Raw genomic sequence first — 117,320 nt, 5'->3', positions numbered from 1 at the left:
AACGGTTCTGAGAGCTCAAAGAAGCTGTAACAATTACAAAGTAGACAGGATGGTTTTTAAAGGAAAAGAACCACACCAGACATTCTAGACCAGTGGTCCTCAACCTTCTTAACACTGCAACCCTTTAATACACTTCCTCATGCTGTGGTGACCCCCCCCAACCATAAAACTACATTTGTTGCTACTTCATAACTGTTAATTTTGCTAATGTTATGAATCATTGTAAATATGTTATGCAGGATATGTGATACGTGACCAGTGAAAGGGTCCCGAGGGCTTAGCAACCCACAGGTTGAGAACTGCTGCTCTAGAGTCTGCGAAACAAGTAAACGCCTGCGTGTGGCTGGGTCTCCTAGAACACCGGCCACAACTAAAGAATAATTGAAAGCCAAAGCGATGCCAAGTGATAGCAGAGGCGCACAGCTCCACACCTACTGAGACCAGAGATGGAGGTGATGTCCCCAGCTGTCATTAGGAGATCCAGGACAAAAAGCAAAGGCAAGAGGCACTAGGCAAGGCGAGGTTTGAGCCTGGTCCAGTCTGACAGACCCAGCAATGGATTTAGAGGGCACTCAGTCCAGAGTAGACTGCACATGGTGTCAGCTGTCCACTACAGTGACAGGGGCCTAAAACCAAAGGGAAGGTTTCAGCCCACACCATGGAGGCCTGTGATTGGATGCTGGGTGGGAATGGATGAGAAAGGATCGTCCACCATGCTCTATGGGCTTGCCTTCTAAGCCAGGCGACGCCCCCTTTAAAGTTTCTACCGCCTCCCAGTGGTCCCACATTGCAAACTAAGCCTGTAAGTCTTGGCACTTTAGGAGACCGCTAAACTACAGCAGTGCATAAAGCAAAAGACAGATCCCGTGCAGTAGAACTAGACACCGCCACTGCAAGTTTCAGTGGCCAAAGACAAAAGGCCTAACATCAAAGGAAGCTCGAACCCAGACCCATAACCCGGTGGGCATTCAGAAGGAAGGGTCAGGTGCTCGGACAGGCAGACACTGTGTTACAGATGGCCTTTAGAGGTCTGATTCAGCAAGAGGAGTAAACTGCACAAAAGTAGCCACGGGGGTGGGGAGGGTGGCGGAGAGGTAGAGAGAAAAGCTTCCGGCTTCCTTCAGAGAGGCAGGCTGGAAGAGCTGGTGAGTCACCAAGAGGCCTCTTCCCTGGTGGCAGCAGAAACAATGGGCCGGGAGTGCAGGCCATCAGCTCACGCCCGCCAGGAAGAGGCCGAAGCCATCTAACAATTGTCTCATCCTGCTGTGCCCAAAGGAAACTCGAGGCCACTCATAACTGTCACACTGGAGGCTGTGTAGTCTGTTGAAAGGAAAGACTCCAAGGAAACAAAGCTCCCGAGCCATCACTGTCCAGAAAGTTCTGCACCCGCAGCCTTGGTGTCCCAGGGAAGGCATGCGCAGCCCTGCGTCTCGGTCTTCCCACTCGCTCTCTGCCACCCTTCCGGTTTCCGCTCGCCCGCTGCTCCACAGCCTCCAACCCCACCTGCAAGGCCGGTTCCTGGCTGTGGAGCGGGCCCTGTAATCTAGACGGGAGGACGTAAACTCAGCCGCCAGGAAGCAATAGCATTCAGTCGGGGGCCAAGAACAGCAGTGTGGGTGGAGCACTGTGGGAGGGTCAGGGCAGAGCAAGGCTCTGCGCTATTGTCCAGGAGAGTGGAAATTACAGCTAGAGGGTAGACCGAGAGGCTTTCTAAAAATAGGGTTGGGGCTAGAAAATGGCTTGATGGTCAAGGGTACACTGCTCTTCCAGGGACCAGGATTTAGTTCGCAGCACCGACAACCACCTGTAATTCCAGGGGCTCTGACGCCCTCTTCTGGACCCCAGGAACACTTACACGCGTGTACCCTTCCACAAGCACACATAAATAAAAATAGGGGTAACTGTTTAGTGTATCTGAGGATGGAAGACAAAAATATAGTTTTGGCTGGGGGGAGTAGGAGACGGAAACTCCTGGAAAGAAGCTGTGTCTGCAGACTGACTGGTAGAGCTTCCGTCCCGTGGGGGAGCCTGGAATGCTGCAGGCCCACGGCTCACGGCACTATCCCGGGGGAGTTCCAGCCTCAGAACGGCCATTCCTTATCCCCCTGCGTCAGAACTAACACAGGGCACTAATCCTGGGACTAAGAGAGAAAGCTTCTAGAATCCATTGACTTAGTGACTACTGGTTTCCGTGTGTGTGTGTGTGTGTGTACACACGCACGCATGCACATGCATACAAGGGAAAAGCACTTACTTGGGAAAGAGTTGGGGTTCCCCTGACCCTCTAGGTCTGGGGGCCCACCTATAATCTCAGCAGGCAAGGAGCAGGGCAAGCAGTTAGCCTGACTAGCCTCCTGCATGCTAGGCAAGCACTCTGAATGAAGGCCCAGCCCCAAAACCTTTTGGTTGTTTGGTTTTTGTTTTGTCTTTTAAAGAGTCTAATACAGTTGAGACTGTCCCTGAACTCCACCGCACAAGGGCTGGGGTCCCAGGTTTGTACCACCATACCCAGCTTTTGAACCTGGTTTAAGATCACTGCCTAGAGGCAGGGTGGACCTTCAACAGAGAAAAGGTTTAGAAAATGACAGTTCTCCTTCCCTGTGATTTTGAGGCGTACACACTTAGATATTCCTTAACGAATATCAACATTGAAAACACTGCTTTTAACATACATTTCCCGTATAACATAAATCCACAGGATTATACATAGAATTAGAGTAATCAAGATTATGTAAGGATTAACCTTGCTACAATGGACCACGGTTACAGGAAGAGAACAGAAACTTAAGCTTAGAGTTTCAGAGCTACCAAGTGAAAACTAAGTCGAATCAGCTCTGTAGTGACGGATATGGACAAAGAGCAAACAGCTAAGGGTGTTGAAAACACTGCCCCTTGAGAACAGGGAGAAGCCAAGCCCTTTCCAGCGGCGGCCACTCCAGGTCATCCGGGGCACCGAAGGTGGGGACGGCGGCCAGCAGTTCATCTGCAGAGGGAAGCACTCTGCCCCCTCCCATCTCAGTCGGAAACCCCAGCTGGCTGCCTTAACGGAGCTGCTGAGCTCCTGGCTCAGGGACGCCACTTCCAGCTGTTCTCTATTTGTCCTTTTCCTTCATAAACTTAAGTTTAAAACAGAAAGCATAGCTACCCCAGATCATTCTCCGTATAAAACAGACTCTAAGATGGCCGAGACACAACCACACTGTACATCAGGTCACACTGAGCAAAGACCCACGGCCCTATCTAATGCCGACGGTCCCTACGCACTGACCCTACAACACAGAGCCACCGCCGTTCTCCACTGACTTCTTTGCTTACAGTTCTTGATAAAAACAATTCCTGACAGAAACAAGAATTTTAAACTGTTTAAAAGAGGCTAGTGAGGTGGGTAAGGTGGCACATGCCTTTAATTAAGTCACTTGGGAGGTAGATCTGTGAATTCAAGGCCAGCCTGGTCTACACAGTGAGTTCCAGGACAGCCAGGATGACATAGTGAGACTCTATCTCGACAAACCACAAAAAGAGGTTTGTGTTACTGTCACTAATTATAATATCAAATACAATCATTAAGAAAATAACTCAGGGGCTAGAAGCTCGCCAGTTAAAAGTACTGCTGCTCTTGCGGAAGACAGAGGTTAGGTTGGTAGCTCAAAACCGCCCGAAATTCCAGGGGAGCTGCTGCCCTCTTCTGGCTTCTGCGGACACTGCACCTACACTTGCGCAGCCAAAACAAAAACATATATGAAAAAAGCAGGCAGATAGCAATGGAAATAGGAGAAATGCTTGGGGAAGTTGTACAGTGGCTGGCATACTAACACCGCAGAAAACAGACAACTACGTGTCAAGTCTGAGGCTAGCCTGGACTACTACGAAACAACAGAAAACACTGGGAAATGAGCTCTGCAGTTCTGTCTACCTTAATCATAAAAGCTTAAGTGGATCGGAACTGGGGTAAGCATCTGAGAGCAGGCAAAGATTGTCAGAATGCATTTCCAATCTAAAGCAATGCTCTAACGAGATCTTTCTTATTCAGACACACAGACGTTGATATTAAAAGGACTGGGAAAAACATATTCAGGCAGTGCACAGGAACCAGATAGGAATGCATGAACCAGAGGAAACCATCTTAAACCAAAACTGATAAGTTGGGTGTGCATGCCTGCAGTCTCGGCACTCAGGAGGTAGAGGCCCAAGGATCAGTTCACAGCTCCCTGGGTCCAGACCAGTGCAGGCTACACAAGAGCTATCATGGCTTCCTTCACTGATAGACTTAAGATGGAGAAGTGTAAGCCAAATAAACCCTTTCTCAAGTTTTGGTCACTGCTTCATCACAGCAACAAACCACAGCTAAGAGGCCATCTTCGCCCTAACAGCCCACTCATAACTCATTCCAGCAGTAGCCGTAGCCCCTTAATCCTCTTTTGAAGTCCCAGTCTCAGCATGGTTGCAGAGGTTAGGTTTCCAACCTTGGAGACATAGTAGACTTCACGGCATTTCCATAAAGACAGCTTCACGATGCCCATTCCAACAATACTGCTTTCTAAGAACAGCATTTGTTTTGAAGTCTGGTATCTTCTATTCTCCAACTTGTCTTTCACCCAACTCAGAACCCCCAGGACTCCTCCACGGTCTGTCTCTTCAGTTCTGGATTCCAAGTGCACACTGAGCTGCACGGGAGTTCGTGGCCTCAGCCCAGGTCTTCAGGCAGCCCTTCCATCACTGGGGGTTGGTGCAGTTTTGAGACTCCATAGCCCTGTCTTCAAACCCAGATCAACTGTTTGTCTCCCCCTAGTGTTGAGATTAAACACAATCCACCAAAACCCATTCCTAGTTCACAGGCCCACCAGTTCAACATTACAAGTGTTTTCAAACTTGAGCATTTAATAAGCAATGCTTGTGTTGGTAATAAGATAGGAATAAAAGATACAGGGCTTGATTTCAAGAGAAGCTTTATACTAGCAAAGCTGACCTAGAATCAGTTTACAATAGAACCGGTAGGGGCACCATGTCTGATTCTATAGGGACCTGCATCACCATACAGTCTGACCCATGGGTTCTGTGGACAGAAGGGAGTCTCCAAAGCACTCCCTTTACAAAGCACCCAGGAGCAAGCGCCTCCATGCAGACCTTGAGCCCAGCACAGCAGCTACCTGCTCAATACCTGTGGAGGGAACATCCCACAAGCCAGGAAAAATAGCTTCCCCACAGTCAGTTAACAGATGCCATCCAGGAGAGGAACTGTTCACCATGTGCAGGCTGGCCTCAAACACCTGTAACTAATTACCAAGGGAAGTTTTCAATTCTAGGACTCAGAGTAAACATGAAAAAACTGTCAGATTGAAATGGTCCCCAATAGCATCATCTGTGATGTTCATGTAGCAATTGTCAAAGCCCTGCCCAAGAAACCCTACAAAACAAAAACATGCACAACTACCTTACCCCTTGACACCACTGTCCTTCAACTAGGCATGCTGACCCCAATAGCGTTGCTTATCCAAGAAACTGAAGCCAAACCGCTCTCTACCATGTCCCCAAATCCTGGCCAAGATTTCTAAGTGTTCAACCCTCCACCCCAACCCTAGCAGCAAGAACAATACAGACAAATTTGTTTTCAGGTTTATTGAAAATATGGCATAACAGATTAAACAGCTCCACGTGGTGTTTTGAAATTCATCCCAACTGTAGGCTGAGTGACCTGAAGGTTAGAGAGACTGCCAAAGTCCTGCAAAACAAGACACAGTGAGTGGGCACAGGTATCCTCTGCCACCCCAGCCCTTCAACACACCCCTCCTAAGTGTAATTCTCTGCTCTGATCCAACCTGCCAGGACTCTTTAAGCAGGTATTCCCTAGCGGGAACACACAGAACTGCCCAACCACTACAAAAGCCACACCTGCCCCCATCCATATCCAAGGACTCAGCACTCTTTTGCCACTACCTAACTAAAGCCTAAAAGCCTGTAAGTCTTTTCTTAGCACAGATAAGCTACGAAAGCAGTACTGTCACACTGCACACACCATGCATGGTCAGAGGGGCTTAGAGGCAGTGCCCTAAAACATTCCCCAGCCTCAGTCAACACCTGAGAGCGAACCTAATGTACAGTAGAGGAGTCTCAGGCCTGTCTCCAGCACACTCAGCACCAGGGAGCCAAATGGTGTCAGAAGGCTATGCTAAGACCAGCAGCAGTCCCAACAAACCTCAGCTGCTGGTTTCACTAAAGCCAGATGTGGGTACATGGGGGAGTATTTTGCTATTTTTTTTTAATGCCCCAAACTGGTCAAAATCACTAACAGCATGCTGGACTTATGAAAAAGGTCCCAGTCTCAGTCCTTTTAAGCTGCATAAGCCACATGTAAGAGACCTGAACTGTGAACAGCCTGACTATTCTAGAAATGAGACCAGGGATCCTTTCTGGCTAGAAGACAAGTCTCCAAGGAAAGCAGGCAACAGAGCCAAAGCTGAGGGGGTTGGGGGGAACCACAATTTAAGAGACAACCCCTTACAAGGGAAATACAAAGACCTCGGTATACCCCACACCCCTGAATTATCTCGTGATAGCGAGTTCAACACACACAACAAGCACCTACAGCCATTTAGAAGCCAGCCTTACTCAAGGATTCAGCCCACACTCACCAGAAGCTTCAGCATTTCCTTGGTGTCAGGATCTACCTCAATGATCTCCTGATCTAGGGCTGAGACCTGAGAGAAAGAATCAAGCCCACATTACGAATGCGTTCTTTCACCTCCTCTGCTCCCACTCAACACTAGGGTTTCGCCGCATAACCTTGGCTGTCCCCAAGCTCAGAGATTTGCCTCCCAAATACTGAAATTAAAGCTGTGCACCAGCAGGGCGGTGGTGGCGCACGCCCATAATCCCAGCACTTGGGAGGCAGAGGCAGGCGGATTCTGAGTTCAAGGCCAGCCTGGTCTAGAGAGTGAGTTCCAGGACAGCCAGGGCTACACAGAGAAACCCTATATGGGCTGTGCGCCACCACAGCTCAGCTTGGTCACTTCACCTTGCTGTCCATCACCCAGTGTGACTCCCGAAAGCCCTAGGGCAGGGACGTCAAGCTGACCAAGTGGGGAGGCTCTCAATAGGCTCCCAGGTGGAAAGAGCAAACAATCTAGACCTCGAAGAAAAGCTGACAGGGAGGCTGATTAGAAGCCCCCTCGGCTGGGAGCGGCAGCCCACGCCTTTAATCCCAGCACTCGGAATGCTCAGGCCTTATCACTTTGAGGAACTTAAGACTTCATGCACATCCAGCTGAGTGCCCACCACAGATGAGCCCCATTACCACCTGAGCAGGCGGTAAGAAGTGAAGACCCACAAAGTTTACCTCGGGAACATAATTATCTCTCCTCTCTCTCTCTTCTTCCTGCAACTTGATAGAGATACCTCTCACAGGACCTCTCTGAATCCGCTTCATCAGATGCGTGACATAGCTACAAGCAAGGAAAACCAGTGACCACTTCCCACCTAGCACCCTGAGTATTTGGGTACACAACCTACCTTGTTTCTAGTCAAGGTCGGCCTCACCATCCGAGAGCAGCACTGTCCACCCCGATTCGCACACTCCGCAATCAGACCTCCCCCAAGCATCATTCTCTAGCACTGGGACCTTGACTGGTCTCACCGGTCGTACGGACAGAGCATTGTTAATTTTTCGTGCACCATGGCCATAGTGACAAAGTGCTGGGAGCAGATACCACAGCAATAGGTCTTGAGGCCGGAGCTCTGCCTTTCGCTACCGTAAATAATGCGAACTAAGATCATCTCGGCCAAAAAACCCACTGTGAACATCGCGCACAACGCACACCTCCCACTCCACTGCGGACCATTTGGGGAGCAGGACCGGCCAGGGCAGGTTCCTCCGGCGGGACAGTCACCCCAGGCGACCGCGAGGCCTCCACTCACCCGGCGATCTTGTTCCGAAGTTTCTTGCTGGGGATGATGGCGATCTCCTCGCACACGCGCTTATTGGTGTGGAAGTCATTACCCAGGCGCGTGTAGTACTTCTCGATGATGACCCGGGCCGCTTTCTTCACAGTCTTGGTGCGAACGCGGCCCTGAAGGTGGAGAGGGCAAAGTCACTGGGGAGCCAGCACCTCCCATGGAGGAAGAGGCGCCGGCGCCGGCTCCCGGAGGGCCGGTGCGCGCGGAACTTCATGCGGAAGCGCGCCAGGGCGACAGGCACCGCGCCGGCCCGGCCTACAACCTCTCGCTGCAGACCTGAGGCCGCGACGAGCGGAGGATGGGCGAGGATTAGAAAAGGACAGAGCCCTCAGAGCCAAACACCTACCATGTTGGCGGGTCTCGGTAAAAGAGGAAACAGGAAACACAAGAGAGGCCTATAAAGCGCAGGCCAGAAAGCCGCTTCCGCCCAGCTTTGGCTGCGCGAAGCTCGCGAAAGTACCACAGCGACCCCTAGCGGAGTGGAGTGGGAGTGTCTGGCTGTGGGCGGGGCAAAAGTCTGCGCGTGCGCACGCCGGCTGCTCGGCCGTCTAGGTTTCAGCTCCAAAAAGTTCCGTGCTTCTCTTGGGCGTTCCGTGTGCTTTAATCTAGGAGATACTTTGAGGCCCTGAGATGAAGCAGATAGGAGGCCCAAACTATGAAAGGTATAGAAGTAGAAGGGATTATCCTGATCTCCACACTACGCGCACCTCTAGTCAGAATTTAGTAGGGTCTAGCCTAATTGGAGACGTTCCTCTCATTTCCTGGTGTCACAGCAAACATCGCCTAACTAGTTTTGGTTTGTTTTTATTTTTGGTTTTTTCGAGACAGGGTTTCTCTGTGTAGCCCTGGCTGTCCTGGAACTCATTCTGTAGACCAGGCTGGCCTCGAACTCAGAAATCCTCCTGCCTCTGCCTCCCAAGTGCTGGGATTACAGGCGTGCGCCACCACCGCCCAGTTTAGAGTGGCTTTTCTTCACATCCCAGCACAGTATTCCATTAGTGCTGCTCTGTTGTCTTAGCACATTTTACTTTTTTCTCAACTAGGGATGAGCTAACAGTAAGGGCGAAGTCTTGAGTGTGTAAAACAGCGGCTGGCTAGCTCACAGAGAGCTCTCAAACATTTATATCAACAAATTAAGATCTCAGTTAACTATATTGCTCCCAATTAGTGAGGACACTATCTCCAACCTTCAGCTTCTTCCGGTTGTTCTGCCATACCCAAGCCCAAAGCAGGCTCTAAGGCTATGGCCCAATGGCCTCATCTGTCCGGGGAGGGCCTTTCCTCCAGCTGTTTCCTGGGACAGCATGCTGCCCTCACACCTAAGGGGACTGTGGAAGCCACAGTGCATGTACCAAGAGGCCAAGGCTGTCCCATCCCTCGACTCATCTACGTCACTCTGGTCATGTGAAGAGCAGAAGGCCCTTACTCTCTAAAAGCTCTAAAAGTAGCTCATGGTGGGAGGAAAAAAGATGTCCTTGGTCTATGGACCGGGAAGAAGAATGAAGAGATCAAAGGAGCAGTAATCCCTGGGGGTTGCAGCTGATGTTACCAGTGAATTTCAATGAAGTGGAGGCCAGGCTCCAGGTGGAGGACTAGACCTTAAAAGGCTTGCAGAAAGACAACTCTTGGATTCTGCCGAGTAGTGAGTTTTTGCACCTTACAAGGATGCTTTAGTACCTAGGAGTGCCTCTCCTTCAGACTAGAGTTTCCCAAAGGTTCAATTCAGCAGGCTGACTCAATACTTTTCTACTTAAAAAATTATCAGACCCATTATAAAGCCTGTAAGAAAAACTAGTATAAGGGCTGTCAAGACACCAAAGTACTGCTGGGTATGCTAGTGCATACCTTTAATCCCAGCACTTGGGATGCCTGCCCAACAGGCAGATTTCCTGAGTTTGAGGCCAGGTTGGTTTACATAAGGAGTTCCAGGACAGGGCCACAAAGAAAGACCCTGAATCAAAAAAGCAAAGTAATAAGCACTCAGAAAGGAATTACATCAGCACAAGTGAGTCCAAGAGGAAGGAGGAACACATCAGGGTTCACAGGAAAGCAGTCAACAAGTGGCCCCTGAAACCTTGGCAGTTGTGCCTCTATCATTATGGGGCTGCATCTGGAGGCCTTGAGGGGCCAGGGAAGTGAAATGTACAGACCTCTTATTTTGGATTGTAATCCCCCAGGTACTGGATACTCCAGAGTAGCCGACCAAGATGTACCAAGTTCCACATAGGAGCAGGTCTCCACAGGTACATACCGTCCCTCTGGGCTGGTACCCCATTAGTGAAAATCCATGAAAAGAGAACTTGTCTCTGGAATCTTCCCTGCTTGCTACCACACACCCCAGAGACATAGACAAAACTACAATTCTGCTGCAACGTGTTTATTATGTGCCAAAAAAAGTACACCACAGCTTACTCCACACATCTGTAGGAGAGTGCAGTCTTGCCTGCCTATACAACAATGAGGTAGAGACTTCACACACAGCTTCACAAAACCCACAGAGTAGCTGGGATACGCAACAATGCAACATCAGCTCAGCAGGAGGGAGGGGTTATGACACTGGTTCTTTGGCACACAGCTTCCCTAAGAGGGGCAAGTAATAATTAAATTAAAAAGAAAAGAGTCAAGTTTTTCAATTCTAGTAGCATTTTTGTCAACTCTAACTGTTGATTCATACATTCTTCAAATAAAAGCTGTACGGAAGGGTACTTGCCCCTCAAGAGAAAGGGCTCCTGTGAGCCTTTACCTGCCCCTGCCAAAAAGCAGCCCTTTTTTTTTTTTAATTATTATTTTTTAAGCTCAGTTACAAAAGAAAAAGTCCTGTGACTGTGATTAAAAACTTCTATCAACCCTCCCCCAACGTAAGTGCAACATAAAGTGCGACAAACCGTTTAAAACTATATACAGCAGCTGCTCAGACGTAATTTTTCCTCCGGTCCAGTTTTAAATAAAATAATTTTTCTCTTGGTTACAAATGCTTTGATTTGCAACTGTGACCAGCAGTCCCCCAGACACAAATTTGCTATAATGTTAAAAGCTGCCAAGAAAGAAAAAAAAATCTATTGTTCCAAACGACTTAAAAACTGTTTTAAGGAGTGTAAAAAGGAACCAGTAAAAACCCTCGAGCGTAAACTATGAAATATGATTTGGTTTAAATGAAGAGCAAAGTCTCCTTTGTTTGTTACAGTAAAAAACACCAGCTGAACACTCAATTTATGCCGTTCAGGTGGGGGTTAAATAAATGGAAAGGCACTGTATGGCAACTGCAGAATGAACCAATGAGACCTGCGCATCACCACCATCAGTATTGCAAGGAATGTAAAAAGCGCTTTAATAAATAAACCTAAGTGTAGGCATCTGTGTCAATACCTTCTGGACACATAGTGGGTTTTTGTTTGTTTTCATTTGCAAAATGAGGAACTAGAATCTGGGAAAACTACAATTGCTTGAGGGTGAGCCTGAGGGTCCTTGCTCTGGCACACCCCACTGAAAACAAAACCTGACAAAACTCATTGTGCATTAATTAGTGCAGAAACAAAGACAGATTTAGCAAGTACAAAGGTGACTACAATTCCCCCTTGTCTGCGGAAAGCTAGCTCCTTAGGTGCCTGTGCAGCGGACAGGCTGCTGCCTGACATGCCAGCCTTTGGTGCCACAGGCCACTGGGCAAGGCCAGCTTCTCTAGCCGGAATCTCAGTTCTTCTGGTTCCTCATTAGGGGGCTGTGGTGGCGTAGGCCTTCCATGCTGTGACGCCAGTGCCAGCAGCTTCGGCAAAAGTACTTAAAGCAGACCTAGGTTAGGGGAACAGAGAAGTGTGTTAACACTAAATATAAAGGTTCCATTTTAAGAGGAATTAAACCCCTGGCTTCTGAGGGCTGGGAGAGCGAGGTCCTGCTGGCTCTCACCCCAGTGGCTCTGTTCCTAGGCCACTCTCCAGCAAGCATCGTGGGCTCCTGTGTGCTCCCGTGAGACCACGCAGCCTCCTGGTTTTTCACCCTTCTCTTTTACATAGCCGTTCAATCTCATGGCTGCCAACATGAGAGAATGCTGAAGAACTACTTACAGAATCAAGTATTAGGAGATATGCCTTTCTCTTCTCAGTGAGAAATGGTTGGTTTTCTAGCTGGGTAACCAACCCCAAGTCATAACCTCCTAACAAGAACATGAAGTTGAAGAGTCATTGTCAAAGTTCCTAATCTATAGCAGCTGATTTAGAACGATACTTGTCTTCAGGCTTTACCTTACTATCCAAACATTGTAAGCTCACTTGGAGCCTCTGTCTGACTTTATTTATAGCCTCCATGCAAGTAACAGCATCATTGTAAGTCAAACTAAGCATGGATGGATTGCTGAGTCTGGAAGGCTCCCAAACATCTCATATAAGGTTGAAAATGTGGTTCAATAGTTGTACCTGCACAAGACAAACCCAGGGAACATTCCAGAATAAACAGGAAAAGGCTCACAAGCAAATACTCCTAGTTGAGAGCTACTGACAGCAGATGGCTTCTGGAAGAAGGAAGGAAGGCAGGTTCTCTTTAAATGTTGACTCCCTGGTAGATGAACCACTGTAGTGTATGAGTACCATAAATGGGACTAGGCGTTGATATACACTCACATAGGTGTGTGTGTGTGTGTGTGTAATGTACCATACCACTTGTGAGTGAGTGAGTGAGAGAGAGGGAGGGAGGAGGGAGGGAGGGAGGGAGAGGGAGAGGGAGAGAGAGGGGGAGAGAGAGAGAGAGAGAGAGAGAGAGAGAGAGAGAGAGAGAGAGAGAGTGAGAGAGTGTGTTGGTAACACATAACAGTGATTCTAATGCTCTGGTAGGAGCAGTGGATAAAGAGGCTTGCTGTGAGATCAACGCCAGCATCAACCATTTACAACAACCACCCCAAAAAAACAAAAACACCCACCATTACCAATGCCATTTTGTACAATAGCAGCAGCCCGGGAAGGGAAGTGCTAAAAATCCAACAAGCACCTTTCCCATGCCTGGAGTTGTGAATCAATCTATGTACAGGGTGCTCTTGACTACATGTCTCTATGCTCTTGGAAATAAGTTACCTCAGAACTCTACTTCTTGTGTCATAAATGTGCCTTAATACATTTTTAAATTTGGCAGGGACTTCATAGGCATCTATAGTGCCCAAAGGACTCACCTGATCTCGGCAGAAGAAAGGACCAGGCTGTGAACTGCAGATAAGACACAGAGAATCTTCTAGATAGGGGTCAATCTGAACCTGAGGAACAGCAACAGAAGAAGATAAAATAACTCTATGGATCAGAGGAACTAGAGTTACATATTATTGAGTATATAGGAATGTAGGATTTTTCTTAAGGAGGCTAGACAGAATTGTAGGCAAAGGCTGAATATAGATCTTAAATGATATACTCATCTACAGAGACAGAGTTGGTTGCTTGTAGTATTATTTGGACAACCATAGACCTTACTGCCTGCTCTTTCAGGCAAAGTAAATCCTACTCCTGTATCAATTAGCAGCAGGTAAGTGTTCAGAGGATTTAGGTAAGAGGTTAATAAAGTTGCTACTTAGCAGTTTCAGACAAATATCAAAATGAGGACCCTTCTCCCTAACCACACTCATATGCACACAAGCAGCTAATAGTACGAGTCCCCAGAGGAACTCAGGTTAACTCTGCAGTTGGGCTCACTTCTCCAATCTTGAAACTACACACTGTTTTAAAACTGATCCAAGTCTCAAAATAAGGACACTGACCACACACCTACCTTCTTGGTAAACTTGGTGGTTTTGATCTCCACAAAAGCAGCAGTGACTGCTTTCAGGTAACTACGTTGGTTATTGAAAGTCACACGACCAGACCCTAGAAAAATGGGCACAAGCTTATACCTTCTGTTCAAATTCTCTTAAATTTTTTTCAACATTCAAGAAACCTTGCTTCTACACCAATGCTATCTGACATAAAGGTAAGTATTTTTTGTAATTTCTAATTTAGTAGTGGTCACAGCAAAATCAAAAGCAGCGGAATTTTAGTAATATATTTTACCTAAGTGTTCAAGTTACTTTAACACATAGGAGAAGCTGCATTTCAAGTACTTTAACAGCTATCACATTGGACAGTATAGGTCCTAAGACAGGTTGATATAAGCCATTAGGTAAAGAGGGAAGGGAGGGGCTCCCTCCAGTGCAGGTAGATGCACAGAGAAGGACTAGGGACTCAGGCAGAAACCACTGCAAACCAAGCTGTTTTCCCAAGGGCAGGAATAGCAGTCAAGCCTTGCTGTGCCCAGAGATACTGCAGAGAACTACAGCCTAGCATGAGAGCTGGGAGAAGCCCTGTCCTGCCAACTGCTGCCCCGCTCTACAGTCTCTCAAGTTCTAGCTCTCCATGTGCATCAGAGCACTGACAAGCACACAGTGCTCCTCCCTGACCAGACTCATTGTGGTGGCTAGACCAGGCATCTGGGAAGGTGCTTAATTCTACATGCCTTGATCAGAGTCCAGTTCTACTCCGCACAATCACTGAGATCACTGCACTATGTCTGGAACTAACCTCCTTTCTCAAAAAGGCTGATCAAAACTCAGTTAAGTCATGGACATTAAGATAGAACAGCTCAATGGATTTGTGATTTTCTTAAAAATTATGCAGAAAGCACCTGACCTGTCTCTGACTCTAGACAACATCAAAGATGTAAAAACAAAAACAAATTTCCCTTCCTCTTCCCCTTTTCCTTCTTCCCACTTCCCTTCTTTCTTGACAATGTCTCTATGTAGTCCTGGATGCCTTTGAACTCAGAGATCCCCCTTCCTCTATCTCCCAAGTATTCGGACTACAGGCATGTGCCACTTTGCCTGGGAAGCACTTTTAATGAAGGAAAGTTCTCAGTAAAATGTAGTCTTTAAATGCATAGTTTGTCCAAAACTAGTTTGGTTGTGTACTTTGAATTTCCAACAAACCTCTTTACTTCTTTTCAGCAGTACTATCACAGCCCTACAACTATCCTTTTCCCCAGTTTGTGAAATAGTAGCAGAAGCAAGATGCAGACGGGCCAGTTCTGTTAGCTTCTAGAGGAAAAGAGGATCTGCAAACCTGGGTCATGTCTCTCTACACTCCCAAGGGGTAAATAGTACCATCTTAATCTACTCCCAGGGGCACCAAGCCTTCCCACACAGAAGTAGGACACTCACCAATGGGGTACTTGTGCTTATCTGTGTCAATCCCAGCATACACCACTCCACCAAATAGGTCATTCAAGATGGCAGCCAGAGCCTCAGCATTGAGCATCCCGTGCAAGGCACCAACAAACACCGTCCTGCTGGGATCCAGCCTCTGAGATGGGCTCCAGACAAAGTTGCTGTCAGCCAAGACCCAAGGGATTACCTGTACCTGAAAACCCCCCAAAGGTTTATCAGCTGGCATCTTCAGAGAGACCGAGCTTCCTGTGCAGTGGGTACATGCTCTGGGTACGACAGCTGCAGCTGCTGTGACTACATGAGGCTGGAAGGGCACTGTCACCCATCTGAGGCACAGGCTTTATCCAACACAACTTAACTTGAATTGCCTTTGTTCATAACGATAAAAGCAAATACAACACAACTTGCTCATTCTGCAGAGTAATCAAGAAGGACCAAACTGACAGGCCCTGGATCCTATAACTTCAACTAAGGGCCACAGGAACTAACAGAGCACAAGTCCTCAAAAAAGGAAACAAGAGTCCTTGTGACAAGAGAACTCACAGAACATTTAAAAGTTAGAAGCATGGAGGACAGAAGGATGGAAATGCTTATGATATCACTGAGATATTTACTGGTCTCAACCGAGGTACTTAGAGGGCTTTGTGCCAGCAACAATGAGAACACCTTCCCCCACCCTTTGTGTGTGTGTATGTCTGTCTCTCTCCCTCTATCTCTGTCTTCCCACCCTCCCTCTCTCTCCCTCTGTGTATGTCTGTCTCTGTCCCCCCTGCTCTGGTCGCACACAAAGATCTGAAGTGTTGAAAGTTTCACTAACATCAGGTTAAGTGCTGACATCTTCTTTCCTCTGAGTCTCTGAGCCCAGAATCAAGCCTAGTATAGCAGGCAGAGGGGCTTTACCATCAACGAGGTTTATAGATGCCAGTAACTATCTATATAAAATCAGCTAGATTTTCTTTAAATGTTTTGAAGCAGGAAGAGAACTGAGGTAAACACCAAGAGGTAAAAACAATTTAAAAGATCCGAGCAAGGTTGGTGGCAATGATCACAGGTCACACATAAGATATTCTTCAATGGAAATCTGCAGAGGTCAGACTTCCTGAGTGAGAAGCAAGGAAGAACCAGGCAGGACCTTGACCTACAAGGGCCTGACGTCTGAAGAACCCGGTAGAGAAGGTGCACAGAGAAGCCAACAGCCATACAAATTCAAGAAAAAGACTACTTTGCACATAGTGCAATCTACAGTTACAGTATATATCACCGAATATAGGACCTAGGTAGGACAGGTTAGAAAGGTAATTCTGGGTCTAAAGGCAGTAGAAACACAAAATGAATAAATTGTCTGAGATAGAAAAGATGACAGGAGGGAGTCAAATATCGTATTGATGAGGGAGGACACAGTTTGGACACGCAGTCACAGAAGTGAGAGGCCTGGGACAGCTGGAGTATCACAGAGACACTCAAGTCTCTGAGGTGATGAGGGGGGTGGGAGATGGGAAGGTATGACCAGGCGTGGGCAGGCTGGCTGTCCTGTCACTATGTCAGTCTCATGTGTGCAAGCAGGGGACCAGGGAGGAAAGAGTAGATGATGACATCTTTGCTACAATGAGCTGCTTGAACAAGAGAAACCCGGGGGGGGGGGGGGGGGAGCTTCTATAAAGCAAAGAACCAGACTGTCAACTATTTAAAAGTTATGTGACCATCCCAAGAGGCATTTCCCCCTTTTAAGATATAGATTTTTAAAAACAGACTTTAGTTTCTAAGATTTGATTTAGGTTCACAGTAAAACTGCACAAAAGAACTAACATTTCGCACATACTGTCTTCCACAAGCCCCTCAACGAGCAACATTCTGCACCAAAAATTCCGTTTGTTCTGGCTGATGACCCCGCACTGACAATTACCATCACCTCAAAACCAGAGTTGACACTGGGTTTTCTTCATGTTTGCTGCACATTATTGGGTTAGAGGAAATGGGTGATGACTTTATAACACCACGATGGCAGCTGAATGTCATTTCACAGCCCCCAAAAATTCTTTGTGCTTTGCCTAGTCTGTTTCCGTCCTCTGGAAAGCACTGATCTTTTTAATTAGATATATTTTTGGCTTCCTGTCTTATAGATGAGCAATAAAATTTCACAATAGTTTTATGTCACAAAAGTGATGTTCTTTGGAGTCATCCTAATAAAAACACTACACCAATTTCTAAACACCAAACAACTGGTTCTCAAAACTCTATCCGTTTGGTGAGCCTGATTAAAAGAGACCTAAACTCTCTACACAATGACTCAGTAACCCTGAGATAAGGATGAGGGTCCCCAATGTGAAGTCAATATGCTCTCCAGGACACAGCAGCTTCTGTCAAGAATGCTTAGAAAGGCATCATACTGACAGAGCTATGTAACTAAAAAAGGCTGAGAAGGAGTGAAGCAGCCACGGGCTGGGTGTTTGCTGAGGGGATTTCCTCACCACCATACATTATGGGGTCAGAAAGCAGTCTGAGAACCAGGGGAAATAGCTGTAGATTGTTATCAGTTTAGTACAAGCAGAGAAAAGTTGCTTTCAATTTCATCTCTAAGATGAGGTTTGGGACTTAAGTGTAGATCAGAAAAGAACAGAAAAGGCTGGGAAGGCTCAACTCCCCACCTTTGTGTGTAGGGAGGATTGTGTGTGCACATTCACATACCTCCCCCTTTTATCTCTTTAAGGCTCAACAGCTGGATTTTTTTTTTAAATGCAATCTAGAAAATAGTGGATGCATTTATCAAGGGACAAAAATCAAAACAAAAGAAACAGAAAACCCGATTTCTTGCCTCAGCAAGAACTGGCGCCAAGAAAATCTAGTGCCATGATACACCAAATATCAAGAAGAGGATAATGTGGTGGTTGAATGAGGTATGTCTCCCAAAGCCTTGGGTATTTGAATGTTGTCCCTAGTAGGTGGTGCAGTTGGGGAATTTTGGTGGTATAGCCTTACAGGAGAACAGAGCCACCCTGAGGAGGCTTTGAAATGAAAATCCTTTCACTTCCAACTTGCTCTCTTTGCTTTGTGTGTATGTAAAGGATCTGAGCTCTTAGCATTCTGTTCCTGCAGCTATCTTGTTCCTGCCATTACTGTTAGCATTTTAAAGTCACCCCACAGTCACCTGGCAACAGCTGGGTCGGCCTGGCCCACCGTAAAGGGACTGCTTAGCAACCCCTGCTCTCTTGCTCTCCCCTTCCCCTGCTCCACCTGCTCATGGCCATGGCCATGGCCGGCCTTTACTTCTCTACTCTTTCTCTGCCTCTACTGCCCTCCTAATTCCTCTCCCCATGCCCTGAATAAACTCTATTCTATAACTATGGTTGGTCCCTCAGGGGGGAAGGATGTCATGGCATGGGCCCGCTGAGACAACCCCTTCCCCAACACCTCACCACACACTTATAGAACATATTCTTTATCTGTTTGTTTGTTTGTTTGTTTGTTTATTTATTTATTTTGGTTTTTGGACACAGGGTTTCTCTGTATAGCCCTGGCTGTCCTGGAACTCACACTGGCCTCGAACTCAGAAATCCGCCTGCCTCTGCCTCCCATGTGCTGGGATTAAAGGCGTGCACCACCACTGCCCAGCCTGTTTATCTTTTTATAAACAACATCAGTTATGAACTCTTATCCTTCTGGAGCCATAAGCCCAAATAAATTCTTTTGTAAGTCGCCTAAGTCATGGTAAGTTATCACAGTGACTGTGTTGGTTTCAATGAGAATGTGTGAGTGCTTAGTCCTCAGTTGGTGGGACTACTTAGAAACAATTAGGAGCTTAGCCTTGTTGAAAGTGGGGTGTCACTGGGGACAGACTTTGAGATTTAAGAATCCTCGAGTTATTCTATTCCCCAGGTGTCCTGCTTGAGGTTGAGGTGTGACCTCTCCGCTGTTGCTGCTGCCATGCCTTCACATCACAACTTCTAACCTTCTGAAACCATAAATCAAATCAAACGTTCTCTTTTATAGGTTACCTTGGTCATGGGGTTTTATCACAGCAATAAAAAAGTACTAACACAGCAATGGGAAGTAACTGATATAAGATTACCAAACTAACTCACCTCTTTGCAGCGCATCCTTCGGCTGGACATCTTGAAATAATATTCACTCAGGCCATCTGGGCTCAGCGGGTCGTGAGAACAAGCCTGAAGCAAGGCCCGGACGGACTTCTCTAGTTCAAACACCAAATACACATACCCTATACTCAATGGAAGAAAAAGAAGGCTTAATATTCCTCAGGTGGCAATTTAACATCTAGTGTGGCTGAGGAGCCAAGGCTTTGAGCAGGGAGTTTCTTCTAAGGGAGGAAGCCTCAAGTAAGTGCAGGATGCTCTTTTGGAGGGTAGGTGCTAGGACTGACCCCGTAGTCTTGTGCATGGTAGGCAAGCACTCCACTACTGAATAGAATCCCTTACCCAAAGTACATCTTGTTCTACTCCTGAAAAACCTTGTCAGACCATTTACTATGCTTTATGCTATGCTAAGGGATAGAGAATTACATCATATTTCACTAAGGGAAGGTGCTGGAACAGAAGACTCCACCTACAACCAGACAGTTCTCTACCCCAGAACACAAAGTATGACCAGGTCAACTGAGCCAGGAAAAATAGCAGGTTTGTGGTCAGTTTGCCAGGGGATGCAGGTATTGCTTTAAAAGCCTAATTAAGCCACTGGTTCAAGTTCAGTGAAGATGGGGCAGAGTGAAAATAGCACCTGCTTCTTTCTACAGGGCAGGATCTCATTTTAGACCAGTAAGGAATCAGATACTTGGTCCACATTCCTGCCAAATCCAAAGGGAATCTCAGAACTGGGTTAGACAACCACCCCTGGGGCAGGAAAGGCAGGCAAAAGAAAACTCTTGAAGTGAACACCTTATGCAAGAGGGAAGGCATTGGTGGGGTTTAGGTTCACAGGGAGGTGCTCAGGAAGGGGTCTGATGGCATCTCCCCACATCACTGCAATTTGGACAGACGGACAAAGGAGTGTGCAAAATACAAGAGGGTGTGTTGGCTTTACCCTGGAGTGTCTACTTTACCAGCATGCTTCTGTGACAGCCCAGCAACACATGGTGCAGTACATGTGAGGGAGAGGGGAAAAAAAAATTCCTACCACGTCTTTATTACCTTTAGGCATATTACCTTTGGGAGGACACCGGGGGTGCTTGCCATCCTTACCAGGCCACTCCACACTCAGAGAGCCAAAAACACGGAAGGTGTTAACCAATCCAGCTGCACAGATGGGGAAGAACAACAGAAACCAATACATAGTCTACTCAGGAAAGACAAACACAGGATCCCCAGGACTCCTCCCAAGGTTCACTGCTCCTGAAAAACAACTCAGCACTGACTCCTGGTCTCATGTGTAAGCAGACACACACAGCTCTACAAAAGCTTATGAAATGCACTTCCGTTCTCAGCTGCTTCTGTAACGTCTGTGCTGAGGCAGAGGGTCAGTCTCTAAACTAGAGCCTAGGGTTCACACTCTTGAAAGATATGCTCTGCCTTCAACTCATAAGAGACCTCAGAGGCAGCTCACCTTCTGTAATGTCCCAAGGAACCCCTCCTAGGAACACCTTGCATGAGTAGATGGGGTTCTTATAGTTCCGGGGAGGAAGCTGGCCACTCCAGGTACATGTAGCTTCATTCACAGCTTTGGGAGGAAACAGAGCAAAAAAAAAGGTTTCAGACAATCAGCAAAGTTACTCTCCTTCTCTGAAATGGACTTGTTGGGGAAATAGAACATTCATAATTCCAACTGGGCTTCCCAGGAGAACAGTATCTATGACTATTCAGAAAGACAGAATACTTTATGTTTCCTCAAATATTTAAGGTAACTTTATATCCTACCTCATCAGCTTTGCCTCTAGTGAAATTTAAAGGAATACCAGATGTACAGGGTAAAAAATATCACAACTAAAGCTATTTTGACTGTATAACTTATTAACTATCAACAAAGCAGTTTTTAATAAAGCATTTTTATCTTGTTATTGTTTATAGTAATAAGTAGATTTATAAACATTAAGGATTAGATGGAACAATTACATATGCAATGCCCTTCAAGTTTCTGACCTCAGTAGACTTTCTCCCTCAGTTAAAGGGACACTATACTGTTTCCTTATCCTGCCTCTGAATTCATCAACACAGAAGTCAAGACACTGTCAGTAGAAACACAACTTAATAGTAAGCACATCTCCATGCCCCACAACCTGACTATCAAGCACTTAAGTAGGCACTGAATTTCCCTGCTGCCCACACAGTATGATAGTAGATTTCTGCCCAAGCCTTCTGCTTCCTGTTTATGTTACACCCAAATACGTCAAGAGGCCCTTTCTGCTGCAAACACTTAGAATTCTTCAGATTGGCTTGTACTGACAATTTCCAGAGATCTGTTCTCAGAGATCAGTTCAAGCCTTTCACATTGGAAGATGACCTGGGTGAAGACTTCTAGACACATTGCCCTTTCCTCCAGCACTGAGGAAGACATTCAAGGAGATGAAACATTATTCCCTAACATGCATAAGGCTGACGTGTTGCTGTGACAAGAAACTAGGCACTGCTAGCAATATCTCACATAAACAGGTAGCTAGCCTCCAGAAAGCATTCCAAACAGGGGCCACACAGTAAACACAAACATGGGCTATTAGAATCACTAGATGAACAGGGTATTCACACCTCTAGGGGAGATGAGATAGGGATGATGAGCTCTATGCAAACACATGTAACTGAGAAATAATGTTCACTCAGGTACCAGACCACAGAACCGTGACTTGGGTGGAAAACAATGAAGACGGTAGTAGTTAAGGATGTAAGTAACTCATTTACTTCCAAGCTCAGATGTAATATAAAAAAACAGGCCAGGCGGTGGTGGCGCACGCCTAAAATCCCAGCACTCTGGGAGGCAGAGGCAGGCAGATTTCTGAATTCGAGGCCAGCCTGGTCTACAGAGTGAGTTCCAGGACAGCCAGGGCTACACAGAGAGACCCTGTCTCAAAAAAACCAAATCCAAAAAACCAAAAACCAAAAACCAAAAAAAAAAAAACAAAACCAAAAAACCCAGATTTAACATACACTTAAAATTATGTACCTGGACATGGTGACATACAACTCTAATCCCAACACTCAAGAGACAGAGGCAGGTGGATCTCTAAATTCAAGGCCAGCCTGGTCTACAGTGTGATCCAGGATAGTCTGGGCTATGTAGAGAGACCCTGTCTCAAAATCCAGAAAGAAAAAAAGACTATTAAAACACTTTTTTAAGATTGATTTTTATGTATACAGCTGTCTTGCCTGCACATACATCTGTGAACTGTGTGCATGCCTGCAGAGGCTAGAGAGGGTTTGGATCCCCAGGAACTGGAGCTATGGATAATCATAACGTGCTATATGTGTGGTAGGAACTAACACCCAGGTCCCCCGGAAGAGCAGCCAGTGCTCTTAATCACTGAGCCATCTCTCCACCCTTCACTTAAGACTATTTAAATGACAGAAACTAAAGGACTTTAAAGAGATCAGAGCATGTGGTGATATCCTACCTTGGAAGGTTAACCTTAGAAGTTAACAACTAGACTACCTACCCTGAATGTACCAATCAAAAAAAAAAATATCTAAGGGCAGAAAGTCAGAAAATGAACTCTGACAGCTATGGCTTTCAATTAGAAATAAGGAAGGCAGACGAAGTCCAAGGTGGAGTCAGCCATCCTCTGCTGTGGCACAGCCTGTGCACCAGGCTGTCTGCTTCCTTCAACTCAATCTCAAGGCTGTCCTTTATTCTACGGAACACATGGCTTTGTTAGACCTGAAACTTTACCACACTATCAAACAAACCCTCTTCCAGAGGAGCTCATCTCTGTGTGAATAAAGGCCAATTCTATCTCTATAAAGAGGTCTCAGGCTTCACACATAGCCACGGCTACACGGCACCCACCCGCAGCCTGCCGGTGGAGTCTCGCCTCTCTCTCTATGCTGAATGGGTCTTTAGGAGCTCCAAGAAGGTCCCACGATGGCCACACAGATGCTCCTGGCCATCTCTTTGGAGCGCTGGTTGGAGAAGGAGCGACTGCAGCAAGAGCAGCTTGTTCCTGGTCCACTCGGGACCCAACTCCCATCTTTAGAGGGTCTCTGGGACCATTTCCCGGTATAGAAAGAAAGGGCAGAGGAGGGGAAATGCGAAGGCTTGACTACAGGAAGAAAAAAAAAAGACACAAGTTTTACAAGACAATTTTGTTATAATGATCACATAACAGAAATATGAAAAAATATCTAATATAACATTTATAATTTGATATATTCTTTCAGTCTGTCTTCCTATTCATTTTTAAGATTAGTTATAGATAATATAATTAAAATAAGCTCTGTCTCTCAACAAAGACATTTTTTTCTTGCCAGAGACTTTTCATAAGGATTTTGATAAATTTATCACATTTTATTTAGGAGACCAGTTACATCCTAAGGATCCAGTTACCTATTACTACTATTGCTAAACAACTTTCTTCCCTCTGACACACCTATGTTCTATTAGAAATATATTTGAACATGTAAGAAAAAATACACTGTATTTTTTATTAAAGGTTGAAATTCTGAGCATCAAAATTGTGTATTAAAATTTATTGATAGAATATTTTCTATAAATACCAAAAAATTGTCTCATTCTTCTTATGTGTTAGCTTTGTCTCCTTCCAAATGAATCCTTAGATGTGTATCTGAGAGAGCTGTACTTGTCAGGCCTGAGGTAAATTCCCAAGATGAGTTCTATGTAAGGAATGAAATGGAGCAAGTACCTTGTGAGCCTATCTATCCCACAGGGTGTGACCTCAAGGCCAAAGAAGTAAAGCACCTGACTGAGCAGTCATTCTAGAAACCAGTCTGGGCAGAGTAAATGGATGGGCAACAAGAATACTAATAAATGGCAGTGTTCAAAGTTCAGGACCGGTGGGTTCTTAAAGTTGTGGATGGGTAGTCAGGAAGCTAAGAAGATGAGAAATGAGCCCTCCCTCCTATTCTATTAAACATTTAGCTCACAGCGTTTAGTAACTGAAAAGCAAATTTGAGGTGGTACCTTAAACTGCATCTTACTTCAGGAAATTGTCTCACTGCCTCTTTCCCTTCAAGACACATATGTAATTACTTTCACCCTCTAGCTATACTGTCTAAGCTATCCTATTTACACTATTTATTCCATCCTCCCCACCCACCCTAAGCCATTTCCTAACTAATTAACATGGAGCCTGCACATATCACCCTTGACTGTAGGTAAGAAACAGGATATGTAAATTTGTTGATAGTTTCAGACTGTGAGTTGGCATGGGTAAGTGCAAAGTATAGGAGCTGGAGTCAAATCTAGATCAAAACTCCAGTATTAATGATTAATCAATGACTTATTAATATCACTTATTAAAATACCACTTATGACCCTTAGGACATTATATACAGAGGTATACAAATAATATTTTTTAAAGACTAAAATAAAAACATCCATGTACTTCAAGAAACAACACTGGCATATGCTCATATTTACTTTGAAATCAACTGTTCTTTAACAGCTCTTTGAGTAACAAGTAAAGATACTGGTTTCTAAAATATATCTCTCTGGGCTGGAGAGATGGCTTAGCAGTTAAGAGCACTAATTGCTCTTCTGAAGATCCTGAGTTCAAATCCCAGCAACCACATGGTGGCTCACAACCATCTGTAATGAGATCTGATGCCTTCTTCTGGTGTGTCTGAAGACGGCTACAGTGTATTTACATTATAACAATAAATAAATTAAAAAATATATCTCTCATGGACATTCAAAGTGGCTTTCAGTTTGCTAAGGATGAACAGCTCTATAAAGGTGCCTGATGAGCTCTCTTGCCTGCATCCTACTCTGAGGTGCCCATTTCAAGCTCCAAAACAGATTCTGTAGCTAGGATCAACAGATAGTGCCACCCCTCCCCCCCAGCACATTACATACAATCAAATCTGAGAGATGGTCTGATCCAGAGCTGAAGCCACTCGTGTCCGAGTCAGAGGGGCTGCTAGACCGGGAGTCCAGGATGGGCCGGGTGTCTAGGCGAGGTCCTCTAACTGAGGGTGCTGGGAACTTGTCCAAGTCAGACCCAAGGGGATCCAGAGACAGGAAGCTCAAGGGGGGTTTTCCCAAGACATTTCCCAGTGGATTTTGGAGCATGCTTAATACTAGGATGGCAAAAAAAAAGAAAATAGTAATAAATAAAAAAAAAGGAATGTTCATAACCTCTTTTTCTTTCTAGATAAGACCTTTTTTTTTCCTCCCATAGTCACCCAAGGCAGATTTAACCTCTAAGAGCATTTCAGAAACAGAGAACATAATGTACAGATAACTGATGGTTTGGGAGAGCTGGTCACCCAGTCAGTCCTCAATCGAAGTTACAGGATGACTTGACTGCCAGAACTCTTTCTACTAAAGCAACAGCAAAATTGTTCTCTGTCACAGGCTTAAGGAGCAGTGCAACCATCTGAGATTTTGCCACTGGAGACCTTGGCTATAGCTGCTATTAATGTTTGGATATATCCGCAGTACAATTGGGAAGTCAAAACCACATTCCTTCACTGGCTTTCTGTTTACTTTCTGTGTTTACTAGAGTCCTGCTTTTCTAAAAGTGACATTTTGTTTAAACAGAATTGTGTGTCACACAGCACAGACTAATATAGCATAAGCATGTCTCATCTAGTAAGTTCTCTTCTGAAAACTTCTAGCACGCACAAGTTTTCTATGCAGCTCCAAATTTCAAATATTTAGGATGGAAGCAAAATGATGTCATTAAAGTTCACCATCTGAGGAAACAAACCTGGTATGAAACCCCTGGTATGAGACCTCTTTCAGCTGGTTGTCACTCTGAAAAGCTCACCTGGATGTGTCTTTGAGCCTCCTCTTTCTTCTCACTGGCCGCCTGAGTGAAATACCAACTATGTCATAACACTGCTAGGCAGGGTCAATATCAGACAGCAGAGGAAAAGTGCTCAGCAAAAACACTTGACTCCTAACAAACACACACCTAACACCAAAGAGAGTAAGGGCCAGATGTGAAGACACTCCTGCAACCCCGCCACTTGAGAGGCTAAGGCAAGAGGATTTGGAGGTCCCAGGAGAGCTTGGGATATTAGAGGGGAGGGCAGGGGGAGAATGGAGAAGGGAGTGGAGGGGAGGGAGAAAGGAAGAGTAAAAGGAAAGAAAAGGGAGAAAAAGAGAAAGGAAGAAAGGGAGGGACCTGAGAGAACTGTTTCTTACAAGGACAAAGAATAAAAGGGCTTTACTATGAAGTGTAGACACATTAATTTTAAGATAGAAGCCTTGACATTTTATTCAATTGAAGAATAAAGAAAAAGTTGTCTTAGTGAGTCCAGGATGACAGAGCAGAGGCAGCAGGCAGCAGGAAAGAGCTCAAACCATAAGCTAGAGGTAGAGAGCAAAATGGACTGAGTCCCTGAAACCTCAAAGCCCACCCCCAAGTGACATATTTCCTCCTGCAAGGGCACACCTCCTAATCCTCCCCAAGCAGCCAACTTGGGTATTTAAAAAAAAAGGCTTACAGGGTATCTCATCCAAAGCACTACACCATCCATCTCTCAAAATGAGCCCAAATAACACAAGTATTCAACAAATAGTGAGTATTAACTGTCCCCTACTTCAGCCCTGACCAGCAATTAAGTAAAACACAAGCCACCTGGAGCTGGTTTCTTCCCAGATGTCCAAGCACAAGAATAAACTTCTCCAAGTCTGGAACCAAAGCCAAGTATCACTCGGGGTACCAGACAAACTGCCATTCATGATAGATCATGACAACATCACACACAAGATTCAAAATAGCTGTTACCACTGCATCAGGCCATACCATTATCCTCAGGCACACGCCCCCTCCCAGATAAAGACACGGTATATGTGTGTTATTTTTAGCCTTCATTTCCTAAATGCAGGCAAGGTTGTGGATGCATTTATCCAATTATTATTTTATAGTGGAAAAAATGCTTAAATTAAAAAGTGTCATTCCCATCAGCACGACGAGTCCAATCCCTTTACATCTTAACCAATGCCAGGCACAATCAATCTTTTATTACTGTTATTGCTACCATAGAGTGCATTGGGTGCCATGCCATGATGTCCAAGAACAATTTTTTGACGTTCAGTCTCCCCTTCCATCTTTATGTGAGTTCTGGGGATCAATTTTGAACCACCAGAATGGGTGGCACGAACCTTTACCACTGAGATCTCTCACCAGTCTGTGGTCACTTTTTAATTTTAGGATATTATCTATGGAACCAAACATATCCACAAAAGAGTTAGTTTATTATTTTGCTTTTCAAGGACATAGTCTTTTACCTAGGCCTTTCAAAGTGGTTTTCAAGTACTAGCACTTAACTGCATGCTAGAACTAAATGTCTCAAAATGCTTAGATTCTAACACCCAGCATTTACAATCCTTGATAAACTTTCAAGTAATCCTGTTTTATCAAACTCCTGCCTGAAATAACTGAAATAATCCATGTTTCTGAGATTATGCTTTAAAAGGGCAAGAGGCAAGTGGATTTTAGCTTCCTCTCTAGTGTTGCAAAGTCTGGCAAATAGTACTGTTAAATGTATAGACCATTGTACTCACTACTCACTAGTTATTAAAATGGCATCAAATACCCTGGAACAGTGGTTCTCAACTTTTATGTTTGTTTTGTCTTTCCAAGACAGGGTTTCTCTGTATAGCCCTGGCTGTTCTTGAACTCAGAAATGTGCCTGCCTCTGCTTCCCAAGTACTGGGATTAAAGGTGTATGCCACCACTCCCTGGCTTGGTTCTCAACTTTCCTAATGCTACAACCCTTTAATATAGTTCTTCATGCTGTGATGACCCCAACCATAATTAATAATTAACAATTAAAAATAATAAAATTATTTTTATTGCTACTTCAGAACTGTAATTTTGCTGTTACAAATGTAATTATTTGTGTATTCAGATGGTCTTAAGTAATCTCTGTGAAAGGGTCATTCAACCCCCAAAGAGGTTGGGGCCCACAGGTTGAGAACCACTGCCTTAGGGGGACACTTCCATCCTTCTTCACAGTTTACAAAAACAAGCTTAGGGTTGTCAACAATGAAGTGACAATTAAATCATAAAGAGGGCCTGGGCATTAAACATCTGCTATTCTTGCATGGGACCCAGGTTCAGTTCCCAGTATCCAGATGATGGCTCACTACCATCTGTAACTATATTCCAGAAAATCTGATGCCTTCTGACCTCTGTGAATACCAGGCATGCATGTAATGCACATACTTGCATGCAGGAAAAATACACACATGAAATATGATAAATAAATCTAAAAAATTTATCACAGAGCCAACTATGATAAAAAATTTTGGGTTCTGTATGGAAGATAACTTAAAAAAAAAACCAACACTGAAGAGATGATGTGAGGAGCTACTGAGGATGGCAGAGAGGCTGGCCACAAAACCTGAGGATGTCCTGCAGTATCTACCATCCAGTAAGGCACAGAACACTTACAACTGGACTTCAGCATATTCTTCATCAGAACTAAGGCATCTCCATGAATACTAGAACCACAGTGGGCTACGATCTTTTTCTCTTATGGGACATGGCGTAATACTCAATGGTGACGACAACAAGCGAGGAGTTAAGGAGCTGATCAAGTGCTATAAGTTACAGACAGAAGGATGACAGAACATATCAGGAGCAGATAAGAGTCAGCTATTTCCATAAGGTGACAGCTCTACGGAATGGAGAAGGCAAGAACATGAATCCTTAAAAGTTCTAAGGACAATGAGATCCAGGATATGGAACTGCATGTGGCTAACTTAGAATATATTAAGTCTAAACACACTGGATAGGTTATACCTATCCAGTATTTGAGAGATCCAGGGTTTACGCAAATGCCAGGCAGTGGTGGCGCATGCTTTTAATTCAGCACTCAGGAGGCAGCTCTAAGTTTGAGGACAAGCTGGTTTACAGAGTGAGTTCCCAAACAGCCAAGGCTACAGAGAAACCCTCTCTTGAAAAACAAAACCAAAGCCAAACAAATGAAAAAGCAAGGTGTTGAAAGGATCTGAGATGAGGAAGTACTTGCAAGTAGGAAGAGGTAGGGAGGGAGGAATACTGCTGAGGTAGATGAGGCTGAGACAACAAATAGACTCCACACCTGGCCAAACAGCAACTTAAAAGCTTCAGATCCATCCTCCCTGAGCATTTATGTACAGTTGACAGAGGAGTGACATTTTCTTCAGCAATGGAACAACTGGAAAGCTAAATTTCATCCAACTGTTACCACATTGGAACACAATATTTGGGGTGACCTGAATTTGTGTTCCCAAGCTATAGTCATTCATACTGGGCTCCAAAATAAACTACCTTTATTTTCTTTTAGGTAAGACCTGTGTTTTTGCATGATCGCATAGCACAAAGACAAATTCAAAAAAAAATTCTAAGAGAAAATAACTAAAGGGATCATACCTAGGGACACCAGGGGCAAGAACGGGCTATAGGAACTATGCTTTTACCCAAAATGGATTTGATTTTTTTTCTGTAAGTGCTTTGTAAATAGCTCTAAACCAACCTAGCAGCCGATACAGGTGACTTTCCTCATTCCTTCCAGTTTATTATATTCACTTGCATTAATATATGTTTTTCCAGCTACAAATTCTATTTATCTCAGCTAACTTGCAACCTTTTAGTATCTTGGAAACTTTGCAAATTACCTTGTCAACAACAGGAACTTTATCTATAGAAAGCTTCTACTGTGATGCCTGGCATGATGGCATGCTCCTTTAATCCCAATACTTGGAGGTGAGTCAGGTAGATCTCTGAGTTCCAGGACTGCCTGGTCTATACAACAAGCTCTAAGCCAGTTAAAGCTACATAGTAAGATCCAGTTTCCTCCAACATCAACAAAAGAAATCCTCTACTGACCGGGCAGTGGTAGCACACATCTTTAATCCCAGCACTCTGGGAGACAGAGGCAGGCAGATTTCTGAGTTTGAGGCCAGCCTGGTCTACAGGGTGAGTTCCATGACAGCCAGGGCTATACAGAGAAACCCTGTCTTGAAAAAAACAAAACAAAACAAACAAAAAACAAAAACAAATAAATCATTACTGAGACCTTTCATCTACCTATTTTCATGTCCTAGGCACATCTCCTTTTTGTTCAAATCTTTTAAGATCATCGACCACAGATGAGAAATCTCACCCACCAGAAGTGCAGGGGACCTAAAGGAAAAGTCTCAAAAGTGATGACCATGGTAAGAACTCATTAAAATATACCTAAAACACAGCTTGAGGTCTGAACCAGAATCTGCATTTTAACAAGATTCCTGTGAGATCTGTAGAGATACATTAAAGCTTTGAGAACTCCAGCCAAAAAAACCCTAGGTTTTATTAAGTTTCTGATTAGTATACCCTTATTACACCCAAACATGCTTCATATGAAATTATTTATCTTAATTTAAAGATTGGAGCTTATAAATAAAGCGCTTATAATACAATGAAGACTAACATTCAAGGACATAGGAAGCCAAAATGACTATACAGGACATTTTACAAAGAGTCCAATTTCTAAAAACACAGTGTGGAAGTAGGGGGTGAAGCAGAGGCAGAGAAACATAGCGCCATGAATAATAAAGACTATAAAAAGAATGACATGGAATATAATACTCTCAGAAAGTGATAGCCCGAACTAGCTGTATCCTGTAAAAAGCTCACACTGAACAGAAACAAAGGAGCTAAGGGCTACTGCTTCAGGCAGATATGTGTTTTAAAAAGCAAGACAATTGCTACAGAAGACATTGCTGGGGCTAGAGATGGCTCAGTCATTAAAAGTTAAAGTCATGCACAGACAAAAAGACATCACTGGGCACAGGACAAATTTGGAATATAAAAATAATAGCTTAATAAGTGAATATATCTATGTATTTGTTTGCTTGCTTATTTATTTATTTGCTTTTTTCGAGACAGGGTTTCTCTGTATAGCCCTGGCTGTCCTGGAACTCACTCTGTAGACCAGGCTGGCCTTGAACTCAGAAATCTGCCTGCCTCTGCCTCCCAAGTGCTGGGATTACAGGCGTGCACCACCACTGCCCGGCTCGAATTTATCTATTTTAAACTGCCCAAAGTTCATTACTGTTTTGTTATGAACAAATCTAGATAAGACCACTCACAAAGAATGTGTATACACAAACACATATAGAGAAATGCATAGCTGATAAAGGGATAAAACGGATGTCAACAATAGGAGACTCTGAATTAAGCTGGTTTGAGTTCTCTTTCAGCCCACAGAATTAGCCAAGTTTCTGGAAACTGTGACCCACAGTCAGATGCCCTCGAGTGACCTGACTGTCCCTTTACAGCCCAACCCGGCAGAAGGTTCCAACTCATTAATGCCATTTCAGAGCACAAGAGACCAAATCAGCAGTAATTATTTTTAGACTGATTTTAAACTTTCTCTACTTTCACCCTTCTCTCTATGCCAGGTCTCCGGTTTTTCAGCTGAGTCACTGTTGGAATTTTCTGAAGCCTACCTCTCCAAGAGTCTAAAGCTGCCCAGATCTGATGGCAACAGCAGCAGGGCTGGGACTCGATGCCTTTATCAGCTCAAGCTCACAGGTAAAGTGGGACTAGGCCCAGGACACAATCAAATACTTGTAATCTAGTAAGAGTAGTCACAGAGAAAATCTAGGAGCCATTATTCCAACCCTAGATATACAACTGTTACTGTAAGCCTTCATTTCTCTGTGTACCCTTAGTTCTGAGGCTGCTTGCAGAGAGTTAAAGCAAATCTGCAAGGTAATGTGAATTGGGCCTGGGAAGTCCTGTTCCACATAGGAGAAGCCTAACCCTGTTTTGAATGTTGGCTCATCAACAGTTTGAAAGAGGTTGGGAGAGCAGAGCAAAGACGTTTGTATCACACCAGGCTGCTCCACACCATGGACCAATGGGGAAGTTTGCAAATGAGATAGCACAAGGAACATTACATTCAACTGTTTAACAGGACAGAAACCAAAGAAGGTGGAATAGGTTAATCTCATGAGACTTCTAAAAGGGAATTAAAATAGACAAGACATGTCCTCTGGCATCCTCAGTCTGAGTATCTCACTTGCCCACTGGGCTTCTGTACAAAGTGGCCATTAAGAGTCCTTTTTTCCAGGTCCCTCCAAGGTAGATTTGAAATGTCACTTCATTCTCCTGCTGAGTAATGCTGCATACAGAAGAGTCCTAAGGGGAAAGGCAGAAAGGCAAATCCAGGAGGGATTAAGCTGATGAACTGAGACCAAGGGTGGAGAGTGAGAGGAAGTGTCTTTCAAGTACCCTCCTCTTAAGAGATTTCATCCATGAGCAGACCACCGCAGGCTACTTACTGAGCCTTTGTATTACATGAGGTTACCTTAAGTCTGGTCTAACATATTAAGGTTCTGGCCACAGAAAAGGTAGTTTAATAGGAAGAATGAGTGTTTTAAAACATCAGACCCCAGGTTTGTACTGCTTAGACAACAGTATGCCACTTTGTATACTTTTGCAAGTTTTTTCTCAAGCATTAAAATCATGTGCTATGTTCAGTATTAAAAAATTAATATGTTGGCTGTATGTAACTCCCTTATCACAGGGTACACAGTATTGACATACTATTAAAGGACCTTTTGCTTGATAGACATGGCGATTTTCTTTTTTTAGGAAAATTCTGTTTATTTCCTCTGGGTGTGCCCATATATGCACATGTGTATAGTAGGTAAGAAAAATTTTGGGAGTTGGAGCTCTTCTACCATGTGGGTTCCAGGGATCAAGCTCAAGTTGTGAGGCTTGGTGGCAAGTTCCTTTACCTGCTGAGCCAACTTACCAGCCCTAGAACTTCTTAATGATAATGACTCTATCCTATTCACTGACATGCCTCAGTATCCCACAGTTTCTGGCAGATAGTGTTTAATGCCTGAGTGAATATTATAGTCAAAGTCTTCAGTCAAGAGCCCTATGCTCCAACCGTGCCTATTGTACTGTCAAATACTTAAATGTGGTAGAAGACAGTCAGGTGTGGGGCTACACTTATTGGGGAAAGTACCATCAACCAGAGTCTAAGCAGTAACAGGCTCTACACAGAGACAACAGGATACCAGACTGCTTGCAGATACCACTCACAGATTTTCTGAAGCTATTGAACTATCTTCCTCCCTTCCTCAAGAAACTGAGTGAAATTGGTTTTCAGATGGAAAGGCAGTGTGGGCACTGGAATGTGGGCTGTGTGTTCCCGCATTACTGGCAAGGGTGCACGATCTGGCACTGCAGCTGGCTGGTGGGAGGGCTCCATCCTACTCTAGGAGATGGCACTCTCATATGGGCTTTCCACGAAGGCACAAAGCCTAGGAAAAGGAGAAGGCTACCACCACAGCTCCTAAAGGCAAACACAGAATGGAGATGAGGAATGAGTGTGTTTTAACCTCCAGAAAGCAAGAGATACTCATGCTAACCTAGCCAGATCACTGCACTGGGGCAAGTCTCAGGTCTTTATGAATTCTGAACTCCAGACTGCAGCCCTTCCCTAATCCACAAAATCATATAATATTTATTACTAAATGCTTGAGATGGAAGGTAAAGAAAAACACCCCCTCTTCAGACTAATAGCTATAAGATCTGGTTCTTCAGAGGGTGGGAAAGCTGATACAATATACTTAGACCTAGCTTTTTCTTTTCTTTCCTTCCTGAGACAAGGTCCTGCTATATTGCCCAGGTTGGCCATGAATTCCTTAGCAGACAATCACTTTACTGTATAGCTGTTAGAACAGGCTTTCTAAGCCTCAAGATGGACACATCTAAATTTCCATGGCCCTAGCTATAGTTCAGAAGCTAACTCCGTAGCTAAGAGAAACAGGAGGAAAGAAGGGCCACACCCCAATTGATGCCAGCACAAATCAGACACTGATAACCACACACAGGTGGTCATCTCTTGTGTGAGCTCTTCTTTTGCTCAGATCCTGTAGGAGTAAAAAAAAAAAGGACAAGGCTTGTTTCAAAGAACACATAAAAGAAGTACTATGGCCTCCAAAGCAAATGACATTGAAAAGTGACACATTTCCTGGTCTAGGGAACAGAATACTTATCACCCTTCCCCCCAAAAAAAGCTGGAGATAGGATCTCTTGAAGGTTAAGTTATCTTGAATGCTATCTACAAACCAATTGAAAAAAAAAAAAAAAAACACCTTTCTTCTTCCCCAAAAGTGCTTTACTAAAACAAAGGGGCATTAAAATGTCTAACAGACATTAAGAATACCAGACTCTGAAAAGCATTTTTAAAAAATACCTGCACCATATAGGGTGGAGGACAGAGAAACCAACACAGCAGTAACTTGCTCCTGGTCCTAGACTGGGGAGGTCTCTGAAAGGACAGCAGGCTAGAGTACTCCACTGCCAACATTAATGGCAAATGACCCACACCACACACACCAGTCCTCCACATTCCATAGAATCTGCTAATACTTTTGTATTGTGACATAAAGTAAAACATACTGATTTCTAACTAATACTATAGCATTTAAATTCACAATTCTTCCTGGAAAATTTTTGTGATTTTTACCTGGCTAATCTTCCCCAAAATACCACAAGAAGGGAATAAACAGGTAATGGGAAGGTCTGAGTAAAAGCAGTTCAAAGATTTGTCAATAATTCCCTGTAATTTGTTCCCATTAATCCTGTATCAAGACAACAAGAGATGCTAAAGGGGAGTGGCCTCTCATCCATTAGTTACCTTCAACAAACAGCCTCCTCTCTGTATCTGGGAGTTACCCTACCTACCCTCCTCCCCAGTCAGTCCCTTTCCAGGATTGATGCTCTTAGACTAATGTTAAGGCAGTCCCAATATTCAAATAAAATTGCTCAGTTAATCTCTCACTATGACTCAGGGCTACCCAACCTTCACATGTAGCTCTTTAGTTTTAAAAGCACTAAACAGAATCTGGTCATTCAGTAATCAGTTCCTTAACTCCCCTCCCCCACCTAAAAGTGTTTTGCTTCATCATCTCCAAGACAGGCCTGGGCACCAGGGGCTTAGATGGATCATATCTGCATAGGGTTGAAACCTTGGGGACCCTTATCAGGGCAACCTCAAGTATAGGCTAAAAACTCCAGGGCATTTGTCAGGGCAAATAGAAAAGCCGTATCTGCCTTTACCAGCAGTTTCTGTCGTGCAACACTCACAGCTACCATTGCCTGCAAAACAGCTCTGTGTTGTGTATATATAGAGAGGGAATGATGCAGAGGGGAATAGAACAACTGTTGCTTTGATATCTTAGCTCACTACCCCACTCGGCCCCCTCCCCTAGCCAGCCACCTCTTCTCTTGCACTCACCTGACTGTGTGCTGCTTTGCGATGAGGAGTCTGAGTCCTGGGTGCTCCAGGGTCGGTCCCAGCCAGTCAGACTGAGTGATTGCAGGCCAAGGCACAAGCCATTTGCATCTGGGAGGCCACGGGGAGATTCTTGCGCAGAGGTGGGGAAAAGCATCCTGCTTGTAACTGTTTCTTCAGAGTCCTGGAAGTCTGCTTTGGAAAGGAGAACAGCAAAACAAACCCCTAGAGTTAAGGGTTGTTTTTCTTAATACTATTAACAAAACAATAAATACCACCAATATTAGTTTCCTCAGGTTCAGGGGCAAGACATCCAAGCTGGCTAGATGCTGCAGCTGCTGCCTCTGTACTTTTGGCAGCGTTCAAGCAAGAACAGTTGCCATATAGCCCCCTCCCCACACACACCCCTATCCCGTCTGCATTACAGACTAGGTAGCATGTGATCAGGCTGCTGATGCTTCCCGCTGCCAGTGACATCAGCTGGCTGAGCCTAGCAATAGAGAACCGCATCATCTCTCACAGAAGGGGGGGGCGGAGTAGGAGGGGACTACTGGGAGGAGACTTGCCTCCAAGAGAAAGATAGCACAAAAGCTACTTGGAATAGTCCGATGCAGTATGGTTAAGTCAGGGTTGGGAGACAGCGCCCCGTCCCTCCAATCTCGGCAATGGTGGCCAGTCTGCTGACAGCAAAGCTAAAAGCAAAGCAATGTGGACTGCTTGCCTGTACTGCTCTGCGCTCTTGCCGCTCCCTCTCTCCTCTCCTGCTCTCCACCTCAAACCCCAAAACACACTAGTCCTGGACTTTTTCCAGCTGCTGGCTCAAGCCCTGGCTTTATAGCCCAATGAGAAGCTTCACAATTCTGCTAGCAAAAATAAAATAAGTAAATAAAGAAATAGTATCTGTGTGCTCTAAGTGGCCTCTGAGAAGCAGCTTGACACAGCACTGTTTACCACTGAGGAATGGGATAACCACCAGAAAAACACTGTATATTTGGACCCTTGGGAATAACACCTGGTGCTCTGGGATTGTCTGGAGCTGCTTATCATTGAAAAAGAGAACAACCTTGTTTGTGTGTGGAGGGGGTGGATTTATGAGGCTGTTCCAGGTACATCTCACAGAGCCTGGCCCACAACTTTTGTATCAGAGGGAGATATGGTTAAGATCCATTTTACCCAGGCTCTTATATACAAACAGGATATATATTAGCCACAGGTGGACACAAAGGCCCAGCTCTTCTTTTCCCACTTGCAACTAAAGGCACAGATGGAAGAACTACTCCCAAAGTGGTATCTGACAGACCACACTAAGAGAAACAATCTCAGAACCACTGTATGTTCAGTTAGTACTCAATACTCAGGAGCTCACATCATCTGGCTGTCAGTACTGTTTCCCCTGCATTTGGCTTTCCAGGATCCCTCAGAGTTACGGTTGGCAAGCTATGACTCCCACCGATACCTTTAACTCCTATGCTTTCTTCAGAGATACTACCCAGGAGGAACCTATTTCAGTGACCCCACCGCTACGAGCTACAATGACAAAATTCAACATTTTGAGCTTCTGTCATTTCATTTGTAGTAGTATCTCCTTCCATATAAATCTTTTCCCAATGTTTTCTTTTTTTAAAAAAATTTATTTATTTCATATATGTGAGTACACTGTTGCCATCTTTAGACACACCAGACGAGGGCATCGGATCCCATTACAGATGGTTGTGAGCCACCATGTGGTTGCTAAGATTTGAACCCAGGACCTCTGGAAGAATAGTCAGTGCTCTTAACTGCTGAGCTATCTCTCCAGCCCTCACTCCCCCCGCCCATGCCTTTTTTTAAGGGCCAAACTTGCTTATAAGGCTGGCTGGCAGTATTCCATTTGCCTGTTCACACCCTTGTGGCTAGGAAAAGCAAGCAGGAAATCAGAAACATGCCCACCTAACTGATCTCAATAGAGTGAGCGAGTTAAGACAGTGGGGTTTGTGCTGTCAGCCTGCACAAAATCGACTCCAAGTGTCACAGATTTCCGCAGCACATTCTGAACGTACTCAGACAAAGACCCTGGAGGGGGAAACATCAGTGAGGGGGGGTGGGGGGAACTCTTTCCTTTGGAGGAATTTTTTTTAAAGCTGTGCTGCTGTGTCATCCACCTACATTATTCCTGTCTGGCTGTAGAGACCCTGCTTGCTCTCTGTCTCTGTGTATCAAAGCTATATTCTTATCACTGTACAGGCTGAGAATGCACCCATATTAGAGCTGTCCCTACCCCAAACTCTGCTCTTTTGCTTCCCTATGTCCACCTTTCCTCCAAGTAAAGGCTATACTTTTAAATTAACTTATGTCTTAAATACAGTGTTTTTTCTTTTTAAGCCATCCACATTTAGGTCAGCAGAATGGCTCAATGGATAAAAGCACTTGCCACCAAACCTAGTGACCCAACTTCAATTTCTTTTTTTTGTTTGTTTCTTTTGTTTGCTTGTTTGTTTTTCCGAGATAGGGTTTCTCTGTGTAGCCCTGGCTGTCCTGGAACTCACTCTGTAGACCAGGCTGGCCTCAAACTCAGAAATCCACCTGCCTCTGCCTCCCAAGTGCTGGGATTACAGGCATGTGCCACCACCGCCCGGCTCCAACTTCAATTTCTAAGACCCACAGGCAGAAAGAGAACTGTTTCATGCAGTTGTCCTCTGATCTCCACACATGTGCCTTGATATGCACATGCATGAACATGCACAATAAAGGAACAGACTGACTTCAAGAAAGCATTAGGTTGGGTTTATTCTGGAGATACAGAGACGGTCAAATACGGATAAATCAGTGAATGTTATAAATTACACAAATGGACTCAAGGACAGAGTTCACCTAGTATCTCAATGGATAAAGAAAAGACATCTGACAATATCCAATATCCCTTCATGATAGTAGTCCCAAAGAAACTCAGAGTAGAAAGAACACAGTTCAGCATAATAAAGACAAGATATGACAAACTTATGGACAATACTATGTCAAACGGGGTGCGTGTGTTCAAGCATGTTTACTAAAATCAGGAACAAGAAAAGAATGTTCACCTTTATTTCCATTCAATATGGTGCTAGTGAGAGCAGTACAACAAAGAAATAAAGGGGACACAAATAGGAAAACAAGTCAAAACAACACTTTTTGTAGATGTTAAGGTTCCATATATGAGATCCTAAAGAATCCACCAGAAAACCCTAAGAACTGACAAACGCATGCAGCAAAGTGGCAGGATACAAAATTAACACAAAACCATTAGCCTTCCAAGGTACCAATAACAAAATGAAAGGGAAATAATATAATTCACAAGTTAAAAAATAACTTGGGGCTAAAGAGATGGCTGAATGGTTAAGAGCACCTCTGGTTGCCCTTCCAGAGGACCCAGGTTCAATTCCCAACACCCACACGGCAGCTCACAATTGTCTGACACTTGCACACCAAAGGACATAAAATAAAATTAAATAAGTCTAAAATATACATTATATATTATATGCTATATACTATAATATATAATAAATTATAAGTATAAATTATAACATATTATGTTTTATTATGATATATTAGTATATATAATTATATATTATCTAAATCTATATAATCTATATTATATGATTTATATAACATAGCATATTATAAACATACACATGTATATGTGTATATGAGTATATGTGTGTGTCTGTATGTATATGTGTGTGTGTGTGTGTGTGTGTGTGTGTGTGTATATATATATATTTCAAAACACTGAAGAAATTGAGGAAGAACTAGAAGATAGAAATCTATACCACGTTCATGAACTGGGAAAAATATTGATAGTGTGAAAATGGCTATATTACTAAAAGAAATCTACAGATTGACCGCACTTTCAATCAAAATTTCAGTGATATTCTTCACAGAAATACAGCAATCTAAACTCATTACAGAACATTTAAATTCATTAGATATAGCACAAGAGATCCTGGAGAGGCAAAGCAACCCTGAGCAAAAAAATAATATTACTAAAGGCTTTACCACACCTGATTCCATTGTGCTATAGAACCACAGCAATACAGACAGAATATATTCATCAACAAAAATAACAACACCAAACATATATTCAGCAACAAAAAAGTAACAAGGCCCAGATACTAGGCCACACAATTATAGGCACCCGATTTTTGATGAAGGTGTTACAAATACACATTGGTGAAAAGACAACGTCAACAAATGGTGCTGAAAAACTGGATATATACACATAGAAGAATAAATTTAATCCCAATCTCTTATCCTGCACAAAATCTAATCCAAATGGATAAAGGAACTCAACTTAAGATCAAAAGCTACAAGAGGAAAAAACATGGTGTACACTTTAAAGGCTTTCAGTATAGGACTGTGATTGCTCAAGAAGGTCAATTATCAACAATTAGACTTCATGAAACAGCTTTTGTTCACCAGAGGAAACTGTCGTGTGAGGAGTCAGCTTACAGAATTCCAGCTATGTATCTGATAGAGGATTAAGTATTTACGATATACAAAGAACTCAAGAAACTAAACATCAAGGAAACAAAAAATTGAGCCACAGAACTGAACAGAGATTTCAAAGAAATACAAATGGCTGATAAACATGATTTTTGAGTTTTAAATTATTTTTGTTTGGTTTTGAGACAGTTTCACTGCCTGGCCTGGGACTCACCAGTTAACAAAGCTCAAATTTACAAAGACTGCCCTGTCTCTGTCTCTCGAATACTAGGATTAAAGATGTGAGTCACCATGCCCAACATCTAATAATTTTAAAAATGTTCAACATTATTAACCACCAGAAAAACACAAATTAAAACTACTTTGAAATTCTATCAAATTCCAGCCAGAATTACTATCATCAAGAAATCAAAGAACAAATGCCAGCAAAGATGGGGAAGGGGAAGCACTAATCCACTGTTGGTGGGCATGCAAATGGGTACAGCCACCAAAGGGTGCACATGGAGGTACCCATGGCCCCAGCTGCATATGTAGCAGAGGATGGCCTTTTCTGGCATCAATGGGAGGGGAGGCCCTTGGTGTCCTGTGAAGGCTCTATGCCCCATTGTAGGGGAATGACAGGGCAGTGAGGCGGGAGTGGGTGGGGGAGCATCCTCATAGAAGCAGGGGGAAGGGAGATGGGATAGGAGGTTTGTGACAGGGAAACCAGAAAGGGGGATAACATTTGAAATGCAAATAAATAAATAAAATAACCAATTAAAAAAAAAGTGTGCAAGTGTCTCAAAAAGCTAACAACAGAACTCCCATGATCTACCTCTGCATTTTTAGGCATATACACAAAGGACTACCTATCTTCCTATAGAGGATCATATATACCTATGTTCACTGTGCCTCTGTCCACAGCAGGTTTGAATGGAATCAGCCTAGATGTCCATGAAGTGATGAATAGAGAGTGAAAAATGTGGTACGAAAATGCTGGATTTTACAGGAATAGAAATAAAATGAAATTTTCATCTGAAATACATGCAGCTGAAAAAAGACACTAACTGAAGCAACTCAAGCCCAGAAAGACAAATGCTGCATGCTTAAATCTTTTTCATTTAACTGTTTAATTTAGAGTGACTGTAGAGGACATTAGGAATATAAGGGCTTATAAGAGGGAAGGGAAAGGGACTGACTGTAAGGTAAAAGGATGAGAGCAGAACATATATGATATGGAAGTAGAAAGTGAAATTCTGAAAAAGTTTAAGGGAGGCTATGAGTGGAACAAGGAGTAGAGGGTATAGAGAGGAGTAATTAAAGATAAAATGTATGCTAAACTCTGATAGCAATCTACTACGCTGTAAGATAATTCTTGTCCTAGTCACTGCTTTATTGTTGTGAAGAGTCACTATGACCAAGGCAACTCTAATAAAGAAAGCATTTAATTGGGGGCTTGCTTACAGGCTTAACCCATTATCATCATGGCAGAAAGCATGGTGGCAAGCAAGTGTGTGCTGGAGAAGCAGCAGAGCCCAGCATGTAATAATCCTATCCATAGGTAGAGAGGCACAGAGCTTGGATCGAGCATCTGAAATATCAGCACACTCCAACGAGGTTACACTTCCTAATCTTTCTAATCCTTTCAAACCTGTCTACTCCCAGCCAACTAAGCATTCAAACTTATGAGCCTATGGAAGTCGTTCATATTTAAACCACCACAATTCTTGAAGATTTATCTTTATGTCTGGCAGTGGTGGAACATTCCTTTAGTTCCAGCAATTGGGAGGTAGAGGCCAAGTGGATCACTTCAAAGCCAGCCTGGTCTACAGAGTAAGTTTCAGGACAGCCAGGGCTACAACAGAAAAACCATGTTTAGAAATTTTTTTTTATCTTATGTGTATAAGTTTTATATGCATGTATGTGTGGAACCATGAAAGGCAGTCTGTGCTCTGGTTGAGTGAGACTTAACCTCCAGAGACCCCGCAGATATTCTGCAAGGGATGGACCCGTTGGCCACGCTCCCAGACACTAGGTTTCTGACACAAGGCCCTCAACTCCATAATTCTGTGGCCATTAGTCACATAGGTCAATGCCCCAAGCCCCTGGTATTCTGTGTGGACTCCACCCCCACAGTTACCTGGCAATAGCCAGGTATGCTCCTCCCACAGTTACCTAGCAACAGCCAGGGCCCAGCCCACTATAAAAGGGGATGCTTGCCCCCTCCTCTCTCTCTTGCTCTCTCTCTTCTCTTGCTCTTTCTCTTATGCCCTTGCTTCCCCTCTCTCCCCATTCTCGTCACCCCTCTCTCCACATAGCCATGGCTGGCCTCTACTTCTCTACCTTCTCTCTATTCTTTACAATAAACTCTCTGAAACCATGGACTGCCTCTTCACATCTGGACCTGCCCTGCTGGAACAATGGAACAGTCTTCCCCTAAAAAGCGGCTAGGAAGGCCTCCTAGCCTCTCCTGGCCACCACTTGTAACCCACATGTGTGTATTCCTGGTGCCACCAGAGGCCAGAAATGGGCATCAGTGACTTTGGAATTAAGAGTTACTGTTTGTTGTGATTTGATATGTGGGCTTGAATACAAGTCATTTTGGAGGAGCAGTCAGTACTCTCAACACATGAGCTCTCTTTCCAGCCTTAGAAACCCACTACTTTGTAAGCTAAATTTAAAATGTAATTAAAAAAAGGAGTTGGAACACATGGGTAGACTATACTTCTAGAAGACATGAGTTATTAAATGAAAATCTCAGTGCTAGTGTCTATACTTTTTTACCAGTTAGTGGTTAGGTAGGCCTCCACAGCAACATTGGACCTGCCACTGCCCTTGGTTTCATACCATAACTAGATAAAAATACTGTCTTACTGAATATTCAACACACTTTGGTTGCAGCAGTATATATAGAAATCAATCTAGAAATGACCTGAAATCTTCCTGCTGGTTAGCCTTCACCCCCACTTAAAGTTGTAATCAAGCCACTAGGGAGAAAGGTTATCAATGGTCTGACTCAGCAGTGAACTCTGAACGCTGCAATACCAACTGGCCAGGCAAGATAAGATGTGCCACTGGTAAAATAGAAGTACAGAAGTTACAGAGATACAATGAGGGGTAAGCAAAACTAAGAATGTATGATAAATTCTTAAAGAATCCTACTATTTTGTAAGATAGTGCTATATCCAGATCCACAGAAGGGAAAGATTGGTTTGAACTTATGAAAGCGCAAGGTGAACCCCCAGTGACACACCTCCTCTAACAAAGCCAACCTTCCAATCCCTGTCCAATAGCACCATTCCCTAATGACTACACATTCAAAGCCTGTGGGAACCATTTTGATTCGAACCACCACATGGGGTAACCAATCACTTTATGATTAGATCTAATGTCTGCACTGCAGATGGGAATTCATGCCTGGTACTGTAAATCTGTTCCAAAGCTCATGGAGAGTGAGGTCATAGGCTCATCCCTCCCTCTAGGAGGGAATCCACTAATGTTGTCTATCTTGCTAAATGAACACATTGTCAAACTGCTTTCTAATACTATGTTTATAGCGCTACTCTTAACCTTGACCAGAGAATCTTCTGTAGTGCATAGCAGTTAATGCAAAGACTCATAGTGGGTCCAAATGGTGAATCCTAAATGGGTTGTCTTCTTCAATACACTCTTCTCAAGGCCGCAGGAACACCAAAGAGTCTAAGTCAGGGAGGGAATGGGGAGGAGTGCTGTAGCATGTCTCCTGGACATGACAGGACTGCTGACTAATGAGCTCACTCCAATTATGCTTCATTGCACAAGAGCAAGCCAACAAGGCCAGTTACTTGCTATTCCAGCTGGCAGCACTAACTAGACTCAGTGATTTTCAGGGAGGGAAAAAAAGCAAAGACTTGAAAGTATGAAGGGGATATGTTGGAGCATGTCCTGGGGGAGTTTGCCATGGATATGTACACACATGTGTGAAATTGTCAACTAAAAGAACTTGGAGAAACACGCCCTTGCCCACCCAGGCGATGGGGAAGGAGGAGTGATAGAAGAGCAGATCCCGTGTAGAAGCCCATGATCCATGCTCCCTCAAACCTTAATGAGCAAATAAGCAACTGTAGCAACTACAGACACACAGTAGATAAAAAGACATGAAAGACTTCTGTGACCTCAAGCCACCCTTCAAACAATAATAGCCTAAACAAGATGTCTTCAAAGAGAACTCTTAAAAACTGTGAGAGGATGCTTAAGTGTTGCTCTCCACAATCAAGGGCTTCTAGCATGGGTGCAAGAGGGAAAGGACTCAGCTCTACTTAAGGCGAAGGCCACTGAGCATTTGACCACACTCCAGTCAGTGTAAAGAGAATACAAATTGGATGTTTCTTTTGTTGTGGGGGGCGGTCACAAGAGTAAGGGAAGCAAATGTGATAGGGGAGTATGTGAAATCCCCAAAGAATCAATAAAAATATTATGATGGGAAAAAACTTCAAAACAAAGCAAATCAAACATACTGATATAATTCTTTAATCCCAGAAGGAGGCAGAGACAAACAGATCTGAGTTTGAGGCTAACCTGGTCTACATAGTGAGTCCTAGGACAGACAGGGCTACATAGGCCTTGCCTCATACACAAACACACACTTAAAATATAATCAACCTTTAGAAACAATCCATATTTAAATACCTATTCTTGACTCTGTTTCTCTCTACCCTAACTAAAAAATATCTATTGTCCAGAAGTAGCTATTTCCTTCTATGTTCAAAATCAGAATATATGTATATATGGATACTTTGCACCTCAGACAGAGAAATGTAATCATTAGCTATGCTCTTGCTACTCAGTATACTCAGTAATATCAGCAAATCTATACTACCAGTATCACTGGAAGCCAGTTAACTAACTCTTATGATCTACTTGAAACCTTTAGAATTGAAATTCATTTTAATAAGATTCCCAATTACTATCTATGCACATTAAAATCTGAGCAATACTGATCAATACCTTCCCATGCCAAGACTTCAGCTATGAATAATAGTACCTAATGGCTATATGAAGCCAGAGCATGGATAGCTATATGTAGCATAATTTTTAAGACCCCCATCTCCAGAGGTCTTTTATTCAGACATTCATTAACCCAGTGTTTCTTCCACATAAAGGTTTTTTCCTACCACTAAAGAATTCTTTTACTAGATTTAAAACATGAAAGGCAGGTGTGGTGATGCATACCCTAAATCCCAGCACTTGGGAGGCAGAGGTAGGTGGATCTCTGAGTTTGAGGCCAGCCTGGTCTATACAGTTTTCTCCAGGACAGCCAGAGACAAAACTCTGTCTTGAAAAGTCTAAAGAAAAAAAAAGAAAAGAGGCCATAGCCATTAAACATTGGTGCAGAAAGCTGTGAGAAATCAAGCAGCTGTGTCAGACTGACAGATATGTGGCCTCGTCACAATACTCTTTCAGAATGTTTATCTGTAGTGTCAAGAACAGCTATTCACTTGTGTTTTAATAATACTAAAGAAATTAATCTAGTACAGTGTCTAGCACAAAGCGTTTGACCGTATAGTGACCATATTATTGTTAGTAATCCATACCAAGGCACTTAAAGAAAGTAGGATATTAGTACTACTAGGGCTATGACTTTCAAAATGACCTGTGTGAGACAAACTGAGAGGCATGGTCACTCTATTCAAAATTTACTTAGGAGCCTCTTTTTCCAGCTACTCCCTGATCTTGCCTCTGGAAACGTACCCATTCTGCTACAACTTTTTATCTCATACTAAGAGGAAGGCTGAGAGGTAAGCAGGTAGCACAGGCTACCACATAAAGTATCAAAAGGCCTCATGAGCAAAGATTAATTGTAATAAAAAAGATCAATTAAGGGGAACAAAAACTTACAGGAACAAATATGGAGACAAAGTGCAGAGCAGAGACTGAAGGAAAGGCCATCCAGAGACTGTCCCACCTGGAGATTCATCTCATATACAGTCACCAAACTCTGACACTTCAGGCTTGCTGAAAGGAGCTGTCTCCTGAGAGGCACTGCCAGAGTCTGACAAATAGAGGCAGATGCTCATAGCTAGCCATTGGACTGTGCATAGGGTCCCCAGTGGAGGAGCTAGAAAAGGACTGAAGAAGCTGAAGGGTTTGCAACCTCATAGGAAGAACAGTATCAACCAACCAGATCCCCCAGAGTTTCCAGGTACTAAGCTAACAACCAAGAGTACACATGGCTCCAGCTACATATGTAGCAGAGGACAGCCTTGACAGGTATCAATGGGAGGAGAGGTCCTTGGTCCTATGAAGGCTCAATAGATGCTCCAGTGTAGGGGAATTGAGGGTGGGGAGGTGGGAGTGGGTGGGTGGGTGGAGGAACACCCTCATAGAAGCAGGGGGAGGGGGGATGGGATGGGGTTTCCGGGAGAGAGGGAAACTAGGTAAGGGTATAACACTTAAAATGTAAATAAATTAAAATAAATAAATAAATATTTTTTAAAAAGATCAACTGTCTTTCAAATTTATATTCAAGTCACACAGGCATTTGGAACTTTTTTTTTAATCAGAGGATATTCTTCATAAGCTATTTATTATCAAGAATTACCTAAGTACTGAAAAAACACTAAACACTGGTGCCCAGCAGACCTAAGGAATTTTTTTACTCTAGAAATCTTTTGAATAATCACATCCAATGCTTTCTCCTAAAGTATCTTTATAAACAAAACTCCCAGTAGGTGTTTTATATTCATGCAAAGCTTCCAATTAAGCTTACAACAGCTCAATTTTTTATTTTAAGATTGTGTCACTTTAAAAATGTCCTCTTATCCAGGGGCTGGTAAAATGGCTCAGTGGTTAAGAACATCTACTACTCTTGCAGAGGACCTGAATTCAGTTCCAAGCTCCTACATAGTGGCTCGCAACCATCTGCAACTCCAGTCCCAGAGGATCAGATGCCTCTTCTGACCTCCTTAGACACTGTGTGCATGTGGTGTGTGTTTCTCCCCCTCCTTTCTCTCCCTCCCTCCCTCATACACATACTTTTTAAAAAGTTAACATTTCTGTAGTTTTTCTGCCAAATTCCAGAACGACTGAACAAATTCAGGGAATAAACTAACTGAAAGTTGGATATAGTCTGGCTATGGTTCCAATGTGTTCCCAGAAATTCATGTGTTAGAAATATAAATCCCGGGGGCTTCCGGGCGGCCAGCGGGGAGAAGTCGGTGTGCTCCGGTGAATCCAGCGGGCCCCAGCAGGAGCCTTCAGATGCCTGCTTTGGGATCTGAACAGCCTGGGCCACAGCACTCGGTCTCCAGGAAGTGCGGGAGACCTGGTGTGCACCCAGAGGCAGTCTGGGAGCTCACAGCACAGCTTGATCCTGTGGCAAGGAGCTTAGGCTTCAGTCCTGAGGCCTCTGGCGGTAGCCCTCAGACCTCTCCGCTTCCGGATCCAGATCAGCCTGAGCGGCAACACCACATCTCCAGGTCTTTCAAGAGGCAAGAGGGGCTTCCGGGTGGCCAGCAGGGAGAAGTCGGTGTGCTCCGGTGAATCCAGCGGGCCCCAGCAAGAGCCTTCAGGTGCCTGCTTTGGGATCTGAACAGCCTGGGCCACAGCACTCGGTCTACAGGCAGTGCAGGAGGTAAGCTGTACACCAGAGGCCACCTGGGAAGGGGCAGCTTGCACTGGTGAGTCCAGCATTGACAAGACCAACTAACACCAGTGAGAACTAGATGGCAAAAGGCAAACGCAGGAACGTCACTAACAGAAATCAAGGCAATATGGCAATATCTGAACCCAATTCTCCTTTACCAGCAAGTCCTGGATACCCCATCACACCAGTAAAACAAGATTTGGATTTAAAATCACTGGTCATGATCCTGGTACAGGAACACATGAAGGACATACTTAAAGAAATTCAGGAGAAAATGGATCAAAAGTTAGAAGCCCTTGCAAGGGAAACACAAAAATCATTGAAAGAAATCCAGATGAATACAAAAGCCAATAATGAGGAAACGCAAAAAACACTTAAAGAAATACAGGAGAACTTTGGTCAACAGGCTGAGGTCATGAAAGAGGAAACACAACAATCTCTTAAAGAATTACAGGAAAGCACAAACAAGCAAGTGAAGGAGCTAAGCAAAACCATCCAGGATCTAAAATCAGAAGTAGAAACAACTAAGAAAACTCAAAGGGAGACAACTTTGGAAATAGAAAGCCTTGGGAAGAAATCAGGGGCCATAGATGCAAATATCAACAACAGAATACAAGAGATAGAAGAAAGAATCTCAGATGCTGAAGATACCATAGAAACCATGGACTCAACAGTTAAAGAAAATGGAAAATGCAAAATGCAAAAAGCTTGTAACCCAAAATATCCAGGAAATCCAGGACACAATGAGAAGACCAAACCTAAGGCATAGATGAGAGTGAAGATTTACAACTTAAAGGGCCAGCAAATATCTTCAATAAAATTATGGAAGAAAACTTCCCTAAAGAGAGAGATGTCCATGAATATACAAGAAGCCTACAGAACTCCAAACAGACTGGACCAGAACAGAAATACTTCCTGTCACATAATAATCAAAACACCAAATGTACTAAACAAAGAAAGAATATTAAAGGCAGTAAGAGAAAAAGGCCAAGTAACATATAAAGGAAGACCTATCAGAATCACAGCAGACTTTTCACCTGAGACTATGAAGGCTAGAAGATCCTGGGCAGATCTCATGCAGACTCTAAGAGAACACAAATGCCAGCCAAAACTACTATATCCAGCAAAACTCTCAATCACCGTAGATGGAGAAACTAAAATATTCCATGACAAAACCACGTTTACCCAATATCTATCCACAAACCCAGCCCTACAAAGGATAATAGGAGGAAAACACCAATACAAGGAGGGAAACTTCACCCTGGAAAAAGCAAGATAGTAACCTTTCATCAAACCCAAAAGAAGTTAACCAATCAAATTTAAAAAATAACATCAAAAATGACAGGAAGTAACAATCACTATTCCTTAATATCTCTTAACATCAATGGACTCAATGCCCCAATAAAAAGACATAGACTAACTGACTGGATACGTAAACAGGACCCTACATTTTGCTGCTTACAGGAAACACACCTAAGGGTCAAAGACAAACACTACCTTAGTGTAAAAGGCTGGAAGACAATTTTACAAGCAAATGGTCTCAGGAAACAAGCTGGAGTAGCCATTTTAATATCAGATAAAACTGACTTTCAACCCAAAGTCATCAAAAGAGACTCTGAGGGACACTTCTTGCTGGTCAAAGGAAAAATACAACAAGAAGAACTCTCAATCCTGAACATCTATGCTCCAAATGCAAGGGCACCCTCTTTCGTAAAAGAAACTTTATTAAAGCTCAAAGCACACATTGCACCTAACACAATAATTGTGGGTGACTTCAACACTGCACTTTCCTCAATGGACCGATCAGGAAAACAGAAACTAAACAGGGACACAATGAAACTAACTGAAGCTTTGGACCAATTAGATTTAACAGATATATATAGAACATTCTATCCTAAAGCAAAAGAGTATACCTTTTTCTCAGCACCTCATGGTACCTTCTCCAAAATCGACCATATAATTGGTCACAAGACAGACCTCAACAAATATAAGAAGATCGAATTAATCCCATGCCTCCTATCAGAACACTATGGAGTAAAAGTGGTCTTCAATAGCAACAAAAACAACAGAAAACACACATACACGTGGAAATTGAACAATATTCTACTCAATGATACCTTGGTCAAGGAAGAAATAAAGAAATTAAAGACTTTTTAGAACACAATGAAAATGAAGACACAACAAACCAAAATCTATGGGACACAATGAAATCAGTGCTAAGAGGAAAACTCATAGCCCTGAGTGCCTCCAAAAAGAAAATGGAGAGAGCATACATTACCAGCTTAATGACACACCTGAAAGCCCTGGAACAAAAAGAAGCTATTTCACCCAGGAGGAGTAGAAGGCAGGAAATCATCAAACTCAGGGCTGAAATCAATCAAGTAGAAACAAAGAGAACCATACAAAGAATCAACAAAACCAGGAGCTGGTTCTTTGAGAAAAATCAACAAGATAGATAAACCCTTAGCCAGACTGACCAAAGGGCACAGAGAAAGTATCCAAATTAACAAACTTAGAAATGAAAAGGGAGATATAACAACGGAAACTGAGGAAATCCAAGAAATCATCAGATCCTACTACAAGAGCCTGTACTCAACACAACTGGAGAATCTGGAGGAAATGGACAATTTCCTTGACAGATACCAAATACCAAAATTAAATCAGGACCAACTAGACCATCTAAACAGTCCCATAATGCCTAAAGAAATAGAAGGAGTCATAGAAAGTCTTCCAACCAAAAAAAGCACAGGACCAGATGGTTTCAGTGCAGAATTCTATCAGACTTTCAAAGATGAGTTAACACCAATACTCTTCAAACTATTCCACAAAATAGAAACAGAAGGAACACTACCCAATTCCTTCTACGAAGCCACAATTATGCTGATACCAAAACCACACAAAGATCCAACAAAGAAAGAGAACTTCAGGCCAATTTCCCTTATGAACATCGATGCAAAAATACTCAATAAAATTCTTGCCAACCGAATCCAAGAACACATCAAAACGATCATCCACCATGATCAAGTAGGCTTTATCCCGGGAATGCAGGGTTGGTTCAATATACGGAAATCCATCAATGCAATCCACTACATAAACAAACTCAAAGAAAAAAACCACATGGTCATTTCATTGGATGCTGAAAAAGCATTTGACAAAATTCAGCAGCCTTTCATGCTTAAAGTCTTGGAAAGAACAGGAATTCAAGGCCCACACCTAAACATAGTAAAAGCAATATACAGCAAACCGGTAGCCAGCATCAAACTAAATGGAGAAAAACTTGAAGCAATCCCACTAAAATCAGGGACTAGACAGGGCTGCCCCCTTTTTCCTTATCTTTTCAATATTGTACTTGAGGTACTAGCTCGGGCAATTCGACAACATAAGGAGGTCAAAGGGATACAAATTGGAAAGGAAGAAGTCAAACTATCATTATTTGCAGATGACATGATAGTCTACCTAAGTGACCCAAAAAACTCCACTAGAGAACTCCTACAGCTGATAAACAACTTCAGCAAAGTGGCAGGCTATAAAATCAACTCAAGCAAATCAGTGGCCTTCCTATACTCAAAGGATAAGCAGGCTGAGAAAGAAATTAGGGAAATGACCCCCTTCACAATAGCCACAAACAGTATAAAGTATCTTGGGGTGACTCTTACCAAACATGTGAAAGATCTGTATGACAAGAACTTCAAAACTCTGAAGAAGGAAATGGAAGAAGACCTCAAAAAATGGGAAAACCTCCCATGCTCATGGATCGGCAGGATCAATATAGTTAAAATGGCCATTTTGCCAAAAGCAATATACAGATTCAATGCAATACCCATCAAAATCCCAACTCAATTCTTCACAGAGTTAGAAAGAGCAATTATCAAATTCATCTGGAAAAACAAAAAACCCAGGATAGCTAAAACTATTCTCAGCAACAAAAGAAAGTCTGGGGGAATCAGTATCCCTGACCTCAAGCAATACTACAGAGCAATAGTGTTAAAAACTGCATGGTATTGGTACAGTGACAGGCAGGAGGATCAATGGAACAGGATTGAAGATCCAGAAATGAACCCACACACCTATGTCCACTTGATCCTCGACAAAGAGGCTGAAAACATCCAATGGAAAAAAGATAGCCTTTTCAACAAATGGTGCTGGTTCAACTGGAGGTCAGCATGCAGAAGAATTCGAATTGATCCATCCTTGTCTCCTTGTACTAAGCTCAAATCGAAATGGATCAAGGACCTCCACATAAAGCCAGACACTCTGAAGCTAATAGAAAAGAAACTGGGGAAGACCCTTGAGGACATTGGTACAGGGAGAAAGTTTCTGAACAGAACACCAATAGCGTATGCTCTAAGATCAAGAATTGACAAATGGGACCTCATAAAATTACAAAGTTTCTGTAAAGCAAAGGACACCATCAAGAGGACAAATCAGCAACCAACAAATTGGGAAAAGATCTTCCCCAATCCTACATCAGATAGAGGGCTAATATCCAATATATATAAAGAACTCAAGAAGTTAGACTCCAGAAAACCGAACAACCCTATTAAAAAAAATGGGGTACAGAGTTAAAGAATTCTCACCTGAAGAACTTCGGATGGTGGAGAAGCATCTTAAAAAATGCTCAACTTCATTAGTCATTAGGGAAATGCAAATCAAAACAACCCTGAGATTTCATCTTACACCAGTCAGAATGGCTAAGATTAAAAATTCGGGAGACAGCAGGTGTTGGAGAGGGTGTGGAGAAAGAGGAACACTCCTCCACTGCTGGTGGGGTTGCAAATTGGTACAACCACTCTGGAAATCAGTCTGGCGGTTCCTCCGAAAACTGGGCACCTCACTTCCAGAAGATCCTGCTATACCACTCCTGGGCATATACCCAGAGGATTCCCCACCATGTAATAAGGATACATGCTCTACTATGTTCATAGCAGCCCTATTTATAATTGCCGATGCTGGAAAGAACCCAGGTATCCCTCAACAGAAGAGCGGATGCAAAAAATGTGGTATATATACACAATGGAGTACTATTCAGCCATTAGAAACAATGAATTCATGAAATTCTTAGGCAAATGCATGGAGCTAGAGAACATCATACTAAGTGAGGTAACCCTGACTCAAAAGGTGAATCCTGGTATTCACTCACTAATAAGTGGATATTAACCTAGAAAACTGGAATACCCAAAACATAATCTACACATCAAATGAGGGACAAGAAGAAAGGAAGAGTGGCCCCTTGTTCTGGAAAGACTCAGTGAAGCAGTATTCGGCAAAACCAGAACGGGGAAGTGGGAAGGGGTGGGTGGGAGGACAGGGGGAGAGAAGGGGGCTTACGGGACTTTCGGGGAGTGGGGGGCCAGAAAAGGGGAAATCATTTGAAATGTAAATAAAAAAATATATCGAATAAAAAAAAAAAGAAATATAAATCCCAAATTCCTATCTTGAAGATAATGGGCCTTTGAGAGGTGCTTAGAGCTAGGAGATGTCAATGGGCTCCCTAGATGAACTAGATAAGAATGATACTGGAGCTAATGCATGCTTGGCACCCTCTGTTACCCTACAGCACAGTAGAAATGTCTATATCAGGTACTGACTGATGTTAGCACCAACCTCAGATTTCTCCTCTTCAAAACTGCAAGCCAAATAAACTTTTTTTAAAAACAAATTTCACATTTATTTGTGTTGAGGGTGCAGGGATGCTTGCATGCATGTGGTCATAGGATAGCCTTGGTGATTCTCTTATTTCAGCATGTGGGTCTTAGGGATCAAACTCAGAACAGCACTTGGCAGCAAACATTTTTACCTGTTGAGTCATCTCAACAGCTCAACCTCTATTGTTAATTTTTTCACATTTTTTATGTGTTCTAGATATGCACGCCTGTATGTCACATGCTTGCTATGCTTGCAGAAATCAGATTAGTGGATCAGATCCCCTGGGACTGGAGTTATAGATGGTTGTGAGATGCCATGTGGGTGCTGGGAATTGAACTTGGGTCCTCTGGAAGAACATCCAACGTTCTTAACTGCTCACCTATCTCTTCAGCCCCAATTTCTATTCTTGACAATAAAAATTACTCAGATCTTTAAGTTATAGTAACAAAAAATATAGAAAGATTTTTCTAAAATAGAACATCCTTTCACAGGTACAAACCATGGACAGACTGATTCTAGGGGGTCCTAGTGTTACATTAACAACTCCGATCTTTTCTAGCCTCAACAGTAAGAGCCTGTCTATCTCTGATAGTGTTCCTCTGCTAAACTGCTGAGTCCTCTACAAGTAACACTCTTAGGTATCTGGCAAGTAAGAGAAAATAATGCCTTAAGACCTTAGGCCCTCCTTTTTGACATCATTAAAGCTGAATGTTACAAAGGTCTCTATTTTCCCAGTTAAAGGAGAGAGGCAGGTAGGTACTAAAACAAATGGAAGAGAGGCCAGGCTGAAAAAAATGTTGTACCCTGATTACTAAATAGAATCTATACCACAACTATAAGAATTCTGTATATTGGTGAACAATGTTGGTAAGGAAATATGCCACTGTAGCTAATGTGTGTGGCTAGGAGGGTGTTAAATGGATCATTGTATTTTTCATTATTACAAATACTGCAACAAGAAAAAATAAAAATCTGTCCTCCCTTGTTCTTTCTAGGTAGTACAGCAACCATACTTGTGTTCTTTTTAATAAATCTCTACTTCATTCACAAATTTCAGAACTCAGAATAACAAAGATAGGACACTGGGTCATTTGTCCTCATTATGTTTTTTCAAACAAATGATTTCACAGTCAATTGAGACTGTTGTAATCAATGACTTTTTCTTAACATTCTTGAAAGTCAATGGTCCTACTATATACCGGAAAATAACAAAACTCTAACACCAGAAATGGGTTACCTCTTTTGGAGCTGTTGGCCAGTAAGGTTCTACAGACCCTTAAACATTGCATATAGGCTCTTGCTAATGCTCTTAGCATTAGCAATTATCCTTCAGAACTTGACAGTGAAACACCACATCCTTGAGTCATAGAGTACAGAGAAATCAAGCAGGTACTTACCTTCATCTCTACTGGCTAGCTTTCATAGTGCTGGAAGTGTCTATGCATGTTACCAGAGTTAAAAAGCAATCACCAATCTTACAGAATTAAAAAGATATAAATCATGTGAGCTACAACAATGAGCAGCCTGACAAGCCAAGCTCACTAGTGCATCAGTGTTACAAATGTCATGTAAGTAATCAATCACTTTCTGATTGAAGTTCCACCCGACAAGTTGAAGCCCATACTCAACACTGTTGTAGAGTCCAAGAACCTATGGTTTGACAGGTCACAGACCATAGGGAAGAAACTACTATCATTCTGCTAAGTGGACACAGCATTATACTCTAATGATTTGTCATTTTACCCATCGCATCTGTCAGCCTTCATCAGAGAAGCTTTTCTGTACAGTATATGGTGATTAACATGAAGACAGTTAACAGTGTATAAAGAGAAGAGACTGAAGAATGCTCAGTCTTAAACAAGACATCTGTACCATGTACTCTTCTTCCCATCACTCACAGATCCTCGTGGAAGAGAGACAGAGATTTTAAGAGTAAAAGGTAGTGTGAATAACTATAATTTTTCTGGATACAGCAGGGGAGTTGGCCCTAAGAATTCACAGCAGTTGAGATAGCACATACAAGATGTACACAAGCTAAGGGCAGACAAAATCCCAGTATGGACAGGTAAAGTGGACATGAAATCCCACGTCTAGCAGAGGAACTATTGACAATTGATAGCTGCTAGGAGATGGGAGTGTTAATTTTCTTTAAGTGTATTAGGGTGAATACACACCAGTAAAGTGCACACATGCAGCAGCATATGGGCAGCAGAAATAGTTACTAGATGGGCTCTAAAAGTAAGTGGTTGGGTAGGTTGGGGAAGGAGGATGGATCTGGAAGGAGTGAAAGGGTATGACCAAAATACATTGTGTAAAATTTCTCAAGGAATAAAATATTTTAAAAGTTTTACAGTTGTATTTCTGACTACTTTTTTGGATCATTTCAAACTGGATCCAACTGTGTCAACCTAGGCTAGCGTGGGGCTCACAATGATGCTCCTCCCAATTTAGTTCCTCAAGTTCTGGGGCTACAGATGTATGTCACAGAGATGGTCCTACAATTTGCATTTATAACAAAATCTCAGGTGTTAGTGTTTCTGGTCTGCTAATCACAACTTGTGAATATTAACTCCATTCTAAACTTGATTTGCAGTGGTGGGGTGCTCAGTGGGGTTAAACTGGATTTGCTTTCCACTTCCATCCCAGGCTCACTTGCCAATATCTCACCCTATCCTTACTTTCACACTTTCTTCATGGTAGTCAAGCTCCTAGACAACACTTCTTTTCTTTCCCTCCTTCCCTCTTTCCTTCCTTCCCTCTTTCCTTCCTCCCTTCTTTTCTTTCTAGAATAATTTATTATTATATGTAAGTACACTATAGCTGTCTTCAGACATACCAGAAGAGGGCATCAGATTTCATTACAGGTGGCTGTGAGCCACCATGTGGTTGCTGAGATTTGAACTCAGGACCTTTAGAAGAGCAGTCAGTGCTCTTAACCACTAAGCCATCTCTCCAGCCAAGATTGATATTTATGTGGGTTTTGTGGATTCAAATGAACTAAGGTTGTCAGACTTGCATAGCAAGCATGTTACCCAGTAAGCCATCTTTTCAGCCCTTGGATTTTTTTCATTCTTGATCCACAATTCATCAACTTGCGCCCTGATGCCAACAAATTCCACCTCTCTCTTTCCCTTGAGATAGGTTTTCTCTGAATAGCCTTAGCAGTACTGGAATCTCTGTAGACCAGAGGCCACTTGCCTCCGCCTACAAGTTTCTAGGATTAAAGGCATGAACCACCACTGCCCAGCTCCACCTTTTCAATATGAGCTAAACCTTTTTTAAGTTGCCACCTACCCCAAATGGCCAATATATTGACCCCTAAAACTCAAATCCATGATGTCAAGGGTCACACCCTTGGAGCCATCATTCATGTAGACATTCTTTTAAAAGCTAGACTCATAGTTTGCTCCACACTGAATTTTATTTCGTAAATCTTCCTTAGAAGGCTTGATTTCTACAGATATAGCTTTTTTAGAAGGCTGTATTCATTGCCTGTGTGGGTATTCTCCACATGTTTGATGTGAAAAACCACTTTGGGATTCCCAATTAGCTCACATTGCCATTCTGGTTGATAACAAGTTCATAGTCCTTTGTGGTTTTTACTTTATTGTGGATTTCTTCAGCTATTCTAATCTTAGGGCAGAGAAAACATCTTGTCTCCCCACAATTTTGAATCCCTTCCACATCAGGAGGAACCTTACCAGATATGCCACATATTCTGTAAATATACCATCTGAGTATCCATGACCTTTTCAGGTCTCACCTCTGAGCTGAAAGTACCAACAGGCTTTCCCTAAGTCACCACTCATCTAAACCATGTTTAGTTTTAAATCTATATACCAACATAGCCTTGGGACTGGTTGCAAGTGAGGAGGGAGTCACCAATCAATGCAATAGTATCAGTGTTTTACAAGTACCATAGAAAAACTCTGAAGGCTACGTGGATGCCAAAGTATACCGGAAAATCCGTGAGGAGAGGTTTTGATTAATACTTAGGGCAGTAAGTGAATCTGAAGTTGATATTACTCAAGTCATCAGGACTTCTCTGGAGTCCTACCTACAGAATTAAAAGACCTCCTCAGGTAGAACATCCAAGGTTTGCATAAAAGAGTGCTTTTCTGTTGGCTTCTTGTAGTAGTTGACTCCTTAACTGTTAGGGACACAGTGGGTAATAACTGCTGGCAATCTGTTATGGACTACATGGATAGTACATCTGAGGACTGCTTAAAGCAGAATTTTGAGTGAGTAGAGTACAACATTATTTATAGTCTATTGCTCTATTAGGACATGGACTCTAAACCAGTAGATCCTAAGTTTATGAAACATTTATATCAAACAGTATCACTTCACTTATTGTCAAAGCAAGCATGCTTATACAGTAGGAACATAAACCACTTAAAATTGGATGATAAAATAAATTAAGGAACATAAAGTTAAAGTATTTTCTCTCAGAGAAAGTTCATATAGTGCTGCTGCCAGATGCTGAAGGACGTGATAGCATGCTTAGAATGGAGCTGGGATCAGCTGGACTCCAGGGACAAGGTGCAGGCTGAGGATGAAATCACAACTTGTCCTTATGATTGAAATCATTACACACCTAAATCACTAGGAAAAGCATATGGAATCTTGTAGACCATGGAAACTAGGCTATACCAAAAAAAAAAATGATGTATAATCCTGGTTGGTTGGTTTTCTGTGAAAAGCAAACAGTTACTTTGTATAAGGATTCACAGTTCCAGAAAATTAAAAAAGCTAGAACTAGAAAGGGTGATTGTTACAGTCAAATGATCACTGTGCCTGGTGAAGTTCCTCTCAATCACAAACGGTCTATTTTCCATCTTATCTCTTGCCTTTTATGGTTTTGTTATTGAGGAGGCAAAAAAAAAGCACTCTAGTTCCCAAATCACTGAAAATAATAGTAATCTGTTTGTAGAACTGGCTGCTCAAGTCAATAAAAAAATAGCCAAAAACTGTCCAAAATCTTATGTGAAAGATAATAGTCTCCCAAAGCTAAAGAATGTTCATATAACCAAAAATCATATGTTGAGGTAATTCAGGATGCAATAGAGTGCACATGGAAGTAACTATTGGCAAGGAAAATGAAAAAAATCAGAATGGTGCTAAAAAAGAATGAAGGCCACCAATGGTAAATCATAATAGTCTGCTGAGAGTTATTTGACTAGCTGGTTGTTGACAGTTTATGACACTGGAGATTCTGAGTAGGAGCCCACGCAAAAGAAAAGGAAATATAGTTAAAAATTCTGATTCAAAAAGAAGAAAAGGGAATGATAGAGAAAAACATTATAGTCAGAAAAAGGCTAAGATTATATTCAGAATGTTTGTGAATGTATTAATTATGCTTGTAGCACAACCAAAATGCTGATGTTTTCATTACAATCTTTGCATAGAAAAGTAGCTATTATAATTGTGTAATGCTCACTATTTTAATAAATACTTATGCTTCAAAATATTTTCTCTAATAAAATATAAAAATTACAAAGTATTTTTGGAACCTATGATGAGAAGATGTTGAAAAGATAGTCAGGCTCTGGCTCCTACAGTAGCGAGTAGCAATCCTATCACTGAAATTAACAGTAAAGGATCCCAGGGAGATAGCATTCTTGGGTATCACTGCAGCTGAAAATAATGAACACTGATTTTACCGTAACAAGAAATATACTGGTAAGAAGATACATGTCGATAGAATATGCCAAAACAATGTACACCATGAGAATGAATGAAGTGTAAAATCTGCAGGTGTGTCTTATTTTGCAGTTGGTAACAAGAAAAGGCCATAACTAAGGGCACTTTGACACAAGAGGAGAAAGAGAGCATGTTGTTAAATGAAGAAGAGCAAGTGTTTGACCAAGAGCAAAGTTGAAAGATTCTGAAGTTGAGCTCCAAGAGTGCAATGATAAAATGAAAACTAATCAAAAGCACAGCTATAAGAATTAAATTGGAGGTCAGCATGCAGAAGAATGCGAATTGATCCATTCTTATCTCCATGTACTAAACTTCACTCCAAGTGGATCAAGGACCTCCATGTAAAACCAGACACACTGAAACTAATAGAAAAGAAACTGGGGAAGACCCTTGAGGACATGGGCACAGGGGAAAAGTTCCTGAACAGATCACCAATAGCTTATGCTTTAAGATCAAGAATTGACAAATGGGACCTCATAAAATTACAAAGTTTCTGTAAGGCAAAGGACACTGTTAAAAGGACAAACAGCAACCATCAAATTGGGAAAGGATATTCACCAACCCCACATCTGATAGAGGGCTAATATCCAATATATACAAAGAACTCAAGAAGTTAGACCCCAGGGAACCAAATAACCCTATTAAAAAATGGGGTACAGATCTTAACAAAGAATTTTCACCTGAAGAAATTTGGATGGCCGAGAGGCCCCTTAAGAAGTGCCTTATCAACATCATTAGTCATTAGGGAAATGCAGATCAAAACAACCCTGAGATTTCACCTTACACCTTACAGTTAGCATTCTAAGGTCAAAAACTCAGGAGACAGCAGGTGTTGGCAAGGATGTGGAGAAAGAGGAACACTCCTCCACTGCTGGTGGGGCTGTAAGATGGTACAACCACTGTGGAAATCAGTCTGGAGGTTCCTCAGAAAACTGGACATGAGACTTCCAGAGGACCCTGCTATACCTCTCCTGGGCATATACCCAAAGGATTCCCCGACATGCAATGAAGACACATGCTCCATTATGTTCATAGCAGCCTTATTTATAATAGCCAGAAGCTGGAAAGAACCCAGATGCCCCTCAAAGGAGGAATGGATACAGAAAATGTGGTATATTTACACAATGGAATACTACTCAGCAATTAGAAACAATGAATTCACAAAATTTTTAGGCAAATGGTTTGATCTGGAAAATGTCATCCTAACTGAGGTAACCCAATCACAAAAGAATACACATGGAATGCAATCTCTGATAAGTGGATATTAATTAGCCCAGAAGCCCTGAATACCCAAGGCACAAATCGCATAACAAATGACTCCCATGAAGAAGTATGGAGAGGGTCCTGATCCTGGAAAGGATTGATCTAGCATGGGAAGGGAATATAAGGACAGAGAAAAAGGAGGGAGGTGATTGGAGAAGGGATGGAGAGAAGAAGGTTTATGGGACATATGGGGAGGGGGGATCCGGGAAAGGGGAAATCATTTGGAATGTAAACAAAGAATATAGAAAATAAAAATATTAAAAAAAAGGAATTAAATGAAAAATGTCAGTTTTAGGATTAGAAAACAAGTTTGAGGCCTGACAACACACTTAAAACAAAAAAAAGACCAAGCCCACTGCCTGGTGCTGTATGTTAGCTGCCAGTATCACTCTTGGGCATTCAAGGTTTGTTGACTCTGACCACTTTATTCCTAACAATGAATTTAAAAGCATGACAAAATCATTTTGTTGTTCTTGATGGCAATTAAGATGTTTGGAAATATCTAGGGTGTTATGTATTTAGAAAGTTAACAGTTCTAAGTATCCTTCTACATTTTCTTGCTCCTTTTTTAAAATTAAACAAAATATCTTCAATTCAAGAGAAATTTTATTGTTGTATAAGCATCTTCTGGTGGTTTGGTTGTTTACAGGATATTCTAAAATAAAAGGACTCTGGAATGCTTTCATTTATGATAAGTTTCCAAAATATGAAACAAACTATATAGTTCTTACATATGATTACAATACGAAAGTTCCTTCAATATAGCATATTATACAATTATACAATTTAATCTATAAAAGTTCTTCTTGTTTTCTGACACTTCTGACATTGTTTAAAAAAGATGGGGGCAAGCCCAAGTTTATATGGTACCTAGAACTTTTCTGTAACAATATTTTGCTTGTTTTAGATCCTTTGTATGTTATTCTCATTTGTTTCCCTCTTAAACCAGAATCCCATAATTAATTCGCATTTATATCAATGGAGCATGAGAACACACCTACACACCACTCTGATGAAAAGAGCTCATTTTGGTTACTTATCAGAATTTCCATTCAATGAATGGTACAACCATTTTGGAAAAAAGGTGCAACTTCTTATAGGATTAAACAAAGCACCCAGAAATTCTACTCCTAAGAAATTCAACTAAGAGGAATAAAAACTATGTATTCCTCTAAATAACTGTACAGGATAATAAAAGCTTTATTAACAACTGACCAAACCTAGATTGAGTCCCTGATAAAAATATAGTATTTTAATATAGTGCATTATTATTTATTAATAAGGGTACACAACACTGATATCAAAAACCCAGAAACCTATGAATGTTGAGCAAGTTAATGGTGTATATACTGAGTATTCAGGGGTGAGCTATATCCCTCTATCTATAGCTTACTTTTTTTTACTTTTCATAAAAATATGACATACACAAGTGGTTAGTAGAGTATGCAGCCATGTGATGAGTATGGCAAAATATCCATCAAATCTTGGTAGTAGATATTACAGGTACCCAACTCATTTTGTAATTCTTTCAACTTTCTGTAATTGAATTATTTACAATAAAATGTTGAAAAACTAAATGGCTAGACTAACTATTTGGTTTTTTTCTTTATTTATTTTTTGTTTTTTTCAAGACCAGGTTTTTCTGTATAGCCCTGGCTATCCTGGAACTCACTCTGTAGACTAGGCTGGCCTCGAACTCAGAAATCCACTTGCCTCTGCCTCCCAAGTGCTGGGATTACAGGTGTGTGCCACCACTGCCTGACCTAACTGGCTTTATTAAAGGAGGTTTTATAGTGGATGTTTTATGTATAGGACATTAAAAATCTATAAATCTATTTGTTTTATCAAACAAATCTATTATTTGATAAAAAAAAAAAACCAACTTAACCCAAATGATAAAAGTCATTTTAAAATTTATAATGGCTAAGGTATATTTTCAAACAGAAAATATTTTTATCTAGTAAAACAAGGTATCTCTAATTTAAAATTGAAGCAGTCATCTGAAATCTCAAAGCACCATTTTGGCATATTTTTTAAAAAGTGAATTAACATCGTAGGATAGAAAGCTCTCCGATGCTCACAGAGCTATAGGATTAATATAGTGAAAATGGCCATTCTAACAATAACAATCTACAAGTTCAACCCAATCCCCACCAAAATCTCAGCACAATTCTTCCCCAAACTTGAAAGGATAAGGTGTAACAATTTCCTCCAAGATTGAAACATTCTATCTTACATGGAAGCTCCTTAAGCAGGAAGGTAAACAACTCAAAATAGCTTTAGGAAGTCCCTGAAACCAACTAGATTACTACAGAGCTACAGTAATTAAAAAAAAAAAAAAAAGCATGGCACTGGTATAAAAACAAGATTATGTTGAGCCAGGCATAGTGGTACACACCCTTAATCCTAGCATTCAGGAGGAGGAGGCAGGCAGATCTTTGTGAGTTTGAGGCCAGCCTGGTTTACAAAGCAAATGCCAAGACAGCCAAGGCTGCTATACAGAAAAACAGTCTTGAAAAACCAGCCAGCCAGCCAGCCAGCCAGCCAGCCAACCAATATCCAGATAAATGTTGATAAATAGAATTGAACATCCAAACCTATGTCCACACACTTATGGACACCTGACTTTTAATAAAAAGTAAAAACTATATATACATACTGGGGAGGGGAAAGTATCTTGAATAAATGGTATTGGTCAAACTGTATAGCTGCATATAGGATGCTGGTCAGACTGGGTGGTTGCATGTAGAAGAATGCAAACAGATCCCTATTTATTACTCTGCACAAAACTCAACTCCAAATGGATCAAGTACCTTAATATAAGGCCAGATACCCAGAACTTGACAGAAAAGAAAGAGGGGAACTCATTGGGATTCTCTCTTTGAACAGGGATTTTCTCTGTTCAAAGAGAAAGGACTCTCTGAACAGAACACCAATAGCACAAAACACTAAGACCAGCAATTAATAAATGGAACCTTATGAAACTGAAAAGCTTTGTATGGCAAAGGCCATCATCATTTAGACAAAGTGACAGGTTGCAAAATATGAAAAGATCTTTACCACTTACATATCCAATAAAATGGTTAGTTATCTTAAACATGTAAAAAAATTTTAAAGATTGGACATCAGGAAAACAAATAAGCCAATTAAAAAGTAGGGTAAAAACTTATCAGAGTTCTCAAAAGATGAAACACAAATGGCTCATCATCCCTAGTCATAAAAAATGCAAATTAAAACTACTCTGAGATTTCATCTGATGCCACTCAGAATGGCCAAGGTAACAAAACAAATGACAGCTCATGCTCACAAGGATGTGGAAAAGGGGAACATATATTTATTGCTGGTAGAAACGAGAACTTGTACGACCACTGTGAAAATCTGTATGACAGTTTCTTGGGAAGCTGGGAATATATCTACCCTCAAGATCCATCTATACCATATTCTTGAGTATATATGCAAAGGACTCACTCAACACCCTGCCCCACCCCACAGACATTTGGCTCAGCTATGTTCACTGCTGCTCTATAAAAGCTAGGAAATGGAAATGACCTAATGTCTTATTACAGTGAGTAAATAATGAAAATGTGGTTTATATACACAATGAAATGCTATTCAACTGTAAAGAATTTTGAAATGATGAATTTTGCAAGTAAATAGGTGGAACTAGATAACATACTGAGTAAGGTAACTCAGACCCCAAAGGACAGATGTATTTTCTGTTATATATGGTTAGAGCCTTTTAAGCTTTGCTATGCATGCTACAATCTGAATAATCAGAGGTTATCTTTAGTAAGGGAGTTGGGGAGAGGAGAGGATCTTCCAAGGAAGGGGAAACAGTATGAGAAAGAAAAGGGGAAACTTGATTGGGAAGATTAAATGTAGAGGGGAATGAAAAAAATAGTAGAGGAGATAATATGGGGAAGGACAACTAATACTAAATACTAAAAGCCATTTGAAAAATCATATGGAAACCTACTATTGTGAGAAGCTTCCTAAAAATATATACAAATATGAAAGAAGTCTAAATGGAGTCAACAAATAATAGGGAAGACAATACCTCCAAGAGACACCTTATGTCACCAAGTAAAACCTTTACATTTTATTGAGTTTTTTAGCCAAGGGGCTCTTGGCAAGCCCCAAGCATCAAAGGCTATTGCCAAGGATACTGGTTATTCTCTATAACCTGATATGGCTCTATTGCTGAAAGAAACATTTATTTATTTTATGGAACATGGAGAAGTCCAGCCAGTGCCTAATTAGAAGCTTATATGTTCATATACTTGTGGGGTGAATGTGTGGAAGGCAGAGGTTGACACTAGTATCAACCCAGATGTAGAACTCGCAGCTACCTCTCCAGCACCATGTCTCCCTGAGTGATGCTTTGTTTACCATTATAATGATAATGGACTAAACCTCTGAACTGTAAACCAGCCCCAATTAATATTTTCTTTTTATAAGAGTTGTGGTCATAGGGACTTTTCACAGTGACAGAAACCTTAAAACATTCATTTTGAAGAAGCAAAGGAAAATCAATCTTGATGAAACAAGAAGTCTTAGCTTACACATTCTTAGCTTTTCAATCATTCCTTTCTATTTTGTGAACTATGTACTGGGAACCTTCCAACATAGAATTTTTTGATAGTTCTCATTAATTTAGTCATTTTCAAATAAGAAAATATGTGATTCAGACCATTTCACAAGAACTGATCAGCCAAGTAAATAGTATACCTAAAGCAAAAATTCTCTGGAATCAAAGCCCTCACAGTTCTAGTACCAGAAAATAGAACCACAGAGAAAAGAAGTACAAGAACTGTAGGACCTCCTGTTTGTTCTTCACTGGAGAACAAAGCAAGCTTAGAATAAACCAAATGACACTGCTACCAAAGGCAGAGGTATAATCTAATCTAGACTGTTGGTATGGCACCAAAGACACAATGACCAACGCATACTCCCATTCCTCTTTGCTCAGATCCTAATAGAGTTTGCATTAAAGGATCCCATCCTACCAAGAATTTAATTAGCTCTTAAGATTTATTTTTATTTTATGTGTATGAGTATTTAGCTTGCGTATACAAAAGTGTACCATGTAACACTCAGTAACATAAAGACAAAGCTGGTCAATTTCTGGAGGATTATCAAAGATTTACATTGAAAGCTCAAAAGGGGGCTGGAGAGATGGCTTAGCAGTATGTAGTACTCACAGGGCCAGGGGAGGATGTTAGATGTCCTGGAATTGGAGTTGCAAGTATTTATAAACTACCATGTGGGTGCTGGGAACCAAATTTAGGTTTTCTGAAACAGAACTTAATATTCTTAACCACTAGACTGTCTCTTTAGTTCTAAGAACTAAATTATTAACTCTTGCTCTGTCCCCTTTTCCTAAAATTTCAATTTACTCTTTAAAAAGTCAGCTTAATTACTCTGATGCTCCCAAGGTCTCATTGCCACATGCATGTATTATATTTGAAGATAATTTTAATTCCTCAAGGAAATCAAAAGCAAGGCTTCTTGATTCAAGACAAGCTTAATGAAATTGATGGATTCTGAAATGGAAGTTAAAGCTAGAGTCTAATATCCTGTTTATTGCTGTCCCCAAGTTATACATAAAATCAATATAGCTGAAGTGGTAAGTTAGCGCTAACAGTGCTTGCCTTGTATGAATGGAACCCTCCCCCCCCCCAAACAAACAAACCAACATGTATAGACTAGGGCAAGTACCTTGGTGGTAAAATGCTCACCTAGTGTGCACAGGCCCTGGGTTCAATCTCTAACACTCAGTAAGATAAAGACAAAGCTGGTCAATTTCTGGAGGATTATCAAAGATTTACATTGAAAGCTCAAAAGGGGGCTGGAGAGATGGCTTAGCAGTTAAGAGCACTGGCTACTCTTCCAGAGGTCTTGAGTTCAATCCCCAGCAACCACATATTGGCTCACAACCATCTGTAATGGATCCATGTTTTCTTCTGGTGTGTCTGAAGAAGAGTGACAAAGTATTCACATACACCAAATAAATAAATAAAATAAATCTTAAAAAAAGAAAGCTCAAAAGGATATTTATTCTTAGATGGTAAAGCCTACTTTCATGAAAAACCACAGATGTAGCAAAAGTTTCAACATCAGGTACTACTTACTAGTATATAAAACAGATACTAATTTTTATCATTCTAAGTATGGGAGCCCTGAATTCTATTCATGCATTTAGACTCCTATAATGCTCCTATTCACATAGCAAAATGTTATACAAACTTATAAAAATTAATAACAGAAAAAGGGAGCAAAATGGGGAATTAACATTCTGAAAGACTTCATGTAGATGAAACCTGTAAGAGAAATACTGGGAGATTGATCAAAATGTCTGTAGTAGTATGTTTAATGTCTCTCAATTTTAGGGGTTCTATTTTCTATGAAAACTTTTATAATAAGCATTACTAGAAGAAAAAAATACTTCTTACTAAATAGGATATGGTGCTCAGATTTAATACCCTCCAAGTAAAACTAACTGATTTTTTTTTTTTGGTGTTTGCAAAAAGTTCACACTAAAATGAAATTTTAAATTTTACATGAGGGCTGGAGAGATGGCTCAGTGGTTAAAAGCACTGGCTGCTCTTCCAGAGGTCTTGAATTCAATCCCAGCAACGACATGGTGGCTCATAACCATCTGTAATGGGATCCAATGCCCTCTTCTAGTGTGCCCTCATCTGATAGACACCTACAGAGTACTCTCATATACACTAAATAAATAAATCTTTAAAAAAATTTTTACATGAGACCCATGACAAAATAAAATTAGGATGATAATACAATGCAAACACACCAAGTTTCATATAAAAAAGAAAACAATAAAACTTTTAACTGTGATTTCTTTCTCTTGAATTATATGCCTCAGAAAGCATTTTGTCCTCCTTTCCTACCTTGGTCCTGTCTCTAAAATGTAGCTTTTATAAGTACTTGGTGATCCTTATTGTCTGTTCATAATTAACACCAACTGATTTACTTGTGGGCCGAATGTGCTTCATACAAACAAAACTTGTCAATTCGAGGTTTGTTTGATTTTAGTTTATTTATTTTATGCATATGAGTACACTGTAGCTGTCTTCAGACACACCAGAAGAAGGCATCAGATCCCATTACAGATGGTTGTGAGCCATCATGTGGTTGCTAGAACTTGAACTTAGGACCTCTGGAAGAGCAGTCAGTGCTCTTAGCCACTGAGCAGTCTCTACAGCCCTCGAGGTTTTTTACTTTAGTCTGTCACTCTGGTTTATGAGGTTTATCTGCTGAAATACATCTCAATGACTAAAGCAAATAAGAAATAGTTTTCTTTTGAACATAATACTTTAGAATAGATGAGCTGTCTAAAAAATAAATACCTGGATTCCATGAACAAACTCTCTCTTTGGATTTGGTTTAAGTTTGATGTTAAAATCTCATTCCACAGGAAAGCAGAACAAGGACTAGAAGATAAGCAGCTCTGCTGGGAAGGAATCTATAAGCAACACCCATTTCTCCAGTTAATATAGAGTATCACCAAGCTTCAGGAGAGTCTGGAAAATGCAGGCTTTCTGTTAGTGTATGCAGACTTGATCCTCTTATTCTGTTATCCTTTTTGTTCATCTTGGGAAAGAAAACAAAAAAATAGACTATATTCTTCTCAAACCAGAAAGAAAATTGTATTTATATACTCTCAAGGCAGAATGCAAAGAGTTTCCATTTTCTAATGTTTCATCTCTTGTTAACAAGAAATCAAGCTCACATTTTAGCCTCTTATCACAATTTTTGTTAAAAAGGAAAGGCAGAGGCTGGAGAAATGGCTCTGCCGTTCTGAAGGTCCTGAGTTCGAATCCCAGCACTCACATCCATAGAGAGCTCTGACACCTCCTTCTGGTGTATCTGAAGACAGCTACAGTGTACTTACACATAATAAATAAATCTTTTTAAAAAAAGAAAGGCAAATTCTTATTTTGTAAATAAGGAACCAAAAACCCACCAAGAAGAAAATGGTATTAAGAAATTGACAGGTATCCCAGGAATCTAGTACTAATTCTCTATTTCAAGATGCTCAGTACATAGTAAATATTACAAAGCTGGGGGTCACTGGCCCTGGGAAATATGCCCTGAGCATGACTGGAATCACTGCCGCTATACTGAAGTCTAAGACATACTAAACCTGACACAAGCAAAGTCAAATGCCTCCATCAGATTGCCTGTAAGCAAGTCTGGACTGAATTTTCTTAATTAGTGACTGTCGTGGGGGGCCCAGTCCATTGTGGGTAGTGCCACAACGGGCTGGCGGTCTTGGGGGATGAAGAAAGCAGACTGAGCCAGCCAGTAAGCACACTCTTCCTGTCTCCAGGTTCCTGCAATAAGAACTCCCTCAGTGATGGAGTATGACCTGAGAGTTTTAAGCTAACATAAAATAAACCTTTTCTTCCCCAAGCTGCTTTTAAGTCAAGAGTGTTTTATCACAGCTCTAAGACAACAGGTATATGACCAAGAGAAGAGGACTATTCCCACCAGATTCTTGCTTAATGATGTCAGTCTCCCAAGTAGAAAGGTTCTTTTTCTTTTTCTTTTTTTTTGGTTTTTTGAGACAGGGTTTCTCTGTGTGGTCCTGGCTGTCCTGGAACTCACTCTGTAGACCAGGCTGAAAGTCAGAAATCTGCCTGCCGCTGCCTCCCAAGTGCTGGGATTAAAGGGCGTGTACCACCATGCCCGGCTAAGTGGGAACATTCTTTCCCAGGCATTCTCAGTTGTTGTCCACTCCATTCGGCCAACATGTTGCCTTTTGAAATACCAGATGCTCACCCTTCTTTCCTTCCTTCCCTTCTTTTCTTCTTCCTTCCCCCTTTCCCTCTTTCCTTTCATCCCTCCTCTTTTCTTCCTTTCTTTTTCTTTCCTTCCTTCCTTCCTTCCTTCCTTTTATTCCACCCAAGACTGCCTCCCAGAAACATTCTAGGCCACTCATAGGCACAAATGACCACTTAACAAGTCAATGAAAAAAGATCCTAAAATATGTTTTGTGGAACCACTAATGAGACTAAAGGCTGAGAACATACTATCTATCATGCCAGGTTTTGGGTTAAACAAACACTAACTGGATTTGACTCTGTGTTCTTAATCACTATAGGATCCATGTCTTTAATAGTAATCTTTCCCATCCCAGAAACAAAAGTTTCTCCACTCGTTAAAATCCTATTTTTGTATCCTTCAGAATAGTTTCTCCAGACATCTTACTTATTTAATTTACATATCTATTTCATAAGGTGTTGCCATGGAGCACAGGATCTTTCATTTAAATTTCTAACTATTATTAGAGTGAAGACAACTATTCTTGTTTTATAATTATTTTGTACTTTGTTCTGAATGTTTGCTTTATATCTGCTTTCTTATTAGTTGTAATACTTTTCTTTGAGATAGGGCCTATGTAGTCCTGGTTACCCTGAAAGTTGCTATGTAGACTAGGCCTCTGGTGTGCTTGCCTCTGCCTCCAAGTGCTGGAATTAAATGTATGCCCTACAATAACCAGCCTTGTAATAATTTCCTACTGATCTTTTGAATTCTCTAGAAATTAAGTAATATCCTCAACAATATATTAAATTGCACAAAAACAAAAATAGAAAACTTTAAATACCATACCTAGTACTGATTCCTGAAACCTTTACCTTTATCTCTGAGTGGCCTCCTGGCCTATAACTTTATTCATTTATTTTTCAGTCAAAAGAGGTAAAATATTTACATTTGGAAATTGAAACATAAGTAATTCTGAAAGTGATCAAGTTTTCTTAGTAGCACAACTCTGACAGTCCAGCAGATGGGGATGGTGCCACACAGACCAAGGCTTTTAAAAATGGAATTAAACACTAGTGTTCAGTTTCACAAATGGGGGAGGGGGAAGAAAAAGAAAACTAACTTTTTAAGTTTAAGAGGGCCATACACACCCATGGAGCAGGAAGATATCATGCCCATGTTATAAATACGGATTCCAAAGAAGTAAAGCAATTTTTACCAAGATCATATAGGTCCCATTAAACCAATGTCATTTTGTCCTGATTTTTTTTAAGTATACACTAGAGTTTATTCAGGGCATGGGAGTTGAGGGAGTAGAGACAGAGAAAGATGGGGGAGGGGAGAGGAGGGGAGAGGAGGGGAGGAAAGAGAGGAGGGGAGGGGAAAGAGGGGGAGAGAGGAGGGGAGAGAGAGGAGGGGAAGGGAGGGGAAGGGAGAGAGGAGAGAAGAGAGAGAGAGGGGAGGGGAGGGGAAGGGAGGGGAGAGCAGTAGAGGGAGGAGGGAGGGGAATAGAGGGAGAGAGAAGGTAAGGAGCAAGAGGACAGAGCAAGAGCAAGAGCTGTCCTGATGTTCTGTAAAGGTTATTTAATTTTATAAAGTCACAAAATAAGAATACTTCATAATCTGCACTGTTTCTCATCCTCATCTTGCTTGCTTTGAGTGAACAGTTTAAAGCATATTCCTTTTATGCCATTTCCTTTTATCTTTTTTAAAAAAGGATTTTATTTATTTTATATATTTGAGTACTCTGTAACTGACTTCAGACACACCAGAAGAGGGCATCAGATCCCATTACAGATGGTTGTGAGCCACCATGTGCTTGCTGGGAATTGAACTCAAGACCTTTGGAAGAGCAGCCAGTGCTCTTAACTGCTGAGCCATCTCTCCAGCCCTCTTTGTATCTTTTCTAACACTGGTATGGCTTAACTCTAAGTTCCATGAAGAGTATAGGCTACAAAAGATTCTAATGACTGAATCTTGTATATTAGGCATTAGGAAAGCAATTAACTGAGGAAAAACAGCTATAAGTCTTGATTTTGTGGATTTACACGTTTTATGGTAGATACAAACTAAATAATCACACAAATGAAGTGTTTGGAACAGATATGGAACTAGAGAAGGAACACAGGGAGAGTTCCTAGACGAGAGTGGAATGGGTTTCAAATTCTCCAGGGAAGCACATTTTTCAGTTATCTTGTTAGTATAATTTACCATGTCCTTTAGCATGAAATGGCTAATTTTTTTTCCAAATAAAACAACCAGGAGCTCTGTCCTATTTTTAATCATAAATTCTAATCTCACATTCTTTCCTTAGCATTGACCGTCCTCTGTAAAGAATGAATACACACTCAAACAAATTACACTCAAAACAAAACTGCATCTCCTATGTACTAGATAATATTTAAACTTCAGACATAATGTCTGTAGATGTTCAATTTAGTACACTGCGTTTGTTAAACAGTTATTTCTCTGGAGTTCAATCAGAAGAAAGTTACTTCAGTTACTTTTTGTTCAGAGTACCAAACTGCAAGCACAACCTAAATAAAACTAAATCCTTTAGTTTACAAGTTTAGATTTTTGTGTTCATTAAGAAAGAACTGGCTGGCTCTAGTTGTTTTCACAGCTAGATGCTGTGATGTAACTAAAGATGCTGGCTCAAGTTAGTTTCACAGCTGTTCTAAGTGGGGAGTTATGCTTGTGAGCACACCTTTATAATTAGGGACAGAACTATAAGTGTGTTAATTCCCAATTATTATTACTAGCCAGCATTAATGTTTTAAAAAGTTCAATTTGTCAGTTAAATATGTATAGTTATGTAAGCTGACTTTATAGCACTTTCCCTGAGTTATTTATTGGGAACTAGATAATAATGAATTAAAAACTATCATCTTTTAATTTCTTCAACAATGGAGAAATCTCTTTAAGGCACTTTTTAGATAGCCTGGTAGTTTCCTATGCCAAGGAAAAAGATTAAAAATACTAGTAACTTTTAAAAAGTTGTTCCACTTATTAAGGAAATAGAAATCGAAATGATAATTTTATTGTATTAAGCTGCAATATTCATCGTTACAACATTTAATGGTGATGAGTCATTTTGATAATTTTCTTCACTTATGTATGATGAGGCAGCACTATCAAACTGTGGAAGTGACAAAAAGGGACAGCATTTCCATACATGTAAGAATTCTAAAACGTTTGAAACTGTTTAACCTAAACTTAGCAGTTGCAGTACTGTAAAATCTCTTGCAGGGCTCAGAGTAGGCTTCAGTAGCAGAGTCAGCTCTAAGTCCTTATCTCCAGAAATATACCACCTAAATAAAACACATCACAACATTGTCAAGGGTGCTGGGATTTGAACTCATGACCTTTGGAAGAGCAGTCAGTGTTCTTACCCACTGAGCCATCTTTACAGCCCCAATGAAAAACTTTTAAGTAATTATTTCCCTTAATATGAATGATGACTTTAATCAATAAACTCAATCTAAGGCTCAATCTAAGACCATGCTGTTTTGCCCTCTCTTACCCTTGATTAAGAACACTCTAGCTGATGGCATGTGCCTTTGGTTCCAGAACATCGGAGATTAAGGATAGGAGAACAGTGAGTTCTGGACCAACTTGGGCTAACAGTGAATTATAAGCCAACCCAGTTATATAAGGAGACCCTGTCTTAAACAAGTCTTTACATGACTGGATTTGTCATCCTGGTAGTCCCCTTAAATGTCACTTTCTCAAATAGAAGAGACACAGACAAGACAGACATGCGCACGTGTGCGCACGCACGGGGAGGGGGTCTTCCCTAAATTCTCACGCATCCTGACCCATACAAATTATATAACCACTGAACCTCTGGCCCAGTAATTCCCTATCTGGTACCACTATTTAGTTTTCAGATTTTATGGAATATCTGAAAAGTCTTGTTTGTGCTACCTTCTACCATCCTTCTGTACCCACACACATACTATTCATAGCTTTTGTGTTATCTGCTCACATCTGTAGTTACAGCATCTAGAACAATTTGATTATTATGTGTTAACTAAAGAATTGTCTCTTCATATGTGTTTTTAAATATGGTTGAGAGTCTTATTCTCAAGAATACTACTGTAATTTAAGAGGTGGTTATCTGCTATGCACACTTTTTTCCTTTTTAAACACATATTCATTTAAGTTATACAACTCAACCAGGCATGCTAACCTGACTCCTGTATTCCTACTTGAGAGTACTAATAAACAAGAGGATCACCTGACCCCACAATTACAAATCAGTCTGAAAAATACTGAGAGACACCAACAAAATTTACATATATACATGAAAATAAACAAGCTTGTTATACAATTCAGTGGTTTTTGGTGTCACAACACTAAAGTTTAAAACATTCTACCACTCCCTAAAGAAACTGTCCAGTAGCTAATTCTATCCCACTCCTACCCCTTCTGGGTACCCATTAGCCATTGAAATCAATGAAATCAATCAATCTTGCCTCCTCTGAATATTCACAAAAATGGAACCCTACAATTAACCAGCCTTTTAAAAAGTTTGTATTCCTTAGCATGTTTCAAGGCACACTGCAAAACCAATCAAAGCTTCATTCCATATCACTCAATAATGTGTTCTACTGCAGCAGCACTTTTTGTTTATCTACTCACTATTTGTTCATACAATCTGGGACAGTATGAAAAATGATGCTGCAAAACTCTGTTTACAGGTTTTTGCTTAGACCTATGATCAGTTCTTTACAATGTGGGGGGACTGAGTCCAGTGTCTCACACAGGCTGGCAAGCAGCCTTGCCACCAAACTAAGCCTAAACTCTAGCTTTTGAATCTGTTTGTTTTGAAGATTTACTTTTAAAAAGTGTATGAGTGTGTGTGTGTGTGTGTGTGTGTGTGTGTGTGTGTTTAGATATGTGCATGTAAGGGCCTACAGAAGTCAAAGGCATTGATTCCTCTGAATTTGAAGTTGCAGGCCTTTGTAAGCCATTTAATGTGGGTGCTGGGTACTGAACTTGAGTCCTCTGAAAGAACAGTAGGTGCTCTTAACTACTGAGTCATCTCACCAGCCCTCACTGATTCCTTTAGATATCAATTTTCAGGTCATATGGTAACTTACAAATGACCTTTGGACTTCAATACTGTTTTCCAAAGCAGATGAAACATTCTCCATAAATAATACATGAGAATTCCACTTCTTCCACATTTTGATTGATTTTTAAAAATTACTCTACTGAATATGAAGAAAATCAACTGTTCAAGGATAGGATCATGTGAACAAAAACAGGTAATTGGAATGGATCAATACACATCCAACTCATTAAATTCACGAGACCATGATGATATTAGAAAAATTTACAGCTGGGTAGTGGTGGTGCACGCCTTTAATCCCAGCAGTTGGGAGGCAGAGGCAGGTGGATTTCTGAGTTCGAGGACAGCCTGGTCTACAGAGTGAGGAGTATGTTCCAGGATAGCCAGGGCTACACAGAGAAACCCTGTCTTGAAAAACTAAAAAAAAAAAAAAAAAAAAAAATCAACAAAAACCTTACTGGTCAACTTTGGAGAATCAAATCAGTATTATATAACAAACAGAAATACTGAACCATTTAATTGTCTTCCCTAGATTCTTCTTTTTTTCTAGGTTAACCAAGCAATGAAAGCTTATTTTTACAAAATTATATCAGTTAATAAATGAAGTATGAGAGATACAAAATTGCTGTAAATCTCTAATCTATTAATAGATCTATGTATGGTGGCACAGGTGCTAAAATATGGGTGGTAGTGGCACACACCTTTAATTCCAGCATTCAGCAGGCAGAGGCAGGTGGATCTCTGAGTTGGAGGCCAGCCTGGTCTACAGATACTGTCTATATCACAAACACACACAAAGCCAAAGCCAAGTCTCTAAATATAATCAGTTAATTAAAAATATTGGGGGCATTAAGTATTGATATTTAGAAATCTATAACAGAAAATTCTACAAAATAAACGATATGGATTTCTTAACAAATAAATTCAAGATAAAAAGAAATAGAGGAAGCAAATGGAGACTAAAAGCAACTAGAAATTTCTAACAATCATGTGTATGTTTATCTACCTCATAAGAATTCAAACCAAGTGGAGGCTTATCCCCACAAGAAATTCAGTCAATGCAAGCAAGAATGTAACAAAATGTAGGTTCATTTATACTTCCAACACACAATAGTCTTACTCAATTCATCTCAAACCTTTTGAGATGTTTCCACAGTATTATAGATATACTTCTGCTCTTGGGTTATATTCTTGAACTTCCTAAAAACAAATCCTAACAGTAACTACTAGCAGGGTCATATCTTAAAAGTGTAAGACTTCTGAAAAAATTCCCAGTATGGAGGGAAAAAATCCCTAGCAAAAAGCTATTGGTTAATGACTGCTGGACAGGAAATCAGTTTTCTTTAATGGTATGATAAATCAGGTATACTGACCACACCCCAGTGCAGACCCTATGCCAAGGAGCAGTTTGTCAAAACAAACTGTACTCAATTGTGGAATTGAGAAAGATATGAAGCTACATGGGTAGGAGAGTGGAAGGGAATCTGGGAACAGTTAGGAATGTAATTAAATTCTCAAAGAATAAAAGTATATAACTTTTTTACACTTCAAAGGAAGCCTATTAAGAAAGCCAGAGATAGCACACAGAATAAAAAAAACTTGTACGTCTAATAAGGGTTTAGTATGTAGACTTGCATAAAGAACATTTATACAAATAACAAAGCAACTAAGTTTCAATATCAGTTTAATTAAGTTAAAATTTGTAAATGAGTTAAATGGTAGTTATTAGAAGATGGGGGACAACTGATGAAAAAATGGAAAGATACTGAGATGATACAAAGTCTCAATAAAATACGAGGTTTTTATTGGAAATGTACCACATAGCATGATATTTTTGAATATATTTCATTTTTTTGAAATATATTTGAAATATATGATATTTACATATATTTCAAAAAACTCAAGGTAATTTTCAGTTGTTCTTACCCCCAAAAATTAACACTTAAATAGGGCCACTAATTAACTGGATTATTTTATATTTGATTGTAAATCATGATCTTTTTTCCATAAACATGCAACTGTAATTATATTTTAACTCAAAATAGAAAAAAATAAAAAATACTGAGGGTCCAATTATAGCTAAGTGGTCTGGTATATGCTTAGTACTCATAAGCCCTGGCTGAATGCTGGGTTGTCTCCAGCACCAAAGTAAAATAAAGAGAATAATGAGGGAAGTCATTTGTCCAAAGAAAACTTATTATCAAAACCACACCAAAGGGCTAAAAACATAGCACAGTGGTAGAGTGCAAGGCTCTGCATGTACAAGGCCCTGGATTCAATCTTAGCTCTACTCCAACCACCTCATTTCTCCTTGGACTGCATTTGACTAACAACAAAGGTAAACAACAGATATTAACAGTAACATGAGGAGTCCTCACCCACTGCCAGTAGAAATGTAAAGTGGCTAAAGTATTTTCGCATAAAAGTATTTTAACATGAGAAAAAATGCTCAACATCTTCAGCCATCAAGGAAATGTAAATCCAAGTAAAATGCTATTCTACCTCACCTCAGGCACAAGGGCTATCCAAACAAACAAACAATTTGTAAATATACAGAGGGGAAGAGAACTCTCTGTCTAGGGACAATTTGTGAAATGAATAAAAGATTCAACAAGAGCTACTGAATTCTTTCACAAAGGTTCTTTTCCAACACCCTGAAATGAAAATATTGCACAGGAAAACTATTATTCTGTTAAATGAGAGGTGCTTCAGAGAGTTAAGGAATAAGGTAAGTGCCAAGTAAGTATTTGGGTGCCAAATATATTCAACCTCAAACTTATTATGAGAATTGAATAGAAAGAACACTCTGAAGAGATGGGATGGTAGTTAGAAGCTCCTACTACTCTTGCAGAAGAGCCAGGTTCCATACTTAGTAATAATGTAGTTGATATCAGACCTCTAGAACTTAAATTCTAGGGGATTCAATGTCCTCTTCTAGCCTCCCATGAATATAATATACATACACACAAACAGGCAAAAACTCATTTACATAAAATAAAAATAAAAAGGTAGTAAAAAATTAATGCTGGTAAAAATATAAATTAGTGAAATCAATATGGATGCCCCTCAAAAAATCAAAAATGAAACTTCTGGGGCTTTAAGAGATGGCAAAGCAATTTAGAACTTTCCAGGAGGATCCAGATTAAATTCCCAGCACCCACATCACAGTTCCCAACAGTCTGTATCTCTACTTCCAGAGAATCTAGTGACCTCTTCTGACCTCTGCAGGCACCAGGTACAAAGGCTGTGGTAGTTAGGGTTTCTATTTCTGTGAAGAGACACTATGGCCACGGCAACTCTTTTAAAGCAGAATATCTCACTGGGGTGGGGGTTCCGGATTACAGGTCCAGAAGATTAGTTATTTATTTTCATGGTGGGAAAAATATGACAGTGTACAGTCAGACATGGTGCTGAAGGAGGAGCTGTGAGTTCCACATCTGGATTAGCATGCAGCAGGAGAAGACATTGGGCCTGGCTTGAACATTTGAAACCTCAAAGGCCCACCTCCACTGACATACTTCTTGCAACAAGGACAATCTACCCTCAACAAGGACAAACTTCCTAATGGTACCACTCCCTAATAACCAAGTATTCAAATATATGAGCATATGGGGGAGCATTCCTATTCAAACCACTTCACAGGTGAAATATTGTCATAAAATAAAAAAAAATTTTTTAGATGAAACTTCCACCAGTCTCTGGTATCTGTAGCTTAAGTTTTGAAACCTCCACCTCCCTTCTGGCCTGCACCTTCCACCAGGGCAGATCATCTGTTTGCCCCTCTGAAGACTTCACAGCCTAAAGGCCTCCCAGGAGATCTGCTGCATCCAGGGAAACAAGTAAGGGACCTTCCCAAATAAATGCACCAGCTTGGACCCCTAAGCATCCCAGTAGAAGTGGGACCCATCCCCTCTGTTCAAACTCCACCTCCCTTCCCACTGAGGCAGACCATCAGCTTGTCTGCCCCTCTGAAAATCTCCACAGGCTTCCCAGGAGATCTGCTGTACCCAGGACAAAAGACCTCTGAAAGAACTCACTGAAAGAAAGATAATACAATGAAACAGATGAAGGAATTGAACAGTCTGTAGGCCTACCAGGGGATCTGCTGCACCCAGGCAACAGACACCACAGTCTGAAGGAGATCTGCTACACCCAGAGCCACATGTCTCCCAGGAGACTTACAGCAACTCAAGAGACATAGGAGGCAGGCTCCAGACCGAAATACCCAGGACAGTTAATACCAGAGATAACCAGATGTCAAGAGGCAAGCACAAGACCAGAAACAACAGAAGCCAATATACTTTGGCATCATCAGAACCCAGTTCTCCCACCACAGCAAGCCCTGGATACCCCAACACACCTGAAAACCCTGATGCTGATCTAAAATTCTATCTCATAAAGATAAGATTTCTTTACAATGAAACAGATGAAGGAATTGAACAAAGCAGCACAAGACCTAAAAATGGAAGTAGAAACAATAAAGAAAGCACAAATAAAGGCAACCCTGGAAATGGAAAACATAGGAAAGAGGTCAGGAGCTACAGATGCAAACATCTATAACAGAATACAAGAGATAGAAGAGAGAATCTCAGGCATAGTAGATACCTTAGAATACATTGATGCAATAATCAAAGAAAATATGAAACATAAAAACTCCTAACCCAAAACATCCAGGAAATCCAGGACACAATGAAAAGACCAAATTTAAGAATAATAGGAATAAGGCAGGAGAGATGGCTCAGCGGTTAAGAGCACTGACTGTTCTTTCAAAGGTCCTGAGTTCAAATCCAAGCAACCACGTGGTGGCTCACAACCATCCATAACAAGATCTGACCTTCTCTTCTGGAGTGTATGAAGACAGCTACAATGTACTTACATATAATAAGTAAATAAATCTTAAAAAAATAATAATAGGAATACAGGAGAGCAAAGATTCCCAGCTCAAAGGACCATAAAATGTCTTCAACAAAATCATAGAAGAAAACTTTCCAAACCTAAAGAAAGAGATGGCCATAAATGTACAAGAAGCCTATAGAACACCCAATAGATTGGACTAGAAAAGAAAATTCTCTCGTCTCATAATAATCAAAATACTAAATGCACAGAGTAAGGAATATTAAAAAGCAGTAAGGGGAAAAGGCCAAGTAACATATAAAGGCAGACCTATCAGAACTGCACCAGACTTCTCAACAGGGACACTAAACACCACAAAAGCCTGGACAGAGGTCATGCAGACCCTACTAGAACACATATGCCAGCCAAGACTACAATACCCAGCAAAACCCTCAATCAACATAGATGGAGAAACCAAAATATTCTATGACAAAACCAAATTTAAACAATATTTATCAATCCAGCCCTACAGATACTTCTCAAAGAAAAACTTCAACACAAGGGGACCTAACCAAGAAAAAACAAAAAGTCACCTCACAACAAAACCAAAAAGAGAACCATATGCACATAATGCCACCCACAACAACAAACATAACAGGAACAAACAATTATCTGTCTTTAATATCTCTCAATATCAATGGACTCAACTCAGTAAAAAGACATATGCTAACATACTGTATGCACCAGCATGATTCAGCATTTTGCTGCATACAAACACACCTCAATGGCAAAGACAGACACTACCTCAGAGTAAAAGGCTGGGGAAAAGGCTCATATATTTTATTCCAAGACAGTGGCCCCAAGAAACAAGCAGGAGTTACCATTCTAATATCCAGTAAGATACTTTCAACTAAAATGTATCAAGTGAGCTGGGGAAGGACACTTCATATTTGTCAAAGGTGGAAAATCCACCAAGTTGAACATCTCAGTTCTGAACATCTATACCCCAAATTCACCTACATTCAAAAAGAAACTTTACTAAAACTCAAAACACACATTGAACCCTACACAATAATAGTGGGAGACTTCAATACCCCACTCTCAGCAATGAACAGGTCACTGAAACAAACTAAACAGAGACACAGTGAAACTAATAGAGGTTATGAATTAAATGGATTTAACAGATATAAATAGAACATTTCACCCTAAAACTTAAGAATACACCTTCTTGGTACTTCATGGTATCTTCTCTAAAAGTGACCATAAAATTGGTCACAAAACAGGCCTCAACAGTTACAAGAAGATTGAAATAATCCCATGCATCCTATCAGATCACCATGGCCTAAGGCTGGTGGTCTTCAATCACAACAAAACAGAAAGCCCACATACATGGTATCTCAACAACTCTCTGCTCAATGATAACTTGGTGAAAAAAGAAAAAGGAAAGGAAAGGAAGGGAAAAGAAAGAAAAAAGAAAAAGAAAAAGAAAAGAAGAAATTAATTGAAGACTTCCTGGAATTCAATTAAAATGATGACAGCATACCCATACTTATAGGACACAATGAAAGCAGTGCCAAGAGGAAAACTCAAAGCACTAAGTGCCCTGGTAAAGAAATTGGAGAAATCCTACATTAACAACTTAACAGCACACCTTAAAGCCTTAGAAAAAAGGAAGCAAATACACCCAAGAGGATCAGCAGGAAATAGTCAAACTCAGGGCTGAAATCAAACAGAAGCAAAGAGAACAATACAAAGAGTCAACAAAACCAAAAGCTGTTCTTTGAGAAAATCAACAAGATAGATAAACCCCTAGCCAAACTAACTAAAGGACACAAAAAATAGTATCCAAATTAATAAAATCAGAAATGAAAAGGAAGACACAACAACAGAAACTGAGGAAATTAAAAAAAAAATCATCAGACCCTACCTACTACAAAAGCCTATTTTTGACAAAACTGGAAAATCAAGATGACATGGGTGTATTTCTAGATAGATGTCACGTACCAAAATTAAATCAAGAGCAGGTAAACTGCCTAAATTTTCACATATCCCCTAAGGAAATAGAAGTCACTAAAAGTCTTCCAACCAAAAAAAAGTGTCTATGGCCAGATGGCTTTAGTACAGAATTCTACCAGACTGTCAAAGAAGAGCTAATACCAACACTCCTCAAATTATCCCATAAAATAGAAACAGAAGGAACATTACCTAATTCATTCTATGAAGCCACAATTACTCTGATACCTATACCACACAAAGACCCAATAAAGAAAGAGAACTTCAGACCAATTTTGCTTATCAATACTGATGCAAAAATACTCAATAAAATTCTCAAAAACCGAATCCAAGAACACATCAAAACCATTATTCACCATGATCAAGTAGGCTTCATCCCAGGGATACAAGGTGGTTCAATATAAGAAAATCCATTAATGTAATCCACTATATAAACAAACTTAAAGGAAAAAAATCACATGATCATCTCATTAGATGCTGAAAAAGCATTTGACAAAATACAACACCCCTTCATGTTAAAAGTATTGGAGAGATCAGGAATTCAAGGCCCATACCTAAACATAATAAAAGCCATCAATATATAGCAAACCAACAGCCAATAACAAATTAAATGGAGAGATATTTGAAGCAATCCCACTAAAACCAGAAACAAGACAAGGATACTCAATTTCTATGTATCTATTCAATACAGTACTTGATATAGTACCTAGTATACAATCCACAGAACTATAGAAGGTTAACAAGCAGAAGGGCCCAAGTGAGGATGCTTCAATCCCACTTGGGAAGAAGAAAGCAATCACAGGAAGCAGAGGGTGGGATAGGGGAGGGGGAAGGGGAAAGGGAAAAGAGGAACATGATTAGGTGTTGGGGGGAACAAGAGAGAAGCCCTGAGGGCCAGCAGAATGAATGGAAATATGCAGCCTTGGAGGTGGGGTGGGAGGTGGGGGAGCTCCCTAGAAAGTACCAGAGACAGAGTTAAACAAAGAATTCTCACCTGAAGAACTTCGATGGCGGAGAAGCATCTTAAAAAATGCTCAACTTCATTAGTCATTAGGGAAATGCAAATCAAAACAACCCTAAGATTTCATCTTACACCAGTCAGAATGGCTAAGATTAAAAATTCAGGAGACAGCAGGTGTTGGAGAGGGTGTGGAGAAAGAGGAACACTCCTCCACTGCTGGTGGGGTTGCAAATTGGTACAACCACTCTGGAAATCAGTCTGGCGGTTCCTCCGAAAACTGGGCACCTTACTTCCAGAAGATCCTGCTATACCACTCCTGGGCATATACCCAGAAGACTCCCCACCATGTAATAAGGATACATGTTCTACTATGTTCATAGCAGCCCTATTTGTAATTGCCAGATGCTGGAAAGAACCCAGGTATCCCTCAACAGAAGAGTGGATGCAAAAAATGTGGTATATCTACACAATGGAGTACTATTCAGCCATTAGAAACAATGAATTCATGAAATTCTTAGGCAAATGGATGGAGCTAGAGAATATCATACTAAGTGAGGTAACCCAGACTCAAAAGGTGAATCATGGTATGCACTCACTAATAAGTGGATATTAACCTAGAAAACTGGAATACCCAAAACATAATCCACACATCAAATGAGGTACAAGAAGAAAGGAGGAGTGGCCCCTGGTTCTGGAAAGACTCAGTGAAACAGTATTCAGCAAAACCAGAACGGGGAAGTGGGAAGGGGTGGGTGGGAGGACAGGGGAAGAGAAGGGGGCTTGCGGGACTTTCGGGGAGTGGGGGGGCTAGAAAAGGGGAAATCATTTGAAATGTAAATAAATTATATCGAATAAAAAAAAATATTTAAAGGGAAAAAAGAAAAAAGAAAGTACCAGAGATCTGGGAGGTGAGAGACTCTCAAGACTCATTGGGAGGGACCTTAGATGAAATGTTCTACAGTGGGTAGAGGGAACATGTAGAGTCTACTTCCAGTTGAAAGAGCATCAAGTGGAGGGACGGTGTTTCCATCCCACAGTCAAAAACTCTGACCCTGAATTGTTCCTGTCTAAAAGAACTGCTGGGACAAAAATGGAGAAGAGACTGAGGGAATGAAGGTCCAGTGACCCACCCAACTTGGGATCCATCTCAAGGGGAGGCTCCAAGGCCTGACACTATTACTGATGCTATGGTGTGCTTACAGACAGCCTGGCATGGCTGCCCTCTGAGAGGTCCAACAAGCAGCTAACTGAGTCATATGCAGATACTTACAGCCAACCATTGGACTGAAGTTGTGGTTGAATTAGGGAAAGGCTGGAAGAAGTTGAGGAATAGGGCAACCCCATAGGAAGACCAGAAGTCTCAACTAACGTGGGCCCCTGATATCTCTCAGACACTGAGTCACCAACCAGGCAGCATGCAAGAGCTAGTCCAAGACTCGGGGACACAAGCCCTCAGCAGAGGGCTGCCTGGTCTGGCCTCAGTGAGAGAAGAGGGGTCTAACCCTAGATAGACTTGAGGCCCCAGGGAGTGAGGAGCTTTGGGAGAGGGTTCATCCTCTTGGAGACAGTGGGGAGGAGAAATGGGATGCGAAACTGTGGGAGGCCCAGGAGAGGGGGCAACGACTGGACTGTAAAAAATAAAAACAAAAAAACAAAAAAAAAAAAACAAAAAAGAAATACAAATGGGGAGAAAAAATCCTCAGTTTCTTCCTATGTCAGGAGAGGTGAACAACAGAATACAGTTGGCCCTCTATATCCACTGTATCCACACTGGCACATTCAAACCAACTACTACAAGCTAATACAGAGGTTCCTCCATCTTGAGACTACTTCAAATTTAACTAGAGTTTAATCTCCTTGATAGAGAATCTTATGAAATATTACCCAATTCTATTCTAGGACCTGATGCAAACTCCCCCTGCAGCTTCAGAGCAGATACTAGGATGTGCTTTACACCTTTAAAAGCCTCTTGGTCTAAATGTTTCCTATACTGAGTTCCCAAATACCTAAGTGTAGTCCCACTGGGCTGGAATAAAGACTTGCAATTGGCTATAAACTTATCTGAGTGGTCATCTCTGATGGGCTCCCCATAACATTTTGGAGGCCCCAGTGAGATTCCCTGAGACTAGACCCCTGCACTTAAGGGCCTTGGTACCCCCAGGAGCAGGGAAGTGTGCAATCCTGAAAAGGACTCTTAGGAAGATACACATCTTGAGATGTTCCAGGGCCCCATAAAAAATCCTGTCTGATTGCTGATGAATCTGGAGGTACCCCAACACTACCACCCAAAAGAAAACAAAAAGTAAATCAAAAGCCATCTGGTTTGAAAACCTTCAGAGGTTAAGTTTGGTCTGTAAGAGATGCCATCTAGTTAAGACAGCAGAGAGGAGGTTGGACACAATCAGATATACTATGCCCAGGTTCCATTGTTCCAGGTTCTGTGAGAGATCAACAGAATCCCCTGCTCTTTTCCGGTGTATGAATGTGGGGTGGCCACTCCTGATTGTCATTACTATGTTCCTGCCAGTTTTGTTGGTTGGAAAACCATCTAAAATGAAAGGAGGAATAAGCTCTCCTGGAATATTCAATTCACTAACCCACTGCTCCAGACTCCTCCAGGAAATGCACAATTTTCTGCATGCTCACAGGCCACACTGACCTGCCCACCTATTTTGTGGTGCCCCTCCTCTCCAGGTGTGGCTGGATGCTGCTGTTGCTATGGCAATGCCAGTGGCAGTAGCTACCACTTTCTCTGTAATAACCAAGGGTTTCTCTAATGTAAAGAAATCTAATGCCTGTGACCTCTTCCTCTTGGCTTAAGACTTGTACCTTCTCTTGTTAGGGACTTGAATCCTTTTGGCCCAGACAAGTTTCCCAGAGAAACTTAAAAGAAGAACAACAACAACAAAAAACAAACAAACAAACAAAAAAACCTACAAAATCTACTCCAGAGGAAACTGGCCTGCCTGTCATCATCATATAGTTTCCTCCAGACATAAGGAGAAAAATTCAGAAATTAGAGGGACTTAAAGAGATTATATTTCAGCTCTTGGAAACTGCTCAAAGTTTATAACAGCTGAGATTCAGGCAAAGGCAGGAAGGGATAGAAACTCTGTGAGGAAACTGCTGCCCTTGTAGAAACAAGGGAAAGAGGGTTCAGGGACTTGTCAGCATTGTTTGATAGGGCCTAAGTATAGATCTGGTGGAATTTAGACAAAAATATCCACAAAGTACCCTGCTCTAGTGTATATATAGCCTCTTCATAGCTCCAACCACTGAGGGAAAAGGTGAACAGGCAACAGAAGTCCTTTTAGAGGCCCTCCAAGCCTTGAGGTAAAGAGTCACAACCTAGAAGCTTCAGCTGTCTCTTGGATCACATGCATAGGCTATAGGAAAGGATGCAGAATCCTGCAAATTCTCACTTTCCTCCCTGTGACGGTTTAAATATGCTTGTCCCATAGGAAGTGACACTATTAGAAGGTGTGGGCTTGTTGGAATAGGTATGGCCTTGTATGGAGGAAGTTCATCACTATGAGGGCCTATGCCCAAGCCCTAAGAGATGAATGTCTACCTTTCAGGTGACCCCATAGCAAGCCCTGTTTCTGGATCAATTCTACATTTGATTCCACAAGACATCAGCCCTCTCAACCCTGCCAGTTGACAACTCCTAGCATGACTGTCTTGATCTGAATGACCTGATAGTCTATCCGGCTGGGATGACTGTTGACATCCCACTGGTACACCAAATAATTAGTCACAGATGGGAGCAGTTTCATCCGAGATGAAATCAGGTATACAGGGGCAGCAGGAATGATCCTAGATAAAATTAAGCACTATGTTGGGGAAAAGACAGGGTATCACCATATGCACCAAAAGCTATATGCTTTCATAATAACCCATGGGCACAATACAAGGAAAGAGGACTTCTATCCTCAGCAGGAAAAAAAATCAAAAATAGACATCTCAGACCTCTTGGAAGCAAAAAAGTGATTCCTCAGAAGCCAGAGCAAAAGAGAGGCTGATCTGGCAACCAGGAAAGATGCCTTAGAACAAATGGGGCCTCTCCTCATCTTGGTAGCCCTGCTGGATCCTTTAGCAGACTGCCCAGAATGCACCCAAAGGCAATATTGACTGAGAGAAACAAGAACTGGCCACATAGCATAAGCAAAGACAGTGGGTGCAGGACAGAGTCTGAGAAGGCAACTGGTTTTGAATCTCCACCAAGCCACCCATGTAGGGGCCACAGAACTGCTAGACTCCTGAGGTATTACACTCCAAATATGGAAAGCCTGATTAATGACATCACTTTTAGATGTGCCGCCTGGGCTCAGGTAAACCCCAAAGGGGGAAGGAAGATCCCACAAGAGATCTGGGCTTGAGGAAATGGGCCTGGGGAACATTGAGAGTTGGACTTTACTAAAATATGGCCTAATGTTTTTAGCTATAAATATTTACTGGTATTTGCAGATACCTTTCTAAGGATGAGTGGAACCACACCTCACCCAAAAAAGAAGTTCCTCCAATAGTTGCTAAGAAACTTCTTCAGGAAATAATCTTAGATTTGGAATGCCCCTAGCTTTGGGGTACAACAATGGCCCAGCCTTCACAACCAAAGTGTCTCAAAATCATTACACTCTGCATATGGCCACAGGGCTCAGGTCAGATAGAAAGGATGAATAGAATTATTAAGGAGACTCTGACCAACTTGATGCTGAAAACTTTCGAAAAATTGGGTTACCCTCCCCCCCTTTGCCCATCTCAGAGCCCAATGTTGTCCCTACCTATAGAGATTTAATCCTTTTGAAATGTTTGGTAGTCATCCAACATCCTCTCCAAATTCCAAGATATTCCCCAGTCAGAAATGTCTAATTACTCCCTTCTTAAGTCCTTGCAGGCTTTTCAGGAAGCTTGCCAGGCCACTGACTAGACTATGAGAGGGATTCCTGCCATCTCCCACCTCTGAATTCACCCATCAGGTTCCAGCCAAGAGATATGATTTTTACAAAAAGAATCTCTGACCAAATAGACCCTGGAATCTATCTGGAAACAACTCTACTTATTCATCCTCACCACTCCAACTTATGTCAAAATAGCTGATGTCATTCCTTGAAAAAAAAGGCCACTAAGGGGCTGGAGAGATGGCTCAGCAGTTAAGAGCACCAACTGTTCTCCCAAAGGTCCTGAGTTCAAATCCCAGCAACCACATGGTGGTTTGCAACCATCTGTAACAAGATCTGACACCCTCTTCTGGAGTGTCTGAAGACAGCTGCGATGTACTTGCATATAATTAATAAATTGTTTAAAAAAAGGGGGGGCACTGAGGATTATGACAGAGAGATGGTCACTTGGACCCCAGACTCCTTAAAGATAAGAGTGACCAGAGTTTACTAGCCCGTGAGGCACACATCAGCCTCAAACCTGGACATGGAAGTTCAGAAAATCCAAGGATGGGAAACTACCTTTCAGGAGGATCTCTGCTTTCTTATGCCTCCTTCCAGGGGTAGAACAATATGGGTCTAAGAGAGAGCCGAGGGTCAGGAAAGAAAACTAAAATGTGTGGAGAAAACTAAATGTGTCACCTAGAAAGCCACACTCCTCCACACTCTACGTATACTGGCCTGTTATCTCCCAGGCATATGAATAACATATATAGATAACTAAATAAATATAATAAATATAAATTTTATTATAAATATAATAAAATATAGGAATAACTGGTGCAACTGCCATAGGCACCTTAGCTTTGATTGTTGGGAACCAAAACTTCTGGGAACTTAGTTCCCAGCTAGATTTAGACCTAGGCAAATCAGAGAATTCTATTTCTGGGCTGGAAAGCCAGATTGGCTTCCTCAAAGAGGATGTCCTACAGAACTGAAGGTTTGACCATCTTTTTATGAAACAAGGAAAACTTGGCATGGCATTTAGGAGAAAGCTGTTTCTATGCCAGCCAATCAGTGGTCATTAAGGAACACCTTGCCATGGTCAGAAAAAACAAAGGAATGAAAGGAGTCATAAATCAATAACTTGATATCAGTCTCTGTTTACCCGATCCCCATGGCTGACTACCTTGCTGTCAGTGTTAGCCAGACTGCTGATTCTTACTCTGATAGGGCTAATGGCCCTGGATCCTCAGCTGCATGACTAACTACACAAAACAGAGAATAGACTCAAGGTTAGCTACTAGTCCTTAAGACCAGCTATGCCCCCTCCAGAACAGGAAAAGTTAATGATCTGACTAATGAACATAGAACCAGTGGAGAGTGTGACAGGGCAAGAGTACAGAGAGTCTTCCATCTTCTCTTCTTGCTGAGGCCATTTCAGGTTTAATTAGAATTTAATTTTGATGGAGAATCCTATGAAAAATTACCAAATTCTATTGCAAGACCTGAGGCCAAGGCAACCCAGCTATCATCTTACTTTAAACTGCCTGCGTGTGCAAATCTTCCATTCCAGCTACCTGCTCAGCTTAGTTTCTGTTAAACTACCTGCATCGATAAAGTGAGATACCAGGATATAGTTTTTGCCTTTTAAAGCCTCTTGCTCTAAATACTGGGGGCTATGCTTGGGTTCCCACTGAATACCCGAAGATAGTCTCAGCTGGCTGGAATAAAGACTTTCAGTTGACTATAAATGTCTGAGTGGTCATCTCTGGTGGGATCTCCAAAACACCACAAACAAAAAAACACTCCAAAACTAAAAACTGTATCTGAAGATATTCCCAGCACTTGAGAAAATGCAACAGGAAAATCTTGAGTTGCAGCAAGCCTGCTATCCAGTGAAACCTTGTCTTAAATAAGCAAACAACAAAACAAAAAGCAAAGGGGTGCTGCATGTGTTGTTTAAGGAGAGGCAGGAAAACCTCCGAGTACAAGGTCAGCCAGAACACAAAGTGAGATCATGCCTAAAAACAAAACATAAATGCACAACAGCATAGCCACAAAGGAAAAATCAAAACAAACACTTTCCATGTGATACAGCTACACCATTCCAAATCCTACCCTACCCCAAATCAAAGTTAGCTTATTTATTTTAGTGATCTGCACTCACATGTCTATTGCTGCACTGCTCATGATAACCAGATTATAGGATGAGATTAGGTGCCCATCAATGGATAGATGGATAAAGAAAATGTGATAAATATACACATTAGGGTCTCATTCCATCATTAAAATATAAAACGTTGTTTGAAGGAAAATGAATGGAACTAGAGAGTATCACATCAACTGAAATCAACATATCACATGATTTCTTTTGTCTGTGGAATCCAGAGAAGAAAATAAGGATATGAAAGTAAAAGAGATGTCCTGGTCAGTTTTCTATTGGTGTGAACACTTGGCCAAGGCAACTCTTACAAAGGAAAGCACTGAATTGTGGACTGGCTTACAGTTTCAGACGGTCAGCCCGTTATCAGCATGGTGGATAACATGACAGCACACAAGAAGATGTGGTGCTGGAGGAGCAGCTGAGAGTTCTCCATCTGAATCCACAGGCAGGAGGAGAGAACCACAGAGCACTTGTGCTTTTGAAAACCTCAAAGCCCACTTCTAGCAACACATTTCTTCCCACAAGGCTACACCCCCCCCCCCAATCATTTCAAATAGTGCCAATCCCTGGTGACCAAGCCTTCAAATCTATGAGTTTACGGGGGTCAGTTTTATTCAAACAATCACAAGTCGATTAGGATTTTTAGAAGAGGAAAAAAGAATGACAGAGGAGATTAATAAAATTAAAGTATATCATATGTATACATAGAAATATCAAAATGAAACTCTTTACTCTGTACAAAAAAATGAGCATTAGATGTGGAAGTAGTAGTATAGTAGAGAATGAATAAATCCAAATACACTGTATGAAATTCTCAAACATACTGTATTTAAAACTTAATAAAACTTGGGTAGATTATATAAGAACTCTTAGTAGTGTGATATGAAGCCTGAATCTACACATCTTCTGTAACCAAGCAAGGTTTCCAGTGGTGGACCTGGGACATCAACCCAGCTACAAAACCATTGCCCTACAATCTGTTCTGCCTGCACAAAGTGCTGGGGTAATAATGATGGCACAGAATTTCTGGGAGTTGCCACCCAATGATTGGGGAACTAGAGGCCCGTGTGCCAGGAAAGGGATCCTATGCCCAACACTGCCTGGATGGCCAGGAACTAGAGCTTGAAAAGCCCCAAGTCATAAGACAGAACCAAATACGACTGGTAAAACCAAAACCAAACCAAATCAAACAAACACAGTTACTGAAATTATTCCTAATGGTATTCTGACAAACTTGGTGCCTGGCCCAATCGTCATCAGAGAGGCTTCCTCCAGCAACTAATGAGAACAGATGCAGAGACCCACAGCCAAACATTAGGTAGAGCTTGGGAAAACCTGTGGGAAAGGGCACTGAAGAACTGTAGGAGCTAAAAAGTTTGAGAACATCAGGAGAAGATGCCCCACAGAATCAACTAAGCATTTTCATAGGGGTTCACAGAGACTAGTGCAGCAATCCCAGAACCTGCACGGGTCTGCACTAGATCCTCTACATGTACATTATGGTTGTTTAGCTTGTTCTTATGAAACTCCTAACAGTGGGAGTGGAGGAATTTTTCTGAATCTTTTGCCTGATCTTGGGACCCTTTTCCTCCCACAGCCTAGTCTTTTTGTATCTTGATATGCTGTGTTCAGTTAGTATCTGGGATCTGCTCATTTTTTTCAAGGGAAACTGAAGAGGAATTGGATCTGGGGAAGATGAGGGCCACGGGAGGTGTGGAGAGAGTAGAAACTGCAGTTGGGATATATTATGTCCAAAGAAAAAAGAATAGTCATAAAAATAGTAATAATGAAAAACGCAATGATGTTCAAATCAGTGATCTCCCCTGCCCCAATTAACTATATGATAGGATGGTGAAACCAAAACCAAGATCTTATTTTAAAATTTTAACAAAATCTCAGGAAAACATTTAATAGTGGATAGAACTGTTGTTGCAGATTTGTAAGTGGTGCCTGCAAATGTATCACGCTCCCGCTGCTGATATCCTGACAATACAGATTGTATTTGCTTCATAAAAACTATTTTTAAACAGGTCCACATTTTTTGCCCTGTTAGCCTTTTTTAAAACTATTTTACTGGGTGGTGGGCTAGAAGAGAGGTTAAATCATTTAGGTATACTTGTTGAAGTAGGTTTTTAAAAATATAAGCCAACACATAACATACATACATATAACAATACATACATATATCCATAAACACACACAAAGAATGGGTCTAGTCCATTGATAATTCACTTACTCAGCAATATAGGTAAGGCCTTCATTTCACTTCCCAATAACACACACACACACACACACACACACACACACACACACATACACACACACTGCTGGATCAACTGGGTATCAACACAAAAACAAAATGAATCTTAACTCTCTAACCTTACACAAAAGTAGATTCCAGGTGGGTTTCAAGTCTAAGTATGAAGGTAAGACAGCTTTTGAAACGATGCTCATGATTGTAAAAAAAATAAATAAATAAAAAGGAACACCATGAAAATTGCTGTACTACTAACAGAGTCAATTAAAGACAATAATCCTGAAGTAACATTATACCTGATTTCAGGTTATACTACTTAGCTGTGGTAATAAAAACTGCATTACACTATACAAAAGCAGACATATAGATCAATGGACTACAAAGGAGGGCCTAGCTATAAGCCCACAGAACTACAGCTAGCTGATTTTTAACAGATACCAAAAAATACAGGAGAAAAAAGACAGCTTCTTCAACAAATAATGCTCGAAAAACTGGACACTCACACATAAAAAAAAAAAGGAACTAGATCCCTGCATCTTGCCTTGTACAAAAATCCATTCCAAATAGACCAAAGACTGGAACAAATGATCCAAAATTCTGAAACGGCTAGTGGAAAGCAAAGAAAATACTACAAGATATACACAAAGAACAAGAATGCTCTGGATAGGATTCCAATTGCTCAAAAAATATCGACAACTGGGATCCAATTAAATCTCAAAGTTTCTGTACAGCAGGGAAACAGTTAACCAAATGAATAGAGAGCCTTCAGAATGGGAGAAAATCGTTGCTAGCTACACATAAGACAGAGAGTTAACTCTAGGATATGTGTACACACACACACACACACACACATGGAGGGATGGAGGGAGGAACTCTAGGATATTTTTTAAATGGATTAATGAACTGTTAATTCTCAAAAATAAAGCAAAACTCATCAAACATATATAAAATACTTGTGGTCACTACCTATCAGGAATTGCAATTAAATTAGCTTTACAATTCACCTCACTCCAGTCAGAACAGTCATTAAAAAAAAAAAAAAAAAAAAAAAAAAAAAAAAAAAAAAACAGGAGATGCAGGAGGTGCACACCTTTAATTTCAGTACCCAGGAAGTAGAGGTAAGCAGATCTCCTCAGTCTGAGGTCTACATAGCAAATTCTAGGCAAGCCAAGGTAAGGCTGTATATATCTGAGACTTCATCTCCTACTCCAAAAGACAAGAGGGAGGGAAGAAAATAAAACAAACAAGGTCCTAAGACAGCTCTTGGGTTAAAAGCTCTTATTACTCTTAAAGAACAGATTTTGTTTCCCAGCACCCACATCTGGCAGCTCACAACTACATCATTATCTTCAGCTCCAGAGGATCCAACACTTCTGGCAGCCACGAACACCTGCACTTCATGATGTATGTACACACACACACACACCAACAACAACAAATGCTAACTAGGTTGTGGACAAAATATAACTCCTTATACAGTGGGAATATTAAACTATGTTGCTACCATGGAAATAAACATGAAGGTTCCTTAAAAAAAAAACAAAAACAAAACCAAAAAACACACAACAGAAAGGTTTACTGCATGACCCAGATGTATTACTCCTGGATACTTCTCCAAAGGCCTCTGTGTCAACATTGCACATCAATGTTTACTGTAACATTGCCCACAGCAGCAAAGTTTGGAGAACCAACTCATAACAGACAAGAAGATGGGTTTACTGTCTTAGTTTGGGTTTTACTGCTGTGAACAGACACCGTGATCAAGGCAAGTCTTATAAAGACAACATGTAATTGGGGCTGGCTTACAGGTTTAGAAGTTCAGTCCATTATCAAGGTGGGAGGATGGCAGCATTCAGGCAGACATGGCACAGGAGGAGCTGAGAGTTCTACATCTTCACTACTCTTTACTACTAGAATACTGGCTTCCAGGCAGCTAGGATGAGGGTATTAAAGCCAATGCCCACAGTGACACACCTACTCCACCAAGGTCACACCTACTCCATCAAGTCTACACCTCCTAACAGTGCCACTCCCTGGGCCAAGCATATACAAACCATCAAACATACACAATTTAATTTTTTCAGTCATAAAGAATGAAGTTATGTTGTTTGTAGGAAACTTGAATCAACCAAAGATAAACATATTGAGTTAATCTAGTCTCAACAAGACAAATCTTTTATTTCATATTACAGACCCTAGATATGTACCTATACATAAAAATCATGTACATATATAGGACATAGAAACAAAACTATCAAAGGGGTTAAAAAGAACTAATGGGGAGAGAGAAAAGGCAAAGGCGGGATGAAAGGAAATATGTCCAATATATAACATTTACTAGTATGAAAATGCTACAATACCATTTACAACGAATATAAGAATGCTGTTTGATTTTGTTTTTAGAAATCTTTTGAAACACAATGTGTATTACCTTTATGGCTTTGGAACCAAACCTCTATAAAGGCAATTCAACAATCTTGCACCAACTGAAAAATTATCAACCAAAAACTTTTATGCTTGACTGAAGTAACTCACTGAGGTTAAGCCACCACTGATGGTCATTTTTTTTATTCTTTTCAATTAGGAATCAATCCCAAGTGATTATGCTAAGCACACACTCTACCATTAAGCTATATTCTTATCCCAAGTCTTAGCAGAAAATATAATCATATTTCTCAAATAATAGATATATTTAATATACCTGTTATTTGATTAATAATATAAATAAAACTAATAAAAATATTAATATTAATAGATAAAATATAATCAGTTTTCTCAAATAATAGAACATGTATTAGAAACTAAGGAACCTTCATGAATTTTTAATTCACTATAAGCTAACGGAGAACTTAATTAGCTCATAATTTATATGTGTATGTACTTTTGGAAGTTGATAGAGTTAAACATCCAGACTGTCAAATGTACCTGTACAATTCATCAGAAATAAATTCTACAGACACCACAAGTCAATTTAGTATTTTTGTCTTTGAGACAGGGCCTCACTTAGTAACTCAGGCTAGCCTTGAACTCATGGCAATACCCATATCTAGCTTCCCAAGAACTGAGATTATAGGTGGTCACTACCACACCCAGCTTCAATTTTATTCTTTTTAACATTTTATCTTATTTTACGTATATTTGTGTATGCTCGAATACATGCATTATGTGTGTAGTGCTCATGGAAGTCAGATAAAGACTTTGGAAGCTGCTGGAACTGTATTAGAGGTTGTTGTGAACCACATGTGAGTGCTGGAAGCCAAACCTGGAGTTGTCAGCAAAGGCAGTTAGTGCTCTTAACCGCTGAGCCATCACAGACCCTTCAGTTTTACTTAGTTTTTCCTCCAAATGTTTAGCTACTTAATATTCATGGACCCTATATCTTCATGGGAATTATTTCCAACACTAAATTTAAAAAGTTAAATCACAGATTTTATAACTAAAAAACAATACTCGCCAATCATTCTGGGAAATCTGTTATTTTTCCAAAGTCCATTCTAAAAAATTAAAAATGTAATCTTTCTTCTAAAATGGCCCAAGTAAAACATTACATCAACATTCTTAAACATGTTGCGACTTGCACAGAAGATTATGAAACACTGTCAAGGTATCCATAATTTCTTGGCAAGAGTTATCAGGAGCTTCCCCGTTTCTTACTGATCAGCAGTCTCCTCCTACACATGGGAAAACTGCATGCCTGTTGACCTGTATTTATGTTTTAAAGACTGCACCATCTAACACAGTTGTTACCAGTCATAAGTGGTTACTATTTGAAATATAACTAGTCCATTATGACACATTTACTTCATTCTCAAGTCTTAGTACTAAGATAGAGCTGATCTGGGGAGATAGTTTGGTGGGTAAAAGGGGCTTGCTACACAGGCAGGAACCCACAGAGCCCATAGAAGAACCTATAGGTGGCCATATGTGCCTATAATGTCAGTACCGGGAAGGGTGCGAACAGACTTGTTAGGTTTCGCTAGCTACCAGTCTAGCAGAAAGCTGGGGGTAGGAACACCAAGAAAACAGTGAGCTCCAATTTCAGTGAAAGACCCTATGCTCAGAGGAATAAGGCAGAGAGTGATACAGACAGAATATAGCTTACTAGCACATTTTATACTGATTATATGTTGACAAGACAGTATTTTACATATGTTGAACTAAATATTAAATTTATTTCAACCCTAACTTTTTAAAAAACTTGTTTTTACGTGTATATGGGAGTGCCTAAATATATGTACCATGTATGTGCCTATGGCCCCGAGGGATCAGCAGGGTATCAAATTCCCTGGAACTGCTGTTACTGGCGCTGTGAGCCACCTGATGCTCATCTGAGAAACAAACTCAGGTCCATTGCAAGAGCAGAAAGTACTCTTAACAACTGAGCCATTTCTCCAGCCCCTCAATATAAACAGCTATCAAAAATCTTTAAAGATATGATTCATATTATATTCCTTTGTGGTATTGGAGCTAGAACCATGACTAACAATTGGTGGTTATGTTTTATATTTCTAAAACAAGGTCTTGCTAATTATCTTATGCTAGTCCTGAAATGACTATGTAGCCCAGGCTTCCCCAAATTTACATTTCTCCTTGTCTCCATCTCCTAAGAGCTAGAATCACATGTCTGCACTCCACTCCCAGACACTTCTCTGCCCACACAAATACTGTTACTTTCAGACTTTTTTAATTCAACTCTTAATGTACATCATATAAAACAGATTATTCTATAATTATGGGCAGTCTCCACAAATGAGAAGATCCAATCCATAATACAAACCATGAAATGGTCTAATACTGCCAGAAACTCAGTGTGTTCTCCACAGGCCCCCCAATAAGCCCTCTAGCATGCATTACTTAGCTGCAGTTCTTTATGAGCCCTGTGCATCTGATTTTCAAATCTCATACTACCTGGCAACTGATCATGAATTCCTCGATTTACAGGTGTTGTGCAGACTTTACTGAAGTCCAGTGAATCATCCAAAATGGCATTTATCCTTCGAAAAATATTGGCATTGCTACATGTAGAGAGTGCAGGAACTTCTTGATTATCCCAGCAATCCTTTATCCTTCCTGCTTCTTCTTCCTAGAAATGAAGAAAACATGCTTGGGTTTTCTATATTCACATAGAAGGTTATTTTCAACAATACCATGAACTAGAAAAAGTAAGAAAGACTTCAGTTTACTGCCTACACATCAATGCACTGAATGTTTATTATGAACAAAGTACTTAGAACACTGTATTATTGAAAGTAAAAAGACATTTCCTCAAGAACCTCCTGAATCTAGCAGCACACACATAGTAATTTACATGAAATGGTAGCAATAGCATGAACTTCAGAACCAGAAGTTCAAATATTCAGTATATCCACACAGTGGAATAACATCTGATATAAAGAAATGTACTGAGATATGGCACAATATAGATAAACCTTGAAAACATGAAAGAAGCCAGTCACAAAAAGAAGAGAGGCATTTTTTAACAGTGGTGCTGCCAGTGGTATTCTGTTCTCTATTCTGTTCTCTAGAAACTGTTAAGTAACATTTATTAGTACCAAGGGCAGCTACCTAGCTGAGATCATTCTACATTCAAGGTCACATGCTTTAAGTAATAACACACAGGTTGAATTTTCTTTTTGGGGGGGGGGGGAGGCATCAAAACACGGTTTCTCTGTATAGCCCTGGCTGTCCTGGAACTCACTCTGTAGACCAGGCTGGCCTTGAACTCAGAAATCCACCTGCCTTTGCCTGGGATTAAAGACACGTGCCATCACTGCCCAGCTTCTTTTCTTTTTCTTCTTTTGAGACAGGTCCTTACATAGGATGACTCTGCACTCCTGATCTTCCTACACCCCTTCTGAAATTACACCATTCCCTGAACTTTAACTGCTGTTTGAGAAATAGCCTAGAATTCCATAGGTAGCCTGGAGGGGAGAAGGGAGGTAGAGTGAAGATACCCAAAGTTATCCTTCTGCTTCAGCTTCCTAAGTGAGGGGATTACAAGTATGAGACTCCATACCCAGCAGACAGACTTAATTTTCTAAGAAGAAAATCAGCATAAGGAGTGCAATCATTCTAAAATAATTTGGGAATCAGAACAAGTATGGAAAACTGGAACTAGCTTATAGCTTCATTCATCAAAACATACCAGCACAATGTTACTTTGTCTGCCCTGTTAAAATACACGTGATCATGAAAAAGACCACATGCATTTACAGTTTACAAACTGCAGAATAGCATTGAATGAACAATTCATATCCTACCTTAGCTTCAAGCTTTTGAAAACAGATATCCTCTGCACCCTTTGAAGACTACCAGAATACTCAATTCTACAAGGCTGTTTTGCCAAGCCCTACTGACTCACACCACTCATAAGATCTTTTCACAATTGTACATTTATAAAAGATGAAGCCCGGCGTGGTGGCGCATGCCTGTAATCCCAGCACGTGGGAGGCAGACGCAGGCAGATTTCTGAGTTCGAGGCCAGCCTGGTCTACAGAGTGAGTTCCAGGACAGCCAGGACTCCACGGAGAAACCCTGCCTCAAAAAAACAAAACAACAAGAAAAAAGCATAAAAGATGATGTTCAACTTCACTTTGTAACCTCATTAAGGCATGAATTTACAATTTGCACATGTAAGGTTATATACTTCATTCATTCACTGCTGAAGAAACATTCATTAAGTGTCCTCGATCTATAGGCAACACCTTAAGGGTTAAAAATGAGGCAAAGATTTAATTACAAGAAAGTTTGAAAGTTAGGACAAAGAACTAAGATCTGATCATGTCATAAATAAATAAATGCCATACAAGGTACAACATGCTGTAAACATATTCTGTCCTCTAACCCACATGACTGAGAATGTATTTGGAAGCTGGAGAAAGGAGGGGGTCTAGGGAATAACACAGAAAGTAGAAAGGCATTATCAAAAGTGTTCCATTATGGCAGAGTATTAGGTACAGAATAAAGGAGACTGGAAAGGCTCATACACCAGGTTAAGTACTTAGTATCTTTATATCAGAGGTTACCAAAAACTTTAAAGCCCTCTTTAACACTGTAAAACAAGAAAACTCTACTTTGTTTATTATAATATAAGAGCTATAAATAAAATCTCAGGATCTTGGCCACATCTGAAGGCAAGAAAATGATCAACTGTAAGTCTTTATAACCTGGCAACAGTTGCAGAGGAGATGAAGACCAATGAGAAAAGTATAATAGTTAGGAGACACATGCAGACTTGGGGAAGCCTTCTGAGAGAAATTCATTCTTCATGAGGGAGGACTAAAATGCTTATTATTTCAAGTAGCCTGAAAAAATCTAATTTAAGAATCTATCCAGCCACTTTTCCTCACTCCTAATACCATTAGGAAGATGCATCATATTCCTGAACTGAGCAAATATTACCTGGCATGCCTTCCTCCCTCTCTTATATATTAAAATTAGAGGTCTTGTTTAAGGCAACTGTGTAATTAGAATAAAAATAAGCAAAGTGTTTAGTTTACACCTCAAATAGTTTAACTTACCAGTAAGTAGCAATGTTTGCCATGAGTAATACTAAATATATATAAATACTAAATAATACTAACCCACACTTGGGGGTGAGGTTAGTAAACCAGCAGTTAGATGGAGAACAGTCCCTACACTTTTCTTATATGTACACTACACATGAAAGTACAATACTATGACATGTAGGGGGGTCTGAATTAATACACATGTAGTACTTACCACAATGCATGGCACCTAATTATATGCTGAGCAAATTAATGCTATCAGGACTACTGTTATTATGCCATGAGTCAGAGCAACAGCAAGGATTTTGAAGAAAGGATTTTTGTGCTCATTAAATGAGAAAAAATATATTTAAAAGCTAAAACAATGATTTTATAATCCCAGACCCTTCTCTTTTCTAATCATTTGACTTCACAAGCTTAATTAAAATACTTAAGTATTATCCAGCTATCTAAAACTTTAATCCACCATAGAATAGACTGATTTTTAAAAACATACCAATTAAAAGAATTCATTATTTCTCATTTTTAAAATTAAAATTATCATGCCAGGCAGTGGTGGTGCACGCCTGTAATCCCAGAACTCTGGGAGACAGAGGCAGGCAGATTTCTGAGTTCGAGGCCAGCCTGGTCTACAGAGTGAGTTCCAGGACAGACAGGGCTATACAGAGAAACCCTGTCTCAAAAAAAAAATAATAAAATAAAATAAAATTATCTACTCCCATAGTAGCACTGACTTTATAGTCTATCTCAGTGGTTCTCAACCTGTGGGTTGCAACCCTTTGGGACCACATATCAAATATATGGCATAATCAGGTATTTATCATATCAGTAGCAAAATTATGAATTCAGACCAATATTTTACCACAACAAACTTTTTCTTAATCTTCTATTGCCTAATAATGTCTATTGTTTTGGTGTATTCTGCCATAAAATGAGATCAACAAGCTTTTTTTTGTTTTTACCTACTTAAGTCTTATTGTGGACAAAATAATTATGCTTTTATATTAATCAAAAACCTAGTATAGCTTGGCAGTAGTGGTGCATGCCTTTAATCCCAGCACTTGAGAGACAGAGATCTACAATAAAGATTCCAGGACAGCCAGGGCTATTATACAATGAATCATAAAATTGTGTATGTATATGGCAAAAAAATATTTAGAACTACTTTATTGGAAAACCATGGCCTTGGCTTCAGACAGTATATGCCCTAGGCTGAGCATATGGTAACCATTCCTCAGGTCAAAATCTAGGTAACAATTCTCATAAATGACTACAGCACTACCATCTCTAGTTTTTATTCAATATGCTTGTACTCAAGAACACAACTCCCTACACTAGAGATGCCTTCAAAAGAGTTGCTGTTAGTCCCCATACAGACTTGTAAAATTGAGCAAAGAAATTTAAGTTTGGGATAGGTGTAGTGGTACATGCCTCTAATCCTCACCCCTGGAAAGCAGAAACAGGCAGATCTCTGTTAGTCTGAGGCCAGCCTGGTCAAAATGAAAGAAAAAAATAAATAAATTCAAGTTTATCTGAAAGATTCCGTTTACTCCCACATGAGAATTTTAAAGCCAAAGTCCATGGATTAGAATTTAGAAAGCCAGCCGGGCGGTGGTGGCACATGCCTTTAACCCCAGCACTTGGGAGGCAAAGGCAGACAGATTTCTGAGTTCAAGGCCAGCCTGGTCTACAGAGTGAGTTTCAGGACACCAGGGCTATACAGAGAAAAAAAAAGATTTTAGAAAAAACTGTTTATGCTTTTCCCCCCAGAGAATCCATTTAATTTGATTCTTTTTAGTTAAAAAATCATTGGTCTTGTATATTAAAGCCTTTTAAAAAATATTGTCAAAGTAACAATTTCTTTAAAACAAAGTAAATTTTTTTTTTTACAAAGTAAAAAATTTTTTTAAAAAGCAACAGAAAATAACCTAAATCTAAATAATGCCTCCCAGGAACATTATACTGTATTGTACTTTGGAAATTTGCCTTAGATTTATATCAAATATATAGTTGAACATTTACAATCAAGATTTTGAATATACTTTTTACTGCAATTTTAAGCAGCTCTTATATAAATAACCACACACAAATCATTTAGGGATGACAAATTAGGAACTTGTTTTTCCTCAAAAATAATGCAAACCTGGCTACATTTCTATACTTACTTTAAATCTCCATCAAGAAAGTGAGAGGCTTGGTTCAAGGCCACCTTGTTACATGATAAAACAGTATCAAAAAAAAAGAAAAATAACAAGGGGACCTATGCAGAGAGAGAAAGTGGGGTAGGAGGGATGTTAAGAAATATGCTGTGGCCTGGCGGTGGTGGCGCACACCTGTAATCCCAGCACTCTGGGAGGCAGAGGCAGGCGGATTTCTGAGTTCGAGGCCAGCCTGGTCTACAGAGTGAGTTCCAGGACAGCCAGGGCTATACAGAGAAACGCTGTCTCGGAAAAACCAAATCCAAAACAAAACAAAAACAAAAAGAAATATGCTCTGTGTGTGTGTGTATGTGTGTGTATATATATTTATATATATGTGTGTATACATATATATATATACATACATATATTTTGTACTATTCATAAACATGTACTATGAAACTGAAAATGAGGGAAAAAGAAGGAAAAGAACAGGGTACCCTTGCCAAGGTCTTTAAAAAAAAGGTAGTCTAGAAAAAATACAATGTATAAGATTTTATTTTGGTACATATAAAATTAGTAATACGATTTTAGTTAGTATAACTAGTCATTTTAACCAAAAATAGAAATTTCACACAGCTCAATCTAATTAATATTTCATGAATACTTTAAAGACTGCTGGTTAGAAATTGAGATCACAGAATGGATAAAACAGTTCATGTCTCAGAAGAATTCATTTAATGGAATGAGAAAATTCAGTCAGGCCAGTGGAAAACATGGAAAACAAATACTCAAGTAATAAGCAGTCTTAGAAATGGTTTCACAATTAAAACTTCTAAGTTAGGGAAAACAATATGAAGAGTTTCAATAAGCAGACATTTAAAAAAGGTAATAGGCAGAACAAAGTGTCAAAGGATATAAAACACAGTATATTCAATGAGAGAAGTGTTCCAACAAGAATGAGTACATTTCACCAGAAATAAAGGCAACCCCATCAGAAAGAGAATCTATTAACCATCCCAAGAGACTGTTGACTGCTCTTCTTCCTTTATGATCTCCCATCGTTTCTACAATGGCTCTTTCCTCCTTATTAATTGTGTGCAAGGCTCTTCTACCTTAATCCTCCTCAATCCACTGCCCATTTTTTCTGCCTCATGACCAACCAATATTTATCTCCCATTCATTCCTTCAATCTATAACATGGTCAACATGCTTTCCAAAAAAACTTAACACTATATAGGTCCTAAATCAATGACTTCATAGTTGCCAAAGCCAACCAAGTCTTTCTTAGCTTTGGGGGAGGGGGGACCTCAGACACTCTACTGAATTCATGAACCACTTTCTCCTGGTTCCTTTGGTTATTTTTATGTATCCACAGGGTTTCTATATCTACCAATCAATTACCCAGTCTTAATTCTACTGTCAGTCTGAGAAGGAAACAGAACAGTTTCCAGAAAATAGTAAGAAAATCATTTAAAGATTCTCAGTTTTAGGTAACGTCTGTGCATGTATATGTGGATATATATGTACATGAGTGCTGCTGCTCATGGAGACCAGAAGTCTTCAGGCCCACCATCCCTGGAGTTTCAGGCAGTTGTGAGTTGGGAATTGAACTTGAGTCCTCTACAAGAGCAGAGTAATTGCTGAGCCATTTCCCTAAGCCCAGAATGGAATATTTAATACCAAAATTGCTCAAAAATAGTTGATAGCATGACCACTCTAACTATAGCTTTTGTCCACAAATACTAGTCACTATTCACTGTAGGCATCACTAACTCTACAATTTGATAAATTGTAAGGCTGTTCACAGCCTATATCTATACCTCTGCAGCAGTACCCAACATTAAGATCTGCTATAGTTTCAAGCTCTCAATACAGATACCATATGATAGCTAGATCCCTATCACACTTCTGTCATAGGTACTTAGGGCAATTTAATAATACTTGCATATACAGTAATAGTTTCTTATGTTTTAGAAATAGGATATTCACTCACTAATTCTCTTCTGTCAAAACTCAATGACTACTCAGAATTTGGGTTTTAAGTTTTGACCACAGAGAATCCCTCGAAACTCCAAGGCTCCAGAGTTATGTCAGAGTTGTTTCCCAAACTCCTATCTCTTCTCCAAGTGTTTCTCAAACTGCCTGATATAGAAAGAAGGGAAAAGGAATCTGAAGTTTGGGACCTCAATTTTAATTCTAGAGCTCTGTAAACTTCAACCAAGATTTTCAATTTAGCTAAGCATACCTTTTCATTCATGATAATGATAGTCTCAAAAATCACTATTGTCAAAGATACTGAAGGCCCTAGACAATTGGTCATCTAGGTTCTATTCATTTTGACACAATTCTTACTATTATCTTTTCCTCTAGTATCAAAGAAGTTCTATCAAAAAAGTTTTGACATCCTGTACCCTTGAGACCTCTGGATTATTATTCTGTTATATATTCGTCTTTTCTGTAAACAGGATCAACTCTCTTCAAATTTTAGATTGTTCCTTAGCCCCACACTCCCCTCTGGTAATCTTCCCCTAGCTTCTCTGTAGAGAAGCCACTTACCTCTAACTCTTACACCCTTTCTTATCTCTTTAATCCTTGAAGTATCAGATGCTACTCTCCTTCCCAACATGTTATGGAATGTCTTAGTTGCTATTCTATTGCTGTGAAGAGACATCGTGAACAAAGCCACTCTTTTAAAAGAAAGCATTTCTTGGGGCTTGCTTACAGTTTCAAAGGTTTATTATAAACATGGTGCTGGAATGGTAGCTGATGTTACATCCCTGATGCTCAAGCAGAGAGAGACTGTGCCCATTTGAACCAACGACACACTTCCTAACCCTTCTCAAATAGTGTCACTCCCTGGTAACTAAGTATTCTTATATATGAGCATATAGGGGCACTTCTTATTCAAATCACCACAGAAAGAATGCTCTTTGCTTAGTTCACTGTGCTTTATAAAATCCAATGGGCAATTCTTGAACCTTTCAGAATATTTTCTTTCTGCATGTATGTTCCTATCAACAGACCTTTGAAAAATACAAATAAACATGTCCTGTATAGGAGTACAGTTCTCAAACATTTCACTCTCAGAATTCTTTACAACTCTAACATTCCTAAGGATGGATCTTAAGAGCTTTGATGCAGACATATCCTATCTATCAGTATGTTTTCATTAAAACTTTGCTATACCATTGCTGAAGTAATTAAACTTTGTCAATCTGAGGGAAATATTTCTTTCTTTTTTAATTAACATTGTAAAGTACTCCTGGAGTACTCTTAACTGGAGTTAGAGTTGCCAGCCACCATGTAGGAACTGAGAACCAAACCCGAGTTCTCTGCAAGAGCAAGAAATGGTCCTAATTGCTAAGCCATCTCTCTAGACCTATCCCAATTTTTTAAGTTAACTTAATAGAAGCTGGTTACATTTTATCTACGTCCCTATAATCTCTTGGCATGTATTGTTTTGTATTATATCACAGTCACCAAACCCAGACACTATTGTGGATGCCAAGAAGCGCTTGCTGACAGGAGTCTAATATAGCTGTCTCTTGAGAGGCTCTGCCAGAGCCTGACAAATACAGAGGCAGATGCTCATAGCCAACCATTGTACTGAGCACGGGGTCCCCAATGGAGGAATTAGAGAAAGGACTGAAGGAGCTGAAGGGATTTGCAACCCCATAGGAAAAACAAATATCAACCAACCAGACCCCCTCAGAGCTCCCAAGAACTAAACTACCAACCAAAGAGTAGACATGGAGGAACCCATGGCTCTAGCTGCATATTTAGTAGATGGCCTTGTCAGGCATCAATGGGAGGAGAGGCCCTTGGTCCTGTGAAGGCTTGATGCCCCAGTGTACGGGAGTGCCAGGGTGGGAGGTAAGAGTGGGTGGGTGGGTGAGGGAAATACCCTCATAGACACGGGGGGAGAGGGGATGGGATAGGGAGTTTTTGGGGAGGGGGGGACCAGGAAAGGGGATAACATTTGAAATGTAAATAAAGAAAATATCCAATAAAGAAAAGAAAGTGCTCTACTAATAGCTACATAACTATCCTTTTTAAAATTGTTGTGAAGGAGCCTAAAGTGTTCAGACTAGCCCACCTCACTCTCCCAAGTAGCTATAACTACAGGTATATACTAGCAGGATGAAATATCTGCAAGTTAACAGAGGTAATTAATCACAACTTATGGACATATAACAAAGAATTAAAACAGCAGGTATTACAGCTGTCCTCTGTCTTCTCTGTTATCTTTTTTTTTTTTTTGGTGTTTTGGATTTGTTTTTTTGTTGGTTTTTTTTTTGTTTTTTCCAAGACAGGGTTTCTCTGTATAGTCCTGGCTGTCCTGGAACTCACTCTGTAGACCAGGCTGTCCTTGAACTCAGAAATCCACCTGCCTCTGCCTCCCAGAGTTCTGGGACTACAGGCGTGTGCCACCACCGCCCGGCTCTGTTATCTTTTCAAAAATAATTTCTTTTATTTTAAGATTTTGCCTGTATTAAGGGTGGGACCCTTTGGAACTGGAGTTACAAACAGCTGTGAGCTGAAATGTGGGTGCTGGGAATTGAACCTGATCCTTTGGAAGAGTACACTATGCTCTTAGCCACCGACACATCTTTTCAGCCCTTCCCTGTATCTTTTGACTATAAATCTTAGCTGTTGGTACAACTACTGTTTGGTCCCTACAAATCCTGCGATTGCATCATCCTAACTGAGCATGCATGGCCTTGGGCATATCTGACCACCTATGGGTATTTGTTGCCATTATCATCATTGTTGTCTTCTTGTTCAGACTTTAATATTCTCACTAAAATCTGTTAACTGTTCTTTAAAATTATCACATTTAACATACACTCCTTACCCCCACCCCCATGTGTATTTGTGTGAGCACATGTGCATGGGAGAGAGGACACCTCTTGGGAGGTGATTCTCCCTCTACTGTGTAGGTCAGGGATCAAGCTCAAGTCATCTGGCTTAATGTCAAGGGCTTTCTACCTGCTGAGCTATCTTCCACACCTCACTCTTGATTATTTTTTTGCAATATCCTTTTATAGTCAGATGTACTTGTTTCTTCTATATATTCCTTTGTCTTAAGATGGTACCCTTTTGTATTAAAATTTTAGTGATATTATACTAGTTCCCCAAAAGTCACCTTTTTCTCTAAGCCTGTTTTGAAAGTCTAATTTTTACACACCTACTACCCATGTTATTTCTGTATATTTTTGCTTTTTTCTAACAATATAGCAGATACCTTGTTTACATGCTTATGTTCCCATCAGACTACCAACTCCCTGAAATCTGGGAGTTTCTTATTTAATCCCAAAGTGGCCCTTAGCATAAGATGAGAAAAAGGGAAAATACTGGTAACTTTTAGATTCCCAAGGGTCACATTACACAGTTCATGGGCTCTCTTTATTTGTTTATGTACAATGGTTTTTAATCCAAATTTAAAAACCCAAAATTTTTTTAAAGATTTTTTTTATTATATGTAAGTACACTGTAGCTGTCTTCAGACACCAGAAGAGGGCATCAGATCTCTTTATGGATGGTTGTGAGCCACCATGTGGATGCTGGGATTTGAACTCATAACCTTTGGAAGAACAGTCAGTGCTCTTACCCATTGAGCCATCTCTCCAGCCCCTAAAAACCCAAATTTTGATATGACTGAGGGACTAAGAGCTTTGACAGTAAAGACAGACTAATGACTAACCCCCCTGCACCCCCCTCTGTTTTTTTTAAATCTTGAGAGGGTGAAAACCGAAAGGACTCATGAAACATCGCTCTCATCCAGAACAATCCACTAAGGATCAAGAAGCAGGGAGATATTTCTAGGAAGCAAGAGTAACACTAGTTGGGCAATGGACCATGAAAGTGACAGGTATAAACATGCAACAACAGTTGAGAAGGATGGTGAGAAATGCAGACTGTTATTTGTGCAAGGTAATGCAGAAGAAATAGAAGCATGTAAAAGCCACAGGAAACACAAGGCATATGATTATAGCAAGTCTTTAAGTTCTAGAAACTAAGTTACTAAAGGGAATTTTCCATCATTTCCAACAATGTGCTTCTCTAGCATCTTTCCGTAACAAACCTAGTGTGGTAGAAAATAGCAACAGCCAAACACAGTTCTTGTCTGTACGATGGCACGAGAGCAGCAGTTCTCAACCTGTGGATTGTCTTTCACAGGGAGGAGTCACCAAAGACCATCACAAATATCAGATATTTACATCACAATTCAAAATAATAACAAAATTAGTTATGAAGTAGCAATGAAAAGTTTATGGTTGGAGGTCACCACAACATGAGGAACTGTATTAAAGGATTGGAACAGTAGGTTAAGAACTTCACTAGAATTTCAAATTTAGTTTTAAAAATATGTAGACTAATTGAGTAAAGGAATAGAATTATATTAGCTCTACTAGAAGAGCAAAGGAAATAAACTAATTCTGTTTTAGGCTTGGAAACTGGAGAAACAACTCAGTTGGTAATATGCTTGCTACACAGCAGAAGAACCTGAGTTCAAATCCACAAGACCCACAAAAAAGTGGGCATGGCATTACATGTTCCTGTAATCACGGAAAAGGAGGCTCAGACAGCTGAATCCCTGCAACCCCTAGTCAACTAGCCTAGCTGAACTGGCGAGGTCCAGGTTTCCATGGTCTATAAAATAAGATGGAACATGATTAAAGAAGACACCAGAGGGGAATGTCTAGTGTATATATATACACACACACACACACACACAGAGAGAGAGAGAGAGAGAGAGAGAGAGAGAGAGAGAGAGAGAGAGAGAGAGAAAGAGAGAGAGAGAGAACCTGCTACATTTAGCATGCATCAGATAGACCAATGCCTAGATCTTGAGAATAATAAAAAGCCTAAATAAGATGGAACATGATTAAAGACGACACCAGAGGGGGATGTCTAGTTGTCTAGTGTATACACACACACACACACACACACACACACACACACACACACAGAACCTGCTACATTTAACATGCATCAGATAGACTAATGCCTAGATCTTGAGAATAATAAAAAGCCTAAAACTTGGTCATACAGACAGATGAGTACAGCTATGGAAAATCATTGCCCCCTATGCAGATGAACAGGTCTGAGCTAACAGGCTGAACCATAGGGAATTCATCACCAAGATGGAAAAAAAAGCCTGTTATCACCAAGACCAACAGGTCAGAAAAAAGTAGGAAGCATTAATTGTAGTAATTAAGCAGAAATTTTAAGTAAAATAAAATCATCACAGCAGAGGGTCAAAGCAGAAGAATTCTGGAAGGAATACTTGGTCTGCAAATTAGTTCCAGTTCTAGCTATATGGCCAATCACTGCATAAAATTAAAAACAATATTTCATTCTAAGCCCTTTTTCCTTTGTTCATTAAAATAGTAAGAAATTATAACCTGGGCTTGGTGTCAACTCCAAATTATACCCGGGAGGCAGTTCTCTAACATGTTTTGAGCTTTAAAACACTTCCACGATTATAGTAGTAGTAGTAGTAGTAGTAGTAAGAAGGAGGAGGTCTCTAACATATTTTGAGCTTTAAAACACTTCCAAGATTATACTAGTAATAATAATAACAACAACAACAATAACAACAACAATAATATCCACCTCAGGAGAAAGGGCCAACTCAGAAGACAGATGGTATTAGAGCCCAAAACCAAGAATACAAACTAAAATGCAGATGCACAGGTGTAATAGCATCAAGTGTGTCAAAAGACAACTCCTTCATTCTCAATTGCCTACCCAGAAAGGTAATTACTCTCTTCCAAAAAGGAAGGCTATTTTCACAACCTTACCAATGGAGATAGCAGGTAGCTATGCTAAATCCAACCACATAGTATCATACCAGCATATCATGCTGGTGAAGATTAAAGAGACCAGTAACACCAACAGTCACCTGTAATATCAATAGTGAACCCATTTTTAGTACACAAATCGTTAGATCTAACCTTCTGGGGATTCTCCAATTACCTCAAGGGAAGTCAGCACAAAATGCCTTAAAAATAAAAACAAGAGTATTAACTCAGCTGGGCGGTGGTGGCACATGCCTTTAATCCCAGCACTTGGAAGGCAGAGGCAGGTGGATTTCTGAGTTCGAGGCCAGCCTGGTCTACAGCGTAAGTTCCAGGACAGCCAGGGCTACACAGAGAAACCCTGTATCGAAAAACAAAACAAAACAAAACAAAAGAGTGTTAACTCACTACTAGGAGCTAGTCGAGGCTAGAAATGGCTAAGGAATTAAGAGCATTTGCTGTTCTTACAGAGGACCTGCATTCAGGTCCTAATATCCCATCAGGGACTCACAACCATTCATGGACACACACTTGGAGCATATACATACAGGTAAAAACATAAAAATAATTAGCAAAAAAAATTAAGGGGCTATTCAACCCATAAAGAAATACTCAAAGAAGTGAAGTTGAATTCAAAGGTAACCCCTACCCAAGTGTTCATCTAAACTAGTCAAGAACACTGCCACCCCATTACTTAAAACACATCAAATATTAAGGCAATAATGCAATTTCTGACACAAAGAATCGAACTTAGGCCTATAATGTCATTTTAAAATTAATGTAAACATCAACTTCTCATGAAAAGTCAAATACCTTCCTATAAAACTTTAAGAGGAGCCAGGCAGTGGTGGTGCACGCCTGTAATCCCAGCACTCTGGGAGGCAGAGGCAGGCAGATTTCTGAGTTCGAGGCCAGCCTAGTCTACAGCATGAGTTCCAGGACAGCCAGGGCTAATAGTTTGTGGTCCTGTCTTCAACACAAAACCTTTCAGCACTTGGGATCAATGTTTACAGAAGATGAGACTCTTTCATAGGCATCTTTCAACTGAAACATTGCAAACAGCAGCAATGTTTCAACAGGGGAAAATAAAGGGAATTTCCAAAGCTGCAGTGTGGAGAGCAAAAAATAAGTGGAGTTAGTAGCATCCAAGGACTTAATGAACACTGAAAGGATGCAATCAATACTTCTTGATTTTAAATCAAACAGCAGATAAAAGTCAAAATTTATTTGTGTAACTGCCTCACCCTAAGCTCTAGGTACAACCCCACTTCTTCTCCTTTGTCCCTGGAGCTCTAGGTCAAATTTTACCCAAAGTCAGCTCAGTTTAGATGAGGAAAAGCAGATGTACGGGAGCTCAGCTCTTCCAACACTGAAAAATCCTTTTTACTTGATCCTGATTCTTTTAATACCTCCACTACTAGCTATTGAAAACAGAAGTCTAATACAGTAATACCAGCGTTGGTTAGACATGTCTGCCCAACTTTAACTAGAACTACAAATTCACTAATGAATTTGCCCTTTAAATGAATAGGATTTTAGGTCAATTATCTAAGGGACCTCATACCAGTGAATTAAACTTACACACAACATTTAGCAATAAAGCAGACACTAGAAAGGAAGCAGCACTTTTGTGTAGGCACCCCAGACTCATCCACTGCTCTCTGAGCTTCTCTAATCTGCCAATACTGAACTCAGACTTGACTTTCTTGATTGCTAAAAAATGTTACAGAGACTAAAGCCAGGTAACATTTTGAAGTTCTTATCTTTACCAAAACTTTCCAGGCAATGGGTAAAGAATCTACCTGGTTTGTATTAGAGCTTGTGTTCTCACATAAAAATCAACTTGCCAAAGGTTTTGAATATACTCATTACTACTTTAAAGCCGTAAGAATAAAATACAGAAATAAATGTTCCTAAATGTTTCTATAACCTTCCAACCTCTTAATAGATTAGATATGACTGGATATGATACTGATACTAAGATTCTAAGCCTTGCTCAAAATTAAAAACTCAGCCCCTCATTACTAGGCCAGGATCCTTTTTGCCCTGGGAGATTATTCTTTAGTATTTTACAACCTGTTGTACATACACCAAAACAAAAACAAAAAACAAAACAACAACAAAAAGAAAACCGAACAACAACAACAGAAAAAAAAAGAAACCCAGCCCAGATCAGCCTGATCCCTAGAGGAATTTGGTAAAGACAGTCTAATTAGCTCTTAGTGGAAATGCAGGAGACATCACTAGAGGCATTTGGTAAGGACAGAAACAGTGAGATTACACACCACTCTACTTTCATCCGTCTTAAAAACATATAAAATTTCAAGGCAGTCAGTGTGGCTCAGCAGGAGTCAGAGCCCTAGGAGCTTATGCTGAAACTGGCTCCTGCAAGTCGTTTTTCTCCCAATATGCAATTATTAAAAACATAATAAAAATTTAGAAACAATTATTTCAAATCTGCCTTGTCTGAGAAAAAATAAAATTTTATCTATGCTGAAAATAAAAGTTTTCTTCACAGTAGGTTGGGAGGGTCAGCACACAGTGGGAGGAGCCTTTCTCCAGACCTCTAGCTATCAGGACCAACTGCTCTGACACACATCATGGAATAGTAGACACAGCACATTCCTTCCAGGCACTAATGCTCAGAAGACCTATACTGACTTCTACAGCAACAGAGAATTCCTATCTCTACAGACAACTATAAAAAATAGGACCAAGCCCATAAAACCCTTTCTTTACATCATCCATCACCAACAACCTTTTGATACTTGACATGCCAAGGCACACAACATATAATAGGTTGGGATATTTGAGTATAGGGAGTTAATACTGGTTGGGATAAAACAACAAAAAGACCCAGGATCTGATTTCATCACGTAATGGCTTTTTGAATTGGTATGTGAGCCTCAACTTCAAACTAGTCTTCAGGTTGATTCCAACATTAAAGATGTTACATTTGATCTAAACTGCTTAAGTTTTTATTGCTGTACTTATAAGCCAGGAGTTCAAAATAGGGAAGTGTCAAAGGTCCATCAACTCTGGACATGAAGTTCTTTCAGTAATCAATTAATGAATGCTTCCCTTAGAACAGTATATACATATACACTATAGGTAAATGGTTACTACTCTTCCCTCTTTTTCAACTCATTTATTTTACCTTGGTATAATTTAGGTTTATAAACCACTTAAAGGTTTAAAAGAAAAGCTAGTCAATTGTACCAGATGCAACTACTTATCAAAACAGCCATTATCAATAGCTCCTTGTTAACAAGTTTGGTGCTATTCTTAGAACATACAACTTCATCTTCCTCCTCCACTTTCTGCTTTATGAGCACTTAAGTGTGCCACAGCAGTGTTAACTCCCTATACTCAAAGGACCCCAGAACCATTCCTAACTGCAAATGTCCCCATGGTCATTAAATGCCTGTGTCAGCTCTCTAACTCCAGTCTGCTACACAGGCTGACACAGCCTCCCTTCCACACTGGGGGGCCTCTGCCAGGAAAGTTGTCTGTAAAACAATCACTGGGAGGGGAGCAAGTGTTTTTATACTACAAAGCTTACCTCTTCGGTGGTCAACTTTCTTTAAAGAGAGCAGGCAATGCCAAATGACTCAAATTTAGATAACTGTGAGAAGTGGGAGGGTGGGACATGGTAAACTCTACAGAAAATGACCTGTGAGTTCTAGGCAAGCTCTTAAAAAAAAGGGTAAAATGATCAGTGGTCAATCTTGAACACTCCTTAGGGGCTCTCATCAGGGTAGAGCCCAGTGCACAAAGTCGTCTATTCCTTTCTACATGCCGGGAAAACAACCACCAGCTTGTATTTCTGAGGTTTTGGTTTGCCTGTTGTATTTTTCTGTTCTGCTTTTTTTTTTAAAGTCTTGTATCCTACACTCAAAAAGGAGCGTGTGAAAGTGAAAACTCTCATCAAAGTCTCCGCTGGTACACGTGGCCCGAATCACCTACGAGGTGGCCTGGAGAAAGCTGGCACATGCGTGCCTTTCCAGAGCACTAAACTCGACCCACTTGCCTTGGCCCCAGCAAATGACGCAGAGCAGCAGTTTACCCAGGTGCCAGAAGAGAGTGGGGAGGCAGCCCGGTAGCCAGGGAGACCAAAAGAAGCAGTTGCCAGAGAAATGCGTTCATCAGAGTCGGGCCTGGAGGCCGCGGTGGGGGATGGGGAGGCCCGAGGCTGGCAGCCCCGGGCTAGTCCAGGTCTCGGGTGCTTCCAACATCTCCATACACTTAATTCTATCTGCGGGCAGAGGAGGGTTAGCCTGCCCTCACAAAGTGCCTCCAGAGACCACGGTGCTGACACACGCGAGGCTGCACAGACCGAGGCTGCACAGTGCCCGGAGCCCAGGTGCTCCGTGCCTCCCAGCGTTGAGGGCCACTTGCAGAAGTGTGGCCTCGCAGAGCCCTGGAAAGGAGGCTCACCATCCTGAGAGGCTGGAGCCGCAGAGCAAGCCTCCGGGTGGAGAAGTCCAGAGCAATGGCCCGAGCTGCCCGCCAAGGACGCCCTTTCCTGACCGGGGTTCCCTCGCCCCAGGAACCCTAGGCGGGCACGGGCCCTCCCCGAGGTGGCGTCTAGGCCCCAAAGAAACAGCCTGTCAGCCTTGCCCGCCCGGCGTCCAGTCACCGCTCCCCCAAACCCGAGGTCGGAGCTGGAGGCCGCGCGAACCCCTCTGCAACCCCGACACACCCCCGAGTGCGGGCACCTGGCCTTGCTGGCTGAGAAACGCTGAGCGACGCCCTCGAGGCCACATGAGTGCGTCTCGCCGGGCCGCCGAGTGAGGAAAGCGGACGCCGCCGCCGACGCCGAGCAGGCTCCACGCCTGCGCCCCCTCGCGGGCTGCTCGACTCCTCCTCCGGGCCCGCGCCCCCAGACCCGCGAGGCTCCCGAGGCCAGCCCTCGAGGCCCCGTCACTCGCACGTGCGACCTCACCTGGCCCGGTCCACCCTCAGGGCTCGGGCTCCAGAAGCAATCGAACGTGTGAAGCCACGTGACTTCCCCGGGCTCGGAAAGCGCGCGGCCCGCACGAGGGGCCCGAAGACTACCAGGCTTTAAAGGAGCCATGTCGGCGCCGTCGTGGCGCGCCTCCCCCAGCGCGGACCCAGCCTGAGGGGGTCTCCGCTGCGAGACGCGCCGCCCGCAGCGAGCCGCCCGCCCCTGCCTCCTGCGGGACGCCAAGGCGACTCTCGAGAGACGGGGCACCGCCGGCCGCTCGCTCGGGCTCTCACGTGCGACGGCTGCGGGAGGAGGAAGTGCTGTGGGCGCCCGGGCTGCCGTCCGCGCGCGGCCAGCTCCCGTCAGGACGTCTGTTCGAGGCCACCGGGGGAGTCTGCAAGCGCAGCTCCGAGGCCCGGCGGCCGCCCCCGGAGGGCCGCGGCGCCTTTAAGCCCAAAGGCCTGAGTCACGAGGAAGCTCCCTGCCCCTCCCCGCGCGCCCTACACCGCTCCACGAGGCCCACGACCGCGGGCATGTGACCGGCGCCCCGCCCGGGACGCTAACCCGGGTGGCGGCGGCGGGGACCTGGGAAGCGGCGAGACTGCGCGCGGACCGTTAGCTGAGGCGGCGGGGACAGCGGCCCCGCCCGGCCCCGCCCCGCCCCGGCGGCTCTTACCAGAGAGAAAGCCATGGGGTCCGGCGTGGCCCGAAGGGACTGGCTGGCGGGCGGGCGGGCGGGCCGGCGGGTCTGTGCGGCGCGGGACGCGCACACACGTGGGCACTATTTTTGCAGCGAGCGGCGCGCGACTCCGCACCCCGGCGGCTTATAAAGCTCCGCGGCGCTGGCCTGATGAGGAGCACCTGTGTCGGCCCCGCCCGGCCCCGTCCCCGCCCCCGCCCCCTGCGCTCCTTCCTGCCGTCCATACCCGCGCTCCACCGCCCACCCTGGGCCTGGGGGTCCGAAGCGGGGCTAGTTCTGAGGCTCCAGCCGCTGCAGGCCACCGCTATACCTCCGGGAGCCCGAGGGTTCAGGCCTGAGCACAACCCCTCGCCCGGTGACCCTGGCCAAGTCACTCTCCCGCAGGCCTCAGTTTCCCTACATATTTACAAGACCCTGTGATGCAGCTGTGCTGGGGACGTGCGGTCCCCTTAAAGCCTTAGAACCACGCCTCTCCTTCGCCAGTGACCTCTCGGGTGGAAGCCCCCTTTGCACCGAGCCCAGCCCCTCCACGCACCCCCCACCTGCAGCAGACACGCCCTCACTTCAGACCGACTGCAACTGCGTCTGGAGCGAGTGGGATCGAGGAGCGCAGGCGTCAGAGGATTCGGGAAAGTTCCGAAGGCAGCAGAGATCCTCTTCGGATTGCAGTTCCCCAGGGAAACCGCTTCCGACGCTCCCTCCACATATGACAGGACGCTTTCCTGAGAAAATTCGGGGCAAGCGATCAGGGTGAGCTGAGCTGTTGCTCAGAAAGGCGTCATGGGCCAGCTAGGGCTGGACCGGACCGGAAGCCCAAGCGAGCGCAGAGGCGGAGATGGCATTCCGGGCTGCAGACCAGGGAAGGCGGAGAGGGAGGAATGCACTGAGCGGCTCAATCTGACTAGGACGCAGCTAATGCGTGTTGATACCACAGGAGGGAAGCCCGAGCCCAGTGTATGAAGGGCTTTTATTCTGCAGCTAGCTGGAAACTAGTAAAGTATGGTGAACGGAGCTTGTAAGTCGCCGGGCCTCTTTTAAGGTGTTGCTGGAGACTTGGAGGTTGGAAATAGGGCACGGGGTAAGAAAGAGACCAGAGCTTATTGCACATTTCTAAGTGTTTTATGTTATTCTTTTTATTCAGCACTTCTTATACTCGAGATTCCTCCTGACAGGTGAGGAAGAAGCTGTTACCACTTGCTGGCAGGTTTGTAAGGCAGGAACCTTGAAGTTTCTGCCCAGGGTACTGAGAAAGGAAGGCTAGGGTCCTAGCCTAGTGTGTTTGGAAGAGAAAGGTGGGGAAGAGGACAGATGCTGAAGTCCAGAGGGAGATGAATGACAGCGAGAGCTGGCTAACCCCCATCCTAGGGTTGTTCCCAAGGGTTGCTGGAGTCCTAAGCAGAAAGGGTGGTTACAGTATGGAGAACCCATCCCTTAGGAGCCCCCAACCCCCATCCTGGCAGCATAGGCCTGATACAGCAAACTTTTCCCTGTTCTGAGCGGGTGCCACACTGAGATGCTTACAACATGGGAACTGTAAGGGAGGGTGTGTGAGATGCTAGGCCCAGGGCACATCTGGAAAGACTGATCAGATGTCCATGGTGACTTAGGCCCATAACTGCACTACTATTACAGATGAGGAAGAAGGAGGGGTGCCGTGCACTGGAAGGCAGTTAAGAACTACAGTCTGAAGAAAGTCTACCTCAAGTAAACAAATAAACAAATAAATAAATGGAAGGGATGGGTTAGCTGATAGGCATCAGATACCTCTAAAATCTCTCATATGAATTGTAAATCCAAGGTCACCATGTACCTTAGTAGCTGCCAATTTGTGATCCCTGACCGCAAGTTAAACAAGATAAGAATCTAAGACTTGAAATGGAACCTAAGGGCCTATGGGAATGGATATCTGAAAAAAAAAAATAAAGTTTTCAATCTGCCAGCTTATAAGAAAGTAACTGTGGACACACATTTCTGCTGCTAAATCACAGTCCCTAAACCTAGCTGAAGGCAGTAAGAATGGAGTATTTTCTGGGCACTCAACCATGAGCTTAGCACACTTTTAAGTGCTTTGCTTATGTTAACTTGTTTTGTCGGTGAAGAGACTGGTGTTCAAAGAAGAAACATGCTTGGCTTCAGCTGTCTGGGAGACTGAGGCAGGAGGGTGGATTGCAAATTTAAAGCCAGCCTGGACAACTTAGCCAGCCTGTGTCCCCACCCTCTACCACACCCCAGACTCAAGAGTAGAGTTGGGAATATAATCAATAGTCTAGTCCATATGAGACTCCAGGGTCAACCTCCAGCATACTACAAAAAAAGGCAACCAAGTAACATCCTCAAGGACCCCTTGCCAACAGGAGGAAATGGAGAACTCAGACCCATAGTTTTCTGTTTTCATAGTCTGATGAGAGTAAAACCTCTGGCATCTCCATCTTTCTTTCATATTTTACATTTATAATTTATTTGTGTGACGTGGACACAGTGGAGGTCAGGAGACAAGGAGTCAGGTCCCTCCTTCCACTGTGTGGCCGTGGGGCTTGAGCTCAGGTCATCAAGCTTGGTAGCAGTGCCGTTACCTGGTGAGCCATCTTGCCCTGCCTCACCCACCCTGTTTTGTGAACAGGCTCTCAATATGTTTGTAGTCTACACTGGCCTGAGCCCTTGATCCTCCTACCTCAGCATGCTACTGGGTGCATGTGTGTGTGGTATATATGTCTATGCATGCAGATGTGCACGCATGCACACACATACACACACACACAGATGAATTATTTTAAAATACAGAGGATTGGCCCCACTTTTATCATATATGAATGTAAATTTGAAATAGGTTAAATATATAAATGTGAAAAGTTGTTTTTGGAATTTTAAAGAGGAATATAGAAGGACATCTTTTTTAATTTGTTAAAGTCTAGGCTCACAACCAAATATATTTTAATTTTCTGTTTTGGTTTGTTGAGGCAGGGTCTCACCATATAGCCCAGGATAGTCTTGCACTGAGACTCTCTTTTACCTCCCAAGGTAAAACTCATAGGGTTATAAGTCTATGCTCTCTGGCCTAGGAGAACATTTTTATTGCCTCAGCCTGTAGACAAATTCTTCAAATT

The 117,320-nt window shown here is 41.4% G+C and overlaps 2 protein-coding genes and 1 pseudogene across 4 annotated transcripts; 1 reads left to right on the top strand and 2 right to left on the bottom strand.

Moving 5' to 3' along the window:
• Positions 1–5,601: 5,601 nt before the first annotated feature.
• Positions 5,602–8,458, bottom strand: Rps17 (ribosomal protein S17). Its single transcript, XM_052159710.1, has 5 exons — positions 8,297–8,458; positions 7,912–8,063; positions 7,334–7,439; positions 6,630–6,695; positions 5,602–5,719 (listed from the first exon to the last, which is right to left on the bottom strand). Exons 1-5 carry the CDS (start codon positions 8,297–8,299, stop codon positions 5,639–5,641), a joined length of 408 nt encoding a protein of 135 aa, XP_052015670.1. The 5' UTR covers positions 8,300–8,458; the 3' UTR covers positions 5,602–5,638.
• Positions 8,459–10,318: 1,860 nt separating this feature from the next.
• Positions 10,319–114,971, bottom strand: Cpeb1 (cytoplasmic polyadenylation element binding protein 1). Of its 3 annotated transcripts, none has more exons than XM_052159697.1 (12): positions 114,759–114,971; positions 96,023–96,197; positions 35,473–35,664; positions 25,085–25,308; positions 23,060–23,312; positions 20,672–20,785; positions 20,275–20,364; positions 19,198–19,334; positions 15,113–15,311; positions 13,693–13,787; positions 13,106–13,186; positions 10,319–11,739 (listed from the first exon to the last, which is right to left on the bottom strand). In XM_052159697.1, exons 3-12 carry the CDS (start codon positions 35,624–35,626, stop codon positions 11,641–11,643), a joined length of 1,446 nt encoding a protein of 481 aa, XP_052015657.1. In that variant the 5' UTR covers positions 35,627–35,664; positions 96,023–96,197; positions 114,759–114,971; the 3' UTR covers positions 10,319–11,640. The 3 variants fall into 3 exon arrangements, with proteins under 3 accessions (XP_052015657.1, XP_052015645.1, XP_052015652.1); XM_052159685.1 differs by lacking the exon at positions 114,759–114,971 and adding an exon at positions 113,514–113,775; XM_052159692.1 differs by lacking the exon at positions 114,759–114,971 and adding an exon at positions 113,514–113,775 and having other exon boundaries at positions 35,473–35,661.
• LOC127684638 (U11/U12 small nuclear ribonucleoprotein 48 kDa protein-like) lies at positions 54,038–58,228 on the top strand (annotated as a pseudogene).
• Positions 114,972–117,320: the final 2,349 nt, after the last annotated feature.

This window comes from Apodemus sylvaticus, chromosome 1 (genome assembly GCF_947179515.1).
Source record: "Apodemus sylvaticus chromosome 1, mApoSyl1.1, whole genome shotgun sequence".
NCBI lineage: Eukaryota > Metazoa > Chordata > Mammalia > Rodentia > Muridae > Apodemus > Apodemus sylvaticus.
This window is presented reverse-complemented; position numbering and strand designations above follow the sequence as displayed.

What these genes read in the sequence shown, in the direction of transcription:
- Cpeb1 (XM_052159685.1), bottom strand. Translation starts at nt 113,645, where the DNA reads ATGGCTCCTTTAAAGCCTGGTAGTCTTCGGGCCCCTCGTGCGGGCCGC. An exon ending in CTGAGGGTGGACCGGGCCAG is followed by an intron (nt 96,198 to 113,513) that starts GTGAGGTCGCAC and finishes CTTCATTTCTAG; the next exon opens with GAAGAAGAAGCAGGAAGGAT. An exon ending in ACCATCTCTCAGATTTGATT is followed by an intron (nt 23,313 to 25,084) that starts GTATGTAATGTG and finishes TTCTTCCTGTAG; the next exon opens with TCAAGCCTTCGCATTTCCCC.
- Rps17 (XM_052159710.1), bottom strand. An exon ending in GAGATAATTATGTTCCCGAG is followed by an intron (nt 6,696 to 7,333) that starts GTAAACTTTGTG and finishes TCTTTCTCTCAG; the next exon opens with GTCTCAGCCCTAGATCAGGA. An exon ending in AGGAAATGCTGAAGCTTCTG is followed by an intron (nt 5,720 to 6,629) that starts GTGAGTGTGGGC and finishes CTTGTTTTGCAG; the next exon opens with GACTTTGGCAGTCTCTCTAA.